Raw genomic sequence first — 114,320 nt, 5'->3', positions numbered from 1 at the left:
GAGGGAAGCTAATGTTTGCCCTGATTTGAATGTAACTTTTTAATGTCTTTAAAAAATATATTTTGTTTAATAATGTGGATTTTTCTTTTTCTAGTATTGTAGTAAATGTTACCTAGTGTGTTGTTTCTTTTTTCCTCTTCAGGGTTGTTTATATATTACCCCAAGGTCATGCCAAAAATTAATAGAAGTTTAAATGCCAAATGTTTATGAAACTGCTGTCTAAATACTGATTGATTGCACAGTTGAAATAAAAGTTTTCCTTAGTAAGATGGTACTTGACAAATGCTTTATTTTCCTCATCTTTGACTAGTGGCTGAAACCAGGAAAATATAACACAGTTCCTCACTTCAGGCTGAGGAGCTGCAGGGATTTAAAAGTCAAAAAATGAGGTGGAAAATAAACTGGACATTGCTTATCATCTAAACATATAGAAGTTTTCCAAGTGTGTAGTTATATCCCATTTGTGTATCTGGAATCATTTCCTACCTAAAAACCTGTCAAACATGCACCATCTCTGTTGTAGTTTACTTGCAGTGAACGTGGAAGTTGTTCTAAGCACGGTTGTTCTCATAAAAGCCTGGAAAGCTGCTGACAAAGCCACACCACTACGTTTTGCCTACAATTTCTGCACCTGCTGACTGATGAACCTGGTATTTCAACACGTAGCATGTGTGTGTTGTGCCATGAAAATGCAGTTGTGGATGGTCAAAAACCAAATTACTATTTTTACAAATGGCAATTTGCCATGAAAGTAAGTCAAGTAAGCATGGAAATTAAGGTCAATTGAGACTAAAAGGTTTCTGTTGCTGGCTGGTTGATTATTGTCACTTGAAAGCAGCTGAAAAACTGGCCAGGCGGTTCAGTGGATTAGGTACAGAGTTGTAATTAGAGCAGTGGTACTTCGTTCTTTTTTTTTCTTCTTTTGTCTTTCTTCTTTTGAACTCTCAGATGAGAAAGAAAATCTGAAAAGCCTCATACTGCTTCTTTATGAACCACAGCTGTTCTTACCTGCAGAGTTTGCTGATAGAACAGTTATGCTTAGTTGGGTAGCTTATAGGACATTTATTCCTGGGAGTATTAGAGTACCAGCTGTAAGTGTCTATTTACAAAATAAACTCTAATTCAAAATTCATTATTCCTTATGTTTGAAGATGGGAACGCTGACAAATTATTCTTCAGAGATAACTGAGAAAATTAGGCCCATGCTGAAAGGATAATAAAGTAGTACGAGTATTGGTTGAAATGAAGAGATGTTAATAACAAATGGAAATATATTACACGTAAAAATACAAGAAAAATAATTCTAACAATTGGAGAGCAATCGGTTCTGACTGGCCCAGTGCTGTGAAAGGTCTACTAACAGTCCATCAGAGATGTCATTCTTTCTTTCAGTGAGAATGGGAACCACTTTATTAAGTTACTGCTGGTTATTACATTTTACAGCCCAGAATCTTCATTTTCATTAGCAGCAAATAAATAACAAAGCCCTGTTTTTCAAGGAGTTTGCAAAAGAAAGCTTCGAAGCAGAACACTGTTCTGTGACCTGATGCCACATCACCTGCATGCTGCCTGCCACCAACCAAACATCTGAGCTCCAGGTAGGTGAGCTCTGTGGGACACTTATATTGAATGGCCCCATTAACTGAAATTCCAACACTGCTGTTTCTCTGTTTAGCTTTACAGAGATGTTATTGTCTTTGCTTGTCTGGTTTTGGGATGAAAGGACCAATATTTTGGAATACAAAAGCTAACTTTCTGCCGTGCTTTGCAGGTTGCTCAGCCCTCACCAAATGAGAAAGCAGAATAGGGAGGGAAAGGATGCTACCTGCAGCTGTGGCAGCACACCAGGTCTGTGTGAGATACCCCTTGTACTGCAACAGGTGAGCAACAGTTCCTTGTGGATGAATTCCTCTCCCTGTTCTGCTCGTTTCAACCAGCTGGTAAAAGTGACATCTCTGTTAAGAAGCATCTCTGTGGCTGTATTATGAGTGTATTTCTCCTTCATCTACAATCATCATCTCAGGATCAGTGCCAAACAGTGCCGTATCCTCTGTCAGTAAGAGGGAAGCTGTAGGCGATAATGCTCTAGATGTTGATGCTGCAATTGGATTTAAACCTGCCTCTCTACAAATGCCCGTATGCTACAGCCCCAGGTAAACAGAGCACAGATTTCACCCAAAAAGCTCTCAAACAAAAAAGCTTCCTATTTACATAGGAATGCATCACAGAGACATAGAGAAAATGCAAAAACTAAGAGTCTAGCAGTTCCTTACAGAAAGATAGCATTATTTCTAGCTGGAAGTAGAAATCTGGGGGGGGCCTCACGAAAGTTTGGGTGCCAGTTGTTACCTGGCAGATTTCTGCCCTTGATGTCCTGGTAACAGTAATAGTTTTGGACATTTACTCCCGGAACCTGAATCAAGCTGCCAATAGAGTACTTGAGGGAGATGTAGCATGAATCCCTATCTGGCCAACAGGAACAAGTTGAGATGGTTTTCTGGCAGTGCTGCAAGCTTGTCCAAGTCCCTCAATTTCTGTGGAGAGTCAACTCGAGCATCACTTAAAGTTGATGCAAGCCCCAAGTGGGTGCAGGGGGTGTTAGACGTATGATCATCTGCAGTTCTGAAAGATGGAAGGGAACTTGGATGGGTTCCTATTATTCTGCCCTGTATTAAATCATTGTCCAAAACCCTGGATTCCCCTTTAACTGGAAATAAAGTTATCACAGAGTGGGAGCTATGCAGAGGTCATGTTAATAGAAGGGTTTTGAATTTTCTTTTATCTGCATAGCCACATATTGGGAGAAAAGGATTTTCATGAATTAAGCAGCAAATTTATGGCTGGGCTGCACCACATGAAAGCAGGAAAAGTGTTGCTCATGCTGCAGCTCACTACAGCCATTAACAAATTGGATTTTGCTGTGCTGGTCTAGGAAAATAACTCCTCTGTTTTGCTGAAAGCTATCGCCAAGGGATGAGTGGCAGAGCTTAAGATATGCTGGCTCCTCACTTTTTACAATCATATTAACTTAAAATAATCCCACTGGTCTGCTTCCTCACAGCCTTCCCTACATTAGGTTACACAATTTAAGTTTCAAGTAAGATAGTTCACAGAACAGACTGTAAAATATAATTATTTTCTATTAGAGAATATAAGATGAATTTTTGTAACCGTAGTTCTTTGAAATAGATTCTGAGTATTTACAAGTTCAGTAACAGCTTGTTTAGTCTCTATCAGCTAAAACACAAGTCCTACAAAGTCAAGGCAGAAGGGAATAACTTGAGATCAACTTTCCAACTTCAAGGGAAAAGTCAACTCTAGGCTCGTGTTCAGAGTATCTCAAAATTATTCTTCAAAACAAAAAGCAAGACGACCTCCAGCTCAGAGGAATGCATTCTGATACTGGCTTATACAAATCTCTGCAGAAAGATGGCCACATTAAAGAGGAAAGCAGCCTGATTTTTGTGGGTTTTTGGCCTTTATTTTTGTTCATCTGCTTCTACTACTGCATCTCAAGGTTTGTGATCTACGTATGGTAAGATAAAATCAATGATGAGGGTCTGCACATCGGAAGTCATTATAGTACAACCCAGGAGCCCACTTCTGGCATTGTAAAGGCTGAGAGGTATATGTGAGCCTAGACTGCCTCCATGAGTAGCTTTGGAGCACTGGTTACAAATGGCTAAACACCCTGGCACCCAGGAAAGTGTGGTGGCTTGCATCATGCTCTATGATTTATAAATTGCAGCCCAGGTGATGAGGTTGCTTTGGTAGTTGGGTTGACTGGAAATGGTCTTTTAATAGGAGCACCCCACAACTTGGTATAGGGTTCAAAAGGGTTTTAGGAGTTTGTGGTGATGTTTCTCTTCTGTAGCTCAGTTTGGTAAAAAAACATACAGCCCAGCCCTGCAGTTGCAGTCAATTAAATGACAGAATTCCTGTAGAAACTGTGATGTACAGCTCCGTAAAATGCCTGTCTATAAGTTTCAGATTTCAAATTGTACCCACTAGACATAATACACGTCAAGCAATTAAATCCAGTCTGGTGTTTGTGGACAGATAACATATATTTTAAATAATTAGTTCCACGTTCTTCTCTCAAAATCCTGGATTTCCTGTGAATTTTAGCCTGGGGATTAAGGAAGCTGCTCTCAGATATAGTGGGTGAGAGCATCAATGTAACTAGGTCACACTGTGCTTAGGCTTATTTAGTTATCTTTTCTTGTGTTCTTCCTTATTTTTGTTGCCCAATAAACAGAAGAGGTAATGAAGTTTGATTCATAATCTCCTCTTAAAAGATAGCAAAACTCTGTGTTTTGTTGATTGTTTTATTTACTGCTCTCTCCAACAAAGGTATTTGTGTGATCTATTTTCTTTCATTTTGATTTCTGTTGCTTTAGCCTTATTTTCCTTTCTTTCACAGTATAAAGACCCAAAAATTCAGACAACAGCTGTTTTCTGCTTCTTCCCAGCAGATCTCCTGTTACTCAGACATTGTTATTTGTTCAAAGTAGTTTTCAGGTTTTTTTGCTACTATATTCCAGTAAATATTTTCTTTAAAAATGAGGACTAAAGCTATAGCTGACGTAGCACACAATGTCATGGAGTAATCCCCTCAATTGTCGTCCAGTTACATTTCCTTGTTTACTTGCTAACTGTGGAAATGCTCGGTAATTACTGCAAAGACATGAGTTCTTACTGTAATAATGTGTGTATCATTGCAGTGGGATAATGCTGAATGGCTGCCAGGTGCCCAGCAAACCACCCTTTCACACCTGCTCCTCAACAGGACAGGGCAAGAAAATAATATGATAAAGCTCAAGATAAAACCTGGAAAATTGCTAGTTACCAGTATGTGCAAAATATTCAACCTGGGGAAAATCGATTTATTGCCAATCAGAAACAGAGTAGAATAATAAGAAACAAAGACAAAACCAAAACCACACTTCCCTCCCTCCTTTTCTTTCCAGGCTCAACTTCACTCCTTCATTCTCAGCTCTTCTATCTCCTTCTGCTGAGTGTTGCAGAGGGATGCGGTGGTGGGCAGTTATAGTTTCATCTGTGCTGCTCCTTCCTCTTCACGCTTTCATCCTGCTCTAGCATTGGGTCTCTCCTGCAAGATACAGTCCTTCACAAATGGCTCCAGTGTGGAGCAACTGTTCCTTGATAGCAAGATTTCACTTAGTCAGTTCTCCATTGGAAATCCCATCAGACATTGCCTAAATTTAATTACTTACAAATGCACTGATGCATAGGACAGCCTAGAATAAGGCTTTTGCATGTTTATACAGCACGCAAACTTTGCAACCCTCAGTAAAGATACTGACAGAGTCTGAATCAAAAATGGTTTCATAAGCACTTATTGCAAAGATTAGCATGGCCTTTGCAGAAAACCAGAAGGGGTTCTTAAGAGAACTGTGTAAGCACATGAACTAAATGCTCGTCTTTCTTTACATCAAGTTGTGTTAAACAGGAAAATGTAAAGAATTCAAGATGATAATCCAGAAAGGGCATGAAATTGCATTTATTTTGCTTTCCCACAGAGTGTCCCCACTTCACTATTCATTGCTCAAGACAAGAACGCTTCCTTGAGTAGAGTACTGACCTGTTTTGTGGAGAAGCCCACAAAGGTTTGTCAAACGTGTATTTGTCTGTGTTTAAAATATATTACCTGGATAATATGGCAGACAAGTTTCCATTCTATTTATCCTGGAGGAAAAGGACAAAGAAATCTTATGTCCCTTGATGGCATGAAAACCAAATGGGGTTTTATACATATACAATCCTATTTATGCATATATCTCCACTGGATTTCTTGAAAAAAATGTTGTACTTTAGTATATAAATACAATAATGAAACCTAGGCTCCTAAATAATCAGATGCCTTTCTTCATATTTTAGATGCCTACAGTCTGCATTTATTAATTTTTATGCACTGGTTATGAAATTTTAAAGACTGATGGAGAAATTATAGGCTGGAACTTTACAAGTCATACGTGTTGTTGGCAAGAGTATCTGAGTGCACTGAGGTTGTTCCTGAAATGCTTGAACGCGGTTGTGTTTGAACTGTAAGCTGGAGAGGTGAGTAAGCATGCACTCAACAAGTGCATTTTTTAGGTATGTTCAGTTTAAACTCAACAGTCCTTAAGAACGGCCCAAAAGTTTGCTTTGAATATTGAAAATCTTGTTCCGGTATAGATGTGTCACGAGTGCAATTCACACACATTTTAATCGGCCCACTTATACGTTGCTTTGGAAAGTTATCTGCCAGTGATTGTCTACATGATAAGACAAAGGTATGATCTTTCTCAAGCCCTATAATTGATTGGAAAATATCATGCACTTTATTGAAGAAAACTAAGGAAATGGACCAAAGAAAAAAATTCACTGTTATCATGGTGATATTGTGAAACAAGTATTTAAGTGTTTGTACAACAGAACTTTAAGTTGTATGACACGAGAAAGCAGTTCTTAGTAGAATGAATTATTCTCCCACTCACATAATTGGCAGGAAGGACCAAGACCAAGTTACTGATGCTGGAAGGCTGTCACTAGCCAAAGCTATTGTAATCCAAGTTTCCCTATATGTGCTCCCTTTCTCCATGTCAGCATTTTCCATCCAGGCAGAAGATTACTGGCAACTGTGCTACGTTTCCATGTGCCACAACACTTGCACAGGTGCACGTGCCAAACCCTGATGCCACCCATGCAGGCTGGACGTTCTGTACTGTACTGCACTTCTGTATGAGCCTGCTGGACTCATAAAGCATTACACCTAGTATTTATTCACAACCCAGTAATCTAGCAGTAATCGAGAGCTTTTTGCTTGGTTTGTTATTGTCGAGAAGAACATTAATTCAGAATAACAGAATTGTTCAGGTTGGAAGGGACCTCGGGAAGACTTGACCTGGACTCCAGCCTTCTGTGCAAAGCAGGCTGTTCTGGACTTTACCCAGGTGGGTTTTGAAAATAAACCTACAATTTATTCTGTTCCTTGTTCCCGTGCTTGCTTAGCCATGCTATATTCCCCTCTTCACATCCTATTGGAGCCTCCCATTCCAGTCTATGACCATTAAGTCTCATTCTGCCCTTACTCGCTTCATCAAAGAGCCTTGCTCTTGGTAACCTCTACTTAGGTAATTACTAAGCTCTTATTAAGTCCCCCTGAGTTTTATTAATTAATGTGAATCTTTGAGTGGATGAAATGATGAATTAACCTTAAGGACAACTAATGAGCTGCACAGCAATCAGGTGGTCAGAGTGTGATAACGAGTGTCCTTACAGGCTTTCTGGAGGTTGGAGATACTGCTGTAGGCACCTGAGCAAGTGCATTGATTCCTTTTCAGACACAGCTTCAGCCATTTCTCATGTAGCTTTAGAATTGTAAAGCTGGTCTAACAGGATTCTTGCAGACGACTCACTAAAGTCATGAGCACAAGTTAAAACTGAATTTAGATGAACAGCAAAACACAGTTTTTTTTGCAATTAGAGCACTGGGTTAAAGTCTGAATTCCCCACTCCCATTTCCAATGCAGACAATCATCCCCTAGGAGCCCTTACAGACTGTGTGACATCAATCTGCACATCCATAATTACAGTCTACATGCTATTACAAGGCAGCCTTGCACAAAAGCTTGTGCAGTCCTGGGAGAATCATCTAGGCCTACAGCGAGCTCCATCACAGAAAATGCAAATCTCTTCACAGCTAAAACATCCTCCTGCAGATACAGACGAGCTCACACCCACCTTGCTAATAACAAGCCATGCTTCTCTCCAGCAAGATTACACAAAATTAACCAGAAGATCTCACGAGGATATCGGCGGTGCGCTATACTTCAAGGTACCGCATGCTGAGATTGCTGCAAAGACTGTGGACAAATAAAAACGATGTCTGGGGAAAAAGGCAGAAATTGACATGAAAATTGAATAACTTTATTTAGTTAGGATTGCAAAATGAGAAAGCAAAAAGACAGAAGCAACAGTAACGCTGATGTGTTAACGTTTATACAAACAGCGCTCCCTGCCCTGATGGCCTTCTGTGCCATGTGCCAACTGCCGATGGAGGGGTACCGTGAAATAAATGGCAGGTGTTCAGCACAGCTGGATGGACATCGCCATCCCGGCTAAGGGAGGATAAAGCCTTACTTGGTGCACTTGTTGAACAGTTGTGGCCCAGGCTCAGGACTCCACCCGTGACGCTGCCCAGCCGTGTTGGGAAGCAGGAGGGGCGGCTCGGGGCGTTTCCCCCCGCTGTGACCGCCCGCCCGTCCCCTGGCTGCGCGCTGCTGTGCTCTCCTCCGCGCCGCACCTGTGAGAGGGAGCCCCGCCCCGAGGAGGGCCCTGCGCCCGGGCTGTGCCCACCTGCCGGGTCCGGCAGCGCCGCGAGAACGTGGAGCTGCCGCCCGGAGGTGAGGAGCGAGTCCGGAGCGCGTGTCTTGTAGGGCGTTACGCGGGGAAACCGTAAAACATCAGCGCAGCCGAGCGGTGACTCGCGGGGTGTTGTTACCTGCGCGAAGCGTCGCTCGGGTGACTGCGGCGATCGCGCCGAGAAAGCACCCGGAGAGCCCCGCGCGTCGCCCCGGCCCGGCCGGTCAGTGCGGAGCCGCCCGGCCCCCGCTCAGCCGACGGCCCCGACGGCCGCTCTTGGCGCCCCCCACAGCCCGCGGCCGCCGGCGGGGCAGGCGCGTGCGGCCGGCGCGAGCCCGTCCCGCCGCCTGAAGCGGCGCGTGCCGGCGGCGGGCTCTTTGTTCCCGCCGTTGGGGCCCGGGGCGGCGCGGGGTGCCGGGAGCGCCGGGAGCCGCTCGGGGCGCTGAGGGGGGGGAAGGAGCTGCGCGGGGCACGGCGGCGGGGCCGGGCGAGGAGGCGGGCTGCGGCCCGCGGGGGGCCTGCCCTGAGCGGCGCCGAGTCCCGCGGAGCCCCGGGCGGCGTTAGCGGCCGTCTGCTCGCCGCGGGCCGTCGCGGAGCCCTCCGGCTCCCAAAGTTTGCAAAGTCTGCCGGCTTTCGCCGCTGGGGCGGCGGCGGGTACGGCTGCGGCGGGCGGGGGCGGCGGCGGAGGAGGCGGGGGCGGAGGGGGCGGGGTGCGGGCCGGCGGCGGCAGCAGCATCAAAGAGCCCCGATTCCTGCCGCCCTGGGAGCCATGCGCCGCTGTCTGTAATGTCAGCAGAACAGGAGAAGGACCCCATCGCGCTGAAGAGATCCCGAGGTATTGTGCTGGGGAGGCGGGGGGGGGTCGCGGGCTGACCGGGGGTGGCTGGCGGGGCCTAACTCCCGCGAGGGGAGCCCGGAGGGAGCCCGTGGGGATGCCGGCCCCGAGCCGCTGCGCGCCGGGCCCCGAGCTGCCGGCCCTTCGTCACGGGGTCGCTCCCTGCGGCGGGGCCGGGCGGAATGGAGCCGCGCTAAGTTTGCTCGGTGCGGCCCGGCCCGGCCCCGCGGGTTCCCGCAGCCTCCGGGCCTGGAAATGCCGAAGTCGGGGTGGCGGAGCGCGCTGCCGGGCGCTGCGCGGTGATCGCTGTTGTGTTTTGCTGCCTGTGCCGCCCATTAGTATGCGGCGTGCATAGCGCTGGAGCAAGGGAATACGTCGGCGATGCCACATGTCCGAGTTGGTGTCGATGCGGAACCCGTAAATCGCACGGAGCGCCCCTCTGCCCCGCGTTTGGTTTTAGTTGGGGTTTTGTTCCCCCTCGCAGGGAAGGGAAACGTTTCTCCGCGGTGTTTTTTTTTCTTTCATTAGCAGTCCCGGTGCGTGGCTCTGGTGAGGTCTGAATGGGCATTGCTTGGAAATGTACGCTGTCTGCTCTGCCTCGAGCTGCGCATCTCAGGGCAGCAGCCATCGGTTTGCAGGGCAGTTTCTCTGTCCACACGGCTCTTAAAAGCAGAAGTGGGTTTCTGAGTGAAATAATAAGTCGGGTGCCCGAGTTGGTTGAAAACGATGGCTTAATGATAGGACCCGAAGTTTATCGCTTCTCTTTCCCTTTCCTGCTTCGCTCCTGGGATCCCATTGTTCTTAACGTTCTAAGCTTTTTGTGGGTGGCTGAGTGGCGAAAGGTGGGGATTCTGTTATCCATATTGTCATTGATTTACAGTTCACTTCTCTAAAACCGGTCCGGTAACAGCTGAATCACAGCCTCGAGAGTGAGAGAACGGAAACGTGCAGCTGCCTTACAAAGGGGACTGGGATTCATTAGGCTGCGCTCCGAGCTTTGGTTTTGCAAATACATAGGCATGCAGTTTCACACTCTGGAGGTGCCCACCGAGTTCTCTATGTCTACTGCTTCACATCTCACTTTGTGGGATTGGGCCCACAGTGTAGGCTCACTGGGTCTGCTTGAAGCCTGGCTCTCCAGCTTTTTGTCTGTAATAAAAAGTGTATTTGGCCATTTATAACTGCTGGGAGATGTTACTAGAGCACTGTAAAGAACACTGTGGCTCCCATGCTGTAAAATCCCAGACAGAGTTTAGTCAGAGAATAGGAAAACGCTCTGTGGAGTATTTGCAATATGTTAAGCACGGCATAAATTATACACAATCATAATATCCAACTGTGTAGACAGAACTGCAAGTTTCAGTTCTCTGCACTCGCATTGAAAGTGTCTGTGTGTGAAGCCAGAGAGGATGTGGGATTCACTCCCTGTGTGCTCTGGAATTGTAAATGGCCAAAATGCAATTTAGTTATAATACGTAACAGGGGAATAGGTATCAGATATGTATTTGTATCTCTAAGTCCATCTAAGTATAGGATGTTCCAGTCAGACACATTGAGGGGTGTTTTCTTTTGCTGCGAAACGAGTCACAGATGAAGTTTTTTTTTAAGGCCCTTTGTGCAAATATCACAAGGTTCCCAAATGCTCCGTGCGCCTCTTAAAGACGAGTCTGTGTGGGCAGGTACCAGGAGTGACTTTCCTGAAAGTTTATTTTGGCTGCATGAAAATGCCTCTCATTCACTCTTCTTCTGGAGGAATGCTCGGACTAACAGTCAGCTTCCTTTCATGTATAAATTAAATCATTATAAAATCCACAGGGAAAACATAAATTCGTAGGGCTAAATTAAATCACTGGCCTCACACAGTGAGAACTGCAAATACAAAAGCTTTGTATGTTCCAGATGTAGGACTCCGTTCTGCAAGCCCTTGCAAATGACGGACTTTCCCCACGTGAGTAATCCATGCAGTAATTGGTGGCTCTTATTATAGAATCCAGAGATTTACATGCTAACATTTTTGAAGAATGAGATCCGAGAGAGGAAGCTCGTATGTAATTTTACTAAGTTGCAAGTTCTCCATTGTAAATGGGCACTCTCCTGTGGTTCACTGCGTTCTGTTTGTAGCTGTAGTAAGTTCTGTGCTGCTGGTTGTTGAATTCAAAGAAATCGGAATATCTGTAACATGCTGCCATCAGCAAACGCTGTTTATGTATTAAGAATATAGAACCATCTGGAGAAGTGTATTTTTTGCAGTTGTTAGGAAGGGTGCTCACAGTACAGTCTCCCATAGAAGAGTTCTGGAGAAGAAGCTGATGGGAAGTGCAGAGACAGCTTTGAGCAAATAGTTTGTTGTGAAGGTGATGTATAGGGTTGGCATTTAAGTGGTGTTTGTCACCTTTATATAAAACTATATAGCGATCGTTTTGCATCCACATGTAATGTGGCTGCATACTATGCTAAGTGCATGCAGTCTTGTATATTCTAAATCAAGGCTTAATGGCATTTTTTTTCCCTCCAGCTTAATTCCCTGCTGCTCTGATGGTAGGTTGTACCGGGATACACTGTGCTCAAGTGTGAGTTTATTTTGAGAGCTGGATCATGACTTCATGCCATAGTCTCTGAAATTCAGACTCAATATTTGCCAGTAATGATAGGCGTTGATTGGAGAGGTCCAATTGCGTATATCTTATGAGTAATGAAATGTTTTGGGAGTTACATATACATAAAACAGAGATGAAATCTCTGCAGCGACAGCCAAAGCCAAAAGGAACTTATTAAAGCTCAACTCAAATGGGATTTTTATTTGAAGTAGGTCTGGTAATTTCCCTGAAACCTGTTAAGGCAAAGAAAAAAGTGTGTGTGTTGAGGGGAAAGGGGCAAAGGCTGAGTGCAGTTTTAAAAAGGAAATTGCTGGGAGTGAGAGCTTGTTGCGGTTCGTGGCTGTTGGCCTCCTTTGATCAGGAGTATTTGAAGCAACTGTTGCATGTTTTAGTTTGCATATGGTAGATCTAATTCTTTATGACACGGGAGATTTTGAGTTATGCTCCTGAACGGTCCTAAAGCTGGTTTAGCTGTGTGCTGGAAGTGCTGCTGTAACATTGAGCTGGTGTGATGTCACACGTGATGCTGCTCTGCATAATACTGCTGATAATTCTGTTGTTTTCAGGTTATCTCCAGTGCTACAGCTGAACACACGGGTTTCTCTTTATGCTTATATCTGGATGAAGTTTGACTTGTATTCGGAATTTGAGTTTTTAATAAGTAACAGTAATTTTTTTCAGCCTCTATTGCCTCCTTCTTATGGTTTTATACTGTTACTATTTTTCTAAAATAAACAAACTACTGCCTTAATGGGCCTGGGAAAAAATTAACATCTAGTTTCTTAATGTAATGCTGTTAAAACCTTAGGCTGGAGTGCTGTCATGTAACCTAGAAGTAACTTCCCTGCTTCGGCTCACGGTTGCATTTGTATTCCCAAATGGAGGTAAACTTTTTGAACCCCATGAAGGCAAAACTAGTGTGATAATAAGGAGTGTGCAAGAACCAAAGCTCTAAATAGAGTTTTAAAAATGAAAGCCTTAATTTGCACAACTTTGAGAGCGTGTTGCACTGGGGTAAGTGCTGAGTGAAGTACAGATATCTCTTTGTATTGATCAAATGAAGTGATCAATAAAATGAACAGTCTTTTACTTATTTATTTTGCCAGAGCAGCTGTGCTCAATTAATGAGATTTCTATGGAGTAAGACACTCACCTGCAGCTTCTCTCATTTCTTGGCAGCTTTGTTTTTATTTAATCAAGTCTTGCATTTAGAGAAATTCAGATCTGATAAAATGGAGATCTGTCCAAAGAATATGGCAGGTTTTCAGTGGATATTCACAGATGTGCTCCTCATTGCTTTTTTTTTTTCCTTCGTGGCATATTGTAATGGACTGTTGTGTGTCGTACGGTGAGTGTGATAAATGCCACATCTGTCCAAGTTAAATAGGAGGTGAATCTTCAGCATGGTTTTAAGCAGTTCTTCTAGAAGTTTTATGCTTTCTGCAGGTAAATACTTCAGTTGAAGCAGAGATGTTAAGAACCGAGGGAATGATAGGCATAAAATGAAAGGAAAGCTTTATTCAGACTGTAGTGAGCATGAATTGGACATTAGCAAGGTAATAAAGTTGAGTAGCTGTGTGTAATGGATGTTAACATTTCACACTGTGTGTTTGCTTCTTGAAGACTTGCATTAATTCTGATGCCATGCATTGTAAGTTCAGAATTGGTAACAGACGGCTCTTCTGTGATGAACGGGGACATACTTAAAATACAGTCTGTGAGTAAACTAATGCAGAATTGCACTGCTTGAAATTTTGTAGGTGGTGATGGTGGATTGGATGGGTTAGGAGGACCAGGAGTACAGCTTGGAAGCCCTGATAAGAAAAAGCGCAAAGCAAATACACAGGTAAATTCCCTTTGATTGTTAATAAGTAGCATACTCAGATGCTGTTAGATGAAATGACTGTTTTACTCTGTGCAGAATATTGGTCTGTTCTCACAAACTGCTTTTACATAAGAAATATATTGGTTGTACTGTGAAGCTGAAGTTTTAACTCCCTTCATTAAACTTTATCATACTAGTTATCCTCACTAAAGTTATTTTGGGTCTTTGTAGATTGCCAAAGCACTATAAGGGGAGAAGTACAGTGGGACTGTGGGACTTGCATTTTACCATATGGATTTGATTCTGAGACAGACTTTCTTTTAGTGACTCTATAGCCATTGGTAGCCATCTGTAGAGCATGAGTAATTGCAGTGAGACTACTTCTTTTCTTATTTTCATTCCTACGTGTGTAGATTTGTGGGCTAATAGATCAGTGCAGTTTGTTAATGCTTTGACCAAATTCCTGGTATATTCCCTGAGTGGTTTTTCAAGCAAAAACTATGAGGCAGGTTTATCTCTTTTGCAGTGAATCCTCGCAAACTGGCATTTCTATACAGTTTCTGTTTCTGAAAAAGGAAGCCAGAATACAAAACAGTGAAAGTAATTGGAGATCTGTAGAGCCGAATGTTCCTTTGTGTATTTATTCACCACTGAGTGAGAGTATCTGTTAATTTTTTACTGCTTGGCAGGAGTAATTGTATTTACGAAGGTCAAATGATCACTTTCTCTTAGGCTTATCCAGTATTAATTGATTCCAATCCATGGGGATTTGTCTTCTCATTTTTTGTTTCCTTTCAAAGTAGTCATGTTGAAACCAGCTCTAAGAAACAACCAATTAATTGCAGAGTTTCAGATCTCTCTACTCTTGGAGCTTTCTTGTTGCTCAGAAATTCCACTCTTTTCTTACCATGTTTGAGACGTGCAGGACAGGGCAGCAGAAATTTGGGGGGGTAAAAAAAACTTCAGCCTTAGTTTATTAATAGGAAGCCATCCTTTCTCTGAGGAGCTCAGGTGAAGATGCAGGAGCTTGATGTTCCCCACAGGCTAATCTAGGATGAGATTCATTTGTATAGCTACTCTGAGGACATTCTAGAAGCCTCTGGGCTCCACTGAAGACTTGATTATGCTTTCTAACCAGAAGTCCTTGTACTTTAATCTTACTGAGAATACTTAACAGGTTGTCCACAATCACTGAATGTTCTTAGGGACACCTCATTTTGGTACATAGAATAAGGAAAACTTCTGTGCGCAGACTCCTGTGTTACCTGTACTTTTCTTTAGGTTTCTAGTAGCATTACTTTTTTAGGTTTGTACGTTCTCACAGAAGTGGGGTGTGTTGAGAGATGTATTTCCAGTAAACTGAACTCAAAATGACGCTAAGGAAATACTCCAGATCTGCTCTTCAACGTGTCAAAAATGTTATGTGTGTGTATTTAAAGACACGTGGCTTTTTGTTTTGTTGCATTTATTAAGAAGAAAATGGAGGGGGGAAAAAGTCATGCGTTAAATAGCGTCTTCAGAAGCATGGTTGTGCAACTGCGCAATTTTTAAAACACTGAGATGACTATAAATCACTGTTATCTGGAGCTCAAACTCCTCTCTTCCTTTCACTGCAATTTCAGGTAGCTTGGTGAGTTATGGTGAGAGAACTTTATACAACAACTGAACTGTGATTTTTAGTGGTAATGCTGCTCATCCAGGACCTTGTGGTTGGTCTCTCTTGTGAAGACATGGTTAAACTAATAAATATGCTGTATTTAAAATGTTTTTAGGGATCTTCATTTCCTCCTCCATCTGAATATGCCCCACCGCCGAATCCAAGCTCTGACCACCTTGTAGCTGCAAATCCATTTGATGACAACTATAATACCGTGTCTTATAAACCACTTCCTTCAGGAAATCCTTATTTTAGTAATCCTGGTTATCCTGGCTTTGGAGGCTATAACACTTTCAGAATGCCACCTCACGTGCTACACAGAGTGTCCACACCATATGGTGGTTCCTATTCCCTCAGAAACCAACCACACTCTCTTCCTCAAAACCCTGTAGGGATGGGGTTTAGTCGACCCCACTCTTTCAGCTTTGGTCCACATGATAGCCCTGGTTTTGGGAATCAGCCACCTTATAGTGGAAGTCAGATAAATCAGAATGTCAGTATGCCTGGTCAACATTTCAGACCAAATCCTGGTGAGAACTTTGGCCATTCTGGACAGATACCTCATCCTGATGTGCCACCTAACTTTGGTCCTGGAAACAATTCCAATTTCCCAAATTCTCAGCTGGAGTCAAGCCACTCTTTTGTTCCTCCACCGAGCACTTACAACCAGACAAAATCATCAGCACAAAAACAAGACTTTAGTCAAGGTGCCAGCAAAGCATCCAGCCAGAACACTGCTGCTCTTCAGCATCATCACAGGACAGAGGACGTTGTGAATCAAGGTAACAGTGACCTAAAAAATGCTACTCGAAACAATGTGGTAAATCAGGATACTACCCATTCTAATAGTGCTGATAACACTAATACTGGCCATTCAAATGGAACTCAAAGTAAGTCCCGCCAGCCTCGAGGTACCACTGAAGGATGCAACTCTGAAAAGAGCAGCAAAACACCTCTTCATCCCAGTCGGCATGGTCACTCGTCCTCTGAACCCGTCTATCCGTGTGGAATTTGTACACACGAAGTTAATGATGACCAGGATGCCATCCTGTGTGAAGCCTCTTGTCAAAAATGGTTTCATCGAATCTGTACTGGTATGACCGAGTCAGCCTATGGCCTTCTTACAGCGGAAGCATCAGCAGTGTGGGGTTGTGATACGTGTATGGCTGACAAAGACGTCCAGCTAATGCGTACAAGAGAGACTGCAGGGCCACCTGCACTGAATACGGATGGCTAACAGTGTGAATTGGTGGTAGTGGCTGAGCTACTTACTATGAAGATTTGGGTGTGAATCAAGTACTTTGTGTTCTGAAGACAATCGATTGTGTTTGATTGCTATCATGTTATTTTCCCCTATCAGTTTTCATTCATGAAGTTCCATCTCAACTTTTGTGTTCTTAATTTTGTGTGCAAATGTTTTACAGGGTGGAATATTATTTTTTGTTTCTGACAACTGATCAGAAGTAGGATGTGCATTGGCAATTTTATTGAAGGTAAAAATAGGCCTTTAAGAATAGCCCCTAATTTGCTAGTATTAATGTGTTAACTAACACTAGCATTTACTATTGAGTTTTAATGGTACTGTACTTGCAAGTACTCATTGCTTTTTTTTCTTTCTTGTTGAATGTCCATTACTGATTCTCTTGCCATTTTAATTTGAATATCATGGAGATGACATGGAGGAGTTGTGCAGTACTAATAGTTTGTATTTTTTTAGAATAAATAAGAGGATTTTGTATCTGCTTTTTCTGATTTTTAACAAAAGCGTTAACACAATTCTAAAATCAGTGATTTCATTCTTAGTAACACAATGAAACCCATTAAATCTTATACTTTGATGCTTCCTTGAAAAGGCAATGATCTTTTGACTTTTCAGCAAACAATTGCTGAGGACTCTCACTAGGTCTTGCAGTATAGGAAGTGGTTACAAAATATACTTACATTGGAAGAAGCTTGGACATATCAAGTTGATGAAGTCTAGCGCTTTAAATCTAGAGAATACCAAAACTAAGGTTACACGTGTAACCTTTCTTTATTCATCTTAAGCAGGTATGTTAGGATACAGCCCCTGTGCGGTCACTTATCTCTTGCTCATCCTCTCCTAGCTTCCACCCTCAACTGTGAATGAATTTAAGTAAAATTCTGCCCATCTCTTAGAGCTTCCAGCTGGAGCCTGCTCGTTCATCCTGAGCTTATGCTGTCCACTCGGCAAGAAGAAAGGTGTGAGGTGATGGAGTGCATATAGCACAGGCTCTAAATTGCAAGATATTTTGGCCAGCGAATTAGTAACGCTGAATTCCCACCACTGCCTCAGCCAGTCTTGCAGTTTGAAGGGGAGGGAAATCTAGCGTGAAGACAAGGACAACTCTCAGATCTGTGAGCGTAGCTCACACCAGGAGCCAGCAAGCAGAAATTGAGCAAACTTGAGATCTTATGGTCAAGAATGAAGGGCACTGGAACTTAGTGTATGATTCTAAGAATTAACCTTTTATTATCATAGAATCATAGAATTACTCAGGTTGGAAAAGACCTTGAAGATCATCAAGTCCAACCGCAGCCTAACCAGTAGCCTATCTCTTAAAAAACAACCACAAAACAATACCACAACAACAAACCTCTGCTAAATCATATCCCTGAGTACCATTATAGGCAGTTTGACTTATTCTTGATCTCAAGAATACACCTTCCCCATTCTCTCTTTATTTTTTATTTTTTTATGGGGGAGCATCTAGCCTTGATCGCTTTGGCCTTAGCAGAGTGCTGAAGTTGCACATGCAATTGAAAATCAGTGTTTCTGTAGAGAAAAGTGTTGTTTTAACTTAATAAAAGATGGTACTGTAGTAATGGGTGGCTTGTGGTGCTCACCACTGTTCTGGAGACATAATTACTGATTGCTAAAAAACTAAATGGTATGTCAAACATTGCAGGTACTGGTCAGGTTCCTTAGTATGATAGGAGATGCTCAGCTCTGTGGCAATGAGTGATACAGAGTCCTATATAGAATACAGGCATATATATTAAAAGGTTATTTTTATGGTAAGCTTTGTTAATGAGTGAAAAGTAAGGCCTATCTGCTAGTTCACTGTTGTGTTTGATTTTAAATTAGCTCTAATGTTGTACTGTCCTGAGAGATACTCTGCAGATGTACATAACTGTCTTTCTTTTATTTTAATACTGAAAAATTTTATATACCCTTTTATTGGAAAAGTATAGTATTGCCCTTCCCTTTTATAGCGCCTCTCATCAGGAAAAAGGAGGCAATATCTCAAGTGTAAATTACATAGTCCTTATCTTAAGGACTTCCTTTATCAAGATGTAAAGAAAGTATAAGGCAGATCCAGGGCTTCTGTTTTCAGCGCTACTTGCTTTATTTCTGACAGAAACTTGTGTTGTTAGGGGTGTGATGTTTAAAACATGAACTGCAGACCAAGACAACAACTAAAAAAGCTGAACAAGCAAATCTTGCTGATACAGATTTGTTCCATTTCTACAGGAATTTACATTGTGAAGTTTGTAGTCCAGCCTTAGAGCAATGGAAATGAAATCAACATTTTGTTCAGTCACAGAAAGGTAAACAGAAGCTCCTTTAGTTATACTGTTATCCAAGCTGGTAGTTCAAAATAACCTTTCCACACCCCATTCCAATTAATGTTTCAGTGTTTTGGAGCACACACTATTTTAAATAGCTGTGTATTTCTTGATCACAGTCTATCCCTAGAGTCACAGTCTATCCCTAATCTCTTCTCTCAATCCTATTTCAAGTTAGGCGTTTTCTACGTTAGTTCCCAAGATATTAGAATTTAAATACAGTGTTCTTATGAACTTCTTCTGGAATATAACGTTGAAAGGCCTTAAGTAATATATTGGTGAAACTTAGTCTAAAAAATCATTTCACTTATTTTCTAAACTGGGTACCATGTTGGGTTTGTATCCCACTGAATTTACTGTGTGTATTAACCTGCAAATCCAAAGCATTAGTAAACACCAGTTTAAAAACATGAAATAACAAACAACAAAATCAAACTTGGTATCATTCTGATCATACAGATAGGACAGATTAGGATCTCAAAACCTCTTCTGGCCTATATGTTTAACCTACTGTTTTGCTCTTGGCATCCCTGGACTTTCTGCCTAGAGGTAGGATTATACTTTGTTTTTCTCTGCATGTATTGACTAGTAGTAGTTCAAGTATGCACAGGAAAAACAGCAATTGTGTTTTATTAGTAAGGTACTAGAGAAATGTCAGCTGGTTAGAGTTAGAAATTAGTTATAGAAGGGTGGGTGGGAGGGAGGGCTGGTTAGAATAGGTGAAGTTTTTTGTAATACTCTACATGAAACAGTTTGTATTGAACTATCATGTGATTCTTTTGTTATTAGTGATTTAGACTGTATTGATGTTGCATACCAAAATATTACAAAGATTTTGTAGATCTAACAAACCTTTATGTTTTTGTGGGAAAAGCCTGTGTCCTTTTTAAGTAGAATTGTAGAATCATCATGGAATGGCTTAGGTTGGAGGGGTCTTTAAAGATCATTTAGTTCCAACCCCCTGCCATGGGCAGGGTTGCCCTCACCAGATCAGGCTGCACAGTGCTCCATCCAACCTGGCCTTGAATGTATCTAGAGGTGGAACATTCCCAACTCCTTTGGGCAGCCCATTCCAGTGCCTCACCTTTCTGAGGAAAGAATTTCTTCCTAAATCTTGTCTCTTTTAGTTCAGAGCCATTCCCCCTTGTCCTATCACTATCAGAACATGTAAAAAGTCACTCTCCAGTGAGATCTAACCGAAAGGCCCCAGTGAGATCTACCCAGAGCCTTCCCCCAAGCTGAACAAGCCCAATTCCCTCAGCCTTTCTGCATAGGACCTGCATTCAGGCTCTGATCATCTTTGTGGCCTGCCTCTGGACCAACTCCAGCAGCTCTGCATCCCTCTTGTGCTTGGGGCCCTGGGTCTGGGTGCTAATCTGGGTGCAGCCTCATGAGGGCAAAGCCGTGGGGAACAATCTCCTTCTTCCCCCCAGTTGGCCACCACTCTTTTGATGCAGCCCAGACTTTCTGGGCTGCAAGGGCACACTGCTGGGTAGCACCTTGTCGTGCTCAGAAATGCAGCTCATACTGCTGAAAATGTTTTTTCCTTTCCCTAGGCTGAAATAAATAGGTGTGAATTGGATTGGTACTTAGTTTTGGCCAGAGACCAGTTTTAAATGAGAAAATGCACAATTTGCTTTATGAAATGCTTTATTGGTGTCAGGGTCAGTGACAGCGCTGCGTATAGACTGGGGAGTAGGTAACACAAATCCTCCTCCTGGCTGGTTTATTGATTGCTTCTACAGCGTGTAACAAGCAGGTTGGCTGCACCTCCATCTCTTCTTTCAGAAGGCTGAACTAATGATTATTTCCTTCGCGTGTTCAGGGCCCTAGTTATTATTTGAGTTCTTCAGATGAAAGAGACAAAAGAAAAGCAATAAAGTGTTTTTTTTTTTTTAATCTCTTTTTAAAACAAAAAATATAATTCTGGGGGCTGCTCAAGCATGAATTTACGTCCTGAATTTTTGGGGGGTCTTATAACCAATTCTTAAAGTACAGTTCTCAGGCTTAACATCAAGAGTGCAATGAAGTCAGTGGAGCTGCAAGCATGAAGTTGGGAACGTTTCAAAGTGTTTGCAGTTCTCAGCCCATGATGTTTGTAAGTGAAATGCTATCTATGGTTTGAGAGTTTTACAAAATCAAAGGTATTCAAATGTAGCACCTCCTTAACATTTGTCTTGATTCCAACTTCATACAATAACACAATGCATTAAATATATTCCTCCCATTTATATATATAAACATTGCCTGCCAGTAAAACTATTGATGTAACGTTTTCAGAAGAGGAAGCTATGCTTCTAATCATGTTGTATGTGACTTAAATGACTGTTTCATATTAAAACTAATCTTTCCTTATGTACTGCTTAAATATACCTGTTTGGGGAATATCGGTTCAGTACTTTTATACAATTTTGAATGTGTTCCACATTGGTGACATGTATTTTTGCAACACTTTTTTGTTTGTTTGTTTCAATTTTAAATTAGAGCATGTCTGAAGTAATACATGCATTAGTGCTGTGGCGTGTGGCAAAGTTAATGTATGTAATTCAAATTGGAAAAAAGTTTCCAGACTTTGTCCAACATTAACCCTGTGGCTGGGGATTAAATTACTATGTAATACAAATTATTTCATATCATGATGTGTTTGAAGCTACTCTGTGAAGTATGTGAAACATTATTGTTCTTGGATCGGTAGCTGGCCTGGTGTCTTGCATTGAATGAGGTATGATAGATGGTAGCAATTTGTGATAATTAAAACTGACTACATTTCAGAACATAATGTCAGGTTTATGTACATTGTCATCCTGTTACTATGAAGTCCATAGTATTATCCAATGACAAATGGATGAACATTTGGTAGTGAGCTCATGGGTGTGAAAATCCTGTTCCAACACTCTTTACTTGGTTTATAAACCATGTGGTTTTAATATATTTTTTAAACTAGTGGATATGATTAGATATATGCAGGAAGATGTAGAACTGGATGTGCTCTATCCTGCAATTGCTACATTTTGTCTGAAGCTTTCTGTATTAGAATAGACTCTTCCTTAAAATTGGAAAATAAAGTGTACTTAGAACCTTTAAGGCAATATAACAGTTCTACACTACATCTTTTGTGATGCACCTTCACTTTTTGAATGGAATGCCTCCAATTCCTTGTTGCTTTACATAGATATCAAGAGATTTCTTCATTTCTTTAGCACTGTGTGTCATCACTTCTGAGGTAATGCTGAACCGTGTTCAGACCCTTAGAGGTACTTCCTTTAGCTTAAGGTACTCAGTGTCTCAGTTACCTGTTTCAGACATGGCTTATGATCACAGGAAACACCTTTGTTTATGTTGCTTACTGTACACGATGAATTTTTCCTTTTCATGTTCAAACAACTGTCAGTCTCCGAATAATTTTGATCCAGCCCCACCTTTTTCCTCACAGCTTTGTGCACTGTCTTTCAGGAATTGCTGTTCTGGAGACAGTTCAGGGCTGGAGTCATAAGAGGTATTGCCTTTCTAGAGACTTCTATCATCTGAACTTCCATGTAACATAAGGAGGACAAGCTTTTAATGTATTTGGGGTTGGTTTGTTTCTTTCTTTTTTTTTTTTTTTTTTTTTTTTTTTCCCTGAAATGTGAAATAATAGGTAGCTGCTGAGGAATTCTTACTTGAAGGACATTCTCTCCTCCAGGCTTTTATATACGGCCCTTAGAGCAGACACTGTGTTGTTTAGGGACTATCTGACTTGGAATTTTTGTGTCTCCCTTCTCCTTTTTAGAGCTAAGGATGAGTTGAAAAAGGCAAGTTACCAATCTACAGCTATCTGAGCAGTGCAAAACAGGAACTGAATGTTGACTTTCTGTTAATAAAGATGTAATATTTGCCCCTTTAGAAGAACATACATCAGAATCTGAATCAAGTGTTCTTGGAAAATGTGTATGATAGATTTTGTCCAGCACTGTATGCAATTGCAACTTTGTTGCTTTCTGTTGTCTGGTTTAAGTTTCTTTTAAAATAAAGGTGGTGGGGGTTTGTTTCTGTTTGTTTGTTTGTTTTTGAGGAAATTGTGTGTTGATTTTATGAAGATGATGTAATGCATAAATGAACTCTTTGAATGTTTTGCCTGTGAGAATGCATTTGGATTGGGCGTAACCCTGCCAGCCACTGTATACATTTGGAAAAGGCAGCTCCTGTTTCTGCTGGAGAGGTCTGCTGTCCTGTAGAGGCGTTAATCCAAACTAACTTCAAAGCAGAATGGAAAAGGTACCATAAATCCCTTTTATTTATTAAAAGATGGGAAGAAATGCTAAGGCACCATTTGGCTGAATGAAATTGCAGAGCTTTTCACTTTGGGAAAGAGATTATGCAAATAATTATTTATTCTAATTAATAAAGTTCTTACTGAGCTATTACTACTTTTCTCCTGAAATGCCATCGCTAACATGCAGGAAATGAACACCTTACCTGTGATCTTTATAAGCAGTGGTATGGGTGGTCCCAAACCACACACTGAAAGCACTTCATGGAATAAAAAGCATCTCAAAAAATATGCCTGCTCTTCTCAAAAATGTGAAGGGATGAGAGAAATGAGAGAGAACTTAGAAGAGGGGTGGGGGGGGAGAAGGTATTTATTAAATTATGATAAGAATATGTAAAAGAAAAGTTTAAAGCTTCTGAAGCCATTGGGTGGGAAGCAAACCTTTGTAAGATATGTATGTATTGGCAACTAGAGGGTGCAGAGTTTGACTGAACTACAAGCCTCTGTCCTATAAAGTACAAGAAATAGGAATTTAAGAAGTTTTCCATGGGATGTTTCTTGCACTTTTGTCTGGTAAGTTATTACCAACAGAAGATTCTGAATTGACCTGTCTTCTAGTTTGTTTTGCAGAGTTCCCCAGCAAGAGCTCATTCATATGTCCAAGCAAGCTAGCAGTGTGGAGTGTCTGTGATGTAGGTGGTGTTTTTGTAGATGTACATAACAAGACAAGACTGATAAGGCTGATTAGAGATCTTTCTGAGTCCCTTTTGTGTGCTGTAGCAGTCAAGTCTGCTACTTTCACCTAGGAATGTGTTAGTGACTTTTATTATATCTTCTGCAAGTGAAGTACGGAGCTTGGCATTGGAGATCTGGTATTTAAGTAAACAGATATAAATGGAAGGTACCGGAACTATTTTGTGTAATTTGAGAACATCAAATACTGGTAACTGTAACTGTGGCCTGTGTTGTAAACTGTGTATAAATATGTTATTTCTGGCAGGCATAAATAACAAGCTGCTTCATTTCAGTATATTCTCTGTGACTGAAGTAAAACTGACACCTGGATGAGAAAAGCAGAAAGCCAGACGTCAGCAAATGTAAGACTTTGTTATCTTTGGACGGGGTTACATGTGGCAAGGATACCTAAAGCATGTTGACTTGGAGTCTAATCTTGTTTTGCTTATACTTTTGAATGCTCTTGGAATGAGGATCTTAATTCATATCTCATGCAAGCATTCACCCTGATGATACTGATCTTGGTGAATGAAGGTGGAGAATAACCCAGAGATCACGTCAATTATGATGGGTTTCTTTCTCTGAAAAAGGTTTTTAAACCCCTGCAGTATCTATTTCTATGTTGTGCTGAGAGCAGTAGTTAGCTCATAGTATTAACCACTGGCATCTGATCACTCCTTCTGAATACAGTCACATCAGGAACCTTAACTTGTGTGCACATGTGTACACACACACAAGCAACTTTTTGGTTCTTTTGGATTTTTCCAAGTAGTTCCAAGTAACTTTACGTATGTCAGGGATTTAAATACACCGGTGCTTCTCCTCAGCCGATGTTCCCCAGAACTAGTTGCATTCTACGTGCTTTAGTTGGACACGGGCATTGCTGTTTGGGCAGCAGCCTGTTACCTGCCTGGGTCAGCACTGTGCAGGGCACTACATTGGGTCTTGGCCATGGCCTGACCCTCCTTAGAGTTCATCGGGAGCTTCAGTGCTTAAATCAGTCCTCGGCTACTAACAGTTTTTACTAGCAGTTCTCAAAGTACCAGCAGTCGGTTTTTGGAAGTGCAGTTGGATACTACGAGCTGCGTTCCATCGTGCCCTGCTCGGGTGAGACTGACGGAAGCCAGACCAGCTTCGCGTCTCGGTGAGTAACGATCTGAGATCGGACCCACCTCGCTGAGTTCTGCCGAGCCCACAGGAACGCGCGTGCCGGGCCGGCCTCGGAGCTCGGCCCGCAACTCCCAGCCTGCGGCGCGCCGCTCCGGCCGGGAGCCATTGGGTCCGGCTGCCAGCGCCTTCCCCGGGCGGCGCGGAGCCCCGGAAGCGCTCGGCCTTCCCTAGCAACGCCCGGCGCCATGCCGCTGTGGCTGCGGGAGTACAGCTGGCGGCAGAGCGGCGCCGCCGTGTACCTCTCGCTGCCCGTGCGCGGCCTGCGGGTCACCGCCGCCAACATCTTCTGCACTGAGCGGTACCTGAAGGTGGGCGGCGGGGCTGCGGCTCGGCGTCGCTCCGTTAAAAAGCACGCGTGGCAGCGCTGCTGATTTTGCCGTCTTTTACAAACGTTAGGCTCTGCTGTCCCGTTGCGTGCAGCAGGCTGTTAGTACCTATTCCCCTAGGCTGCCGTGACAACCGGTCCTACTAGTAATGCCAGCACCTTCCCTGCCTTTTGTGTAAGCTTCTGCTTATACTGTGACTTATAATGATAAACTCGAGGTCTGCTATTTCTATTTGGGTGCTGAAGAATGCACAGTTTGGGTCTCTTGTTTGGTAGGGCGTGCTAAGCTAACCAGCTTGCGGAGCAGCACTTGTTGCCTGAGTGTTGAGTACTTGGAACACCCAGGAATGAAATAAGAATTCAGTTATTAGTACGTGTTTGCTGATTGTGTTTTTATAGGTAAGCGTCCCTCCCTTTTTATTTGAAGCTGTTTTATATGCTCCGATTGATGAGACAAATAGCACAGCAAAGATCGGCAATGGAATCGTCTTCTTCACTTTGTATAAAAAAGAAGTGGCCATGTGGGAGTCCCTGACTGTAGCAGATGGTAAGTTCTCTGCTGGGAAAAACAGATTGCATGTAAAGAACTCAAGCTGTGTGAAAACTCTTTTCTGTGGCTTTGCTGCTTTTCTAATTGCGTTATTTGGTATAGATAAATGTTACCTTTACAGCTTCAGAAAGTGCAGGAATTGTCATCTGTCACTGAACAATGTGGATGTCAGCTGGGGACATTATACCTCTTTTTTTTTTCTGGGTCACCTCCTACTCATCCATAGGAAATTGTAGATGGTATTTGCTGTGTTGCCAGTTCCACGTTGACCAACCGCTGGGGTTCAAGTGCTGGTTCTGAGTAGAGAAATTACTAGAAAAGCCAATTTAGGGGGAAAAAAGAGTTCTGCGCTGTAGCTTTACAAATCATAATTAAAAATGTGTAACCTGCAGCTGCATGTCTGCTAAATTAAACCGTGTTTATTGTTAAAATAGAACAGACAAATAATGACAGACAGACAAATAGTGTTTCTTATGAAACTAACTCTGTGTGTTCGCGAGTCTTCGATTTTGGTGTTTAGAGATGGGCTTGATGAAAACTGCTCCGTGGAGCTGGAAGCGTTGCGTTTCTTAGGCAAAGTGAAAGAGAGGAATCTTGTTTCTATGAAAGTGGTACATCACAGTAGAATTTCAGACCTGAATTAGTGAACAGTTTTTGTTTATTTAAGTTAACAAGGAGGAACTGCAACACCTGAGAGAGAATGCTGTTCTAAAAGCACAAGAAAAGGCAAAAGAGGAGACAGAAGCAAAAAAAGTTACAAAACAGGAACATAAGAAGTATGCGTTGGAGGCTACAATGAAGGTAAATGTAGAAGGAACTCTATATCCAAGACATGGATGTAACCGACTGCTGGCTAACCTGGGAGCTGGCTGGTTAAATGTCCAAGAAGTACTCATGTTTATTTCAGTGGTGAGTTTTAAAAGCTAATCAGTTTACTGCTCATCACAATTACTGTCACAGCCATTTTTAAGCATTTTTTATAACTTTGCCTGTGGGCTCTTGATGATGATGATGATGATGATGATGATGATGTGCTTGGGGTATGAAACTGGCAAAAACAAATAACAACTTTTACTCAGTCATCTTATTATTGAGTGTTGTGTATCTCATAGTTTTGTCATTCACACAGCTAGAAGAAGCAGAAAGAAAAAGAATTGAAGATCTGAAAGAACAGGAGAGACAGAAAGTCACTAAGGAGTTGGAGCTATGGAGAAGTCAACAAAAAGATGCTGAGAAACAAAAGAGGGTACAAAATGAAGGGGAACTCCATGAAGAAGTAGAGCAACTAAAGGAGAAGAAAAGGGAAAAAATAAACAAAACTGGAATTTTGAATGAAGAAATTTCTAAGACCAAACTCAAAGATACAAAAGGTTGTGTTATCGAGAGATATTTTAACATTCTGCACAATGTGGATATAACTTTATTCCTAGATGTTTCTGCTTCATTTTTTTATCTTTGTCTCTACTGTACTGAACTCTTTTTTTTAGTTTGCAGTTACTTTTGTGTCTTTATTTTCTTGCAATTCATTGAGCTAAAGTGTGTGAGTTCTTAGCTCTCATTGTAGTCTTTGGAAGCACTAGCCAAGTTTTGTTGTAGGCTTTAGCAATATAGAACAGAAAGTCTTTCAAACAGTGTAATGCAAACTTTCTGAGGGTGGAGTTCACGTTACCACTGGAGTGTCTAACTGCCATTTTTCATAGAGATAAGAAGGCTCATTTCACTCTCCCATGCCTTGGCCCTTCAGAAAGCCAATAAGGAACTAAGCCAACAAAAATTGGTTCCTTTTGGTTTTGTTTGTATTGTTTGGTAAGATTAGTTTTAGGTCTCATGTTTGCCCCACTAGAGAGTCACGTGAGTGAAAGAGTGCATTAAAATAATTCATTTCTGACAGGTAGTATAGTGTCAGTAATAGATTTCATGCTTAGCAGCAAGAACAAATGCTGCTTGAAACTTTCCATCAATAGAGTAAGTCTAAACTTTCCTGAAAGTTTATTTCTGATAACCAGAATTTCTAGATTAGGTTTATTTTGGAATTTGGTAGAAAAACAGAAAGATAATCCCTTTTCCTTCACTTTTCAATTCTAGTGCTCTAATTCTTTTTGTAGGTCATGGTTCCTATAGTATCTTTTCAGAGAATTTAAAAGAAGAGCAGTTACCAGCTCCTCGATCTGCTGGTACTATTAAAATCAACTTCACACCACGAGTTTTTCCTACAGCTCTACGAGAGTCTCGTGTAGCAGAAGAGGAAGAGGTAGGGATTGTTCTGTTTGTGCTGTGCTTCTCTTATCTTCCAGCATGGCAAACTATTTACTCTTTATTCAGGAAGTTGGCAAAAATGTTACCTGTGGACTATTCTTATCTTCCAAGAAATACAGTCTTACCTAAAGATTTACTTTTTGCCATGCATTGTGCAGATAAATAACATTCTTATTTTTAATTAAAAATTTGCAATATTGAACTCCACAAAGTACAAGGTTTGAAATTTATTTGCTCTTATATTTAATACTCATTAAGTTCTGTCTTAAAAAAGAACTCACTAAAGCTTACTGCTCACAATAAAGCTCTCCTAAGCTTTATTTAATAGGTATTAATACTGCAGTAACCTTACTTCTCATGTAGCAATAAAATGTTTTGGGAAAATAGGGAATTGTTCCTGTCTTAAATTATTAAATATTTAATTGTGTCCAAGATATGAGGCAAATAGAATTATCTTGGTAGGACTGAATGAGCAAATAAGAACAAGATTTAATTTTTCCTTCAGAAATAATACTTGCAAATTGTCTGTTTAAAGTGGCTACAAAAACAGGCAGAAGCTCGAAGGATAATAAGTGCTGATTTGTCTGAGCTGGAAGATTTAAAAGAAGAGGAGAAGAATCCAGACTGGTTAAAGGACAAGGGAAAGTGAGTTAGATTCCATATGAAGATTTATTTAAAATGAAATATTAGTTTCATTGTGTTTGTTTTAGGTAGAATTGTGATATTTTCTATTTATTCTACACACAGTTGAGGAATGTCTACACAGTGAAGAATTTATTGGTAGCTTAAGGGGTTTTAATCTCATAGAAAGAGATGAAATTGCTGAAGCAAATTCATGAACAAAATCATAAACAAATGAAGCACATTTTCATACCGAGGACAGGTCAATTAGTGGAATATTATACCTAGGTGATTTCCTGTCACTTGTACTTATCCAGAGGTTAAATACCTGTCTGAAACAAGCATTAGGAATTTGATAAAACTATTGGTATCTTTATGTAGCTGTGTTACACAGGAAGTTTGAGTAGATAATCATAATCTGATGTATCTCTTTTACAATTGGTCACGTGTCTGCATAATCGTGTCCACTTCTTAGCGATACGTACTGCTTTTAAGCAGACATGATTCTTTGCAAAGCATGGTCAATATGCTATGTTCTGAGAGTTGTTTGACATTCTCAGCATTAACTTCTCAGAAAAGGCTATAAATGACCAATGAAATCTGCTTAATCCTTATATTTTTGCTAAATTCTTATTGATAAGTAGATATTTGTTTTGTGATGCATTACCTTTTCAAATCACGTTTCTCTTCTTGCTTTATGCTTAGCAAAATGTTTGCAACAGGAGACTATCTTGCAGCTATAAATGCATATAACCTTGCAGTCCGGCTAAACAATAAGCTGCCACTACTGTACTTGAATCGTGCTGCTTGTCATCTGAAGCTGAGAAATTTACACAAAGCCATTGAAGATTCCTCTAAGGTATAAATGTATGGATCCTCAGACTGTTGTCTTATACGCAGCTGTGATTTGTTGTTGCAATACTTCTGTTTCAAGAAGATCTGTAAAAAATGTTATAGTGCTATTCACAATTTTTAAATTCAGAATTGATATAATGAAGCCAGTTGACTTGGTACATGCTCCTTTACTGGTAAAATATCATAGGAATATTGTAGGGATTAAAACAAAACCACCAACTCGGAGCACAAAAGGTACTGAATATGCACGAATACCTGTTGTGTTGTACTGAGATGTTCTTCATTTGGCATGAAGAAAGAAGAGGTGATGGTAGTGGTAAGGAAGACACCTTAACAGTACTAGACATTTTTCAGTAAGGGCTGCATCATCTCTATATATTAACTATGGCAGTGATAATATATTTATCAAACTGTAGGATGACTGATAGAAATCCTAGTGAGTTATGTAGGCTATATAGTTACATTTCAGTTGTTATTTATTAAGTGAAAGGAATATGTGTAAATTAAACAAACAAGACCCACCCCAAACAAACAAGCAGAAAAAAGAAACCAAACAAAATTATGGAAAATCTACCTCTAACTATTTTTGGCGTTTTCATTTATGAAGGCCCTAGAATTGCTAACACCACCTGTTCCTGATAATGAGAATGCTCGAGTAAAAGCATATGTGAGACGTGGCACAGCCTTTTGTCAGCTGGAGCTGTATGCTGAAGGTAAGACCTTGATCTTTGTGAACACATGCACACGGACCCATTCTGACAACTGAGTAATTAGTTTAGCTCAGTGAGACTGCTCACACCTGTATATATATTTTTTTTTCCAGGAAGGACAATTTACTAATTGCAGTCCCACTGTTTTGTTTTAAATCTGTACTTAAGTTGTCAGAAAATTGATTATACTTCTACTTTAGGGAGTACACTTAAGTTTCTTTGAGGAAAAGGCTTTAGTGAGTTGTGTATCATCCTCCCTTTGGTCCATTGGGTAGTCAGTCTTTCTGTGCACTGCAGCTAACTCTTGACTATAGCAAGCTGCTGGCCGTGTAGGGTATTAGTGTGGGGTGAAATAAGAGGTCAGAACTGAGATTTTTAAATTAGGATGCATTCAGATGTGGGAGGCAGACCAATGTGAAATCAGGTTGCAATAGTTCAGCTGCTCATGAGGCAACATTATACTGATTTTGAGTATAGTACATTAGCAACTATGGAACACTTTAACTTAAAATAACCTGACATTCCTAAAATACTTGTTTGTGAACTTTGTAGTAACATGTCTTTGTATATGAAATCCATATTGACCAAAAAGATGTTTATCAAGTATGTGTCATCTTTTTACAGATATGAGTTGTGTGTCCCTTGGCTTTGTGAGGCAAAGTTAAAAGGGAAAGATGATAATAGGAAGTAAAGAATGTTCAAAATGTATACATGGAGCTTTTCCCAGCTCTTTTCTTATCCATGAATCCCCTTGTCACTTCCTTGTGATTTCACTTGCACAGGAAAACCTAGTGAAGAATACTTATTTCCTTCCTTCCTTCCTTTTCTCATATCTCCAAGCTATCTTATTCATAGCACGTGGGTATTTTTCTTGTTTTCATGTGCTTTCATTCTGTTAGTCAAATTTTCTATCTGCTGCAGAACACTCTTGAACACCCCTCATCTGTAATTCCTTCACCAAGTATGTCTGTTACAATTTTGTCTGACATAGAAGCCATTTGATTAGGCTGTTGTGCTCATTTGTATGTTTATTAACTGAATGGCACACGTAGAACAATTGTAAGATAGTCTGCAGGTAGAAGCCCTACCCTGTGAAAAGTCTTTAGGCTGAAGAAAGCCTGAGTTAGGCCTAAGTTAGCTGACCTCTGTATGTGTGCATAGACACGTATATAGGAGTGAAGTGGGTCTCTCTTGGTGTTTCAGGATCTGAAATGTTTGTGTAGCAGTGATGTTTCCATTTAATGTACCCACAGCAGTTAATCCTGTTGTTGTTCTGATCTGTTTTGCTCAACAGCAAATTTCAGGAGCATGCTTTATACAGTCAGATGGGGATCGTTTATTTCCAGTTAGTTGCTAAAGAGGAAAAGATTCTTGCATTAACGACTGACACTCTTATTAATGTATTGATGTTAGGTCTCCAGGATTATGAAGCAGCTCTCAAGATTGATCCTAAAAATAAAACTATAGAAAAAGATGCAGAGAAGATTCGACACACAATTCAAGGAACAGTGCAAAATTCTTAAAAACAAAGCAGGAGCTTTTAGTGAGGGGTGCCTTTTGAGGGCCTCACAAGGAGGTTTAGTTCATGTTCTCTTCAGTATGTTGCTAACTAGACTTTTTTTTTGCTTCTTTTGGAATACGTGCTGAATTTATAAAATATGGGATATATGAATTATTATTTTTGGCAAGCATAGTACTATCACAAATACAATTAGAAATGCCATATATCATTTTGATACCAGCTTTTCCAGTTTTTCCTTCTGTGACATATGTGTTGGGCTAAATAATAAACATACTTTTTGTATTTCATTTAAAGGTACTTACAACCAAATAAATTATTTGTCTGGAAGTATCTACTGAATCTAAACAGTGAGTGTTCAAACAGCTTCTGTAGTTCCCTGTAGGCAGCACTGAACTTCTCGTCCTGGCCTTCACGAAAGACAAAGCAGTTATCTGTGCTTGGATACTAGTGAAAGTATTTCTTGTGAAGTCTACGTGAAATATAAGTGCAGTAATTTCATGCATTTTATATGGATTTGCAGTAGGAAATATTTATCTTTAGTAATTCTGATGTGGATGATGTAGAATTAAGTAGTCTGAATTCTTGTGCCTGTTGAGCACTCGTGATTCCTGCTGCAGTCTGAAGGCTCTTTTTTTTTATGTGCTTACCTCTTTTCTTTGTGCTCGTAGAGCTTGTATCTGAAACTAAGACAGTGAATTCATGCATTCTAATTCAGGCACCCCGTTTAGATAACCTCCACCTGAAATCACGAGGTAGATTTTATGTTGTGTAGGGTGCTCCTTTTTAACAGCCACATACTTGAAATATTTGCAGGCTCTTTTGTATCATTTATTTGGGCTGACTGAACAAGATGATTGAGAAAGAATGTACAAATATCTATGGAGATATGATATTCTGTGCAGTTTTTATGCCGTTGAAACAAGGAGGGGGGTGGCAGGTGTTGCTTCCAGATATTTGACCTAGAGCCTTGGGAACTGTGCTGAGCTGAGTCAGAAATGGCAGGGGTAGCTGCCGTCTTATCTACAGATAGGTACTGTATTGCAGGGCAGGGGGGTGTGAAGGCTTCATTTACAGCAGTTGAAAGGAGGGCACTGCCTAAGTTAAGTGTAATACTATACTTACAAAAATATGGCAGCTTTCTTTCATGTAATTACTGAGGTGAAGTGAGGGTTAAGATATGGAGTCCTTGTTGAGAAGAGGAAGATGGAAGAAGGTACTGGCTTAAGTCTCTAATTCTCTGGTTTGGATTTGGAGTCTGTAAGAATCACCTGTGCACATCCATATAAGCTCTTTGTATCATAGTGATTTGCTATAGCTACTTAAGGCTGTTCCTGATGTAGACAGGCACCTTTTCCTACTGCCGTGAAGTAGACGCAGTTCCCTTGCTAGAACTGCTGGGCTCCAGGGATTCCTGGGGTTTGCGCAGGCAGGAGGGTGAGGAGATGTATTATTTTTCTTGGTGCTGGGACTCTTTCTGAGCAGCAGTCATCTTGCCGTGCTAAAGGAGCAGGTTCCCCTCAGCCTTTCACAAACCAGGGCAGAACATCTCACATCTGTTCATGCTTGCGGTCAGTGTTGTGCAAGGCGTGTAGTGAAATACCCGGTGCAGCAGGGAGCTGCACGCTGCTTGCTTCTGACCTTCTTTAGTCAGCTGGGGGCAGGGAGGAGTGAACTCCAGATGTAGTAACAAAGCTTGACTTTGCATGAATTTCTGCATTAGCAGTAAGCTTTTGAGCGTACATGTCTTCATGTGTGACAGGAACAGTAGGGGTGATGAGAAAACGTGTAAGAATAAGGCGATGTGGTTGTTACGTTTTGGTTTTGACTCTTTCACCGCAGTTGTGCTACCCGCGCCCTAAGCAGGGCTCCAGTTCAGCTCCTTCCTCAGTACGAACGTTCCGTGCCCGTACCGCGCTGCAGTCGCCCGGGAAGCGCCGTCCCTTCTCCCGGAGCTCCGGGGACGAACCCCCAAGGCCGGGCTGCTCGGCGCTTCCACCGCGGCCGCCGTGCGCGGCGCGGCGTTGCCATAGCAGCCGTGTGCCGGCGGGGCGGGGCCGTGCGCGCGGCGCGGTGCGCTTCGGGTGCTGTAGTCGGCGGGGCGGTCGGGCCGGCCGGCCGCGGCGGGGCGCGGACTACGCTCTCCAGGGCGCCCCGGGGCGCCGCCGCCGTGCGCAGGCGCCGGCCCGGGCCGTCGGTGTTGTTTTGCGGCGGCGTCACCGGCGGTACCGCCGGCGTTCCGTCGTCTGCGGCGGGCCCCGCGCTCAGGTAAGGCGGCGGGGCGGCCTCGGGGGCTGCGGGCTCCGGCCCGTTTCGGTGCGCGGTCCGGCTCCGCGGCGCTGAGGCTGGCCGGTCCCGGCGCGGAGGGGCCGCTCGGAGGGGCGAAGCCTCGCGGAATCCGGGGCCGCCGCGGACGTTTCGGGGGTCGCTCGGGCGGGGAGGAGGGAGCGGGGAGGCTGAGGGGGCGCTCCGGGTGCGGCGTGGGGGAAAGCCGTGCCACGGCCGGGCCCCGCCGCGTCGGGCAGCGCCGCGTGCCAACTTCCTGCTCTTTCATCATCCCCCGCCGTGAGCTGCCGCGGGACGGGCGGGCGGCACCTGCGCTGCCTCGGCGGGACGGGCCGCGGGGAGGGGGCGAGCCGGGGGCACGCGGCGCGGGGTGAGAACCGGCAGCGTCCGCTGGAGCCGCGGCACGGCCGGCCCTGACGAGTGCCGGCTCCGCGTCGTTCCTCCGGTACAACCCGGGCTGTCCTAGCGGGGTGCCGGCTGTGTGCTGTGCCGGCTGTGTGCTGTTCTGCCTGTCCGGATCCCGTGAGTAAACAGGATGTGCTGCTCCGTGCGCGGGGCTGCGCCGGCAGGACAGGTGTCTGCCAGCTTGTCAGTGCCGGGCCTCCGCCCCGCGCTGCGTCAGGCAGCACCTCTGGCTTCAGGACGGGCATATAAAAGCAGGTGTCAGCAGAGGTGAAGCGCGTTTGGGGCTGGAGTTATCTGCCCGCTGCAGGCTGGGCTATGAACGAACCTGAACCGCGACTTTATTGTTTTAAAAAGCAGTGGCGATAGAGATATCTGTTATTGATTTGTCAGTTATTTTTCTGTGGCTCTACTGTACGGATGTACATGCAGCACTCTTGCGTCCCCAGCTGACCCTGCCGGTGCGGGATCTTAGCCCACCAACACCTTTCGGATGTGTTAGCACGTTTCCAGGCTTGGTCTGTTGAGTTCCTGCCCACCACTACATTATGTCTAATAGCTTTCATGCAGGGAGACTCGGTACCTTGGGTTGGTGGGGGAGGTGCGGACTTGAAGTGATCTCTGTTTTTCATTCAGGTTGCGCTCAGGTTGCCGTCAGTCCCTGGGATAAACTGAAGTACAGGACTGAGCTCAGATGGTGTTATGACTATGCATGTCTTATTAATCTTGCACAGAAATAAGCAGCTTAGCTGTTGGTTGCGGATCAGGAGCCTGGTTTGTTTTTAATTAAAGCTATGCAGACTGTTTTATTTTAGGACTAAATAATACTGAAAAGCTTTACTTCTGTGCTTATAAGAATATAAGTGCCTGAGAGATGCCTGTCAGTGTATCACAACTAATATCAGAACTGCGTTGTCTGTCATTGTCTTGATAAATATAACAGTTAAACTTACTGATCCCAGTTATTCTGTAATTCTTCTTCTTTGCTTTTTGCTTTTCCTTTTTTTCTTTATTCAATTATTTTCCATACTAGGAGAACTTCTTTTTGGAGGTTGCTCACCTGTATGCAGTCCGCTGTCCATATTGGTGGGACATTCAGGCTGAGCACAAGATAAGTAACCCTTAACTCAAGGCTGTTTGTCAAGGCCAGCAAATAGTACAAAATAACGATTGTTTGGCTGCCTTTCCCTGTTTGGTTTTGAATATCTTTGGGTTTTTTGTCTATGTAAGGGTTTGTATTATGTGACTTCACTGCTTTTCCTTTAGCACTAAGATGCAGTGTGATTGGATTTGCTGTATGGCAAAACCACAGCCTTCGTTTATTCTTTCATCTACAGGAGAGATCAGACTCACAAGTACAACCTGCCCTATATTTGCCCTGAAATACAGTGGATAAGCAAAAGGCTTTGTTTTCAGTGACAGTGAAGTCGGTGTTCTGATGATGGCTGTGTTTGCTGTGAACTGTAGAATGATGAGATGGGACTGTTTTTATATCAAAGAGAATTCCTAACGGATAACCCGAGATGAGCGGTGTTTGCAACGTAGGCAGCAGCATTTCTGGGAGGTGGCACGTTCTGCTGCTGGCAGCCCTCAGAGCAGCGCTGTTCCCAAGTGCCTGCTCACATTCAGGGCAGGTTAGTGACAGCAGGCACATGTTGTCCTGTGGTGGGAGCTCTGCAGTGCAGCCTGTGCCATTTGTTACTGTGATCGGAGAACGCCGTTTGGTTTGGTTTCAGTAGATAAGTAAGTAAAGTCTGATGTCCCCTTGCTGATAGTCCAGGAAAAGTGCTGCTGAAGGAGGGAAAAGATACAAAGGGCAACGGCAACTATATTTAGACTGGGGCTTCATAATGGAAATTGGATTTCTCTGTGGGTTTGCTAGCTATGGTGATTGGTACTTCTTCCTTATGGCCTGGTCGTGATTGTCATCGTTGCCCCGCTTCTGGAGGAAACCCAGGTAGATTCAGCCAAGTCGATGAAGAGAAAGCTTTATTTTAGTGAAAACACCCAGCACCATAGCGTGGAAGTACCGGATAAACATGGAATGTGTTCTTGAGAAACTCAGATGGATGTGGAGGTTTTGCACTTTGCTGTGCATGTTTAGGTGTTCTAGTTCTGTTTGTATTTCTGCAATAATGTGCTGGATCAAAGATAGCATTGGTGGTAAATAGAGGGGAGTTCAAGAAGTGATTTTTCTCCTGCATTCTCACCCAAAGTAGCGAGGTGTGCGAAATAAAGCAGTGGCATCAAGTTCTCAGAGTTCTCCATCAGCAATATAAGTGAGGTTTTATAGAAGCAGTATCGAAACACGATTTCCTCTGCTACTTTACTGTAGCACATCCTATCATGTGATAGGCTTCCTGTACTGCCTTTGGGATGCTTTTGTTTTTTTCCCCACAGTAATACTGCTATGGCCAGTTTTACTGAGCAGTTGAACTTTATCTGAAGGGACAAGAGATGCATTGAACTTTGTTTTGAAATCTTTCTGTTTGTTAAGAAACTGAAGTAGTCTAAACATGTAACAATATTCAATACTCGGTATTCTTCGTACTGGAGAAGAGAACCAGGCATGGAGGTAGCTACTGCCAACAGCTGCCCTGAAAATAGCTGCCCCAGTCACCCAGCACTGCCATAACCATGAAATCTGTACTTCAGCTCCTTTTCCATTCTTCCTCTGTGCATTTTGGCTACGCAGCTTCTTCAGAATCAGTATGTGTTCTTGTAAGGAGCTGAAAGGAAGACTTTGCCCAGAAGAGAGTTATTTTCAAAAGATCATAGAATCACAGAATGGCCTGGGTTGAAAAGGACCACAATGATGATCCAGTTTCAACCCCCCACTATGTGCAGGGTCACCAACCATCACACGAGGCTGCCCAGAGCCACATCCAGCCTGGCCTTGAATGCCTCCAGGGATGGGGCATCCACAGCCTCCTTGGGCAACCTGTTAAATACTGATCAGTATCTTCTTCAAAAAGCTGTTATTCTTCATTAAATTCTGGTTCCTCTGCCTGTAGTAGACGGAGATGACTTCACCTTTTGAAGTGTGCTTTTAAGCAAGGATGCTTCAAACAAACACATTTTAAGTGTAACTATTGATGTATTGGCTGCTGCTGTGTGTGCATGGCTGTTTGCTAGCCTAACTTTTGGCTGGCTGAGATGGGTATGAATCAGGAAAAGCCATATTTCAAGCATAGAAAACTAATAGGTAATATGTATAGAATAATATATATTTGTCTAAATTCTTTCTTCTTTTTCCTCTCAGTTCAAGAATAACAATATAGGACTTAATGTGTTGTATACTGTGATGACATGAGCTGGATTCTTTTTTTTCTTTCCCCTGCTGTTTATTTCTTTATTCAACAAGAGAGCAGTGAAATTATTTATCTTGCGTATTAAAATCATCTACTTTTACTTGCAGTGTGCTTTGAAAATGTCTGAAAATTACAGTGACAGCGATTCCTCCTGTGGCTGGACTGTCATCAATCATGAGGTACCTGATCTCTAATTAGCAAAGTTCCATCAGTTTGAGACTAATTATATGGAGCAAGATATTGTTTACGTTTGGTAGCTTTTGTTTTGCGTGGACCTTTTATATCTGCAGAGGATGTGGAAGAGAGATTTAGAGATAGGAAGGTGCCTTCCGTAAGGCCATGCACAAAAGCAATCTAGGTGCTGCGTGAGGAAGGTGGGACTGTGGGTTGTGTAGCAGCAGATGAAAAGAGCTGACAGGCTGTGTGTGTGCAAGGCAAGAGTGGTTCTTGGTGTAAGATACTCATCTTTTTAAACTTACTCAGTTAATGTGTGGAGCTCTATGAAGTATGTTGTAGATGTTGTATGGCGAGCTGAGTTTCTGCCCAACTTTCTGTCACTGCTATAGCTCCATTTATCAGGCATCGTCTCACTTGGAGCAATATGCTGGATTTGCCTTGTGCTGTGATCAGGTGTTGGGGCACAGCTGCTTGTGATATCACCGTTAGGTCTGGGCAGTGCTGGATTAACACGAATGTTTGTGTTTCCTCCCTCGTGATGTTTGGCTAACTGTCTAAAGGACAGTGACTTTCTTAAAAAGTAAACGAGTTCATAGCAGGATAAAGCTTCAGACTAAAAAAAGTGAAGGAATTAAAAGTCAGTTGAGATGGGACTTGTTGCTAAGATATCTGAATCTGATCTTGATTTCTGCGTTTGCATTGCATAGATTAAGTCAGTACAGTTGGTGGAGTTTAGAGATCAGTAATTCTGATCCTAACGTAGGCAGTTGTATTTGATCAAATGATTTGTTCTCTTGACTCCACTGGCTGCATGGACTGTAGAGACGTCTTCACCGGCTGCCTCAAGTGCCTTTGAGTTTAATAAGAGGAACATTTTATCCTTTCCTGGAGCAGTGAGCAAAGCAGGGCAAGGTCATTCAGAAATTCTTAGCAATTCTGTAGTCTGTCTGCATCTCCACTATAATTCCCTCCTTTAGTCCTGAAGATTTTACCTTCTCTGACCTTGGTTGATCAATGTGCTTAAGATTTTTACAGTTTTTATTACTTAACCTTGTCCTGTAAACCAAGTTATTCAGCCAGAATCCCCAGTTTAAATGAGTTGCCTCAACACAGAGCAACGCAGAATGGCTGTCTGTATCATTGTCTGCACTAAAGCAATTTCAAGAAAGAGATGTACGTGAGATAGTACATTTCCAGGAGGAAAATAGGAAGTAATGGGAAAAGATCATGAATATTGATCGACTGCTTCCTCATATTTGAAGATTATAATGAAAATCAAGGTAATTTGAAAGGCAAATCATTACAGCCTTGTGTCGTTGCTCAAGTTTTGATGGCTTAGTTCTGTTTCAAAAGCAGTATTAGCAAACAGGTGTAGTTTGTGGCTTTTGGATGTTAGGACGTGGATTTGTTTTTGGTGTTTGCTGCAGAACTCTCAACTATTTGAGAGATGGCTTCAACTTCTTTTCCTTGTTCTGGGGGGTGGATGTCAGGTTGGGAGTCCTGTCACCAAAGGAAAGACTGAAAACTCATTCGCTTCAGTCCGCAAGACCAAGTGGAATACAGAAGCACATAGACTGTGGGGCTTCACAGAGCTGTAATGAAAATGAAAGGGTTTAGAAGCTGGGCCACAACAGCTGGGTTACTCAGCTGTGAGTTGTACGCATTGTTTTCATACTTGGGATGGTTATTTTGCTGAAAATGAATTACACGGTTTAAGTAAATTAGTGCAGTACAAGATTATAGCAAGGTGGGAATTGGTGTAGACAAAGCAGAACAGATTTTTATTTATCCATTTAAAAATAAGCAACCGCAGACAGCTGGAACCTGAAACAAGGAATTTTGTATTTTCTTTCCTGAGATTTCCTTCAGGTTTCAGTAAATTACTTCTAATGGAGTGACGTGTTTCTGCAAAACAATCGAGGTTTAAATTATGATGCTTCTGTAGGCGAGGGAAACAGTCTAGGCTGTTTGGCAGACTACTGAGCTAACTTGTGAAGCTTCTTAAAGAGGAAGATAACATTGCAGTATGATTGTACGAGGACACTTGTTGAGTATCAGATCTGCCCAAAGTACAGTCTCTTCATAAAAACAAAAGCATACATGTTTGCTTAAGCTCTGAAATGAGGCACGTAGGGAAACTGATCTGGAAGTGTTGCTACTACTGTAATTTCACACCTGCTGTTGCAAAAATAACTAGCTCTGTTTACAAAAACAGCTCAAGTTATTTATGGATCAGGATGACTTAGTATTTTTTAGTTGGGTTTTTCATGTTCATAGTTTTCTAATAAGTTTGTGTCCCACCTGTTCCTTTAAACCAAATTTGTGAATTATGAGTATGCTGAGTTGTCAGACCTATTACTGGACTGCAGAGCCATGCAGACTCTGAGCATTGCTTATCTTCACCTCCTGCTCTGCTCGGAGGTTGCTGGTGACCGGCAGCTGACAAATAACTCAGGCTCCTTTCTGGATTTAAGACAGCAATCCAATTTACAGATGCTTGTTTTCATGGTGTGGGGATGTATTAGTACAGCAGCCATTCAGGTTTGCTAAAAATAGTTGAGATGGAGTGGAGTTGTATGTATGTTTTTCTTTCCCTGCAGCGCTTGTAGTAGTTCATGTTGGTACTCTGGAAGGCCAGTTCTTGGGGTGTCTGTTTGCATACAACACGTGGATGTGTGCCAGAATTAGATTCTATGTTTGAAACTTAATTGGCAGTGTTCTCTGTTTTTCTGAATTCTATTTAGTAAATGAATCTAATAAAGCTGGTAGAAAATAATTACCAATGTCAAATACTTAGTGTAATTGATGTCTGGGTTACAAGTTTTCTTTCTTAAGAATTGTCGTCTTTGACCCTTTTAGAATTGCAGTCATTCTGACTATTACACTGACATTTGTTTCCTTTCCGAATAGTTTACAGTTACTGGAGCTTCTGTCAGTTACTTTCATTTAAAACTCTTTTAACTCCAGGGTTCTGACATAGAGACAGTGACTTCAGAAAATGGAAGCTCAAATGATAGCCACGAGTTTGTTACTGAAGAGTATGTTTCTCTGCAGGAAGTAGAGCAACCAATTGAATTGCAAGGTAAGATACTGAAAGCAGAAATCATAAAAAATGCAGGTATCTGTTGGAGTGCTGGCACAAGACTTTATATGCTCTATATAGACTGAACAAATGTTCAATAATCAACTGTACGAATTCTTCTCTTCAATTGAATGTAATCAGTAATTGTTTTGTTAATATTTCAGATGTTATGGAGTAGTATGCACTTGGTGAATTGTAAGTTTATAGTAGTACTGTTGATTTAAAAGAAGTGTTAGAATATGGGAGCTGCTTCAAAAGTAATGCCTCCTATTTTATTACATTGGCCCACATTGTCAGAGCTGGCTGTTTGTATGGTAGCAAAGGTTGAACTTTCCTGACAATATTCTGTTTAAAAACAGGGGCCTATTGGTATTCTTTGATACTTTCTGAGTGTTCATGGAGACCTAGCAGTGGGTGTGAGCACAGTGATGTGATTGATGGGTGGTGCATTTCAGCAGTGGGGCATCTCCACTGGTGCTGATTTTTATCAGCTGGTAATGTAGGCCCTTGTTCATCACTAGTGAAAATGCAGAGCTGATGGTGGTGACCTTGTTGAAAAACAGAGTTTTGCAGCTGAGAATTTGCTCTATCAACTAGTGTTATTGTGCTCTTTGCATCTGTTATAGTTTATTAATTGATTTAATAATCAATTTATGTTAATATTGTTAGGTGATCACAAACAGACTTAATGTAATCTAATAGCACACGGGAACGAGGAGAATTTGTTGAGCTCCCGGTTTTACTCCTACATTTTGTTCTCCTTTTGTCTTTCTGTAGCACAGAATAGCACTGATGGAGAGATACCAGTGGTAGATAATGCTCTCCCTGCTTTTGAGGATACTCAGACAGTTCCGGAGGTAATTTATGTATTATTCTGCAAGCCCTACCTCATAATACAAAAATGTATTTTGAAAGTATACTTTTGTTGTTGTTTTTTTAAATGCATTAGGAACTGTTGCTATTTTTTCAAATTAATCTGTGTTCTATGTATTTTAATAATTTTTACATTGTCTTCTTCCTTAGGAAAGGAAAGAAAAAGTCCACGATGATAGTTCCTGTATTGGAACAATTAGTGATGATTCTGATATTGTTACACTTGAAGCTCCAAAAGGAGAAGAAACTCCAAGTCAAGAGGAAGCTCCAGCAGATGGTGAAGAAGCTCCCAGTTCAGAGGATTTTAACATGGGCTCTTCCTCTAGCAGTCAGTATGCATTTTCCCAACCAGAAACTGGTAAGAGCAATGAGTTATTGAGCAGCTCTGCAAAAATCTTAGCTTAGGAAATGTTCTTTATATGGAGAAGGGAAATAGAAGTTTTGATGAGTGCGTATCTAAATCTTTGCCATCTCTGAGACTACTCTGGTTGTCTTAAGATTTTTTTCCATTCTATTCAGTGAAGTATTGGCTATAGTAAATAGGAAGTAATTTTCTAACGCGCTGTTGTTTTGCTCCTGGAATAATTGTAGGTTCTCATTTGGCCACTGTCATAGTTTTCTTTTTCCTTTTTTCATTTTTTTGCTTCTGAGGAGCTGGCGATAGATTGTGGGCTACTGGAGTAGAATGACTTTTGGGGTCACAACAAGGACTCATAGTAGCTGAACTACGAATATCTTTTGCTTACCTTCTACTCATTAAAAATGTGTGTGTGTATATGTGTATATATATATCTATTTGGATACTCCAAGTATTTAACAACACTGCAGTGCACAATGTGCAGGGGGAAGGACATGAATATTTAGAAATCCAATTTAGAAATAAAATTAAACCTTAAATACAAAGCTCACTGTTATGTTACTGTTCTCTTTTCCTTCTCCTTTATAATTCTGTTGGGCTGCTTACTTGTATTTTTGGTGTTGTATTTATTTTTTGTAACTGCTTTGTGTTACTGATTTTTTTAATGTTTTAAATTAAGTTTATTTCAAGAGAATGATTTTACTTAAAATACCTTTTATTATTAAACTTGTTCACGAGTTCATGTGTTTTATAGTGGCCATTGATAGTGGAAATCAACAACTTATCCTCTAATTGTGACAAGTGATGATGAGTAACAAAACTCACCTTTAGGTCTTCTAGATGACGTAGTTTTTGATTTAAGGTTTAGCTTGGTTTTATTTTCTCCTTTAGAATTGAGTTCTAAAAACATTTTTGTTTTTTCTTTCCTGATTTTGTACACAAAAGTCAGTTGGCTGGAGGAGCTGAGGAAGATTCCTGATTATGTAAGGGGATGGGGCAATGAGGTGAAAGAGCATGTGTCTCGCAGTCTTCCTTTCCAAGGTGGTGTGATTAAATTTGATCAGCTTGTGTAAAGCTGATTGCTTATGGCTTGCATGGAGTGTTCTTCAAATTATCACTACCAATCTGACTTGATCTTATAGTAGTGATATTCCAAACAGATGCTGAAAGCCAGTCTTTGCTGAAGTTTGGTTAAGCTGTCATTCTGTTGTGTTTCATTTTCTCTTGAAAAAAAAATGACAAATTACATGTAAACTTGGAATGGAAATCGGTGAACTTTGTGATACGTTTTGAGGAATGATACTTGTTGGATTCAAAATATGTGTGACTGACAAGAAAAATTCCTTCCTTCTGTTGATTTCAACACGGTTTTTGGCACTCTGTGCTTAATTGACCAAACATTACAGAAGATGTCAGGAGTCCTTTAGCATGTGTTTTAAATATAACTGCTAAACCTTTGGCATTTGGATTTCCTACTTTCCACCAGTAGAAGCACTTGCTGTCCACTGCTTGTTGTTTTCTGGTTTGTTTTTTTTTGAAAAAGGAAGAGCTTCAGATTTTCTGAATGGAGATACTAAAACATCCTTATGAGGATTAGCTGCTGTGCTTGCATTTACAAACCATTCCCATGGAAATTGAGGCTGTCCTAACTGTGCAAACAGCTTCACAAATGAGGCAAACTAATCAGCAGAAGTGCTGATATGCTGCAATAAGTTACTTCTAGGAAAGGTCACATCTGTATGGAAATGTCAAAGAAAATCACCTTAACCCTCACTGGGATACTGTTTGATTTCTCACATAGATCTGACCCTCTAAAATACTAGCAGTAGCAAGAATTTTGGACTGCTACTGTGGACATGCTTTGTTTCCTCTATACTTTTCTATCCTGTTAATTTTAGAGTACAGCTTTATACAGAGTTCTTAGAGCAGCTGTAAGGCACTATTATCGACAACTTGCCAGTTGAGAGCTAAACACCTCCCACCCTCCAATAAGCAACAATAACACCTGTCTTACTGAGTGTCTGGATAATCCTTTAGGATGTCTGAACTCTGCGTTCTCATAAAACAAACTAAACCAATTCGCAGTCCCCACAACAACCACCAGCCTCTCTCCTGACCAGTTTCTGAGTGGTTGTCTTTGTTGTCCACGATTGGGGAAGTATGCATCTGCTAGAAGAGTTATTGCAAAATTATTGTTTTCTCTAACAAGTTCTATACATTAAGAATCTGCATGTCAAATTATCACAACTTCTCCTTGGTCTGTTTGGTTTGAATAATCAACTAAAATGTGTTTTCTAGTTAGAGGATGAATTCTCTTTCATTATCTAACGTGTTGCTTGTCCGTGGAGTCAGAAATCAGACGTGTATTCCACGCACTAACTGGTTGTCTTTTGTGAAATAGCTGCCATCGCTTCTGTGAGGTTGGATTTCTTTTTTAGTGACAAATCTTTATTGGTATTGCTTTTTATAGATTACTGCTGGCATCGCTTGGTGTTCTTGTCACTCCAGTGATGTATGCATGGCTTTGCTTGACAAAATGGTTTTCAGTTGTGAAATGTTCAAGGACAGTAACTCTGCATTTATATATCTAAATTTGATGATCTGTATTAAGGGGGAATGAACAGCTGTATTTCTAGAAGGGGTCTTAGCATTGTGTAACTGCAGGCATCAAATTGAGAAATGTCCCAGCAGGAGCACTTTGTCATGTGCTGGAGGCTTCACTGATCGCGCTGAATCTATTCCAGGCGTATGAGCTGGGTACATGAGCACAGAACCACTTGTTCATCCTGCCACTGCTTCCCCTTTATATTTGCCTTACACTTGAAGCATATGCTTTCAGTTGAGAGAGATGAAATAATCATTGCTTATATACTGACCTCTATCAATTTATTTACAGTACATGCAGTAAGCGTTTGTACCATGAACAGCTACAAGCAATTACAGCTCTATTGTTGCTTTTCCAGTTAGAGTATATGGCTTTTTGGCCATGCACATACAAATGGTATCATAAATATCACTATACAAAAAAGCCCTCTGGAAGATAACTTTCAAGGTTAGAATTGGTTCTTGTTTCAAACCTTGGTCAGTCCATTATTCTAAAGCACTGGTCAGGCAGAAAGTGTTCTGGATCCATGGTGTTAAGCAGGGACAAACACAGGAGCACCCTTGTGGTTCTTTTCCTGCATGGGATTGGTTGAAAATGGCAGGTTGATTTTTTTTTTTTGTTTTTCTGAAAGGTGGGTAAAGAGTTAGCAGGAAGCAGATGGTAGATATTAAAAGTAATCAAAATAAGAGATTGAAATGAATTTGCAGTGTGGAACTGTATTTGGGTATCGTAATACCTGCACTAATTGAACTTCAGTGGAATTTTGTCTGCAGCTGTAGGTAGATCACAGAGAGATATAATAAAACAATGCCTGTGTATTTCAGGTGGCTTTATTTTAGCAGCTGTAGCTCTTTTATTATTAAATAGTTGAGTCTCAATATCTGCAAGAGAAGAAAATCTGAGTCCTTAACCTTTTTACTTTACCAGGACTTGCAGAGACAATATATGTAGATATTTTAAGAGGTAGCATCATCTGAAAGATATGCTTTTTAGTGGGTGAATTAGAAGGTATGGGGAAGTGTCAGGCAGTTTTTGTAGATACTGTCTTGAGTCTCTATCTTGTCGTTTTAAAAAATGAATTTTAAACTCTGGATATCAAGAATTCCGTACATAATATGCAGCAGAAATGATCACATTGAGAATTTTTACTTAGTTTTATTAACATCCTCTGAGATAGATGCCCAAAAGTATGATGGATTTTTGTACTTAAATTATTTTCAAAGCAACAATTACTGTGTTTTAAATTCTGTTCTGTGTTGTTTTTCAGTTTTTCCATCTCAGGCTAGCAATGATGAATCAAGTAGCGATGAAACCAGCACTCAGTCCAGCCCTACAGTACGAAGACGCCGTGCAAAGAGGAGGCTGATCTCTTGCTCTGAGGCTGAGAGCGGGTCGCCTGTTGATCCAGAGCCTGAACCTCCCCATGAACAACAACGCAAGCGACAGTTCAGTAGTGGCCTTAATAGATGCATCATTCTGGCTTTGGTGATTGCAATCAGCATGGGCTTTGGACACTTCTATGGTGAGTGTTTGGGAAACAAAGTACGTAGAACCAACAGCTTACATATGAAACAAATACCATTATATTTTGACTCTGCTAAAAATCTGAACCTAAAACTAAGAAGCAATGTGTGTTAGATATAACCACATTTAAAGTTTAAAATAAATGGTTTGCTCTTCCAGATAGATCTTTCTTTTGTTTTTCTCAGAACACAGTTTGAGAGCTTTGTTTTTCACATCTTTTCTTTCAAAATGCATCTGTGGTAATGGCTGTCATTCCCACTGGTTTTGGAGAATTGCTTAAGGCTTTTGTCTCATTTGTACTCATCTGGTAAATGTAAAAGCAAGGCGTGTTTTTACAGGAGCGCAGGAGCCATATTTTTCTCTCTGATAGAGAAAAGCGAGTTGTTGCCTTTCCAGAGTGGCCATTCCAGTGTGGTTCAGGGAATCCCAGATAGCGGCAGTTTTTCTGTGTTTAGTACATCACCCAAAGTTGAACATTTTGTGGAGTGATGCAGCATTTAACACATTAGCAGAACTCTGACTGATCTAAATCCTGATCATGTAAGACATATATGGAGCAATAAAATAATTATAAAAAAAAAAAACAACACACACAAAAAAGGACCTTTATTTCTTAATATTTATTTTTCATGAGTAGGGTTGTATGAAAAGTGCAGTATTAACAAGAGTCTTGATTCAGTTTGAGACTGCAAATGACTTTAAGTGGGTTTGATTTTGACTAATTGTTAGTGTAAGTTTTGACATTTACATTGAAAGACCTACGAATTTTCACTTGACACAGGTTTTCTTGTTTTTTGTTTTTTGTTTTTGTTCTTAGGTAAACCTGAAGGTAAGAGTCACAAGTGATACGTTGTGGGTCTTGTGCTTGTATTCAGATTTACTTATTACATTGTGTGCATGTATGCTTAAATACTCATACATACATATGTGTGTATGTACTGTCATAAAAATGATGATCAAATCTTAGGGATTACTAGTGTGTGCAGTATTGTAGAATTGACTAATCTAGTCATGTAAAAAACTTCTTGCTGCAACTATTAAACAAGTAGTAGCTGGTGGAAATACTGACTGGTATGTATTAGCGTGCTAGAAGCAGAGAATAACAGAGTGGCTAAATGATCTCTGGTATTGCTTTGCTGTGATAACTTGAGGTTTCACTGCCCTTCATTATTTTACTGCATTTTAATTGGAGTCAATTATAAATACTACCTCTTTAAAGAACTGGAAAGTGTATGAATGAGAAGTATATTTAGCAAAAATCCTAAGGGTTATATCCGTACTACAGAATTCAGTTTGACTTACTCGCTTACCAAACCTTCACTTCTAAATGATTTTTGTTGCTTTTTTTCCCTTGCAATCTTCTTAAAATTCCTTCCTCTGTTCTCATCAATCACACAGTCTATCTGAAAAAATGCTTGGGGTCTGTTTGGAAAAATGCTGATTATTAAAAGAAACAGAGTCTATGCAGAAATCTGATTTTAGTTGTAAGAATCTTTTCAACTATAAACAAGGTTTTTAATTCTTATTGATAATTACGGTGCAGAAATTAAGAATGCTTCTGCAGAGAAAATGAAGATGATGTTTAGGTTCATATGTTCCCCTAATTGCTGTGAGAGAGGCTATTAAAAAACCAAATATCTCTGTAGGTACAATACAGATCCAGAAACGCCAGCAGCTGGTAGCAAAGACACGTGAATTGAAAGATGACCTTTACCAGTGCCAACAAGAACAAGGAGATAAAGTGGGGGTAGGTGTGAGTTTGGCTGGCAGTCATAAATTGTCATGCTTTTAATATGTGTGTGTACTTTACACAAAGTGTGTAAAGTGAATTTATCATAGAAATGCATTACATCTGTGTTGTTACTGTTAAGTGTTAAAGCATATTGTTTTTTATTTATTCAGTCTTAATAGTAGCATGGGAGTTATCTGGCCATATACATGGTCTCTTTTGTCCCCTTCTCTATGGCACAGTGCTAGGCTGTGGTTAATAAAGACAGCTGAAGTAGAACTGTGCTGGTAAAAACCTATTGTAGGTTTGACGTTGCTGATAGCAGTATTTACACACGGTACAAGATGTTTAGTTCCCGAGTTTGTCATGGATAGCAGGAGACTGAGAGTTATTCTTTTGTGTTAGGATATAGTTACACATGTCCTTTCAGCAACAAAGTTGATTTGAGATGACTTTAAGAATTTGTGCCCCTGTTGCTTAATATACTTACTAATGATTGCAAATGGTAATGGATTTGTTTTTGTAACCTGTGAACCCAGATTGCTGACCATAAACATCATGCATATGTTTTAAGTTCTTTTTGAGATCAATCAATTCAAATTGCCAGTTTACTTCCCTTCAGCTATTTAAATCAGTGGAAGCAAAGGGTGATGACCTCTGGTTGGAAGTGGGAGCTTCTCACATGGTCTTTGTTGCCAAGAGAGTGTTTGTGTTTCTATCCTTGAGATAAATAAGCTAGATCTATTTTTTGCATCGTGTTGCAACATGTCATTTCATCCAAAATGACAAGCAAACTGTTGAATCTACCTTGGTCTTTTATTTTGCTAGCTAAAATTATAACAATTCTGATTGTTATTTTTGTCCTGTTTTCTCCCTGTTTGCTCTAGTCACTCAAGGGAGATCTTGCCACGTGTTTGACCTCTACTGAAGTAGAGAAGAAATCCTTTGAATCACAGAAAAAAAGTCTCGCTGCAGAAAATCAGCACTTAAGAGAATCTCTAGAGAAGGAAGAAAAAGCTTTGGTCTCACTTCAGGAAGAACTAAGGAAGCTAAGACAACAAATAAGAAACTTAGAAGACAAAGGCACTAGTACTGAGTCTATTGTCATGGAAAATCAGAAACTAAGGGAACATTTGGAGGAAGAAAAGCAAAGAAACCATAATTTTCGTAGGCAAAAGGAAACGCTCTTTGCAGAAGCACAGATGTTAAGGAGAGAACTGGACAAAGAACGTCATATTACAGAAGCTCTGAAAAAAGAACTGGAACAGCTCAGTTCTCGTCAAACACCTGACAGCGTTAATGATGATGACACATTAAGAGAAAATCAAGAAATAGAAACTCTGCGAGGAAGACTGGTAGAACTAGAAAAAAAGCTAAACTTTGAGCAACAGCGCTCTGACTTATGGGAGAAGTTGTATGTTGAAGCAAAAGATCAAACCGAAAAACAAGAAATGAATGAAAAGGGACAAAAGAGAGGTGCTAAAGGGCAAAGTAAATCGAAAAGGAAATCAAAAGAATCGTTTTTTGGCTCAGTTAAAGAAACTTTTGATGTTATGAAAAATTCCGCAAAAGAGTTTGTTAGGCACCATAAAGAAAAGATCAAGCAGGCTAAAGAAGCAGTGAAAGAAAAGCTGAAAAAATTCTCCGATTCTGTCAAGTCCACGTTCAGACACTTCAAAGATACCACAAAAACCATCTTGGATGAGAAGGAGAAGAAGCCAAATGAAAAAAAATATGAGGCAAACAAGAAAGCTCGAACTTTTTACCGAGAGCATAACTCGTATGAGAATCTGAAGCCGACGCATTACAGGAGGCCTAACATGCCTAAAGATTTCAGAGATGGAAGAAAACATCAGTTTACGACATTTGAAAAAGATACAGACTCACAGAAATGTCTCAATGATCCTCTGTGTAGTAGAAAGCATCAGTTTGACCTAAAGGGCTGTTCTGGTATTTTTGAATGTGCTAATCAAGAATTCGTTAGTCTCTTTAACAGAGTTTCAGATCCTATCGGAGTGGATGAATTTAATCGGCTAATGAGGAAGTATTTGCAACAAGTTGTACATAACTTCCGTCATTGGAGAGAACTAGAAAATTTCATCAATAAGTTTTTTCACAATGGGTTTTTTATACACGACCAGATGCTGTTCACTGATTTTGTTAATGATGTCAAGGATTACCTGGAAGATATGAAGGAATACCAAAATAAGAACGAGAAGGTTTTTGATGATTTGGACAAGTACATCTACAGATACTACTTTCAGTATGATAATTCACCCCAGTATGGACCCAGGTTTGTTTCCATGTTTCCTGAACCGTTAACAAAATGAAGTAGTTTTTTAAAGACAGCTAGTGTCCTTGTTCTAACAGATGGTACTCTATACACAGATGTCTGTGTTTATAGCCATACATAGGTAATATTATATAAGAGACTCAGTAGAAATGGATTGTGCTTCTTGTACCTCCCAAGCTAACATTCTCCTCAATTAATATTGAAGGTTCTACATGTCATAGTTCTACAGCATGCACTAGTCTAGTTTTTCCACCGAGCCTTTTAGAAAGCTGCAAGTAGGATTACTTTAGACTGAACAACCTTGATAGCTTTTCATTCCCTCAGACAGGCAGTCTCACAAAAGGTATTAACTGTGGCTTTCCTACTGTCCTTGCATAAAGGAGAAGGATTTTGGATGTATTTGAGCAGCCTCAAAGCCCTGTTCTGGCAGGTATCTTCCCTGCTGCCTTTTCAGGAGTGTACCTACCCACATAGGTTAGTACAGTACTGAGTTAGTCTTTACCACACAGTGGGACTGCTTAAATGGCAGACTCATGATCTGAACTGTACTAAAGTGTTATGGACTTGCTGACTTGCTGTCCATGGCTTGTGTTGTTTCCTACATTGTTATCCTACATTGCTTCTGATGATACTACCAGGGCTCCTGCAGAGCAGCTGTATGCTGGTTGGCCCTGAGAAGCTAGATGTAATGTGCTGTTCGTACTGCATAGACTTTGCTGAAGAAAGTTAAGCAAGAAGCCTTAGTGTACTGTGTGAAATTTGCTCTTTCTGGAATCATAGAATCATAACGTATATATGTTCTGTGGCTTTTAATGCTGTTGCTGTTACTGAATTTGTTACGTAATCTTTTGTGCTAATACTTACTCTGAACAAATAGGAAAAAACACTTGTAGATAATTTTCTTGTGCATTATAGCTTAGTTGTCCTTATACACACAGTGGACTTTATCTCTGTGCTGGAATTCAACACAACGTGTATTGAATATTTTGGAGTGTGCTTCTTCAGTCAGGATTATCTTTTGGATTTGTACTGTTCACTGTATCATGTGCTTATTGCAGCAGGAGGTCTGAAAACTAGCTTGGAGTTGGTAGATGCTACATGAGGGTAGTACCTTCTCTTATTGAAGGCTGGAGGATGTTTAATCCTGCATTTACCAAGTTGCCTTGTCTAATGTGCAGTTCTGGCAAATACTTGACTTGTGTGCATTTATAGTTCAAGTACTTCTTAATAGTTTATTATTAAACCTGATTTTAATTACTTAATTTTTGAGGACTTCAGTTTGCAGAAGAACAGAATTTCAAATCAATTTACAGAATTCTCTATGTCCCTGATGGTTGAAATAGCCTTAACTCAGCCAAGCCTAGACTAGTGACAACAGCATGCAGCGTAATGGCACTCTGTGCATCACGGACTGCAATAAGTGAGCAGTGGTGTTTTGTCAGTACTGCCCCTCTCTGTATATAAATGTTTTCATTGCATGCAGGAGAACCTGTGAAGTGGCTGTATCTAGGCACTAGCCTATAAAGTTTTCATTATTTTTATAGAGCGGAATATAACAGAATAACAGAAACAGATGGGAACTTCCATTCAGGCGTCACAGTAGGGATACTCGAACAGATGTTCATGTAGTTTTATTCTGCAAAGAACTTTGGGAAAGCAGCTGCAGAGTATTTTTACTTCTGCAAAGTTTTTCTTCAAAATATACCATTTTACAGATGGTTTTCAAAACAATTCCAACAAAAACCCTGCCCGTTTGCTTGCAAGAGAAAGGACTACTTGACACTAATTCTGTTTGGTTTTTTTTTCCCAGCCAACCTCAGCATGTGAAGAGCTGTTCTTGACAGTGTAATTGTATTGCAGAATGCTTTTAGAGAAATGCTTTCCTAAGAGTAGTAACAAGTTTCTGTTTACTCCTTGCAGTCGACCTAAAAGGCCTTCTTTTACACAAACTGAAAATGCCAGACATGAAAAACAAGCTCAGAAGTACCACCACCGTAATAAAAGAGAAGGTAAATGGCATAAACACGGTCGCACTAATGGAAGACACATGGCAAATCTTGAAATAGAATTGGGGCAATTACCCTTTGATCCAAAATACTAAGTAATTTATGGTTTAAACAAAAAAAAGACTTAATATTTCACGTGTTCTCTGGAAACTAATTGTTTTTCAACAATGCATTGAGATACAAGTTTCTCTAATTAATTTGATTTTTACAAATTCTTGTTCGAAGGCAGGAGTCAATTTGCATATTTGGTATTGTTGCTTTAACTGTTCTTTGGAAGCAACAATACTTTGGCTACCAGTGATATTGTTACAGAAACTAGGCATGCAATGACTTGCGTATGAAAAATATGCTTAATTGCATTCCATTAGTATAGTTCAAGCTTGAGTCATGCATAATGTACCAATAATTAACTTCAGTGTTTGATATACTAACTTCATCTCATCCTTAAAAAAAAGAAAAAAAAAAAAGTCTACATTATGGTAATGTATTTGTTAGTGTTTTGTAATCTTGCTTCTTGTTTTGGGGGGAGGGCTATGAGCCTGTTGAATTGTCAAGAATTTGCTGTGCTGCATTCTAATCAGCTTGCTGATTTAAGCACTTGAAATATTTTGCATATCTGCATATTGTGGAAGAAAAATAAAGAGACAGTGTGGGTAAAAGTCTTTATTTATAAAAAGAAATAAACGTAGCATAGCTGTACAGTTCTATAAATTGGTCCAGTCTTGTCTAATTTCTTACTGTTCAAGTAATCACATGGTAGCTTTGGCCTTGATGTTCCCTAGTGTTGTACGGTAGATCAGCAACTCCTCATCCCCAGTCACATGCACTGAAGTTACCTTCAAGAGGTTTGTGTGTTTTGACACAGCTGATACTTGCATAATGAGACTTTGACTTACCCAGTTCAGTCTCACTACTCCCTCCTTTCTGCAGTAAAATATCTTCTGTACTGCTATACAAAACTGAGCCCATTAGTTTGTAAGTCTAGAAACTGATCTTCAGATACGATTCATTTCAGGTTTTTTTCTTGTAGATGTAGATATGGCTTCCAACTCTTCCTTGAGGTACATGAGTGTGAAAGACAGTGGCTGTTTTCTTGTAGCCCTTTAAAGCTAGAAACGTTGATATTTCCTGTAAATGAACATATATTAGTTTTGATAGACAAAAGTGTTTGGAGAGCATCAGAACAGTGTTCCAGAGTCTTTTGGAGACTGTTAATACAGCTATCCCTGGGAACTTCTGTCCTTTATTTAGGAAAGGCTGCTAGAGAGAGCTACCCTGTTTGATTCTGTATGCAGTGTATCTTCACCAGACATTGCCATTTGAGTACATGGACTTCATAAAAGAATTGAAGGGAAGAGGTACTCTGACACAGAGGCATGTTTGTTTGTTATTGTTATGGAATTGTGTATGATTCTGGGAACAGACAGTACATTTATTTTCATATGGCGTGAGGAAAAGGCCATAAAACTTTAACATGCAAAAAGCACATAGAGTACATGTGAATGTTAAGTATACATTACTGCAATGGTATCCATGCTATATTATGGACTAGGGGGGCTCAATTCAGTTCTAAGTGTTTTTAAGAAGTTAAGGAAAAGAGTTCTTTAGTTTTCTATATCTCAATTTTCTCCTGTAACTTAACCTCAAAACTAGTTTGTTTCATCATACATTTACCATACCTGTTCTAGCACACTGAAGAAAATCAAATGACTGGGTAGTAGTGTATCATCGTAAAACTCCTTATTAAGCCAGCCAAGTGGATTAGAGTAAAATAGGTCTGCTTCATCGACATAGCTTTCATTTCCAGTTAGGTCTGGGGGACATTGAAGGAATCTCATTTTAAGAGGACAGTGAACATGGCTAGGATGAAAAACAAAACATACTTCAGGATAGACTGATAAAGACCCGAGATTTGAAATGATTCATCACCTAGATAGCTCAGTTAAAACAAAACAAAACCAGAAAAAAGATTATATTTGTTTACTCCAATGTCGTGTTTTCTTCACTTATGTGTTTTATATAAAAGCAGAAATAGAGAATGTGGATTCAGCTTTAAGCTCCTGTGAATGCTTTTAGCAGTTCACAGAAAGCAGATTTATCTCAACACAAATATAATTGCATAACATCGTTTTCTCAGATAAAAAGTTCTTCCTTCCCCTCCCAACCCCATCAGTTTTGTGGTTTGTATCTGTTTGCTTACTGGGATATATTGCAAGCTTTTTGGAATGGTGAATTCACTCACTGTGTGTTATTAATTACCTTTCCTTACCTTCCAGCAGCAGAAGTAAAGGTAAAATTAAAATAATACGTTCTGATTATAGCAGTGCATTTTAGTTTTCCTATACAAGTTACTATAGTTGAGATATATGAATTATCCTTGTAAGCCCTAAGACTACTGTATAGCTTCATACAAAACTGTCTTACAAAAACTGAGTAAAACCAGGCTCCCGAGTCTCATTCTGTGTTCTAAGCATTTAAGCTTATTTTCCCTATTCATTCGGTGTTAGCTTTATGAAAAACAAACTTCACCTACACGTTTATCCACCTCAATCAGATTTTTGGCTTTTTTTTTTCTTTTTTCAATTTCTGCTGTAGTGTCTAGATGTTAATATAATACACTGATAGCTGCTTCATTACCTGTAAAATGGAGTAGAGTGGCATGGCATCATGATGAAGACAAAAGCTTGTGACTGGTGAGAGCTGGTACAAAGATGCTGTATGTGGTTCATAACATCAAGAGAGCCTCTCTGGTGTATCAAGCCTGTATACAGGGCTGGGATTAGATTGGATAAAAGCAAGAAGCTTGCTGCAGACTTCTTCCATGCTTGTAGGTGTTTCAGAGAATATCCTAGAGAAACATTTAATTAAGTTTTAGATAAACAAATACTTAAAAGTTTCACGTGGTACCTTTGGAAACTATTAGTCATTTGCAAACAGTACCTTGCTTTGAGGTATTTTAATGTACTTCAGTCTTTACTGTTTGAATGGAAATTCAAAGATTAGACTTTGCCCTTACTGTTGGATTGAGCAGTGTAAATGTTAAGCCTATACCTGTTCTTCGGAGTCCAGAAAAAAAATTTCAAGCCCAATGTTTTATCTCTGGAGCTCAGTTTTAATTTCTTGTGAGGAAATGAGTCCATTCAGTAACTTGGATGAACGGTGTGTGGTGACTTACTGATGTGTATGTGCTTGGGTAGAGCAAGAATAAACAGTAATGGCTGCTTTGGTATGGCTGTGGTATTCTTTTATCTCCAGCATGCTGAAAGCTACAATGTTCCCTTCAGATGTTTGATATGAGTTTTACTGTTACTTGTTCCTGAGCTGCCATCCTGGTAAATGCTTATTCCTTCATCTCCCATCCCTCTCGCTCCTGTAAGAATCTAGTAATAGGAGGACAGTCCCACTCTGTGACCACCTCCATGGAATCAATAAAAACAGGCCTGCTTCAGAAATTGCTAATGTAGAACAAGTCATGTAAGTCAATCTTCAGTTAGTCCATGTTCTGACATACTGCAGATCTTTGTCTCAGATTAAAATGGAGTCCAGTAATTAATCTGTGATTTAAACATGAGTGGAAGTGGTCTATTATGTCAGTTTAAAGCCATCCACCTCCGTGTTCTAGAAACTTTACTCTTTCCTTAGTAACTTCCCAGCAGATAAGATTTAACTACAGTACTACTATTTGCAGGAAATACTTTTGTCCATGCTAAAGATTCTTATGTATTTCAGTCTCTTACCATCATTCATCCTTTTTTTCTATCTGTAAGGAAAAGTTAGGCTCGTTTTAAGAATCCTGCATTCACTACTTACTGTCTGTTGGTAAGAGTTATTTGCAGAGAAAGGTTGCGAGACATTTAAAACCAAATGCTTACCACAAAAAAACATGCAAAATGGCAGTACTGGATAGATGAACCTGAATTCTTTATGGCTCAGTGTGCTGTAATAAAACAGATACGGTACTATAGAAAGTTGAATGCATCAATTCTGTTGACAAAATGATGTTTAGAGCATGGAGGACTAGAAGAGCATTTAAACATATGAAAAAGCATTTGGCGTGTTACCAATTTAGAGTAAAAAATGCAAACTGTCACTTTTTAAGAACATTAATGAGAACAATGAAATTAAAGTTATTTGATCACTTTAAACCAAGCACTAATAAAGTGTCTGGCTACTGTGCTGTAGCAGTTAGACTGTCTAAGGATACTAGATATGATAGCGAGTACTTCACCTATTAGTTTTCTGTATTGAAAACAAAGCAAGAAAAAAAGTGGACGGTGAGCTAAGATTTACATATGCATTTGTATCTAACAAATAACATTCACTTCTGCTAATACACCTTCAGACCGTTTCCCACCTCAGCATTTGATTTTGTGTTTGGTTTTTTTGGGGGGTAGTGGGGAAAGACTTGAAATTACTGCAGAACTCTGTCTTGAGAACCAACCAGGTTCTTGGAAGACTAGAGGAGTCAAGAAGGGCTAAAAGCCAACAGGGCTACATTCAGTTTGGAGCTGGACTCAGGGAATATTTATGGCCTTGCTCCTGTTTGCTGTATTCTGTTACTACTACAGTCTGATGACAGTTTACTATTAGGTGTGCTCTAGTTTGCATATATTTTCCTGTCTCTTTTGCTTAATCTACAGTCATCAAATGACTTGTAAATGAAGTTTTGTAAGTTGAAGAACCTCTCATCTTATTGGGGATGTATTAGAGAAACAAATGATGCAGCATTTTCATTAACAGGTGACTTCTGAGTTCTGTTTTCTGACTAGTTCTGTTGTTGCTTAAACACCCTTGAGGTGATGCAGGGGTTATCAGTCATTTTCCATTGAATTTCTTGCCAAATAATTATAGTATTTCAGAATCAAATTGCTTTTAAATGTACATGTATGCTAATGATGCAAGTAGGAATATTACATACAATTCTAAAAAACGTTGCATAATTGACTCTATTTCCACACGTATTAGTATAATTATTGGTTTTCTGTCATTTAACCTGAATAACATTCTTTCTCATTCTAGAGAGGACAAATTTTGATGAAAAGAACACAAATGGTGAAAGACAGTAATTACGTTTAGAAGAAATTACCTGTATACTAACACTGTCCAAATCACTGCCCCTAGAAAGATGCAATACCGTTTTGGTGCCATCACACAGCCATGAATAAAGAAAGGCAGGTGGGTACCCAAGATAACCGGCAGTCCTTGAGTGAAGTACCAGTGCCAGGGATGAGAACCATAAAACGTTCCCAAATTCTGTAGCACGTTGAATTTCAAGAAGTTCAGCTGAACCAGTACCCACTGGGATGGTTAGGGGAAGGAAAAAAAGGGGTAAGTAAAAACAAACCCAAAAGTCAGCATCTAAACAGTAACTAGCCGTAAGTGATAGTCTCCTTTGTGCCTATGTCTTTTCTACTGAGACTTATCATGAAATTCCTAGCCTGTAAGTTCTACAGTATACTGATAACTATTGATTTACTGAGAGCTGAAGTCTGTCATTTAAAATAACTAAAGTCAATGCTCAAGGATTTGTGACTTCAGGTTTACAGGATAGACAGGACATACAGAGAGAAGTCCAATACATCTTTAAAATAACTAAACAAAGTCGTAGTACTGAGTTTAAAGCAGCTTACCTCACCAAAAAACACACGGTCAATTATTAAAGAAGTTCCCAGTGTGACCAATCTGCAAAAAAGAAAAATCGATTGCACTGCTATTGCCTGCACTGCTTATGCATCAGGTTCTACTCTTCTCCAAACTGCTGTCAAAACTCCCTGAGTAGTTATTCCTAAACTTTTAGGATTAAACCTACTTGTGGCCATTTAAGAGTGGCCGGTTGCCATCGGCCCGATATCTTTGGCACAATCCCAGGTTAACCTGGAATGCTGCTGGCATCCTGTGCTGATAACACCTCTGTAACTTCCTGCAGCATACAAACTCACTTCAAAGAAGCACGTCCCTTCTTTAAACTTTTGCAAAAGGACTTTTTTTGCACTGGTCTTCAACACAGTCAGCTTTTGTGAGTTTCTGTCTCTGCTACAGTATGTAGTGGTAACATCAATCTTAAGATGCAGCTGTGAACAGAGTGCAAATTGAGAAGGACCGTACCCAATTGGAATGCAGTAGTACAGGATGAGGTCTGCTTTCTTCTGTTCTTGTAAAAAATGACTCAGGACCAAAGGTATCCATGGGATAGCAGCAGTGGGACGAACGACAATTGCAAGTGCTATCAAACTTAAATATTTCCATCTAGAATGAAGGAACAGAAAACCAAAGAAAGCTTACCAAAACGTTTCATCAGTTAATTTGCAGACAGTGAAACTTAGCAATAGAAATATTGTTCTGTCTCTGACCAAGAGTTCTGCATGCTGCTTGGTAACTCTGATTCTCTGAATGGAGATACCTTGTTTGGCTTGGAAGGCTGCCACATACACATACACCACTGCCATATTGGCACTGGAGTTCCTAACTAGGAGCACATACCTGTTTTAAAATGGGTAGCTGGTAAACAATGGTGTGACCACATTAAGTTACTGCTGCACACAACAAGTGCATCCTTTCTCAAGTTAAATTCCTCTAAAGCTTGTAGTTTTCTGTGTAGTGATACTATGTGTAAGGGAACTGGAGAACAGGCATGTTGTATAGCAGCAACATCAGAACTTCAACACAAATTTTAGAGAAAACACCACAATTGCTGTTTCTTGCATGATCTAGAGCGCTTGATACAAAAACAAGGTGGCTTTGTTTGCTTGAAAAATTAAGATAAAAATGAGCATTTGATCTTGTTTTTGTTCTACTCAAGCCAAAGAATATCAGCACTGTTTACAGAAAGTTTCTTACCTGCTCCCCATCTTGGAACCTTTTATCGGATAGTAGCAAAGAGCAAAAATGGTGAGCAGAGTTTCCATGGTGTTTGTTAGAGTTCTGGTACAGGTGTACCACGTGAACCAGGAACACAGCTGGCAGAAGTACTGAAAACAGTTACAACAAGAGGGTGCACGGGGACAGACATTAAAACAAGTCCTGTAGCTTTAAATAAAGGCGATAACTCTTTGAGGCATGACTGAGTGTCATGTGGCCATCGTTACGCTGCAGCCACATCAATTAATCTATATAGTTTTTTTTTTAAACAGATGAAACTTACCACATACTTTGCTGTTTCTGCATTTTCAAGGTGTTTCACTAGTAAATAAAGCTTCACATCAGCGAAAGCTGCCAGAACTGCTTGCACCAGCCTGGGGACCCATATCTACATAAGTAAAGACAGAACTTTATATCTGCAACGAGTGGAAAGAGAGAATCACTGCACTAATGAATGGCTGCTCACGAACCAGACTGATGTGTCGTGCTCGTGCACTGTTAGTTATCAGAACAGAGCTCTGCGCTCTACCCAGGCAGTAACAAAAATGCACTGGCACCGAACGCTCTGCCTGTATGTTAGGCTTCGTGACAAGTGATACGTACCAGCAGCTGGACGTCATCCTTGCCCAGCAGCTGCAGAGCTTTGTAGATGCAGGCAAAGAGCAGCGGGTACGGGTAGCCCCGCAGGCGGTGCGCCCACTCCCACGTCAGGTGCCCATAATTGCTGCAGTTAAGGCCGTTTCAGTAAGGAGGAGCCGGGCCGCTCCCGGGGCATCGCGGTGCCGGGCGGTAAAGGATATCCGAAGGCCGGGCGGTAAAGGATATCCGAAGGCCAGGCGGTGCGCCACCTCCAGCGACTGCCAGTACTCGTCCGGGACGAAGCTGGTGCGCACCAGCGCGCAGTTCAGCGCCCGCGCGGCCACCGCCAGGGCCGTCAGAGCCGCGGTCCCGCCGGCAGCACCTGCAGAAGCGGAGCACGCGGGTCAGAGGCCCTTCTGGGGCCGTCCAATCCCGTCCAATCCCACGCAATCCCATCCCCTCCCCGTCGCTTACCGGCGCCCTGCTGCGCGGCGGCTCTGCCGGCGGCTCCGTACAGCACAGACCTGCGCTTGCGGAGCCGCACGGGCTCGGGGCGCCGGGCGCGCGCCAGCAGTCCTCCGGCCGCTTCCATGGCGGGGCGGGGCCGGGCGGTGGCGCACGCGCAGTCCCTCCTGCCGCACTTCCTTCCGGTCACTGCGGCGGGCGAGCGCTCCCCGCTTGGTGCAGTTCCCGTGCTTCAGGTGAGGGGCAACGCGCGGGAGCGCCGAGCGTGTGTTCTGCCTGGCTCGGGGCCTCACGCGCGTGTCCGTGTGTGTCCGTGTGTGTGCGGTGCAGGTGCGGCTCCGACCGGCAGCAATGCGGGGGCGGCCGCCTTTGCCGCACGTGGTCGTGGCGGTGGCGCTCGGCGTGGTGAGCGGGGTGTACATCTACCGGCCCATCTTCCAGCCGCCCGCGGCCCAGCAGAGCCCGCCCGGTCCGACGACTGACGCTCAGCCCGAGAGGAGGCCCTGAGGGAACCGCGTCCCGCCCTGAGGGAACCGCGTCCTGCCCTGAGCAGTCGCTGCTGCGCCGTGTGCAGATGGCGCCGGGCGGGTCCCCGGGGCCGCCCCACAGCGCTGTGCCCGCGGGAGGGGACGAAGCGCGGTGCCGGCCCGCAGGGACGGTGTGTTGTGATGTGCATAAAGCTCTGAGCGCTTGGAGGTACGTGTTTGTGTCTGAGTAACCGTCAGGGACCTGGACAAAGAAGGTCATCGTCGTGTTTCCCATCGTTTTCCAGTTTCCCCTGGTGCCCCTGTGGGTTCCCCTGTCCCGATCCCCCCACACTGATCGCTCCGTTTGTGCCTCATCCAGCTCCTCATCCAGCTCCTCATCCCCGCCATCTGCTCTGCTGTGCGGGCGGTTGTGCACAACCTGGCCGCGGGTTGTGCTCCCCTGCATCAGTATACACACACACACACGTGGCCCACATGTGCACACAGACAGTTCTCAGTCCTCTCCTACAGTTAACGAGGAGAAAAGTGCTGCTTTGGCTGCTGCCTGTGAGGCCTTGTGTGGCTGCTCGGGGCAGCACCTCGATGTGTGGCTGTCAGGGTTGTAATGTGTCTAAAAAGGAATCCCGAGATACTGCTCTGAGAGGAACTTTTGTCAGGTGTTGGCAGTGAAAGCGGCCTCCGTTTGTCCTGAGAGCAGTCATCGCCTCGCTCAGTGTGCTCTGATCTGAGCCCAGTGTTGCAGTTGGAGGCAGTGGGTGGGCCTCATGGAGGTGGGGATGAGAGGACAGTGGGAACCATAATGGCTTGAGTTGTTGGAGACCTTAAAGCCTATCCAGTTCCCATCTGTGCTGGGTGCTCCCAGCTGAGACTGCCCAGGGCCCACCCAGCCTGGCCTCCAACACCTCCAGGGATGGGGAACCCACAGCTCTGGGCAGCAGTGCCATTGCCTCACCGCCCTCAGAGTGAAGGATTTCTTCCTAACATCTGACCTAAACATCCTGTCTTTAAATTAAAGCCATCCCCCCTTGTGTTATCACTATCAGACCATGTAAAAAGTCATTCCCCCTCCTGCTTGTAAGCTCCCTTGAAGTACTGGAAGGCCACACTGAGGTCTCCCCAGAGCCTTCTCCGAGCTAAACTAAACGAGCCCACTGTTCAGTCTCTTCACAAGAGGTGCTCCAGCCCTCGGATCATCCCCATGGCCATCCTCTGGATCCGCTCCAGCAGCTCCGCATCCCTCCTGTTTGGGAGGCACAGACAAAACCACGGTGACTCTCACCTGGCCATGAGGGACGGCCACAAAGCAGCGGTGTCGATCAGCACAGAAGTGCTGAGGCACCTCCCGTGTGAGGGGAGCCCGTACTGGAAGCGAGGGGCCCGTCGGGCGGCTCCGCGGCGCGGCTCGGCCCGGTGCCCTGGCGCTCAGCCCGGGGAAGGGGGCGGCCGGGGCGGTGCTGCCTCCAACGCTGCCCCGCGGCCGGGCGGGGCCGCTCGGCGCCTGCCCCTACCCCACGGGAAGTGATGTTGCTCCGGCGGAAAACGCGCCCTTACCGCCCGGCCGGGCAGGTGCGGAGCGACGCGGCGCTGCCGGAGGTACGGGGCGGCGGGGCCGGGGCGGCAGCTCCGCTGCGGGATCCGTACGGAAACGATCTCGGTGCGAGCCGTGTGGGTGGGGGTCTCGAGCTGGGGGTGGGGGGGGAAAGGTGATTTCATCTCGCTTCTGAAGCCGGCAAACGGGTGGGTGCGACAGAGCGGCCTTAGCGCTGCGAGAATCACGCCGCCTGTCTCGGGCTGTCTGCGAGCTCGAGCCCGGGCAGCACGGAGGGTCGTCGTGTGGCGTCCCCGAGCGTCAGGGAGCAGCGCGGCCGCGGCTGTGCGCTCCACGCGTGTCCCCGCTGCGGGCACGGCTGCGGCGCTCGGGCCCCGCTGCGCGGTAGCTGGCAGCACGCACTTGTACAACGAGAGGTGAGGTGCGCGTCTGAATGCGGGGTTTCTGCGAATGGGAAGTTGAGGGAGCTACGTAAGCGTGTTTCGCCTGTTAAGCGCTAATAGCCTTGCGTTGGAGGATCGGCACATCTGCTGCTGCTGCTGCTTTTCGAGCTGAAGGGTGCGGGAGGCTGTCTGGGCCTGATTTGCAATGCTTGGGGGAAATGCTTTGATGGTCTGAGATCTAAGGAAAGCTAAATCCATCAGGAAAGCTCTGTTTTTCTAGCTCTGTAAGCAGCTAGATCGTATTCCAACATAAGCGGTGGCTTTTATGCTACTGGCAAAGGATAAAGGACCTGCCGAGGACTGCCAGAAACACCCTCCCTTGGGTTTTGTCTCTCAGGTGGATTTGGAGCTTTTTGATTGCCAGCAGTTTCCATAGTGATTAGCATTTACAAGTTTTCTTCAGATGTGTGCTTGGAGTGAGGATCCCTCCTGAGCGTTACTGGAGAGGCGATCCTTCGCCGTGTTCTCCGTTTTTATTGAAGCTCTACAAAATGCTTATTGATTTTTGTGTGTAAAACGTATTAATAGCACCAGGTGGTTTCTAAGGTCTGACCCTCACGCCTTTCCTTGGCAGTGTATTCTTACACGGAGTCGTCTTCTCAATCCTTGTTCTTTTCATGGACATGGAGTATTTAGTTGCTGTTTGAAGTGTTTTCCAGCCAGGAGAAAGCACACAGCACGATATACACTTCAGAGGCTGACGCAGACTTGTAGGAGCAGTAATTGTGATTGTAAGTGGGTGTCTCTAAAGCGTGTTTGAAAAGGTGGAAGAAAGAACAACACATTCATGTGTTTCTGGTTCAGCGTTCTGATTTTACACCTCCTTAACGTGTTGGGGAAGGAGCTGGGTGGGGGCTGGTGCTACAGCATACACTGGTGTTTGTACAGCTAAGAACGTTTCTCATCCGTGACCAGATATCTAAAACCAAATTGTAAGTTTGTTTTCATCTCCATCGTTACACGTTATTTTATCGCTTGACTGCATGTTTCCTTTCAAAGAGCAGATTAGTGAGATAAAAAAAGTTTTTCAGTAGCTTTTGGCATTGAGTGTTACGAGCAATAATCCTTGTGCGTCACCTTTGGATTTCCAGCTGCTCTGTCACTGCCATGTGCCCGCTGTGCTGCATGGCGGCCGTCAGTTCCTCTGCCAGTGGTCAGAGCGGCCCCAGGCCTGCACAGCCAACCTGTGCCAGGAGCTGCACCCTGTGGGCAGCAACAGCCTGCAAAGTCTGTTTGGAAGCAGGCACCGTGGGCACTGGGGATGGAATACAAGAAGCGAGAGCTCTTTTCTCTCCTGTTACTTAATGGTTCACCAGCACAATTTAAAGACAGCTTGTTGTAATACATCCAACATGTTTTAACAGTTAATCCAAACACTCTCTTCAGTGTTAAAGCTTTATTGTGACACTGCACTGCACATGTGGTCTGATCCAGCAGATTCTGATTTTTTTTCTTATTCCTTGATTTCAAAGGGCTACCCACGTGTTTATAGGCAAGCACTTGCTGGTCTGGGTAGGTCAGGTGCTCAAGAACTTGCTTTCAAGCCCGAGTCTTGTGGGGCCCGCCTTTGTGCTATTGTGTTTGTGGATCTGACTTCAGACATGTCTGAAAAGCATTTCCTTAAAGCAGCACGATTTAAGGAATAGTTATTTTAAAAGCAGCTCCTTTACAGAGCAAAAACTCTTTTCCCCCTGTATTTATACAAATGTATTCCCAACTTGTCTTCCTATGGGAACTGCATCTGATTATGAGAGAAAACTGCAACCGTCAGGAGCCTGGGCTGACTCGTACCGCATTAAATCAGCTGTGATCAGATGCTTTTATCTCCACTGGAGGTAAAGCCATGATGAATTAGGAGTGTTAGCCTCTAATTTCATTACTGGAGTATCGTTGTATTGTTTTCTTTTCATAAATAATACAACAGAATTTACTTGTGTTTGCTGTAATAAGCAGTCTCAACTTCCGTGATTTATTCTCTGATATAATAAACTTTGAAGATTAAATTCTGGCATACGTGTATATTAAAATGTGACATGAAACCAGCATAATTTTTTCCTGTCATGTTGCTGTTGCTTCACGGAACTGAAAACAGTCTGATATGTATATGAGATTTTTGCATGGTGCCAGATGTTGGAATCCTGTTCGTGTTCTGGCCAGCGCTTTGGAGCTGACCTGGCAAGTATTTTGAATTACTAAAGCAAAAAGCACGTATCGCTGCTTTTGTGGCTTCAAAATTATATCAAGATGTAAACCAAGGCATCCACTTTGTCCCGAGTTTGTGACCCCGTATCTCCTAGCTGTTCCCCTTCTCTATGGCTGACAATCTCACTGAAGAGAAATGGGTGAGATGAAGCACAGCAGAGGAGGGCCGTTGTGGAAGGCAGAGTGCAGGCTGCTGGGGAGGTAGGAAAGGGGTAGGAAACAGCAGAGGAGATAGGAGCTGAGTAGGAGGAGTACAGCATTTCTAGAAGTTTGTGGTGTGCAGTGGAAAAAAGAGCTGGTAGAGATATGAGCGGGCTTTTAAAATGAAAGTTGAGTTTGTGGGTGCTTGCAAGTAGGATTTTGAAACTCGCTCTAAGCTCCTGCAGTGATTCTTTATGTAAAGCAGGTACTTAAATGAAAGGACAGTAAGGATGCTGTGTATCTGTATTTAGATCAGGTAGTGCAAAGAACAAATGTGAATCAAGCTGAAGCATGGGTAAAAACATCAAAGCAGCCTTCAAAATGGTATTGATATAGACTTGCAAAACATTGCAAGTCCTTTCCAAGGAAGTTGTAGTGCACATTCCTTTACATTGCTACAACAGATTCCTACAAAGCTACTACATTTTTCAATTAAAAAGTATGCTTAGTTGTCAGCCCTCCTGATATGTAGATAAAGATCACTGATCTCAAAGGAGACTTGTAGCTCTTCAGGCTGAAGATAGAGACATCAAGTTATTAGTGTGCAGTTACAGCCATGGACTGAAATGCAGGCGCTTCTGTCTGCATACATTACTGGGCATGGTGCTCTTCTCATGAAACCAGGCACATGCTTCATAAGGATTTATAGCTCGAGGAACCATCATCTCACTTAAAATGAGCTGCAATGTGTGAAATAGATTAAATATTAATATACTTAGGTTAAATATTCCTCCTTTAAGTACAGGTGATGTAATATGAACAATGTAAGTGTTGCCAGAAATGCTTTTTCTTATATACAAAACTACCCATATTTTTCAGTCCAGATGAATAATTATGGTTATTCTTGCAAATAGCTGTTACATTTTATTTCTCTTTTAAATTCAGAACTTTTTCTTTGCCCTTTCCTGGTGTTTTAGCATCTTGTATTTAGATGCGGTATTTTCTCTAGTATGTTCTTGCTAGTATTTCAGAACTTTATCAGAGAGCATGAACCTGATTCAGGAATTAAAACATCATTTTACATTTGCCTTTGGATCTAGAGCAGACACGGACACTCCTGCAGGATAAACTGTAACTACACTGACACTAATAGAAATTGATGGGGGCACAGTAAGTTCAATAGAAGTGACAAACCGATGAGATCCACTTTGTTTGAGATAAGTTTACTCATCTCGTATGAGATATTAACCTGTCCTTCAAATGTAAACAGTTTTGCTTTCTGGAAGCAGAACTTAAGCAGAACTTTGATTTCCTGTTAAAGATACGGTAGTTTTCTTTCAAGGTTTTCCAAAGTGCTGATGCCGAGACCACGTTTACAGTGAAGGATTCCTGTCTTCAGGCAGTAAGATGTTCCATGAGAACAAAACTGATGCGTATATCTGTTATTTTAGTGGTTAATAAGTTTTATTCTTGAAGAGACTCTGGTTGCCCTTGGAAGTTAGCCATCTGGTGCTGTTATCAGAGGAGGCTATTTTTTATGAAGCTGTTTCCTGTTTAGAAAGCTGCTGCCCTTAAAAGTACTGATACTTAATCTCCTGCAGTGCTGAAAGAAAGCTTAGAAATGGTCGCAAGTAGCTGTCTAGACTGGCTTTCAGTTGAAACAGAGGAACATGGGTGTTTTGCTTCAAAATGTGGTATTGCAGAATATTTTAGCCCACGTGCCTTTTGGCTTGCAGGAGAGCCTGCTTGACCTGCTTTCGATTTGCTTGCTGAAGGGGTGTTTTGTGACTTGGTGCTGACAGACTTCAGCTGTTACTTTTCTAATGTGAAAACTGATCTTAGTATGAGTTGCCTTTTCTTTCTTTACATTCTTGCTTGGTTCTTGATGCAAGGAAAGGAAAGTACTAGTTGTTCAGTATAAAGAAATTTGTACCCTCCTGGGTCTGCTTAGTTCCATCCTCATATATTGGCGTGTTGTTTTGCTGTGTTTATGGGCTGCTTGGCATTAAGTAAGTAGGAGTCCTGGAGCACTTGTCCTTTTGAAGACAGTCTGAGAGAACTGGGCTTGTTCAGTCTGGAGAAGACAAGGCTCCAGGGAGATGTCTTGTGACCTTCCAGTATTTAAAGGGAGATTATAAACAGAAGGGAAATCAACTTTTTATGTAGGTAGATAGTAATAGGACAAGGGAGGATGATTTTATACTGAAGGAGAGGAGATTTAGATTGCATGTCAGAGGAGAAGGTTTTCACTGAGAGCTGGTGAGTTGATGGCACAAGCTGCCCAGAGAGGCTGTCGATTCTCCACCCCTGCAGATGTTTGAAGCTGGGTTGGATGGGGCCCTTGGCAGCCTGGTCTGGTGCTGATCGAGTGATTGACAGCCCTGCCCACGGCTAGATGATCTTTGGGGTCCTTTCCAACCCAAGCCATTCTGTGATGCTAAGTGGCACATGACAGCAGCTCACCTTTCCATTGCAGCTCATCCCATCAGCTCCTCTAATTTTTTCCATTGTCTTTTCATGAGAAGTGGCCTTTCTTCCAAGCACAGGACTGACGTTCTTTTTACACTTGTAGCACTCTGCCCATACCAATTAACATGCTCTTATTTTTCTTTTACTTTCTTTCTCCCCTCTTTTTTTTCTGCATTTTGTGGGATATTGATCCCCCTCTGAAGTAATTACTGTTAGCATTTGATCTGTCTCTTTTTGAAGTCTGCCAGCATATTTGCAGTGCCAGCGTGTGTGTCCCAGTGGCTGTTTTTCCTCCTTTTGCATTTGTTAAAAGTTTCCTCTTTGATTCCAGGAGAAGTTTTGTGGCACAGATAAGATTTGTGGATGCTAATGAGCACCATTACCCTGCGCTGCCTGCTGGTTGTTCTCATTCTGCAGTCTGACAGGGCTGTTCAGGAGCATCTGCTATATGTGCGTGTGAAGGCTGTGCTGTGGCTGTCAGTAAAAGCGTGCTGAGCTCTCAGTGTGTGTTGGAAACAGCCATTAACCATTCAGAAGAACAGATCCCAGCAGAATCTGGGGGCAGGGAAGCAGAGCAGTTGACACTGCAGTCGGGTGAGTTTGCAGCCTTTGGCTTTGGAAACATGGAAGAATCATCTGTAGGATCATCTGAGGTGCGCGATTTCTAGATCCTTTCACCTCCATTTTTATTTCCAGTGGCAGATGCCCAGATTCCTGTGGGAATTGTGGTCAGACAGGTAACGATTTGGCATTTTCTTCTTGGGGAAACACTTGCTAGGGACTGCCTGGACAACTGTAGCTTTTCTTAAGAGTACAGATTATACAAAGGCAAATTTTCTCATGCTCAGGACGAACAATGCTTTATGCTGTCCTGTGTTAGATCTTCCTCCAGCTTCCTCCTGCATTCCTAGACCTGTATAGCACTGATTGTTTTTACAAGAAGGCTGTAAATTCCAGGCACTTGAATTGTCGTTTTCATACAACCTGTTCATAACTCTTGTTTAAATTAAAAAAAAAAAAAAAAAAAGGCATAAAGATTTCTTAAGCAAACAGTTGGCTGTTCCTCAGTAGAGCTCCAAACAGCATTCCACAGCTGCAGGATGTTTTGAACCCTTCCCTCTCTCTGTCGTGAGCTCCCAGGCCTGGATGGCAGTGTGAGGAGGGCTCACCAGGGACTGTTCCTTACCCTCCAAAGCCCACAGCCGCACTGCACTCAGCTGTTGCTGCAGTGTTTCTAACACCCTGCAGACGTGTTGGTTTGGAAACAGGGAATTCAAGTAACTGAACTCTGATGTTGTGGTTTATAAATGGTGCCCACTGCTTCAATACCAACTCTGCAGTTTGAGATCAATGTAGCTTCGCCTAGAGAAAATGACATTTATTTCAACTGTGCCTTCCCAGCCAAGTGTTACTGTTTTTAATAAAGCCCCTTTTCTGGAGGGGTAGAGTGGGAGTTGGTGGATGTTCTTCATGCCAGGTTGGTGAGAAGGAAGTTAAGCAGCCTCGTTTAGTTCTGAAATCAAAAGCTGGAGTCTGGAAATTATTTATGGATGACTTTCCCCTTAAAGGTGGCCAAAGCCTTTCTGTGGAACGGCTCAACCTGCTTACACACTGCTGGCTGGACCTGCAGCCACGCAGCTTGTGCTCAGCACCCCACTCCTGGGGCTGCTTGCAACATAGCAGAGCTGTTGCTTTGTCAACGCTCCTTATCCTGTTCCTCCTTCTGCAGTTACCAGACATCCTTGGGTGCTTGTGGTCGGAGTATTTCTTCACTATAAGCAAATGTGCTGGTATTGATCAGGGGAGCAGTTAAAGAAGAAAAAGTTCACTGTGACAAAAACTGAGTGCCAAAGTCTTGAACTGTATATGAGAGCAGAAACAGGGCTTAGAGTTTCTTCAGCTGCAGGGCAATGATTGCAGGTTGGAGTAACCTGTGACAAAATGACAAAAACTGGAAAAATGCTGAGGCAGTGTGGGAAAAAGTTCCACCTCAAATAGTCGTTTACCATCTCAGTGTAACAAAATGTGTATGTTTGCTGTGGGAAGAACAATTCATGTCACCTCAGTTCCCAGCAAACAAGGTGAGGTAGTGGAGCACTGCAGCAAATGAGTTAAGATTTTGGAGTTGTCTGTCTGGTAGACGAATGCATTAAGGATACCTTAAATTCTGCAGCCAGCTGTCTGCAGCACTTGGTAAGTGGCAAGGCTGGTGAGCAGTCTTACAAACCTTCATTTCCTTTCTTACTCCTCTGCTCTTGAAACACTGTGTGGAGACAATCTGATATGCAAAAGTGTTGTGCAAGGTAACCTGCTGTCTGTGAACAGAGCTCAGCCCTGTTCAGTGCTGCATGGTGGGTCTGTCACTCACTGCACCTCTGTCTTCCAGTCCCCTGCAGTGTGAGCAGTGGCTGTGAGAGGAGCCTTGGGCAGGGGCCTCCAGCCAACAAGTGCCTTGGTGCCGGGCCTGGGGGCACACATTGGGTCTGCTGTGCTATCGTGGGCCCCGATGGAGGGACTTGCTGAGGATTTTCCATGTTCAATCAATCTCTTATCTCACTGACTTAAAGTATGTGGAAGGTCTGCATGTCTCACAGGATTGAGGGGGACATGCAGATTTTGCTGCAGTGGTGCAGAAAGTTCCTGGCACCGTCCTACTGCAGCTTCATTGTTGGAGCTGAGAGCCCCCCGAGGGCTGGGTGGGATCCATGAGCCCCGGCACTGCCCCAAGGCTCTCTATCCCCTGCCCTCATGTAGTGCTCAGCATTGGCTTGTCTAGAGGTGGCTCTTTCTGTCCCCTGTAGAGGTGTAACACTGGGTGCAAAACTGAAATTCTCCATGAGGTTTCGGTTGCTTTTAGTACTTGCTGTGCTTTGTTACAATAAATAGGCTTCTGTATTTGCTGTATTTTATTTGTATTTTCAATAAAACATACTGCAACTTCCATTTCCCTATGACAAGAAGCAGGAAGGTTGGGAATTTAAAGAGGGACTTGGTTTGTTACCTGGGTTGGGGAAGTCTGGTTGTCTGTGTTGCTTGGTTTTAAAAGGAGGGAAAGAGATCACTTGATCAGTCAGCAAGACCACATGACAAGCAGCTGAATGTAATTAGGTGGGCAGGGAGGTGGTGCAGGCCCACAGCTTAGCATGCCAGTGCAAGTTTTAGAGCTATTCTTTTAGGCTACGCTGTTTTGGTTTTATTTTATTTCTCTGCTGATATTCTTTGCAGATGATCAATGCCTGTTTCTGCATGACTATGGTATTCAAGAGATCTGGACTGGGCCAGGAAGCTCTGTGCTGAGGTACCCCTGGAAAGCTACAGGTCTACTCGCAGCTGTTAAGCATAGGTATGTACGAATTTCCCCTCTCACTTATTTCAGTAAGATTGATTGCAGTGTTTTTCTTGAGCTGACAGTTGTCCTGTACCAACTGTTACTGTGTTAAGAGTTTTGAAACAATGTTTCTGACACGGGCTGTGATGGTGTTGATTTGAGATACTTGATTTAACATAGATGAATCTTGGTGGTCTGGATGGAAAAGTAAACTTAACATTGTGGAGTATGCTGATTTGTGTGAGTCATAGCTGCAGTTTGGGCATTTAAAACCAAAACCTCTTCAGTACATCTTGTGTCTTTTTGCTATCTGTTTTTGGCAATTGGCACGTATTTGGGGCCATATTCAATCCATCTCACTGAAGTAAATTGGAAAGACAGGGGCAGTGGTGGTAGTAACAGTGACAGAGGACCCAAACAGGGTACAGAGAGAGGAGAGCATTCCCATGAGGGTGGTGGTGTCAAAGCTTAAAAGCAAAAGAAACAAAACAAAAAGTCCCCCCAGATTATAATGTTTTAATTTTCTTCTTAGACAACTTCCTGGGTTAGTTTGGGCTCACTGATCTGGATTTCATCCCTTAGTAGGAACACTGGAGATAAATCAGTGTGAGGTAGAGGAAAAGCTGGCTATGTTTATCAATAAGATTAAAATGGCTGCAGTGACCGATGTCAGGATTCGGTAACAAGAGGTGCCATTTCTGATCCCAGGCTGTCAGCCTGCATTTCCCACTCCATTATGCCAAACTTCCTCTCTAGTTGGAGGGCAGAATTAGACCTTTGATGGTAAGATGTGCTGTGCAAATATCGTCTCATGATACAAACAATATAACTCAGTATCTGTAGATGTTGTTCTGCTTGAACTCCATCCCTCATATTTATTCCCATGTTCTCATTAACTTAACTTACACTTAATAAAATGGTCCTTTAGTGTGGTGGGTTTTTAATTGAGTTGTGCATCGCTGTGTTTGTTCTCATGTATAATAAATGTGTTGGTAATAAAAGGAATAAAAAAGTATGCTGCATAGACTGACATATTTAATTAATGAAATAAAACAGGCTGCAAGGAAACATGAGAGCTTATCTAGTGTGTAGTCCTTTCAGTCAGATGGTAAATGGCTTCGGTCTTAATTAATGATAAAGACATTGTGGGGTGGGATAATATTACTGTGTTTTGCTTCTGTGTCTCTGTGATTTGGTCATTCCTTGTCACCCCAAGCATGAGTTTGTCATCAGGTGGCCTTTCTAGGCTGGGTGTCAGCGTTTTTCACATTGTGGACTGAAATTCCAGTTTTTGCAGACTGTGACTAACTGTGGAGGAGCTGTGCAGAGCACAGACAACTGTAGTGAACTCCATGTCTGTGGGAAGGTCACAAGACTTTCCCAAGGTTGTAATTGGTGTCTAGCACAGTCTTAAGATGATTTTTCTAGTCCAAATCATCAGCCCTAGACTTGCATTTGTGGGAGAAAAGTGACAAATTAATCAATTCAGCTACACAAATATGCTTTCTTGCTGTTTCCTTGTAGGTATCTACAGCATATGGAAAAGCTTATATAAAATAATAGGGGAAGGATTTCTGTAAGCACTGATGCTGACTTTGTGCCATTTATTTCTCTGCTGAGCTGGGAAGGAGTTTTTGTCACAGTTGCCTCGTAGTGTGCTGCTGAATACTGCTTGTCATTTACTGCATTATAACTGCATTTTGAATATTTTACCTCATAGAAACACTTCATAGAAATTGCTGTAAGGGGTTAGTCTCATAGCATCAATTGTTTGAGAACTAAATTTTGATACTGAGGTTCTGTTGTATAGAGCAAAGCGATGTTGTAGTGCATGGTGCTGTCACTTTCCCTCCCCATCCTTCCCATGCCTTTGGGACTGTCACAGCACTACTTTAAGTGAAACAACCTGAGTAATTAAGCCAGGTAAAGACAAACTTGGAATCTAATTCACCTGGATTTGTAAAAGAATGGCATCAAATACAGAGTGTAGGTATTTTTTCCTTTAAAAAATATTGGGAAAAAAAGACCAACAGAAGTTCTAAAACAATAGAAAATAAAAAGAATGAATTAAAAACATCTTATAAGCTGTTCATGGGAAATAGTGCGGAGCATGTCTTGGTGTGATGAGGGAAATAAGCTCCTGTCCAAGGGAAGCTGAAGTAACTTTGTAAGGAGGAGAACTTAGGGTAATGCTTCATTGGTTTAGTATGGCTTTGTAAATGGGAAATAATACAGCCCCTGCTTCTGAATTTTGTTTGAACACTCTGTCGTAGGAATAGTTTCTTTATAAAAATTCAGCTTTAATACATTATGCTGTGGCTGTCAGAAGCAGAACTGGGATCTTTGTGACAGGAAAATCTTGGGGAGTGAGTAGGTTGCTCCACTGCAGTCAGTGAGGCTGCTCCGTGTAATGCTGAGGTGTTCTTTTTCACTTCACAGAATTTGTTTTTACTGGAGTCTCACTACTGATGGGTTTTAATTTTATTTTTTTCTGTCTGTGGGAAATAGAAGTGATTTAAAGTCAAGCCAAATACCTCAAATGGAAGCTGATGTTTTAATAGAAGATGAAAGAGCAGTGCCTAGTTTAATGAGTGCTTTCAAATAAAAGTCTCTTTGGACAGTGTGTTGCCAGTTTCTTGTGACTTGTGGGTACTCCAAATAATGTAGTACATAAAAAAAATTAGCCATCACTGCATGAGGTGTCAGTTTGCTTGCAATATTTTGAGTCTTCAGAAGTATGCAAAGCTTTTTGGTTACAGTTCAGTCGAGAAAGCACAATTTGGATCCAGTGTGGCATGGTAACTACATATGGGATTCCTTAATGCAGTCTTGCTTAACTTGCACTGCTTGGATCAATTAGAGCAGTCTAACTGGCAATTCATTTTCTTAGAATAACTTCATATACTTTTTCCTGGAGCTCTGGTAATAGAGATGGCTGTTCTGTAAGCTCACAATTGCTAAGCTGTGTATTGGCAGAAACATTCTGAATAGTGACTTAAGTTGAAAAGTTACGGGACTAGAGGTAGGAAATTGCTTGTTATCGTATGTCAGACTGCTGTTAAAGTGAAACTTGGGGTCACTATGTCTGCACGAAGCTGTAAGAAAGAATTTTGCAGGAGGGCATTTGCAGCATGACAAACTGGCAGCAGCTGCCAGCTTTCAGCTCAGCATCTGTCTGCTGGCCTTCTCCTAGCCTGAGATTAACTGACATGATGAGCAAGGACACGCTGTGGCAGTAGGCTTGTGATTCCTTATGCTTTCCTTGCAGGGCTCACGCTTATCTCCATGACAAGTGAAAAATTGTGGTTTGCCGTGCTGCTTGTCTGAGCAGCCTTTGCTGTATATCAAGGCTTAACTATAATTCACGCTCCAATTTGAGATTCTGATCAGAGGAGCAAGATAAATTGCTGAATTGGCAACTCAGGTTGAAAAACAAGCAGCTTTTTGAGTAGCAGCTTTGTGTTGTGCAGTTCAGCCCACTTAACTGATGCTGCTTTTGAATGATCCCTTCCCTCTGCTCTAGAATACAAATTGAGCAAACATTTTGCCAAAGCACTGTCTGAATATTTTGGCACATTGTACAGCCTCAGCAGAGAGCTTGGAAAGCGCAGATATGCGCTGCAAGAAGCACAAGATGTGATGACTTATTGAAATAGGCTTATTTTTCAATTCTTACAAAACACACAACAAAAAAAGGAAAAGAAAACCCACCACCACTACCAAAAAGCCCACCTGTAGTTTTAGCTTTTTGTTAAGAGGTTTGAGTGATACCTGTGAGCCACAACCATGACCCAGCTGACACAGATCGAGGCTTCTGCTTTGCTGTCCTGTGTTAGTAGCTTCCTGAAGAGAACAGGGAATGCCTGTTGGATTCTGTTTGGGTCTATTTGAAGCAGAAGTGATCTTTTATTATGTAAAGGACAAGTTTGCCTGGAGTATTCTCATCAAGTTATTTCTAACCTCATAGTGTTTATGAAACATGGAAACATCACATATACTCATTATGACCTGAGATGTTTACTAAAAAATCCTGCTCACTACTGGCTGAAAATATCTCTTTCAGACTGTAGCAGACTCTGAAATCAAAGGCTCAGGCCCTTTTTTAGCCCTGCTAAAAGCTGATTATTGATTGGTCTCTCCATTTCTTTGAAGTGTCCTGCTGCCAGCCTGCAGTGCCTTGGCTGCCTCCACACTGCAGCAGTTGCCAGTGTGCCTGGGGTATGCAGTGAGCCTTGGTACTGCAGGATTGCCTCTGTCAGGGTTTTGTGGTTTTGAAACTTTTAGCTAAGCCTACATTTTGTCAATCTAGATGTTTCCTTCCCTATCTGCATGTACCAGCTCTCTGTAAAGCTTCTCTGACTGTCTCTTGTATTTCGAGTCTGATCACATCTGATCCTAGATTAAGGGATAGAAGGAGTAAGCCTTTCTAATTCATAAACAGTGTGTTTCTCAACCAACAGTTTCCCTATTTTTTCCCACAGGTAATTAACAACTTACTTTGTCTTCCCCCCATCCCCTGCTTCTGATTCCAATTTTCCAAGTATTCTTGGAACTTCCAAGTATTCCTAATGTCATGCACAAAAAAGAATGTGGGACGTGCTATATACTGTGCTTCCTTGGTATTTCTTGTTGAACTAAGTAAAGTAACTTACACTGAAAGTAAGGACAGATCTCAATGTTTTAGAAAAGGAGTACTGCTAAAGAAAGAAAGGTATCAGGAAAAAGGCTTAGTTTCATCTTTCAGTCAAAAACTGGAGATAGTAAGGAACAGAGATAATTGCATGTGAAAAATGAGTGGCAGATATTTCCCCACCCAAAGGATGAGAAAGGTGGATTATGTTCTGCTCTGACTCTCCTGCTCCTCCAGTTCTGTTTGCTTGCTTACATCTTGTCAGGTGAAGGAGGCAGTTTTATGGTGGCATTTGTATCACATTCGAGTGAGTTTTCCCCTTCTTTAGCAGTGACTGTTATATATCTTAAGGTTTTCTGTTGCCTGACCTTCATGGGTGCCTGTAATTGACCTAATCATGATCAGTTATCTTTGCCAGATTGTTTCCATCGTAATGCAGCACGAGCTTGGCAGTGTGACCTTTTGGAGACATATATGTATTAAAAGAAACTGCAAATATTTTCCTCTGGCTGTTGACAGAGAATGTACTGTAGTGCATTTAAACAAAGAAATAAGCCTGATGGATGTGTTTGCAGTCTACTGAATCATCTGCATTGGCCGAGCATAAAATCTAGTACTTTCTCTAGCACAAATGCATGCACATCTTCTCCATGAGATGTCACTTCATCTGTATTGTATGGACATTAAATCACTTTCTTTTTCAGTTGTTTTTTTTATTTTACCTCTTCTGGTCCCTTTTATTCTGACCATTCCTTTGTGTATTCTGCTTCTCTGCTGAAGGTTCTTGTTATCGCCAGGAAAACCCAACCATTCCTTAAAGAAGTGCTCAGTTCCTGTCATTGTGTGATTCTTAGAATCTTCCGCTCGCAGCGTCTTCTTCCTTGTGTGAATGCCAGCAGCACTGTGCGTGACATTCTGGAGGCTCCTGTGCTGCTGGCTCATGCACTGCCTGCCCCACTGCTGAGCAGGAGCTCACCTGCACGAGTCTGGCTGAGGGGCCAATGTGCAGTAATGATGCCTAGAGAAATGAGAAAAACTTAGTTCAGTCTGTTTGAAGGGCTGTATCTTGAAGGCCGTTTGGCCACAACGGGACTGGAAAACTTTGGCCAAGAATTTTTGTTCCGTGTTTTATCTTTTCAAGGCTTGTACTTAGTACTGTACCAGCACAGTTGTATTAACTGCATTTCTGGTCGTGTTGCAATGGGAGACTGTGTATTTTTCCCCAGCTCTTAGCCAGACCTGCAGTTTGAAAGAACAGGGAATTATATGTAAATCTGTGTATGACTGTCATTCGTAATTTATTTAATGCTCTCAAGAACAGATTCAGTGTAGTGATGTGTTACAAATATTAAGGCTGGGCTGTAGGTTAACCAGGAGCTGGTGCCAAAGCGGTCAGTGCAGTCACATCAAGGAAGGATGCAAGGCATCAAATTTCCTGCTTTTAAGTTAGTGGGAAGGTTGCTGCAATATATAAAATCCGTTGTCATCATTCATTTCTATTACATTTGTACATACCCGAGGTACTCCTCACAAAGAGTAGGTATGTTGTCTGATTCGCAGTCCCTTTCTTACAGCAGAGCTGGTGGGTGCCCGACAGCGCCCAGCTTTGAAGCAGTGAGGTGCCACTGGAGCTTATAGAGCAGGGTGCGGCTGTTCGCCACGCTTCGCCTGCACCGGGCAGGAATGTGGGCAGTGCTTTGCTGCAGCGTGGTGGGAGTGCTGCTACGGCACGGTAGGGAACATCTTCCAGATCCCCTGCTCAGTGCTTCTGTTGTAACAGCCTAGGTGATATATAAAGCAGATATTGAAGTGGGTTTATGTCTATGTTGTGCCTGGGTGAGAGGCTCTTTTTTTTTTTTTTTTAAAAGTAGGAACCTATACAACTGTGTTATTGCCTTGTGCTTGTATTTACACACTGTTGAGAGAACTACAGTGTTTTCTTTTGCTATCTGGCTGGGAATCGGACTATTCTTCTTCCAGATTTTTCATGTTTAGCTTAAAGCCTCAACTGCTTTTTAAGCATAACACTGTATTTAGGGAAACCTTGACTTGCAAAGCTACATCCATTTCCTCCCTCCCCAGTTTCACAGTGGATTTTAAAGAAAGGGTCTGTTATTTAAGACTATTGGAAAGCCTTCTTAAGCAGACTGAGACTCTTTTGCTTGACCTGCTCTACTCTTGCTGTGATAGACACCTAGGCTGGAAGCCTTTCAGTACACTCCTTCCTTCCACGGATGGCTGAGTGGCCACTGCAGGGACAACATGCAGACTCTGCAAGTTCCTTGCTGTTCCAGTATGGTCTGGTTCTTCCCAAACAAGGAAGGCAAGGCCCAGACAGGACTTGTCTTTGTCTGCAAGGTCTACGTGGAAGCTGAGTGACACTTGCGGAAGTTGGACACTGCTAGAAATTAACTGTAACCCTTCCAAGTCTGCTAGTCTGCTGCCCATCAGCAGAAGGATGAAGTGATGAAGTCCTGTGGTATCTTAAAATATAATTTAATCATAGGCCTAATCTCTGTTTTCTTTTCTTTAGAAGAGTATGGTTTGTCCTACAGTGTTAGTCATGAGCTTTATGGCTGGCTTCACTGCACATCTGGGACACTGAGGTTATGTCTGAGTTGTATAGTTGATCTGAGAAGGAAGAAGGGGTTGACTCAAATGATTTTATTTTAGTACTTTTATACAGAATAGCTTTTCTACTCTTGAGAGGGCTGGGTAGGTGGTATAGCGTGGAAAGGACTCAGAAAGAGACGTTTCATTTGTTTCTACCCTTTGTTTGAAACAGTTCATATGCATTGCTTCTCTGTGAAATGGAATGATGTTTGCAGGTGTGGTCAGAAGTCACGTCAGGCATATTACCTGATGTTCTGGTCTTTGCCTAACAATGCCTTTTCTCTTGTGTAGAAACCTATGGGAAAGCCAGCTTTCCCTGTGGTACGCATGGAGTAGCACGGTGTGTTTGTGTGGGTACAAGAGAGAAAGAAGCAACACAGCATTGGCATTAGAGACTGTCAGTTTCCTCTCACCCTCAAGAGAGGAAGCTGTGTCATTATATTAGGATGCGTGTGATACACATATGTTACATCTGCTTGTAGATAGGTCGTGCATAAACCTCTTCTGAAGTGCTCTTTGCCTTTAGGAATAAATGGGACATACAGACTGTGTAATTGCTTCCCAGCCATGCTGTCAGGCAGCACCCTCCTTAGAATTGGAGACACAAGGCACACCTCTTTATGTCTGAGCACCCATCAGTATGAATGCAAACAGGTGACACGTAGGCTTCTTGGCTGTGTGCTAAAGAGGTGGTGCTAGAAAAATACTCCTGCTAGCAGTACTATCTCCACTGTGCCCTTACTATTCCTTTAGAAGAGTTTGGGGTAAGTTTACTTTAAATTGATGTGCTTTAAGACTGCCTGAGTAAGTGAATGTTCAGATTTCTTGAGCTTTATGCTGTGTGTGTGTACCTTTTTATTTTCAGCTCAGTGCTTCTATTTTTGCTTCTTTTTCATTTCTTTTTTTTTTTTTTTTTTCTTTCTTTTTTTTTGGCTTGTGTTCTCGTCTATTTATCACTTCCTCCCTTCTTTCTTCCTTCCATCATCTTTGTCGCAGTATGGAAGTTGGGTATTTTATGTGATACCCGTTTGTTCAGAGAGCATATTCCTTTTCCCATGCTGCAAAGGGCAAATCCTGCATGCCAAGATAATTTCCCTAAGTTATTCAGGAACAACACTGTCATACTCCTGAATGTTTTATCTCACAATAGGATTGTGATATTTGTGTCCTGGAGGCAACAATATGAGCCAGTAGTGTTGATGCTTGTTATGTGACTGCCTTAGACTAGCCCTGCTTTGCAGGACACCTCTTCTTGGCGGAGCACAACCCGGACATGTGGGCAGGCTCCAGAGCAGCAGCACTATGGGTACAGGTTAAATGATGGCTGTGAGGGTCCTATCAGCAATGGAAAAAGCCAGTGGAGTTTTCCAAGTATTGCTTATAGCCCCTGTTCTTCTGCATGCCAGGCTAAAGGCAAAGCCAGAGCTGAATGGGATTCAAGGAGGATCTCACGAAGGAAGAAACCCTTTTTGCTGTTTCCATTGGTAATTATTAGTTGTTTTTTTTCCAAGCCAAAGAGCCCTTAATTGTACAAGTAAGTTTTGGGGATAGTTGGGAATAGTTGTTCTATGTTTTCTTTGTTTTCTTTTTCTTTTCCTTTTTTATTTTATTTTATTTATTTATTTATTTATTTTGAGACCCGATGGATCCTGATTGTATCATCAATTTTCTCTCATTCTTCCTTTCCTGTTTTAAGAGGCGTAGAAATGTAGAAGGAAAGCCTGGAAGATGTGAAGCTGTAGGACCTAACTTAAAAGCAATACAGAACTGGAAGGAGAAGAAATGGGATGGGTTTGTAGGTCCATGACAGTGAATTTTCCACGAATGTACTTAGCTGTAAATACATCCTTATTTCTGCAGTATGGAGCTGGATGTATTTGGGCTGTGGGGCTGCAGGTCTTGGAAGCAGAGGGTGGAGATAACCTTTTTAAATATTTGTACAGGGAGGAGGACAAGGCTTGAAACTGCTCTGAAAATAACTCTCCAAGGATAGGTTAACTGTACAGGGTTTCACAAGAACCACTCCCTGGAGATATTTGAATAACAGATTGACATTATGGGGTGCAGTGAAAGGTGTGTGCATTTCAAAAACCTAAGGAGAAAATTTCCTTCTTGAGCAACTCCTTTATAAGCCACTTTTTATGTCTGAGGCTTCTACTAGTCATTTGCAAATGAAATTTATTATTTGCCACATGGAGAATTGAGGCTTAAATAGTTTGGACAAATAGGCCACACCACCCAGACAGGTACTTCCCAAATCTGATGTAACAGCAGAAATACCTTAAGGTTTCCTTCCTAACCTAAGGCTTTTCCCGGCTCAGGCTGGTGGAGGGATGCAGCTGTTCTGTTGCAACTTGTCTTGGAATCAAACCTGAACACTTTCTCATGGCTCCACGTGATACTGTTGCAGTGCCTGTTCTTCCTCTAGCAGGTTGTACAGAAGAGGAAGGATAAATTAGCTTTCTCACAACATAAATTGACAATGACCAGCTGACATAATTGTTACTAAAAGTTTGTTCTGTAGGCCAACAGCTAGCCAGCAAAATACCAACAGGACAGGGCAAATACTTGTGTATGAGTGCAGTAGCACAGTAAAAGGCGTGAAAGGAGCTTGTCTCAGAGGTAGAATGTTTTATGCAGATTTGCATTTAAGCCTTTTTAAGCGGTATTTTAGGGGTATTGAAGCTGAAAGAACATGTGCTTGAGTAGAGGGTGCATTTACACAGCTCTTTGCCCTTGGCAGAACATCTGAGAGCAGAAGAAATAGTGTGTAAGAGAAGGAAGTCTAAATCAAGTTTAATCTTCAGTAAAAGCCATCGTGTTTGCTTTTTTAAAGCATTTTTCCTTTCTTCTAATGCATTTCAGTGAAAAGAGGTTCTGCAGAGCCTCATGATAAATAATCTGATTGTTTTTGTGCATCCCAAAGATAGAGGAGGATTTAAAACAAGCAACAAATGGAAGCTTTTGCTGGTATTTGTGGTTGTGCTTAATGGATCAGGCTTTTAATTTCTGCTGGAAATGATCTCGTGTCAGTGTGTGGCTGCCTGTTCCATGTGCTTGTTGAATGCATCACTCCATCAGTTGTGTGGTGTATGCATGCCTGAAGCTGTGGTACATCTGTATAAAAATAACTATTAACTGTTAACTGCTTTATTTTTTGTTTTTGTTTCAATCTCTTGCTCTATTGTAAAACACAGTATTAATACAAAGCACTGGAAAGCAAATTATCTGTCTCTGGTGTGGAAGTGACACTGTGTGAAATATGTCAGCTTACTGGAGTTAAACCTATACCTGCAAAGTCTCACTGTAATTGATGGAATAATGTAAACTACGTGTTGTGTGGGAGCAGAGATTTCAGGACTGGAAATGGCAAAAAAGGTGTCAAATGCTTTCTGCTGGCTTTCCAATTGGAAACTATCTTGGAGTAAATCTGACCACTGTCTGCTTTTGGTTGTGATAAGTCCAGTCATGGCTGCATTGGTCAATCACTGTTCTGCTTTGTATCCAGAAGCTGTGCTGGCATAAAGCTGAAACTGCAGAGTTAATTATGGGTTTAGTGTGATGGTGGTGATTGACAACCACGTTCTAGAGATATGGAGCTTGTTCCAAACCTCAAGCTCTGAACTGATATTCAAGAAATGAATTGATGTTTTGCCATTGGTGCAAACTGCTGCTGTGTTTGGCTTGAAATGAGTAGTTTTATGTAGTGCAAACTACAACTAGTTCCAGAAATACATACTTACAGTGGGAACAGCAAATTTAACTTTCTTTTATATTTAATTTCATAACCCATCCTATTTTTTTGTTCTTTAATATTAATTTCTCTCCTTGATAATGGGCAATTTTATGCCAGTTTTCTGTTGCTTTTAGGTTATTTTAGGCTTATCTTTCCACATTCAGTTCTTTGAAAACAACATAAGGCAGTTCCCTATTGTTTGTTTTGGGGGAAGAGACGCTGGGTAGCTACCCAACAGGAAAGTACTACTGCATTTGCAGCAGTCTTTCTACTGTACATTCCATTTTCCAGTTATTTTTGTCATGCATTCTAGCTGCTTTTTCACTTTGGTCAGAGTAGATCAAACGTGATTTAGTTTAGAGCTAGCATCAGGGTTAAAAACTTTATTTAAACATAAAAAAGTTTGCTTCTTTTCTTGGTATGGGAAAACTTCTTGAGATGGTACCATGTCCTTTTATTTAAATGTAGTTGTCAGTCTAAAAATCAATTGGACTTTTTTGTGTGCATGTTAATAATGTCACAGTGAATGTGAGATCGGAATCGCATCATTGAGGCATTTAAGCAGCTTTTCCAGCTTTCACACAGGTTAAAAAGAGTTCTGCAGTTTGTTTTCCAGTTATGTTCAACACTTTTCTTTGACAGTGATTTTTCAGTCTGTTGTTGTGTTGGCTTCTCTTTGAAGTAAGAGGAGCGTAATGAAAATCAGCTGTGGGGGATTTTTGTTTTGATTTTGGTCAGGGTTTGTTTTTGATACTTGGCATAAAGGAGAGTTTAAGGTGAAAGCAGTGTAAAAGATCACAGAACTTGTCCTATTACTGGACGCTTCATTTTTCAAATGGTGACTTGTATTGTAACATTCGTCCAAAGAAGCTTTGGTTGTTGCCTGACTAATGCTCTTCACTTTGCTTTCTAAGGTGTCTCCTGAATCCTCACTATGTCTGATGGGGACTATGATTACCTCATAAAATTCCTAGCACTCGGTGACTCTGGAGTAGGAAAGACCAGCCTTCTTTACCAGTATACAGATGGCAAATTTAATTCCAAGTTTATCACAACGGTGGGCATCGACTTCCGGGAAAAGAGAGTGGTAAGTTTTCACAGCAGTGTGATACTTCAAAATGGTTGCTCTTTTGTTGCTGGTGACTATAGGTAATAGCCTCAAGTTGAGCCAGGGAAGATTTAGGTTGTACATTAGGAAGAATTTCTTCATGAAAGGGCTGGTTATTCATTGGAATGTGCTGCCTGGGAAAGTAATGGGTTCCTCACCTCTGGAGATGTTTGAAAAGCATGGACATGGTACCATGAAATATAGTTCATGATGACACTTGGTAGGTCAGTTTGATAGTTGGGGATGGTGAAATGGACATTGTGTAGACTAGTTTTTGGTGGATGATGTACACCACAATAGTGGGAGGGGTAAATGTCTTTGTGAGATGTGAAACTTGTGTCTTGAATAAGTTAGCATTCCTTTTGTGGGATAGTACATGAGGTGGATTTTCTTGGTTAGGGTATTTGATAATTCAGGATAAGATTTATGTTTTGCAACCTGACTCTCATAACCCACAAATTCAGCAAACTTGTATGTCATTGAAGATAGTATTGTTAACTCAGGTAATCTTACGTACAATTACAGTTGAAGGGAAAGACAGGAACAATAAATGAGTCTATTTTTAACTGATCCTTCTAAAGCTAACAGATGCCCTTATTTATATTGTCATGCTGAGTAAACTCCTCAGCTTTCATTATTAGTATTCAGTTTCTGCTTACATAATGTATGATCCAGGATCTATCCCCATCTCTTTCAGCAGTCTTTTGACAGCTATAAAGATACATCGTTATTTTCATGAGTATATTGTGTTTGCTAATGAGGTTCTGCTGGTGTTGCAAACACGCTGCTGGATTGCATGATCTCTTGTAGTTCTGTTTTCACTTGGACAGGATAGAACATAATAGTAAAAAATAGAAAATCAAAATCAAAAACAGAAAATGAACTTGTCTGATGAGATCTCAGTGACTCCCACTCACTCTGTTTGGAATGTGAAGTCTGTTGGAAACTGGTTTTCCACTTCCACTTTTACCCTTATATTTAAATATTCGAGTATATGCAAAATTGAAATGCAACTCATATTACTTTTGTCTTAAAATAAAGGATTTGAGTTTTAGTTGGGAATACATGTATTGACAGTGATAGTTTTGCTGCATTTAATGACTTTAAGTGTCAGTTATTTTGTGTTCCATAGAGGCTGGGCTGCTAACATTCTGTCTTACAAATTTCCCTTCCAACAGGTCTACAGACCCAATGGGCCAGATGGCGTTGGTGGCAGAGGACAGAGGATACATCTTCAGCTCTGGGATACTGCAGGCCAGGAAAGGTATGCTTCCCTTCCTACCTCTCCAATCCAGAAAGTAAAGCAGGTGTTACCAAGCTAGGTGCAAATGGAATGAAGTATGTGAATTCTTCTTATTGTCTATTACATTTTAGTTGTATGGGAGTGGGAAAATACCATTCAATATGCTGTTTGACTGTGATGAAAAGTTCTGTATGAGTACCCATTAAATTACAACTGAATTAAATTAGAACACTAAAACCAAAATCATCAATTTTTGTCTTCAGCTTATTTTTTCATGGCCAATGCATAGATGTTTTTAAAGCTTTTTTTTTGTTATTTTATTTTTTCTTCTTCTCTGTTATGTCTCTATGCCAAGGTGTTAGAAAAGTCAGACTTCTGAAATCATTTTGCAGGGATTTTTTCCTACTTGTCTACTAAAAGACAGGCATCCTAGTGGTTGATCATCTGAAAATCCAGAACTGATGTATGTAGTAACAAGTTTAACTTCAAAGTTTGATTTTTGTTCTTATTTTAATTTCTGAATCTTGATGAAAGCATGCTGTATAATACAAAGCTTTCACTCAGGCCGGAGGGCTTATTTAAATGTCTGCTTGAATTCCTTAGGCCTGAATTAGGACATAGTAATGTTAGCAATTCCTTGTTATCCAGTTCCTGCATCAGGCAAAATAAGCATGATGAATATTTTCTTCTAGCTAATCTTGTCTTTAGTTACCCCAGCTTCACAATTCTATGCAATTACATTTTCAAAGTAACTTTATAATTCTGCTTTCCTTGTCTAGGTTTCGTAGCTTAACAACTGCTTTCTTCAGAGATGCCATGGGGTTTCTTCTACTCTTTGATCTGACAAATGAGCAAAGCTTCCTTAATGTCAGGAACTGGATAAGTATGACATTTCTTTTTCTCATCTCCTTTCTTTCTATTTCGGCAGTGGTGGATGGGAGCTATTCTTGCAAATACAAAGTCTCACTGAGCAGTACAACTGAAAATTCTGGGTTCTGAAGCTTTCTGAGGAAGAAGAAAGTAAATGTCCCATTTGCAATTGTAATAGCTGCTAGTGGGAGCTTCTAGCGCTTACCTGAAATTCAGCTTTGCTTACTTAACCTTGCACTTTAACCTAGCAGGCTGAGAAGGCTTATCCCCAGTTTGGGTAATGCTCAATACCACGAGTCTGTGAAAATACATTGTCTGAAGCTTTGTCAGCAAAGCTTAACAGAAAGTGAACGTTACTAGACTGATGTGTCTAGGGAAAGCAGTTCCCAAACCCACTGCGTCATCAATCAGATGAAAGTACTGGACTTTTTTCTGGCAGCTCAGTGAAGTTGCTTGGTGAGCACAACTCCTTAAGCTACAAATATACAGATTCTGCACTAACCCTGTCAGGCTTCTGCTCCTCTGGCTTGTTCACTGAGTATGTGATAGTGGGTGTCTGTTCCCTGGTTCCTCAGTGCAACTGCAGAAGTCTTAAGAAAGAACAGAACACAGTTGTATTCCCGTTTTCCAAAAAGTAATTTTCCTGAAGGTGTTTGTGTCTCGTGAAATGTGATAATATTCTTGGTAAGCTTTGTGTGACAGCAAGTCGTGACTCCTATTCCTATTGTTGCTGTTAGGTCAGTTACAAATGCATGCATATTGTGAAAACCCTGACATTGTATTATGTGGAAACAAAAGCGATCTGGAAGACCAACGAATGGTGAAAGAAGAAGAGGCTAAGGAACTTGCAGAAAAATATGGGTAAATAACTTCCTTCCAGTTATTGCTGTATTTAAAGCAAAATCAAATGCTTTCTGTAATGTCTTTCCCGTAGAATGAAAGATTACTGTGCAAATTAGTGTTTCAGAATGCTGCACTGACCTGTATAATACACTATTTTTTTCTGTCAGAGATAAATGTTTTCTGCATTACCTAAAAACTTGTGCTTAATGTTGCAGTAATCTTGCACTAGAGGGTGGTTAATTTTCTTTCCTTGACAGTAAATGAAGGAAAGGTGAAGTAAACTGTTTCACAGACATTCTGGTAAAAAAGATGGACTTTAGTTGAAAAGGCAGGTGAATTAGGGTGGTCTAATTACTTGCTCTTTCCCGTGCTGCAGCTTTCTGTGGTCCACCGAAAGCCTGGGCCTCTTGTGATGTGAAATCTAAATGAGTATTTGGTGAGGTGATTAACTGATTAATGTCACATCAGGTTTTAGAGGGAAAATGCAATACTAAGCAATTACATCCTAATTTAGAAGTTGAGTTTTATTACAACAGTTATGGAGCAGTCCTTGCCCGCTGGCATGACAGTTGGAACATGCAACCTCAGTTTCTTTGAGAGCCTTGGGACCCTTTCACAGGCATTTGGAGGATCTAATTACAGAGTACTGGGTTCCCACAGAAGACCAGTTCTAGTCCTGGTTGCAGATCCCCTGTACTTAGCTGAGTTGTTAGTCAGCCTCAAAAGGCTCTGCTGCTTGTTTTTGCGCAGACGTCTGCAGTCTTCCAGAGTCTGAAAATGAGACATCAGTCAAATCAGCTGGAAGACAGCCTTTCCCATCCTCACAGACAAGGATCATGTGACTTTAAAGGAACTGTGGCAAACCTTTCTTCCTATCAGATACTAATTAATCCCATATTACTCTTATACTTTGCTAAACTCTTCCGTGGTTCCTGTCTCTGAACTAAATTTGCATTTAGTGTAAATCAGAAGTACATGTTTGAAGGAAATCTTCTGACCCATTTATTGTGGCTTGATTCACATAGTGAAGCAGCCTTCTTGCATGGGAACTGGATTCCTTCTGAAATAAAAACTAAACTAGATGATGGCCTCCAACCAGTAGTCTGTATTCTGATTAGTCAGGGAGATTCTAGGGGACTAGATTAGCTAAGTCCAGAGTAAATCTCACAAAATACACATACTGTTAATACTGGGTTCTTAATGGCAATTATCTTGCTCTGCAGGTCTATTCCTGCTGTGCCATGTTATTTCTCTGTCATAGTCAGAAACTAGCTTTCCTTCACCTTGAAGTATCCTTGGAGGCAAATCAGAAGCAAGCTATTTATTAGAAACAAATGGATTTGCTGCCCTGTGGCACTGAGCTACCAGGAATTGTGCACTTTTCCAAATGTTCCTGAGAGGTTGCAGGCTAAATCCTGCTACAGCAGTATTCCAATAGCAAAAGTGTGAGATACTCAGTATGCCCTTTCTGTACTTGTGAGTGTTGTGCTTTGAAAATGGCTGCAGGACACCTAGACACTGAGACAGTGATACAGTGCTATTGACCACTCATTGGATCTTGCAAATTTAGTAAGTCTTTCTAGGTAGGAAGTGTAGAGTTCATTCATTTGTCAGCATCTTTCAGAAGTTCACTAGAGAAGGGAGAGGTTTGCAGAAGAATTGCAGGGAGCCACCTGCCGTACCAGTTCCACATTATGGAGAGAGACTGGGGGAAGGTACCTACATGTTTACTTGAAAATTCTCCTGCTGGCTCAGACATAAGACTGTCCAAAGTCAGTGCTGTCAGTCTGGGGTGTCCTACATACCTTGCTCTCTGTAAAAATCCTTAAAAATAAGAACTGTGTACTGGTTAAGTGCGCGGTCAGAAGTACAATAGCAGGAAGGGGCTCTTTCACATTATTGACACTGAATTTTCTTCAGGCAGAAGCTGGAATTAAATTTCATTAACCTAATGGTGTCTCACACAGCAAATGTCCTGCGTATGTTTATGTTTATTACTACTTGTACTTCTATTTTTACATCTGTAGTTTGCTTCCAAGTTGGGTGAAATCAACATTCATTGTTTTCTTACTTACTTATCACCATCTTCCCAGTTCCCTTGATGAGGAAGTTGATTCTTACTGCTTTGTCCTACTTTCTTCTGCTTCTTCCTCTGACTTCTGTTTTCAGTCTCCCTTGAGCATCACTCTTGCTTTGCTTGCTTTATTTCTGACTTTGTTCCTTCCTCTGTCTTGATAATGCTTTCACTTACCACTCTTGTTCTTTCTGCTGTGTCTATTCATCAAAATACGTGAGATAAACTCATATATTTTGTTCATTTCCCTAGTTCTGTGGTTTCTCCTTTATCTCTTTATCTGCAGCTTTCCTGTCTTGCTAGGAATGGAGTATTCAGAGCAATAAGGAGAGAGGAGAAAATACCATACGTGTGCTCTCCATCACAACATGGATGTTCTGCTTCCCTCAAACTCTGGGTTCCCAAGCAGCATGTCTGCATTTAGTTGTGTGTCTGTGGTTATTTACTGTGGATGAGGGCTTATAACAGAGTTGGACTGTTCACTAAGGGAGCAGGGGCTGCTGAATTTAATAATAATAAGACTGTCTTATCCCTGAAGTTTCACTGCTGGAGAGATTTCTGCAGGAGTAAAAGTCTTCCCCTACTGGGGCTGCTGACATTGTAAAATACAGAAGTTGTTGCTCTAGTTCTATGATGCCTTTTGTAGTAGTGATAAGAATACTGCATTAGGAGACTTTGCCTTGCCTGCAGGGGAACTGCATATGTGCACTCCCTTTCTTGCAGACACCTTAGCTGATGTAAATAGAAATCAGTAAAGAACACTTCTTCAGAGAAGGCCTTATGAAGAAATTGCATCTCTCATGGGTGAACTGAGCCTTGGGACTTTGTAACAACCAGTGCCTCCATAAAATGTGGATTCCAAGCTGTAAATTAATGCTCACCCTCTTGTCCTGCCAGCAGAATGAGACATTCCATTCATTTCTTTTACATTTCAGATCACTGACCACTTAGTGTCTCTGTACTATGGAGGAACAGCAACACTATTAGTGCAATTTTTAATTATATAGCAAGAGAGATGTATTGGTTATGCTCCTATGAATATAAACTGTGATTTAAATTTGTGTTTTTTGTCTTCTGCAGGATACCATATTTTGAAACCAGTGCAGCTAATGGGAATAATGTAAGCAAAGCCATTGATACACTGCTGGACCTCATCATGAAGCGCATGGAGCGGTGCGTCGATAAATCCTGGATCCCAGAAGGGGTAGTGCGCTCCAATGGGCACAGCTCTACAGAACAACTGAGTGAGGAGCAAGAAAAAGGCAAATGTGGCTGTTGACTCAGCTACAATAAAATTCAGTGTACATGCTAAATTATAGTACAGTTGCAGCTTAACTGTCTAACTTATAGGCAAGTCACATCTCATAGTTATGTAATAAGCATTATTAACTCTTGATTCTTGTGCTTTCCTCTCAAACAACATTGATTTGTTTGCAGCGTATGTAGTTTATTAGTGATGGGACAAGCTCATCAGTTTGATGTAGTACTTGCATATTCCCTAAATTCTCTACTTTGGAAGGAAGGGAAGGAGAGGACTTTTAATTAACAAGTGTAAAAGCATCCTTATGTATGAGCAGTAAGAAAAGGTAGGTTTCTGAAATAAGGATATTTATTTGCTCTTTGAAGGCTCCATTAATTCCAAAGAATAAGCATTTAAATTAGATATTGTGACTACTCGTAGTGTCCACAAACTAGCAAGCTTACCAACATGGTTCTTGAGTCTGTTTTAACAGAAACATTTAATCATTTCATCAATCAATGACAATCATAGAGAGCAAATCTTGTGTTTTTTTTGCAAAAGCCTGTAAGTATCTTCTCATTATTTCCTCAAACCATCAGTATTTAGTGATAAAAGCCAAAAGAAAGATATTTTACACAGAATGAGAAACTTCTTAGAGAAGCACGGGGATGGATTTGTAGAGCACTTATTGATAGGTCACGAATGTGAACACTTAAACTGCAACTGTACTGTATAAAATATAGTCAACACAGCCTGCGAGACCTCCTGACATCATTTGAATTTCTAGAACACGTGTATACATATATTGATATGTCAATGGCGTAAGTGTATATCTGTTATGTTCTTTGCTATTGTTTTAACAGGAGTGTAGGGTAACGTAGATGTCAGCAAAATTTCATCTGAAATACTGCTTTGTACTGTGTTTTCGTTTGTTTGTTTTTTTAAACCAAACACAGATTTGGAATGTTTCTTCAAATATGGATTGAGAAATGAGTAGTGATTGATTGTCTTCTGGCGAAATGCAGCTGAGATATCAGTTCTGTCTAAATCAGTATTTCTATAAATTTATGATGCTTATTTTCTGCTGCCAACTTTCGTGTCCTGTACATCTCGGTTATCACATACTCACTTAAGGCTTGGTAATTTCCTTAAAAATGAATAGTTACTCCTCCTCCCCCCCCACTTGCAGATCACATGAATGTCAATTCTGGTTTTGGTGGATCATGTTACTCTTCAATCATTGTTATTTATTCTTATGACGACCTGAAGAACAATCAGTATTTTGTTGGTGGTTTTTTTTTCTCTCTTTTTCCAGACAGATTTATAAAGATGTGCCTACCAGCTTTTCTTTCTACCCTGGCAGATGTTGTATAAATCAAAAGCATTGCCAATTAAAGTCAACACACCAAACTGAGTCTTCTTACAGACTTTCCACAGCAGTTTGTTTACAGAAGTCCAAAGCTAATACTTATTTAGAAACAATGTATTTATTTATTTAAATATTCTGTCTGTTTGGCTACTGCAGTTTCAGGCAAGTGTCTGTATCAGTTATGAACGTGACTTGCAATGTAACACGTTTTTTTTTTTGAAGGACCAAAAATGTTTCTGGAATAGGAGCTAATAAGGAAAAAAAAAGAAAAGCCCTTTATATTTTACGTAGCCTCTGGTTATATTGAGAATGCAAGAGGAAGTGTTAAAACTTGGTTCTTAAAATATTTTACAAAGTAATGTGTTCTTCTTTAACAACAACGTGTAAATATTATATTTTTATCATAACCTACACAGAATATTTTAAAAGTGCAATATAATTTGACTACTCTGGGGCTAGGATAAAGATGAAAGAAATTTATATTGAATAAATGTAGTTTTTTCTATGACATAATACTGAGATTCTAAAGTGCTTGTGGACCAGAGTTACTGTAGTTTAACTCAGTGCCTTTTGAAGTTATCATCAGGTTTCTGACCAGTAAAGTATCAAACTCTACTGTAGGACACAAATACATTTCAATGTACTTAAGTGTCTGAATTTGTTTTAATAGGACTCTTTGCTTTTCAGAGGGTTGCAGTGGAACTTTGTCACGCATTAACTTTAATGAAAGTTCCTGTGTTAGTAGCTCCATCCAGTTCCTGAAAGCAGTGAGGACTATTGCAGCCAACTTCTGAGCTAAGTGACTACTGAAATGCTGTTTAAAAGAATAAATCCTTTTGGATATTTACGTTTAGATTGGATATTAGATATTAAATACCACAACTGTCATATCTTTGTTGTGCATATTATATGTAACTATTTACTGTACAAAAAGAGTCTACATAAAATTGCTTTGATGTAAGCCTTAAATCTTACGGCACACTTCAATCTTCTTTCGTTGTCTTTGTAGCTCTCATGAGAAGTTGTGTTAAACGCTTAGTGACAGTGAGTTACAGTGCCCTTATCAGTCTGCTGCTGTTTGAAAGAAAGAAAGATAACTTTGTTATGAGGAAAGTAATATTTTAAGAAAAGCTTTTATTCCATGCAGCATTAGGTGAAAATGATGAGATCTGTAATAGAACAGAAGGTTTGGGAAAGCGTTTGCATTGAGATGTTTCATTCTTATTGATATAAAATGATTAAACGTTCCTGCTCTAAACTTCGTCAGCATTTGTTGAACTGAACTGTGGCATTGCTGGTTGTCATCAGTTCAACATCTGTGTCACATGCTGCTGTCCCCATGCCTTATGGCTTTTTATAGGTGAGGTGCACATAAACTCCCTGCTCTGGCTGCGGTGCTTCTCGTTCTCTCCTGCCAATGAGCAGACCAGGCAGCTGGGCAGCTGGCGCTCCCTGTGTGGTGCCACAAGCAGCCCATAGAAGAGACTGCATAGAAGAGAGTGGAGGTGGCACTTCCATATTTATAACATTGAGAAAGTTGCCTATGTGAGCACACAGCCACAAGGACTCAGAAATGGGAACAGGCACCCAGAGAGGTTAGTGCATCTCCATCTTTGAATGCAGTACGACCTCAGCTACATGCTGTAATTGGCCGTGCTTTAACGGAGTTAGGTCTGATGAGCTCTAGCAGCCTCTTCAACAGTATCCTCTGTCACAGGGACAAAAATCTCTGCCTTAAGATGAAGGGCTGCAGTTGCATAACAAGGCACAGCTGCCCTGGCCCTAAGCAAATGTGTTTACTCCTATTTGGTTGTGAACCTGCTATCTTCAAGCCTTCCCTCATAGAACTACTGCATGCACGTCTCCCCCATTTCTGCCCATCAGCTTGCTACCTTCTGCGCCTGCGGCCTAGAGCTGTCGGGGAAGACACGAGCTCTCGGTCCGCCCGTCACGCGGCGTTTGTGCCTTGCCGTGTTTCCGTGCCGCCCTGTCGCGGTGCGCCCACCAGGGGGCGCCCGTGTCCCGCCACAGCTCCGCCCCGGCCCCGCGCGGACCCATTTCGCTGCGCCGTTGGCACCTCGCGGACGCCAGGGGGCGGTGTGCGTCCCGCCGCTTCCGGTCAGCTGAGCGAGCGCTTCCGGCGGGGCCTGCGGATCGGCGCGGCGCGGCCATGAGGATCGAGAAGTGCTACTTCTGCTCCGGGCCCATCTACCCGGGGCACGGCGTCATGTTCGTGCGCAACGACTGCAAGGTACCGCGGGGGGACGGGAACGGGCTCTCTCAGCCAGCCCCGGTCCGCTGCGTGGGGCCTCAGGCGTGCTCTGGCGGCAGCCCCGCGCTGTGTGGGAGGCCGCGGGCTGCGCGCTGCCGGCAGCTCTGTGAGCGGGGCGGCGATGTGATGCGACGCGCCCAATTGCGGCTGTCACAGCGAGACGCGCACAGCCGGCCGGGCTTCGCGGCGGCCTGACAGCTGTGTACGCGCGTTGCGGTGTCCCAGCCGCCCATAGGGCACTGCGGACCCGGTGTGAAATGAAGCTTGCCCGAATCGCTTCCTTCCGCTGCCGAGATGTCAGGATCGATTCCTGCACAGCCGCTCCGCCGTCTGAGTTGCGGCCTCGGGAGCCGGGCCTGATCCGGCCGGACGCTGCTCCCGTTCCCGGGGAGCGGCCTTGAGGTTCGGGGGTTGCGGCTGTCAGCGTGGGGGGGAGCGGCGAGTGCGGGGCGCCTCGGGAAGCACGAGAGGCGGGTTTGGCAGAGCTAAGGGGAAGCTCGTGGGCAGGGAATGTAGAACTATAACTATTTGAAGGTTGTTCGTAAGGACTCAGTACGTTGTGCTCTATTTCTTCAGAAGCCAAGCCAGGCTGGATGTGCCCTGGGCGGCCTGGTGTGGAGCACCAAGCACACAGCAGGGCTTGGCACTGGATGGCCTTTAAGGTTTCTTCCAACACAAACCACTCCACGATTATATGTTTTTTTCTTTTTCCCTTCTTATCTCAGTGGCATCTCCATACCTGCCCCTTTTGACTGATGGCATCGGCTGGATGTGGGACAGTTTGGGATAGACTTGAGGATAGGGTTCTTCCTAGCTCAGTGTTTTGCTACCTGTTGCTACCATTTAATGCTGCGTTAAGTGAATGCTGTTGACCGTGAAGTTTCTTTTATGCATCTTTAACAGTCTTGAAAGCACCATCTGGATGAACATAAGATGCTTCCATGACTAGCAGGGGCAGATGCCTAAAGTGAGGCTGGCATAACATAGTTACAAAACTGAAGTACAGTGTTATTTTGTTATGGCTACTTTCAAGAAAGGTATTCTAAGCTGGGAGTGGGATCTAAATATAAATGATGAAATGAAATAGCTGATAATTCTTTATGGGTGCAGTAGGAACTATTTAATGAGGATACTTTAATACGGATTCACTTCTGTGATCTTGTGATCAGCCTTTGGTGACTATTAAAGACTTCATAACAACTTAAGAACTAAGTAACTTGTGCTTGTTCATGTAATGAAGTGCACTGATAAACCACAGCCCATGTGTTGTGGGCAGGACGACAGACACTATGGTAACTTCCTTCTGTACCTGATTTCTTGTCGCAGTTGTACAGCTCATTAAGTGATGTTGGGAACCCCCTTGGAGATCAATTCAGTTGTTTACCTCTTTTTGGTAATGTACAGAGGATGAAATGGATGCTGCCAGATTGCACCAAATATTTGACATTACCTTCTTTCCTATCAGATTTGATTTAAATTATTGAAAATGAACTGTGTAGGTTAGATAAAATGCAGCAGAGACTGGGAAAATATAAGCCATTTGCAATTTAAGGTCACTGTGTGAAATAAATGACCTTAATAGGCCATATTTAATGAAAAGTCTTCTTGAACAGTGGAGCATTTAGTGGTATTTAAATGCTGGAAATTTAATGGTATTTTCAGCAGTAATTAACAATATCGAAGACAGTTTTCTGTCTTTTACCTTGAAAATGAATATTAAACTGTTTTTTATTGTTTTTCAATTCAGTACCCAGCAGGGATCTGGAGTTACACTGTTGTGTGTTGTTGACATCAAGATTGTGGTTTAATTTGAGCTGATTTTGGTAATTCTTCTTCATGCATCGAATTATGTGGTTTATGGATTAGAGTGGTAGAGCCTCACTGGAACAAGAATATTTTGGTTTTGAGGGAGCTGTAATATGAAGAATAAAGCAAGTGTTGCCATGTTTCCTTGGATTTCAAGCCAAGGAAATAGTTCCAGGTGGGCGTAGGGATTTTGTGTCCATCTTTATTATTCAACCAGATATAACCCCACAAATTCATGTATATGGACATGAGACTAAAAATAAAACACTGTGATTTGCTTCTGTAGATGAGTGGAATAACAGTATGTGGCAGTAAGTAGCGATCTGTAGAACAGGTAGAAAAATGGAAGCAAGGAGAAATAACAGCAAACAGTCAGTGTTGTGGTATGTGCTGTAACTGCTGTCTGTAAGTTCAGTCCAAGATGTGACAGTGTGCTCAGAACTCCTCCCGCCTGCTGCTCTCTAAGGTTTAAAGCTGCATCTCAAAAGACTGGCTTCATTGTTGTTGTTGTATTGAAAAAAATAGAGGTGTGAGGATGTTTTGTTGTCAGGTTGGCTGTGTGTCTAAAAAGTGCTGACAGGTGTAGAAAATTATTTATTCACAGTACAGGTTTGGTTTTATCTTCTATTTTTTCAGTTGATACTTCTCATAACTCTCCAATATTTTATTTATAACCAGTTTAGCCGTGTTTGTGTATTGTGACAGCTGTGGAAGTGACTTTATAAATTAAAAAGCAGAACAGTGCTTGAAACTGTTTCATGAGAGAGAAAATTTTATCAAGAAACAAAACTAACGATCACTATGACTGTTGTTATAGTGATGCCGGTCCTTATATGTTATCCTTGTGTTGTTCTCTTCCTGAGCTATGAACGTTTGGGTTCCAGTGATTTCTGTAGTCAGGGAGGACTCCTGAACATTCAGACATTGGTGTGTCCGTCTTTCTTTCATCTTGCTTCTGCCCCCAGTGCTTTCTGACTGCTCTCCTTATTCACATTTTACAGCTTTTTCAGCTTGTCACAGTAAGCGCGATTATGCTGCATTGTTTGGGAGCTCCCAATGAGGAGACCCAGCCAGTTTCTAAGTGCCAAGTTGTACTGAGCGTCTCAGATTGCATAATTTGTTAATCACTGTGGTCTTTCATGTAATGCAACTTGCTGTGGTTAACATGGCACTGAATGTGGAATACATCAGTAGACATAATAAAGGAAATGTATTGATTTCATTTTTCTGCATAGAGTTCTGTTGAAATGTAACGCAAATACTGACTTTTGGAAAGATTATTCTTTTTGCATGTTATAGAAACTCCAGTGTTCAGTACTATGCTTGTATTTGGGCAGGAACAATGTGATTTGACTCCAAGGTTTGTTTTTTCTCTCCCTCCTCAAGATATTTAGATTCTGCAAATCAAAATGCCACAAAAACTTTAAAAAGAAGAGAAATCCAAGAAAGATCAGATGGACCAAAGCATTCCGAAAAGCAGCTGGCAAAGAATTGACAGTGGTAAGGAGATGAACCTGTTATGTTACAAAGGTATTTCTGAGGGACTGGCTCATTCAGAGTGACTGAGGGATACCATCAGTCTGTCCCCTCATGTTCGGAATTAAGGTGGTTTGTTGGTCAGTGTGAGGCAGTAGTTATGCATGTGGGTAAGACTGTGTGACTTAGAATGTCTGTACTCTTCAGGGGATTCTGTTACTCTGCGGTGTTTTCTGATGAACTGGAGGCTGTTGAATAACACTGGTTTGACCTGCACTGTATGCTGTTGACGCTCTACATGTTCAGTGTTGCCTTCAGTGTGTCTGGTCTGCTTTGTAGTTTCTACTCCACAGTAGAACTGTGTGTCTTGTTAAGGAGAAAACGGTTAAAGGAGATGGTTTGGTACATAGTTCTCTTCAGATGAATCTCTGTGGCTTCTGATGCTACACTGTCTAACACTTAATTTATTACCTATTCAAGCTTATCGGTCTCCGAAAGTCATTAAAATACAGGAGCTGATATTTAGAATATCAATAACAAACAAAAAAACCCCACCAAAAATACTTATAGCTGAGTGCTGCAATAAAAACATATGGATCTAAGTATGTTTTTGTATATAATCTGTATTTGCTCTTTTTTAATGCAGGACAATTCATTTGAATTTGAAAAGCGTAGAAATGAACCAGTAAAATACCAGAGGGAGCTGTGGAACAAGACTGGTGAGTCATTATAGAGAGACAGAAACAAAAGAAGAACAAACTATGAGAAGTCAGCTTCTACAGACCAGGTTTTCAGGAGACATGTTGGAATATTTATGTTTTGTAGTGATTGTTCTTTGAAGTTACTGGAATGATGACCAGATTTTTAGGTGTGGAGCACGTGTGAGTTGTGCACAGGTGTGGGCTTTCACTGGGTTTTATTTGTTCCGATGCTGTGTGGAAAACAAGCTGTAGCATTACTCTAGTTTGAATTGCTGTCTTTGACAAACCTTAGTGGTTCTTCAGCTTTCTGAGAGTCTCTCAGTGTAAACACAGCGATGCCGCTGTTTGTTTGTTCCCTTTCATTCTGCTTTAGTTTGTTTTATAAATAATTGATATAAAATGGAAGAGTTGCTTTGTAAGCCAAGAACAAAAGCTACAAAAGGGAAGATGGTAACTTTTGTTTGATTTCAAGTAACGTCTTCTGTTGTAATGCTTAACTGTAGAAAATACATGTAGGCATAAAAGTGAAAATATTACTAAGTTTAAAATATGGTTCCTCGTAGTTGAAATGTGCTCTGCTAAACCAGCATATATTTTCAGCTGTATGTATGGAAGCACATATGCACTTATGCAACCTTTGCTTTGTTTCAGTTGATGCGATGAAGAGGGTGGAGGAAATAAAGCAAAAACGCCAAGCTCGATTTATTATGAACAGGTGAGGAAATGTATTTGCATTATGAGAGCTCTTGTACATCTGCGTTAGAAATTCAGTCTTTGCACAGCAGTCATGAAAGAAAGTTCTAAAAGGTGCTTTGCTTTGTACACATATTAGTCAAAACAATGGGACAAAATAGTTTGAGACTGCTCTGCCACCGAGCTACTGTGCTGTGTTGGCTGTCAAAGATAAAGTAGCTTCTGGACTCTCAGTGGTAGTGGAGTGTTTCATTGTTGGTGGTTTGGAGTCTCAAACAAATTCTGGGAAGCGTTAATACAGTGCTGACACTTTTTCTTTCTTTCTCATCTTGTGTCCAGTGTATGTTTAAATAAGTTCTCAATTTTTGCCTTTGTTTCCTTACGAGAGTTATTTGCCACTGTATGACTTCAGCTAAATATGTTTTGCATTAAATGGAATACACACACCACTCTTTTGAAGGTAATGTAATTTCTCTCCTTGATAGATTAAAGAAGAGCAAAGAATTGCAGAAGGCAGAAGACATCAAAGAGGTCAAACAGAACATCCACCTTCTTCGTGCTCCACATGCAGGTAAGAGCTTGATGTACCTGGTTTCCTTAGGTTAACTTGTGTATATGATTTTGTGATTAATACTGTTGGATTTGATTTGTTTTGCTGTGTCTTATTCAAGTGCTTGAATAACCATATGCATTTTTTAACTGTTAAGTTGGCTATTGAATGTAGAGAATAGCTCTTGCCACTTATTGTTAGAAAATGCAGTAGATAAATCATTTTTTTAGCCAGTTGTGAAAATGTAGATGTTTTGTAGTTCTCTGTTGAAGCTCATATGAGAGCACTTTTTCTACAATGCAATCTTAGCTTTTTTAATATAATGATATTTTTACTAATTTTCACTAAAATTTTTGTCTACTACATGGAAATTTTCATGTATTCTTTGTGAACTGCGTTCTTAAGTTGGCTTTCAGTTGTGGCTACCTATTCCTCCTAAATAATTCTCAGTTTTCCAAACCTCTTGTAACAAATACTAGTTTGTGTTACATTGTATTGATCAAAGTGAATTGAAAAATATTCATTATAAATAAAAACCAACTGCTAATGGAACGCAGTAATAGAATTGGAATAGAACATCCATTAGTTCTTGTTCTATATGAATTACTTGCGCTTTTGTCTCAGTTGGAATTGTATTAGTAAATGTTAACTAGAATTCTGTTGCATTTCAGTGTATATGTTTGCATTTGCTGCAGGGTATGATTGTATGTGTGTGAAACAGGCTTTTGTCAGGATATACTCAGGTTTTTTGTTCGTTGTTTGACTTTGCTTGTGTTGGGTGAATGATGCACAATAATGTGCTGTGCATCTGTTTCTCAAACGTTTTCTCTTCAGTCTCTTGGATGAAAGAGAGCAAAATCAAATGTCAGTCTTGTGGGGGTATTTGTTTTCAGCATTGTAATTTAAAATTAACATTATTGCCATGCAGTGCAGCATTCAGGAGGGATTAAATCTTCATATATAATGAATGTGTAAAGGCTGTTAGTCGCTTCAGTTATTTTTTCTATGCTTGGTATTGCTGGCCATATCAAAGCTTGTCATAGTAGGTGAAAAAATACATTGACTGCATTTTAGTTGTTGTATAATGATGTTATCAGTTTTTCTATTATAACAATTAGTTTATACCTTTAGATGGTGATGACAGTTACCAGTCAATAGTTCTAAGCTTGATGGGTTTAATGCTAAACAACTGCTCACTAAGCTGTGGCTGTTGTACCTCTCGAGGCATCTTGAATTTAATATTTCTTTGTTTTGAAGGCAAACCAAAACAACTGGAGGAGAAAATGGTGCAGCAGCTACAAGAGGATGTGGCCATGGAAGAAGACGCTTAAGATGCTTGTATTTCTTACTGTCATTTCCTCAGCAGTTAACAGTTGCTTACTGTTTCACCTGGCGGCACTTGGAGCTGTGCTCATAATTGAAGAAAAATACATTTTAATAAACAGTGGACACTTACAGCTTGAACTATTTTTGTTGTTATAAAACAAGATGGATAACAGTTTTGACAGTAATTACAGCTATCTAATAGAGAAAACCTTGTCAACAGGATGAGAAATAAAGTATGCTATTTGAGACGTGTATTCTTTGTTATCCAGAAAGGAAATGTAATTTTCCCTCTCCCTGATAAAAGATGTTGGTATGAGACATTGTTATTTTGTCTGTTCTTTGGCGGTAAAAGCAGGTAAGAATGGATAGTAATGGTAACAAGATGGAGGAGGTTGCACTGTTTTTCTTCAGTGCAGTGGAGAAGATTTATTTTCACTCTGGTCTTTGGGAAAATTGTTCAGTTCGTTATGAATGCAGATTGTGTTTATTTCCTTTCCTCTTAAAGGTGACAGTGCAGATGACATCTAAACCCGGCAACGCTAACTTGTATGTAGGACTTACTTCCATTAGGAAAGTAGTCATGGTGATCACATCCAGCCTGAAGTTGGAACCGCCCACCTCCTGAGCTGCTGAAATTCCTATTTGACTTATAATGGGGATGATTGAGCTGCTGAATCGGTCACACTTCTGGCTGCTTTTTTCCTCATGCTCAGGATTATTTTGATAGAAAGGAAACTCGTGTCAAACAGGCATTTGCATGTCCTGCTGGTGTTTGTGCAGTGCTCATCAGGACAGATAAATACCCTGCGCTTTTAATCTTAGTTTAGCTACAACTGCGTGGTTAGAGAAGCTTTTCAAAAGTATTTAAAATAACATTTCCTTGTCAGTGCTAATTACCCTATAAAACAATAATTGATGGTTCTGTTCTAAGCTTCACTATGTGCTGCATCAGTTGGTAAACCTCCTACCGCCTACTTGTGTATTGTGTGGCTCAGGGAAGTTGTGTTGGAACGCGGTAAGAGAGGCAGTGGGGAGTGTGTGAAATAAGTAGGTGTTATGCTGTGGTTTTTACCTTTTGATTTATGGATTGTGTTCTCGTGTTTAAAATGTTTGTCACATTTATATAGATTGATGCATGTATTTATACGAGGTAAAAGTTCTGGTAATACGAACGTGTAATTTCACATTTTCATGAGATAATTTTCAGTGAAGCAGCTCATGTAGCAGCTGAAAAATCACGTTTTATTTCCAGGCAGGAAGTAATTGAGATTGCTGTAGTGAGAGCTGGGTCTGGTTTGGGATGTAATGTGGCAAAAGAAGGAGCGTTACAAAGATGTTTAATTGCCTTTCCTCCTCCAGGTTATTAACCGTCTGGGTTCGAGGGGAGCAGAGGGAAAGCACCAATGAGATCAGTGTGAAAACTGAGCGGCAACCATTCATTTGTAGTGTTTGTGGGTTTGGAACCGTGTTGGAGAACCTGGAATGAATAATGCCAGGTCTGCTCTGCAGGGTGGCGGTTCTGTGTTACGATCTGTTGGGCTCCTTATGAATCTGCTGATACTTATATTCACAGACAGATCTGGAGGGAAGGCAGGGGTTATTTGCTCTTCTGAGTGTTGGAAATAACTTGTAAGTTTCAAAGTGTCCAGCCTTTGGGTTTTGGTTTAACGGCCTGTGAAATGCATGTGTTTTAAATATGAAAGTTTCCTATTCATTACAAAGCATGGCTGGGGTTTGTTTTGCAGGGAAAGCACTGCGTTTTTTTCCCTTAATCCTGGAAGTGAGGTACTTCTTCTAAAACCTAATTACAGATTTGGTTTGTTGTTTTTATTTTTTTGTCTGTGTGCTGAATGTTGAGGAGCTGATTAACGTTCAACGAGTGCCAACTTTTAACTTTCTTCAGCAATCGGCGTCAGCTTGTGTCTGTGCAAAGCGGAGGGAGGTGCGAGGAGAGCCCTTCGTGGGATGCCGACTGAAAGCCGAGCCTTCCTACGGCTCCGAGTGTTGCTCCTTGAGGCGCGTGCCTCCTTGCAACTCGCTGCATAACAGCTGTGAGCAAGGCCGGCTGGGAGCTCCGCGCTGCTGCCACGTGCAGCGGGCACGGCGTCTGCCAGAGGAGCAGCGGAGGAAAGGCTGCTGTGAGCGCCATGTGAGTACGTGCAGCTAGGGAATTAGGGAACCCGTGAGCAGCAGAGTGCTGCACTCACGCCTTAGAAATCACGTTTGCTTTCGATTCGGTGGGACATGAAATCAGCGGGAGGTGAAATGTTGGTGTGTTGGGCGTTGGATCCGCACGGGGCTGTCCCAAAGATGGCGGCGGAGCGCTGCGGTGCAAGGCCGCTGGGGGGCGCCTTCCACGAGGTGAAGGTCAGCAGCGCCGCTTGGACTCGTGGCTTCGTAAGAGCGAACATCTGGAGATGGTTCTTCCTGCTCTTTCCAACCTGCTAAACGGTAGGTTTGTTTGGATGCCTTTTAAATATTGAAATACAGCTCCCGAGAGAAACTTGATGGTGACTGGTGCAGTAAATAGTGTGCGTGTGTTGTACCTTATGTAGTTACCTGGCTTCAGAAATGTGCAGCTTTACAGTAAGAGTGATGGAGCCCCGAGTACCAACACGAGATCTGTCCTTATGCAGCACAAAGAACCATAAATCAGCTCAATATGTTGACATGGACATATGTGTCAGTGGCTGGAAAAGCAATATAGACAGCTGCTAATAGGTCCAAAGGCTTCTGTCCCAAGAGAAAACATTTCAACCTGCGGGCTGTTCGATTCCTCAATTACTGTTCTGCTCTCAAAAATTCAATCTCCTCTCCTGGCCTGACTTATTTATGGCTCGCACTGAGCTGCGACCAGAGGGAGCAGGCAGCAGATGTAAATCAATCGCTGATAAAATTGTTTGAATCTGCTGCCTGTTGTTAGACATGAAATTTTTAGGCCTTGTGTGGAGAAATACAGAAGATTGTTGGTTTAAAATAAATAAATAAATCAGTAATAAAAGGTCCGAATTCGATTGTCAGCTATTCTGATTTAATATAAAGCTGCTAAACAAAAGACGCTGGATGCTTTGGTGTTATTCACTAAAATATAGGGGAGTTTTTTCCTGTGAGCTGATGTGATGGTTGTGACCATAGCGTTACCCAGAGCAGGTGGGGACACGGGCTGTGGTTTGAGGGGGGAGCTGAATTTGAAGGTATACTTTGATGGTGCTTTTTTCCTTTCCCCTCATTTATCTCTCTCATTTTGTGTTTCATAAAGTCACTCTTCGTTCAAATGTTCTTTAAGTGCTTTTTAAAGATGAAGGAACAGCAGTTTCTCTTACAGATATGCAGCAATAAATGTACATTATTCAATAAAGAAGGATATCAGCTGTCACAAGCATAGGATCACGGGGTGGTTTGGATTAGTAGGGACCCCATGGATCATCATGTTCCAACCCCCCCGCCACAGGCAGGCCACCAACCTCCAGATCCGGTGGTAGTCCAGGCTGCCCAGGGCTCCATCCAACCTGGCCTTGAGCACCTCCAGGGTTGGGGCATCCACAGCTTCATGATTCTTTAGTAAAGTTGTTTCAGCACAGGACTCCAGAACAGCAATAGATGTGTTACTTATCATGTGTTAGTACTGTGCTTCCATGGCTTACCACCTGGAACTGAGGCAGGGATCTCTGCATCATTGAAAAGAACTTGCTGTTTGCTGTTAATGTAAGCTGTTCTGAGAAATGCTCCACTCTGTGCTAAACTTGCCGATTAAGAGAATTGCTTCAATAACCCACTTGGAGTGAAGTGATTTCTGAGCTGAGGATCTGAGAGCTTCCTTAGTTCTTGTCAGAATAAAAAGCTGTCATACATTCTGTGTTGGAGGCAGCAACATTTACAATATCTCTGTTTGTGCAAGAGGTTGCCCAGGTTAATGTTTTTTTTTTGCATCACTATGGCAATTCCCCCTAAGAAACAGGACCAGCTAAGGTGAGTGGTGGAAACGTCAAATGGTTTTCTGTCATACCGTGACCAACGTTGTCATTCCCAGCACTGAGCAAATTCAAGGCTGAGCTTCAAATTCCCTTGCAGTCAGGATTGACGTATTCTCTGACGCAGAACTTGGGGATGGAGTGACAAAGGCCATGCGGGTTTAGATCTGTTCTTCAAGCTGGCAGACCCAAACTTATTTGTTCTCAGACTCAGCTGTGAAGACAGCTCTGTCTTCTAACAAACCTAATGAACTGATGGGCTCGGTTTGAAAGGCAGAACCAGCCAGGATGGCCCCTGGGCTCCTCCTGACTTCTCTGGTTAGTTGTGTCTGGTTACAGATGGAAAGTCATTCAAGGTTAATTCGATTAGCTCCACTGAGTATAGGAGTAATCTCTAAGGGATATTTTTCCTTTGAAATAGAAGATACAAATATCATAATGCGATCCTAGTTTATGTGTGATATTTAGTAAGAAGCCATAGTTACCCTTGAGCAAGAGATACATTTGTAGCAATCTATAATCTACCGTTCCTTGTGGCTTGGCCTCATTGCTGTTTGGGGTGTCTCAGACAGGGGGGCTCCCTTGGGATATCTGGGGAGTACAGTGATGCTGCTTTCAAAGAACTTGGGCTTTTTCTTCATGGATGCCTGTCTGTGTGTCCCTGTGTCTGGTGCTGACCTGGGAGGAGATTTTGTCACTGGCGCTGTCACAAAGATGGTGACAAGAAGCACTTCTCACTTTCCACAGCTGGTTCAGATCTGTTTGTTTCCAAAGGGAAGGAGGCAGCACTCCGAAAATGGCTTTCAATGACTGTTGAAATCTCTGTGCCACAGACACACAAGTTCGGGTTCTGTTTAAAAATGTGAACAGAGGAGCCATTTTAGGACAAACCAGAGGTGCCTGAGCAGGGTAAAAACCTTTATTCCTCATCATAAATTCATCCACTTCCTTTGTGGTAGAAAGCAGCGCCTACAGGTATGGATGTTGAAAGCAAGCTGCTGTGGATTGATTGTACACAACTCTTGTTTTAGTGCCAATTTAGTGTTTATTTGCACTCGTGTGGTAAATCCCAGGGTTATATTGTGTGACTCTTAGTAGCATTTAATCATTAGCCAACTTAACACAATGATTCAGTTGAATTTACTGCAATCACGTACAGCTTTCCTAGCCATCAGTTTGATTTGTTTTGTTATTGTTCCGTATGCCATGATCTGTATTCACCTGGTAATACCAGGAACATCTGAACTGAATTATTTCTCGGTTTCTTCTTTTCTTTTTTCTCCTTATTTTTTTGGGAGGTCCTTTGAATCCACTTTAGTAGGTGAGGTTCATTGTCCAGATCTCGCTAATAGTTTTTCATTTCCCACAGCAATTAAATTGATTCCAGTTTTGGAAACCTTCAAAGCTTTTAGGCTGGAAATGCAGGAAGTTTCCAAAGCCCATTTAACCCAGTAGTACTGATAGGGGCCGGGGTGACAGATCTTTTTGGAGGAGAGCAATCAGTCATACAGCCCAGTGATCTTTTTTGTATTTAATCATGCCATACTCAAGCAGTCAGTGATTTGGGGATATCACTTGGGAAATCACTGGTGAACCAGTCTGATTTTGAGACGTTCTGTACTTTCATCTCTCAAACAGGATTTGGCAGTGAACTATGCTTTAATTGCTTATTGGGAGGGCAAACTTATTGGTGTTTTAGGTTGCGTACTGCTGAGTTTTCCATAGTTCTGGTATTAGGAGAAGATGAATAATCATTCTGGTCTTACTGTCTCTGCAATGTGTCCCGCTGTGGAGCTTTGGTTATTTTAGTGAACAGACATGTCCATGACTACCTGTGCATGCATCAGACGTCACGTTTAGGACTTTGCTTTTAACAGTAGCAAGACAGATAACATTATAAAAAAGTAAACAGAGACACACAAAAAATTGCAAAGGGACTAAATTCTGTCAAAACGGATCTGAACAGAAGGGCATCTGCTGCTCTTAACAAGCTAAGAATATCACCTTGAATGCTCTTTGTTCATGAGAACTGTGACTTGGAAGCAGCACGGTTGCCCTAAATGCTCGAGCAACTACTCAGTTGATCATAGATGTAGGGAAGTGTTCACCAGTATGGAGTTTTATGAATCATTTACCTTTTTAAATGTAATTTCTGACATCCTGAGTACAGTTTGCTATTTCACTTCCCACGCATTACGTGTAATAGCTGGGAGGTGAATAGATAGCTACAGCTCAGCAGAGCTGGATTTTATTCCTGTCTGTTTGTAGTTGTATTCAAGTTGCTCAGCTTTTATGAGACCTGTCTAAAATGGGTCTGTCTGATCCCAAGGAGTACATTCCCTCACTTTCAACTTTTTCCTGCTTAGTAAGGGACTGAAGAGGGATTTACCCAACAATTAATTTTATCATAGAAGCCTACAGGACATCTTTATGTCATTTCAATCTATCTTGCTTCACCAGCTCTGAAAGTGGTTAAGATCCTTTCATTCATTCTTTCCATCTTTTTTTGATAGATTTGGGTCACCAGCTGGAGCCTTTAGTGCCAGGTTCAGTCAATGAGACAGTATTACTGGTTATGGTGGAAGTCAGATGGGGCTGTTGATGTGAGCGCATGATCCAAATCGGTCTAACAGGCCAGATGCAATGCCATCCAGTAATGACTCCGTGTACCTGACTGAGAATCAGGAAACTCCCATGAGAATGAGAAGTCAGCTGTTGTTTCATTAGGCAAATGCATAGGGTGTGGGACATCTTATTTCTCCTTCTTCTCAAGGTAAAAAAATTGAGCATTCTGATACTTCTGAGATCTCGTGACATTTTCTGCTCTGTATGATGTTCCTTTTAGCCCTGTTATAGAAACTCTCTGCTTATGTAGTTTGGAAATCCTAACAGATCAGCGGATGTTTAGTGAGCAATCAAACAGCACTGAAACAAGCTGAAATATTCCCAGTGTATTCAGAGGATGCATCCACACATATTTATGATTCCAGGGTTGCAGGCTTTGATTTATACCTGAAATATAATCCAGTATTTTAAAAATGTGATTTAAACCTTTTTTCCTTAGCCTTTAAGCTAAGGAAGAATATCCAGCCAAGTATGAGTGCCCTAAAGAAGCCACGTCTTTGTCTGCAGACAAGGAAAATGGAGGCAAAAGGTGAGACACAATTCTGCTATTCTAAATCCAGTCTGAATGCTGAAACTTGGGCTGATCAGAATCAAAACTGCTATCTCGTCAGCTTGTTACAATGCAGCAGCGTTTGGCTTCATCTCACCATTCAAAAATCTCTCGCTACCTGACAGTTCTGAAGGTTTTTAAGGCAAAGCTGTTACTGATGCTAAAAGTCTTTGTGGCTTACTGAAAATTCAAAGGAATGCAAATATAGTATCCGAAGAAGTAACGTATGGGCTGTAATACTAAATGCATTCGGGAGTTTCATGGATAATTCTTAATAGTCTTCGTTTTCTCTTTGAAACAATACAAGAAAGGCCCAGCTAATTAGTGCCTGAGAATCACAGATGAAAATTATGAGGGAGAATAAAACTCTTTGCTGAAATCAGATTTATATGACCTGCGTTTTAGAAACTTTATCTGCTTGAGCCACTGTAGCTGGAGGGAAACAATTATCTTTCTTGAAAACTTGATGATGGGATCCCGGATAATCAGTAACCCCAGGCGAGCTCTGAAGGTTGCAGAAAATGCAGTTGGAGAAGCTTTCGTTTCTTGGGTTTAAAAATAAACACTGAAGACTTTTTATTAACATCCAGTCATTAGCAATAGAAACCCTACCCAGTCACAGAGATGTCCTCTTCTTTCCCCAAGGTTACATATGTATTAGATACACGTATTTAAAGCAGAGGTCAGAACCTGAAGAAGGTGTTCGGTTCATTGCCATTCTGCTGCCTGGCAGCAGATCTTGCTTTGGCAGTTCCTGGGCTGATCTTGTGAAGCACTCCTGAGGGAAGGAGACTGTTCTTTCCAGAGCTGCCTTCCTCTGGTGTGGCCATCTGTCCCTACGCAGTCATTTGGGCAAAAATATACACTGCAAACAGGAAATGGCGCAGTTGCCAGATTAGCTGCAGAATATGCGCTAACGCTTGCTCCCTCCTGGGGATTTAGTGCCAGAGTTCTTTGCTGGGGATAAAACACAATATCATATTTTCCCGTCCTGTCTGTGTTGGATTATGAAGTAAATCCTGCTCGTTTTACTTTCAGAAGTAGTCCCAAAGGATTTTGGTGGGATTAACTGCATATGAAAAAGCAAGCAGGATTTCGTGTTCTGTGTACTTTGAAAATGAAAGAGAGGTAAACATTATCAAAAGCTTGAGCTTGCTGGTGCTATTTCAGCTTGCCTTGTGATCTGAATGTTTCTGCTGATCGTTTCTTTAAAGGTGTTCATAGAACTTTAGAAAAGTCGCTTAAAGTTCTGAAAGGGAGAAATGCTGTTTGTGTAGAACTCTGATTTAGCAAGGACTTCAAATAGCTGCTTGTGGTGCTTTGGGGTGAAAGCCATTCTCAAACCTTTAACTAAGTCTCTCTATTTGATTTTAGTAAATTCCAGTGAGTCATTATGTGAAATTAGGTAATGGCTACAGAGTCATGGAATTGCAGGGGTTGGAAAGGACCTCAAGAGATCACTGAGTCCAACCTCCTGCTAAAGCTGGTACCCTACAATAGGTCACAGAGATGGGCGCCCGCATGTCTTGAATATCTCCATGGAAGGAGACTCCACCACCTCTCTGGGCAAAAACTCTTCATTGCTTCTGATCACACAATCTAACCTTGTAAAAATATTAGTAAAGCCTGAATTGCTGCTGAGCTGGAGTTGTGTAACAATCAGCCTCTGACTGTACTGAAGTCTTCCTCCTTCTCTGGAGTTAGGCACATATTGGGGTGTTTATTTTGATTTCAGGAGTTAGCAGAGAACTTGATTGTTTGTTTTTTTTCCTTGTAATATTCTAAAGCTTCTGATGGGGAGAGGATGCAAGACGTCTTTATGATACGTTGGAGAACAATGCCCTGAACAAGCATTCTTTCCATGGATTTACAGTCTTGTGCAACAAATCTGAATTCTGTAGGCGGGGGAGCAGGTGGTGTAGGGTGTAGAGCTCCAAACAGCAGAAGTTAATACTTCATGAACTTGAGACAGTTATGGTGCCAGCTGCCCTAGATTCTTTGTGAGGAAGAAGTTCTGTTGTAACAGATCTAAACCATTTTGTTCCCCTCTACTAATCTTTTGCAATCCATTTTGATGGCTTTTCAGGAGGTAAGGATTTTTCACCTGCCTTAGACGCTGACCTTTGGAGGTAGCCAGTTTACAATTAGAGATTGATTTTGGAATGCTGTGTGAAATCTGTTTCAATTACTGGTTCTCTTGCAGCCTAGCATGATGTGTACTCCAGAAGCCCTTGAGCAAGGCTGGCTGTAGTGGAAATGCTAAGTTGTGGCTTGAACCAGTGATTGAGCACCTGGTGGGAAGGCTGGGCCAACCCAGGGGAGCTCAGGTGCATGCAATTCAATGCACCTGAGTGAGTGAAAGGGGTGCAGCCAGGATCCACCCCTTCCCACACCTCATTTAAGGGTTGGCAGTGGAGGCAAAGGTATGTTACTGGAGATCCCTGAATACCTGAGGCCTTCTAAGGGTAAGTGAATTCTTTCATTTATTTCTGTGTTCACAGCTGCTGCATTTGAGCATATCTTCACTTGCTGCAGCCTGGGACTTTGTTACTATACTGTCATTGCTGTGCTTTTCATCATGGTCCCGTATTGTACTGGCTTTTCTGAGTAGGGCATGGAAGGATCGGGGAGCCCATGTGCCCTGGGAGCACAAAATGTGTGGGCAGGGAGCTCAGAAAAGAATGAGGATTTAACTTACCCAGGTTTTGCAGATATAGAGGTGTCCTGATTTCAGGTTAGCAGCATGCTATGGTTTGGTTGTTGCTGAGTGAGCTGCTGCTGGGTTAATCTGCAACAGGAGGATGAGGCAAGAACCACTCTGGTGGTGGCCTAGCTAACCTGGTAACCTGGGGTACCACTGTTTGTCAGAAATCAACATCAAGATCTTAAAAATCACTAAGGATCACAGGTGGAGTTGGAGGTCTGTGTGGTGGTGAGACATGGAGAAGGAAGGACGTGCTCCTGATGCCATGAGCAGTAGAACTGTGGGGTTCTGTGCAACGCAGATTCCTTGCTGCAGTCTGGTATTTTTCCATCTGTAAAATTAAGGCTAAACATTTTGCAATAGTAATATCCACTCTGCCTTGGGCTAGAAAGGAGCAATCTGGATCTGAGGGTTTTCCTTGTTCTGGGAAATCTTGACCTCACAGCAGCATTTGTGCAGGCAGTGCAGCTGCCAGAGCAGCAGCTTTTTATACGAGGAGTTTCTTTTTCTCACTGCCCAGTAGCTGTTTGCTTCAGCCTTTGCTGTCATTCCCCACAGCACCCTCTGTACCTGTCATCTGTGTCTGTGTGTGGTGACATTGGGTCCTTTTTTAGTACTGAGGTGCAGCTGTGTTAAACACATCTTGGGCAGTAGTAACACACAGTAAATAATTCAGTTGCGTTTTGAAAGCCTCATATAAAACACGTTCATGTGAAGCCTAAGTCCGTGTTTTCTGTCCTGATGTTTTTGTTCTGAGGAAGCATATTAGCTACTTCAGTGAACTAAAAAAGACCTAAAATAGCATGATGTGGCCTTCCCTTGGGGCAAGGACGCAATGCTCTACTTGTCTGAATCTCTACGTCTGCCGTCTTAGCGAGTCACCTCACGTATTGACAGGCCAGAAGTTGTGGGTATGTAGGTAATAAATGGTATGTGATAACATACTGTTACCGAGTGATTTAATGCCTCTCTCATATGATGACAGACAGCAGCAGAAAGCACCAGGCCCCGGGAGCTAGATGTGAAATAAGTGCTCTGATGCTCTTAGCTCCTAATTCTAAAAGGGAGAAACTTAATGCTCGGTTTAAGTGCTGAAATATGAAATGCAGTTTTAATGTATTTATGGGAATCATTCACGTTGTTTGTACGTACTTATCCATCACGTGGTGCAATTGTTGTTTATCAGAAAGCACGAGGAATGAAGGCATAATTTCATGTAGGCTGATGTTAGGGAAGCAAAGTGCATCCTTGACATTACTTTTCGCATCACTTCTTGAGCATTTCTTTTGACTTATCCTGATTTGATCTCAGAGGTTTCCTACTGTTTTTATTTTAGCTTTCTCTCAATATTGGCAGTAACAGATTAAATCGTGGCATCTCTTGCTTTCATCTTTATGTGTTCTCAGCAATGCTGCAAGGTGTGAAATCAGAGCATGTTTAAGACTGTTTCAGTCTGTATCTTCAGCTGTGGTGTGTTGCCTCGGAAAGCATACAGGATGACTGCTTGAATGAAATATTTGCTGTGTCTCGTCATTCTCAGTACCTGGGTGTTCAGTGTGAAGAGTTATTTTGCTGGTTAATATTGCTTTGCAGCAACATTAGTAGGAAAACAGGAAACGCATAAAGAGACTCTACAGAAGCTGCAACATCCCACAAATACAAGACTGCAATTTTTCTCCTTCAACCAATCACACCCACTCCCTTCTCTATGGCCTACGCTGAATTTCTTTTTTTCTATCTATGTCTTTCATTTTATTTGTTACTGAATCTGCTCTGATCTGTCTCGTGGCATCACGTTTAGATTTTGAATTGTGTCACTGTCTTGCCATCTGTTAAAGCTCTGTGTCACTGAGCACTATTGTGAGACAGCCTCCAAGCTAGAGAAGGTAACAGATTTTTAATTATACAGACAGGATGGGAGTGGTGGGAGACTGAACAGCGAGCCATTATCGCTTGGACAGTGGTTGTGGCTCTCAACAGCCTGCTAACAGCACGCAGCCTAGCGGGAGTAGCTAATGCTATGTGTGCGTAACCGCTCTTTGGAGATAAGCTGAGGGATGTGGACTTTCTGCAGGGGGTCTGTAATTGCCGGGCGTCCAGCTGTGTGAGAAAAGTGGGCACGGATACTTTATTCACAGTTTGGGTAGCTGGAAGGAGCTGAAAGCATTCTGTGGTCCCACCTTCTAACATAATGCATGCTGAACCTATGGCTTCTTGCTTTGATAAATGATAAGGCCCCTCTAAATAATTGCTTTCTCTATTTTCCGTTGAGTAGCATTCAGTGTAGGCCTCTTTGGATCTGAAAATGAAGAGTTCAGGTGTAGAAAATCTCTGTCAGTTGGATGCATACAATTTTCAGGTTGTCAGGTGCTCACCCAGCCTTTCTCAATACGTGGATCTCTATCACCTCAAACAATAAGGGAGGGAAGAGACTCCAGCATCTCAAAGCAGCTCTGCTATTTTGTTGGGACAAAAATCCTCTAAGGTTTATCAGTAACTTGTTCTGCTTTATTCTCCTTTCTGAGCACTTGGAAAGGAAAAGGGGCCAGTAACATCTGTGGCAGCACTAAACTGAAGACCAAAGAGCGAAGCATGCATACAGGGGTTATGACTGTGTATTAAAGGCTTGTCTAGAGGCAGACTAGGAGAGAGTTATTGTTCCTTCAGAACTGCTGTGGGCAAATTGGACCTAGAATGAATTTATTCAGGATATAAGGAGCAGGGGATGTCACCTTGTGCAGTGAGGCTGTTAGAGGGCGATTGGCCTGACTCTGGGGCCTCTGGAAGTGCTGCTGCTGATGCCCAGGGTCAGGACCCTAGGACTGGCAGGGGGCAGGAGGGCTTGAATTGTAAGAAGGTGATACCTCCCTGCTAAAACACAGTGGGGTTGGGGATGAGGAATGTCTCTGTTAGTGGCTTGTGAAGTATGACTGTTATTCACTGGGAGCTGTCATTACAGCAAGAGCTCAGCTTTATGGGCTGGAGCCTTTTGCACGTTCTAAACTGTCCTGGTTGGTGTTTTTCATGTCATCCCTGACGTCCTGAAGTATGTGTGGGTTGTTTTGTTTTTTTTTTTTTTAACAGGAAATTTTTCTCCTACAGCAGTTGGTTCCCTGATATCAGGGAAGAAAATCAAAATGTGGCAAGAAAGTCTGAATTTGTTTCCCTTCCATAGGATTACTCAGGTTGGAAAAGACCTCAAAGATCATCAAGTCCACCCGCAGCCTAACCATAGTGCCCTAACTCTAACAACCCTCTGCTGAATCTTTCATCTCAGTTCTGCCTTTCTGCCGCCTTGGGTAATGAATGAAGGCATAAATTAACTTTCTTTTCTGAGCTTTCTCCTGTATCAGGGTGCTTGCCCTGCTGGCCCTGAGCTGTGGGTGGTGGCAGGTGCTCTCTGTGTGCCTGCAGTACTACTCACTGTGGGCCACCACCATCAAGCAGTGTTTCTCAAACACTGGAAGATCTTTTGGAGGTGAGGGGTTAAGGCTCAGTGCCAAAGCGCAATTGATGCCCTCTGTGTGTCATTGCCACTGTAAAGGGATTGTGTGCTGCACCTGCTTTGTCTTCTTTGGTGTGGGATTTCTTAAGCTGGAGTAATTTCAATAGAAGTATGGGATGTGTCTGATTGTTTGGGATTTTTTGGGTTTGTTTTTTGAGGCAGGGCAGGTGTATGTTTTCCCCACAGTACCAATCAGGAGAATGATGCAAATACAGCTTCTGAGTTAGCAAAGTGTCACCCGGGTTAGGAATTAGAATAAATGGTACAAACCGTTCTGACAAAAACAAATGGATCTATAAATGTAGCTGTTTAAGCTAATAAATCTTTTCATTAGTATTCGCGCCACGTCATGGAATGACTCTAGAAAATACCTTTGTAGTTGAAGAGAAAAATATAGCAGAATTAGTGTAGCTGCTGGTGATGCACAGTGTAAATAATTTAGGTTAAATGAGGATGTGGAGGAGAATTTAGGAGTGTCTTGAAATAATTCATCACTCTGACGAGTTGTGGCATGCAGGCTGAATAAGTGGTGCGCTCCTAAAGGAAAGGAAGTATAAATTTGGGGGGATAATCATTCAGGTATCACTGACAATCTTTTTTTTTCTGTACTCCAATTTGTGTTGCTGATGCAAGTTTCAAATGAGCTGTCTTCAAGAGGTTTCACTGAATTAGAATTATACGGTGGCCTTTACAAGATGCTATTATGGCTCAGACACCTGCATCTCCATAATTAATTAGAGCCTGCTCAGTGTGGGCTCTGGTGGACAATAAATTCAATTATCTCCTAAATTCCCCAGGCCAATGCTGGGGGACTGCTGTGTGCAAAACAGAAAATGGTGCTTGTTAGTATTGGCTGATTAAAACCTGTCATGAACATGAAGTGGTTGTTTTACTGTGTGGCTATTATATTCCCCTTCATATGAAAGGGCAGCATATGGTAGGTGTTTTTTTTCCAAGGAGTGTCTGTTTAAAAATGGAAGAAAAATACTAGAACAAAACCCAAATGAAACATTAATGTTACTAGCATGGAATGTCATTCTACTTATTGGCATATTCTTGAGGTTTGTATCCTCAGCTTCAAGAAGGAGCATGGAATTACAGCTTCCATCTCATTCTGTACACTGGTAAAACACAGTTGGTACTGAGCAGCTACAGAAGCAGATCATGCATGTGCATAGAGGTATTTTCCTGATCAGGTGCCTCTGTTAAGCAGGGGTTTTGGTGTGTGTATGGCTCCTAGTGCCACCCAAGGCAATGCCAGCCCCAGCAGGGGCAGTGGGCAACTGCTTTGGTTACCCTGTTGTTATGGTGCTGCAGGTGGGCTCAGCACTGAGCTCTTCAGAGTCACCTTCAGATATTAAAATGCTGAAGTGCAGAGTTTACGAAAG

At 41.8% G+C, this 114,320-nt stretch overlaps 5 protein-coding genes across 19 annotated transcripts; 4 read left to right on the top strand and 1 right to left on the bottom strand.

Moving 5' to 3' along the window:
- Positions 1 to 8,901: 8,901 nt before the first annotated feature.
- Positions 8,902 to 19,551, top strand: PYGO1 (pygopus family PHD finger 1). Of its 2 annotated transcripts, XR_011904851.1 has the most exons (4): positions 8,902 to 9,202; positions 13,560 to 13,645; positions 15,397 to 16,774; positions 18,775 to 19,551. XR_011904851.1 is itself a non-coding variant. In XM_072345536.1 (3 exons), exons 1-3 carry the CDS (start codon positions 9,154 to 9,156, stop codon positions 16,516 to 16,518), a joined length of 1,257 nt encoding a protein of 418 aa, XP_072201637.1. In that variant the 5' UTR covers positions 8,902 to 9,153; the 3' UTR covers positions 16,519 to 17,770. The 2 variants fall into 2 exon arrangements, 1 of the variants encoding a protein (XP_072201637.1); XM_072345536.1 differs by lacking the exon at positions 18,775 to 19,551 and having other exon boundaries at positions 15,397 to 17,770.
- A 5,356-nt stretch (positions 19,552 to 24,907) lies between these two features.
- On the top strand, positions 24,908 to 55,114 carry LOC140256646 (cell cycle progression protein 1). 8 transcript variants are annotated; one of them, XM_072345314.1, is made up of 10 exons: positions 33,985 to 34,127; positions 37,966 to 38,037; positions 41,003 to 41,117; positions 41,895 to 41,974; positions 42,141 to 42,348; positions 46,221 to 46,475; positions 47,295 to 47,306; positions 48,124 to 48,224; positions 49,094 to 50,499; positions 52,420 to 55,113. In XM_072345314.1, exons 2-10 carry the CDS (start codon positions 37,978 to 37,980, stop codon positions 52,598 to 52,600), a joined length of 2,418 nt encoding a protein of 805 aa, XP_072201415.1. In that variant the 5' UTR covers positions 33,985 to 34,127; positions 37,966 to 37,977; the 3' UTR covers positions 52,601 to 55,113. The 8 variants fall into 8 exon arrangements, with proteins under 8 accessions (XP_072201422.1, XP_072201420.1, XP_072201421.1 ...); XM_072345316.1 differs by lacking the exon at positions 33,985 to 34,127 and adding an exon at positions 34,560 to 34,667 and having other exon boundaries at positions 52,420 to 55,114; XM_072345315.1 differs by lacking the exon at positions 33,985 to 34,127 and adding an exon at positions 34,757 to 34,760 and having other exon boundaries at positions 37,963 to 38,037; positions 52,420 to 55,114.
- PIGB (phosphatidylinositol glycan anchor biosynthesis class B) lies at positions 53,154 to 60,751 on the bottom strand. Of its 2 annotated transcripts, none has more exons than XM_072345322.1 (12): positions 60,417 to 60,751; positions 60,189 to 60,324; positions 59,967 to 60,084; positions 59,647 to 59,751; positions 59,343 to 59,473; positions 58,611 to 58,751; positions 58,136 to 58,187; positions 57,592 to 57,803; positions 56,378 to 56,442; positions 55,143 to 55,353; positions 54,185 to 54,365; positions 53,154 to 53,633 (listed from the first exon to the last, which is right to left on the bottom strand). In XM_072345322.1, the coding sequence occupies exons 1-12, from the start codon at positions 60,532 to 60,534 to the stop codon at positions 53,517 to 53,519; spliced, it is 1,587 nt and encodes a 528-aa protein (XP_072201423.1). In that variant the 5' UTR covers positions 60,535 to 60,751; the 3' UTR covers positions 53,154 to 53,516. The 2 variants fall into 2 exon arrangements, with proteins under 2 accessions (XP_072201423.1, XP_072201425.1); XM_072345324.1 differs by having other exon boundaries at positions 55,143 to 55,266.
- On the top strand, positions 60,565 to 90,798 carry RAB27A (RAB27A, member RAS oncogene family). Of its 6 annotated transcripts, none has more exons than XM_072345327.1 (7): positions 60,565 to 60,643; positions 70,925 to 71,042; positions 82,921 to 83,093; positions 84,293 to 84,378; positions 85,137 to 85,240; positions 85,965 to 86,088; positions 89,225 to 90,798. In XM_072345327.1, exons 3-7 carry the CDS (start codon positions 82,941 to 82,943, stop codon positions 89,421 to 89,423), a joined length of 666 nt encoding a protein of 221 aa, XP_072201428.1. In that variant the 5' UTR covers positions 60,565 to 60,643; positions 70,925 to 71,042; positions 82,921 to 82,940; the 3' UTR covers positions 89,424 to 90,798. The 6 variants fall into 6 exon arrangements, with proteins under 6 accessions (XP_072201428.1, XP_072201426.1, XP_072201429.1 ...); XM_072345325.1 differs by lacking the exon at positions 60,565 to 60,643 and adding an exon at positions 62,376 to 62,488; XM_072345328.1 differs by lacking the exon at positions 60,565 to 60,643 and adding an exon at positions 62,476 to 62,549.
- A 2,048-nt stretch (positions 90,799 to 92,846) lies between these two features.
- Positions 92,847 to 99,895, top strand: RSL24D1 (ribosomal L24 domain containing 1). Its single transcript, XM_072345331.1, has 6 exons — positions 92,847 to 93,004; positions 96,218 to 96,331; positions 96,954 to 97,026; positions 97,660 to 97,723; positions 98,187 to 98,272; positions 99,509 to 99,895. Exons 1-6 carry the CDS (start codon positions 92,924 to 92,926, stop codon positions 99,580 to 99,582), a joined length of 492 nt encoding a protein of 163 aa, XP_072201432.1. The 5' UTR covers positions 92,847 to 92,923; the 3' UTR covers positions 99,583 to 99,895.
- The last annotated feature ends 14,425 nt before the right edge of the window (positions 99,896 to 114,320 follow it).

This window comes from Excalfactoria chinensis, chromosome 10, assembly GCF_039878825.1.
Source record: "Excalfactoria chinensis isolate bCotChi1 chromosome 10, bCotChi1.hap2, whole genome shotgun sequence".
In the NCBI taxonomy this organism is placed as follows: domain Eukaryota; kingdom Metazoa; phylum Chordata; class Aves; order Galliformes; family Phasianidae; genus Excalfactoria; species Excalfactoria chinensis.
Note: the sequence above shows the minus strand (reverse complement) of the source record. Positions and strands in the feature narration are given on the sequence as shown.

Bases quoted from the DNA above. Each gene is read 5' to 3' on its own strand.
- PYGO1 (XM_072345536.1), top strand. From the start codon at position 9,154: ATGTCAGCAGAACAGGAGAAGGACCCCATCGCGCTGAAGAGATCCCGA. The intron at 9,203-13,559 runs GTATTGTGCTGG...GAAATTTTGTAG, and splicing joins CGCGCTGAAGAGATCCCGAG to GTGGTGATGGTGGATTGGAT. The intron at 13,646-15,396 runs GTAAATTCCCTT...AAATGTTTTTAG, and splicing joins AGCGCAAAGCAAATACACAG to GGATCTTCATTTCCTCCTCC.
- LOC140256646 (XM_072345316.1), top strand. From the start codon at position 37,978: ATGTCTGAAAATTACAGTGACAGCGATTCCTCCTGTGGCTGGACTGTC. The intron at 38,038-41,002 runs GTACCTGATCTC...TTTTAACTCCAG, and splicing joins GGACTGTCATCAATCATGAG to GGTTCTGACATAGAGACAGT. The intron at 50,500-52,419 runs GTTTGTTTCCAT...TACTCCTTGCAG, and splicing joins TCACCCCAGTATGGACCCAG to TCGACCTAAAAGGCCTTCTT.
- PIGB (XM_072345322.1), bottom strand. From the start codon at position 60,534: ATGGAAGCGGCCGGAGGACTGCTGGCGCGCGCCCGGCGCCCCGAGCCC. The intron at 60,085-60,188 runs ATATCCTTTACC...TAACTGCAGCAA, and splicing joins GCGCACCGCCTGGCCTTCGG to TTATGGGCACCTGACGTGGG. The intron at 58,752-59,342 runs GTAAGAAACTTT...CCTTCATTCTAG, and splicing joins GGTTCCAAGATGGGGAGCAG to ATGGAAATATTTAAGTTTGA.
- RAB27A (XM_072345327.1), top strand. From the start codon at position 82,941: ATGTCTGATGGGGACTATGATTACCTCATAAAATTCCTAGCACTCGGT. The intron at 84,379-85,136 runs GTATGCTTCCCT...TTCCTTGTCTAG, and splicing joins GATACTGCAGGCCAGGAAAG to GTTTCGTAGCTTAACAACTG. The intron at 85,241-85,964 runs GTATGACATTTC...TGTTGCTGTTAG, and splicing joins TAATGTCAGGAACTGGATAA to GTCAGTTACAAATGCATGCA.
- RSL24D1 (XM_072345331.1), top strand. From the start codon at position 92,924: ATGAGGATCGAGAAGTGCTACTTCTGCTCCGGGCCCATCTACCCGGGG. The intron at 97,027-97,659 runs GTGAGTCATTAT...GCTTTGTTTCAG, and splicing joins GGAGCTGTGGAACAAGACTG to TTGATGCGATGAAGAGGGTG. The intron at 97,724-98,186 runs GTGAGGAAATGT...TCTCCTTGATAG, and splicing joins GCTCGATTTATTATGAACAG to ATTAAAGAAGAGCAAAGAAT.